General features: G+C 43.2%; 1 protein-coding gene across 1 annotated transcript; it reads right to left on the reverse strand.

The window, feature by feature from the left end:
* Window positions 1-11,198: 11,198 nt before the first annotated feature.
* LOC126183599 (uncharacterized) lies at window positions 11,199-88,664 on the reverse strand. Its single transcript, XM_049925705.1, has 5 exons — window positions 88,585-88,664; window positions 83,786-84,004; window positions 65,924-66,036; window positions 65,611-65,735; window positions 11,199-11,663 (listed from the first exon to the last, which is right to left on the reverse strand). The coding sequence occupies exons 2-5, from the start codon at window positions 83,952-83,954 to the stop codon at window positions 11,546-11,548; spliced, it is 525 nt and encodes a 174-aa protein (XP_049781662.1). The 5' UTR covers window positions 83,955-84,004; window positions 88,585-88,664; the 3' UTR covers window positions 11,199-11,545.
* Between the last annotated feature and the right edge of the window lie 55,515 nt (window positions 88,665-144,179).

A 144,179-nucleotide genomic window follows, 5' to 3' on the forward strand; every position in this document is an offset into this window, starting at 1 on the left:
ACAGACCAATATTCCTGTTCGCTGCAGAATGTTTGAACATATTCTCAGTTCGAATATAATAAACTTTCATGAGACTGAGAAACTTATGTCCACGAATCTGCATGGTTTTAGAAAGGATCGCTCGTGCGAAACTCAGTTTGCCTTTTTCTCCCATGATATACTGAGAACTATGGAGGAAGGGCAACAGGCAGATTCCATATTTCTAGAGTTCCGGAAAACGTTTGACACGGTGACCCATTGTAGGCTGTTAACGAAGATACGAGCATATGGAATAAGTTTACAGATATGTGAGTGGCTCGAAAACTTCTTAAATAACAGAACCCAGTATGTTGTCCTCGACGGTGAGTTTTCATCAGAGGCAAGGGTATCGCCTCGAGTGCCCAAGGGAAGTGTGATAGACAGCTGTTGTTCTCTGAATACATAAATGATTTAGTGGACAGGGAGGGCAGCAATCTGCGGTTGTTTGCTGATGATGCCGTGGTGTACGGTAAGGTGTCGATGTTGAGTGACTGTAGGAAGATACAAGACGACTTAGACAAAATTTCTAGTTGGTCTGATGAATGGCAGCTAGTCCTGAATGTGGAAAAATGTAAGTTAATAAGGATGAGCAGGAGGATCAGACCTGTAATGTTCGCATACAGTATTACTAGTGTCCTGCTTGACACAGTCAAGTCGTTTAAATACCTGAGCGTAACGTTGCAAATCAATATGAGGTGGAATGAGCATGTGAGAACTGTGGTACGGAAGGCAAATGGTCTGCGTCAGTCTATTGGGTGAATTTTAGGAAGGAATGGTTCACTTGTTAAGGAGACTGCATATAGGACGCTGGTGCGACCTATTCTTGAGTACTGTTCGAGTGTTTGGGATCCGTGCCAGGTCGGATTGAAGGAAGACACCGAAGCAATTCAGAGGTGGGCTACTAGATATGTTACCGGTAGGTTCGGACTACATGTAAGTGCTACAGAGATGCTTCGGGAACTCAAATGGGAATCCCTGGAGGGAAGGCGGCGTTCTTTTCGAGAAACACTATTGGGAAAATTTACAGAACCAGCATTTGAAGCTGACTGCCGAACGATTCTACTGCCGCCAACATACGTTTCGCGTAGGGACTACGAAGATAAGACACGAGAAATTCGGGCTTATACGGAGGCATATAGACAGTCCTTTTCCCCTCTCTCTATTTGCGAGTGGAACAGGAAAAGCAGAGACAAATAGAGATACAGGGTACCCTTCGCCACGCACCGTACAGTGGCTTTCGGAGTATGTATGTAGATGTAAATGTAGCTGTCTAGTACACGAAAAATTTAATAAACAAATCATCTTAAGAAAGTATTGCAAAAAACCATATTATTCATAAAACCGTAAGTTATTTTTTACGATTTTTTTACAGGTCGTCTCAATACAGAGCACAACTGACTATAATTGAACTATACACAGAAAATTATTGTTGTTGTTTATAATAAACTCGTGCCTCCCCAGATGAAGCTCAGACCTCGAATGAAGAGGTCCATACACAGTTGAGCTAGTCATAAAAGATGATTGGGGGGGGGGGGGGGAGGGGGCAGGAGGGAGTGACCCTTACTGGCTTTAAGATTATAGCATGCTTAAATGCAGAACCGTATAGCCTTAGGAGTGTGTGTTTATGTTCTACTGTCATTTCTCTCTTACCAGTACCTTCATGGAATGGAATCCAAACTCTACAACAATTCTACGAAATTTACAGCACAAGCTATTTACATAAAATGTTTCAAACGAATTCTGTCTGGAACTCCATTATGCATAAATCGTACGTACATTCAACTACTTAATCATCTGTTATATCACCACAGTACTGTCAAACGTATGAGGCTCATAAGTACTATACAGCACTATGCAAGCATCTAGGGAGATCGTGTGTAATTGTATAGGTAGCGTGAGTGAGATTGATATGGAACAGTCTTCGCAGAACGGCAGTTACACCACTGGAATGAGAATACCGGTCTATAACACTAGCGTCGGTCAGTACAAGTTTGTAATATGTGCTATGCTCTTTACGAAAGGAAATATCGAAGTATATTAATTACATGGAACTCAGCTCATTCTGGTTCTTCAGAAGACGTCGAATGTAGTGGGTATAGTACCTTCCAACTTCTGGACAATTCCAAATTAAATTGGAGACAATGTTGCAGGGAGGGCTGGTTATAGACTGGGGAAGAGTTACGAAATGCCCAGAGAGAGGCCATGTAGAATTTTCTCAGTATCCTTGGCCGATAGATTCAACGAAGCGGCAGCTCGTTTCGAAATAGAGGGCACACTGTATCAACATTATCCATAAGCGCCAATGAAACTGGTATAAGCCTGTAAGCAGGCAATGCGTATATAAGACAAGTGTCTGGCACAGTAGTTAGATCTGTTACTGGTGCTACAATAGCAGCTCATCAAGATTTAAGTGAGTTTGAACGTGGTGTTATAGTCAGCGCATGAGCTATGGGGCACAGCATATCCGACGTAGCCATGATGTGGGGATTTTCCTGTACGATTATCTCACGAGTGTACCATGAATACCAGGAATCTGATAAAACATCAAGTCTTCGACATCGCTGCTGCCAGTAAAAGATCCTGCAAGAACAGGACCAACGACGACTGAAGAGAATCGTTCAACGTGACAGAAGTGAAACCCTTCCGCAAATTGCTGCAGATTTCAATGCTGGGCCATCAACAAGTGTCAACGTGCGAACCATTCAACGAAACATTATCGATATAAGTTTTTCGGATACGAAGGCCCACTCGTGTACCCGTGATGACTGCACAACACAAAGCCTTACGCCTCGTCTAGGCCCATCAACACAGAAATTGGACTGTTGATGACTGGAAACATGTTGCCTGATCGGAAAACTCTCGTTTCAAATTGAATCGAGCAGATGAACGAGTACGGGTATAGAGACAACCTCCCGACTCCAATGACCCTGCATGTCAGCAGAGGACTGTTCAAGCTGATGGAGGCTCTGTAATGGCGTGGAGCGCGTGCAGTTGGAGTGATGTGGGACCTCCGATACATCTAGATACGACTCTGACAGATGACATGTACATAAGCATCCTGCCTGATCACATACATCCATTCATGTCATTGTGCGTTCCGGCGGACTTTCGCAATTCCAGCAGGACAATGCGACACCCCACACGTCCACAATTGCTACAGAGTGACTCCAGGAACACTCTTCTGACTTTAAACAATTCCGCTGGCCACCAAACTCCCCCGCCATGAACGTTATTGAATATACGTGGGATGGCTAGCAACGTGCTGTTCAGAAGAGATCTCCACCCCCTCGTACTCTTACGGATTTATGGAAAGCCTTACACGAATCATGGTGTCAATTTCCTCTAGCACAACTTCAGAGATTAGTTGAGTCCATGCCACATGGTGTTGGCGCACTTCTGTGTTCTTGCGGGCCCCCTGCACGATATTAGGCAGGTCTATCAGTTTCTTTGGCTCTTCAGTGTAACATGCTTTAAGTGCAGAACCATGTAGTCTTTGGAGTGTGTGTTTATGTTCTCCTATAATTTCTCTCTTCCCAGTACATTTTTGGTATGGATTCCAAACACTATAACAGCTCTACAGAATTGATAGCACAACCGATTTACATAAAATGTTTCAAACTCCTTCCGTCTGGACCTCCTTTATGCAAAAATCGTATGTTCCTTCTTCTTCTTAGCCGTCTGTTATATCACCACAGTACTCTCAAATGTATCAGGCCCATATCTACTATACACCAATGAGGAGTGATAAACTCCTCAGCATGCAAGCATCCAGACAGATCGTGTGTAATTGGCCAGGTAACGTGAGTAAGATTGGTATGGAACAGTCTTCGCAGAACGGCAGTTACAGTACTGGAATGAGAATACCGGTCTATATCACTAGCGTCAGTCAGTACAGGTTTTGAAGTGTATTGATTAAGTGGAACTCAGCTCGTTCTGTTCCTTCATGAGACATTGAATGTAGCGGGTACTTCTGGTCAGTTTCAAAATAAATCGGAAACAATGTTGCAGGGAGGGTTGGTTAAAGACAGAGTAAGAGTTACGAGATGCCTAGAGAGAGGCCATCCAGAGTTCTGCTCAGAGTCCTTATCCAATAGATTCATGAAGGATTAGCTCATCTCGAAATCGAAGGCAGAGTGCTAGATCTTGGAATCTCGACTTTATCCTACGAATGTGAAAATACCGGGTGATCAAAAAAATCAGTATAAATTTGAAAACTGAATAAATCACGGGATAATGTAGATGTAGAGGTACAAATTGACACACATGCTTGGAATGACGTGGGATTTTATTAGAACCAAAAAAATACAAAAGTTCAAAAAATGTCCGATAGATGGCGCCTCTTCTGATCAAAATAGTAATAATTAGCATAACAAAGTAAGACAAAGCAAAGGTGATGTTCTTTACAGGAAATGCTCAATATGTACACCATCATTCCTCAACAATAGCTGTAGTCGAGGAATAATGTTGTGAACAGCACTGTAAAGCATGTCCGGAGTTATGGTGAGGCATTGGCGTCGGATGTTGTCTTTCTGCATCCATAGAGATGTCGGTCGATCATGATACATTTGCGACTTCCGGTATCCCCAAAGCCAATATTCGCACGGACTGAGGTCTGGGGAACTGGGAGGCGAAGCATAACGAAAGTGGCGGCTGAGCACACGATCATCACCAAACGACGCGTGCAAGATATCTTTCACGCGCCATCTGTCGAACATTTTGTGAACTTTGTTTTTTTTATTTTTATTTATTTATTTATTTTTGCTTCTAATAAAACCCCATGTCATTCCAAGCATGTGTGTCAATTTTTACCTCTCTATCTACGTTATTCCGTGGTTTATTAAGTTTTCAAGTTTATACTGACTTTTTGGTCGCCCTTTACTTTGTGACTCCTATCCACATAGGGGGAGAGGCAAATCGTAATAAAGTTTTACTGAATTTGAAAAAGTCTTTTGCCTGAGGAGCGTAGCTTTTACGCCTCCTCTCCGCTGATGGTTAGTTCCTACACTAAGAAACAGTATTTGTGTCATGTGATGTAGACAGTGTAACAGAGTTTGCAATATGTCCGCATGTGTATGACACTCGCAAAGTAATGGACGGAGTGGTTTAGCAATGATACAGAAGCCGGGCCATGCTGCAATGTCACTGGCTGACAGCATCACGAGATATATGCGATGAGGCGTTTTCTTGCCGTGACAACTCGTAGCGAGTGCTGGTTACGTAAAATTGATGAAAATACGAAAAAATATGGAGGGATGAGAGTACATATACGCTCGTCTGTTCATATGAAACTCATTCCATTCCTTCACCGGTGAGACTGACAACTGATGGTACAGACTATACATGCTGCAGAATAGCCCCTTGTTCCACACACGGTTATGTATTGTAAGTCATAAAAACGAAAGACGCAGTGTCCAAAGATTTGCGAGTGATGATGACTAGCACCTAGGACACCGAAACAGCGGTCACATACCTGGGTGCAATATGCATCACCAGTACAGTGAATCAATGCTCTGCGTGTCTTCGAAAACAGAACTGCGAGATACCTGCTACCCTGTCACTGTGGAAGATCAGATAAAATGTAGATGTCATCATCTCCAGATAGCTGTTTGGTAGCGCTCCACAATGCTGCATGCTCTTCTAGTTTCCATACATTTAGGTGTCTTCCACACTTTTGTCAATAAGTAACACCACCTCTGTCTTTTATTAAGACCATCCTGTGTGTTGTGGGAGCAGCTTAACTTACACCATGCAATGCCCAGCTTTCTGTGGGAGCCAATGGGTCCATACGTGTTAATGCTGGTTCAGCACTTGACACAGAGCTCAAAGTCATGGTAGAAAAACAAAATGTGTGGCGGTGTACAAAACTGTAGTCATATACTGCAGAAATACGATGTATCAAACTATTATGAAAGACAAACTGCCTATTGGCTTCTGTCTCGGGTTCTTCGGCCGACGTTCATCTGATGATTTTACTGACGTTTCGCCAGCACGAGTGGCTGGCATTGTCAAAGCTTCACCCTCCATTGCAGGTTGCGGCGATATCTTTTAACTAAATTTCAATCTCCCACCTATACAGAGAGAGACGGTCATCGTAATAAAATAAGCTATATTCCTGACTTCATAAAGTGATACGTAGTATAAACCTGATATTCACAACTTCCCTGTGCTGCTACATTAAAAGACTTCGTATGTGACGAAGCATTTGGTTACTTTAAGAGAGTTCGAAAGTCGAGAAGCATCCTGCGACAGAGGATGATCTTAGCACCCCGTCATGAACCAAAAATGAGTTTAATATTCTACTCCTGTGATGCAGGATGTAACAGCTTATTAGAACAGATTTTTTTACATGATGGGAGAATACTTAGAGGAAATATGGCCTATGCTATAATTTTACGATGTTCTCACAACAATTAACAATAATGATGTGAAAATGTGTTAATGGCGCGATTTCTTCTGTCTTCAGAAATAACTGGTATAAAACAGAGAAATCTATACTTCGAATGAGAATGAGACAACCAGCCTAAAGGTAAAAAACTAGATATTGTTGAAACACTTCAAATATACAAAAAACCAAAGAAAACAAACTGAATCCACCTTAAATCACTAAAATGACAATGTTTACAATAGTGTCATCTCTGTTTTCAGCAACAGCCAACATAATTAAATTTGCAATGTAAACATAAACAGACAAGCACACACATACACACACACACACACACACACACACACACACACACACACACACACCTTCATATTGACCATAAGTAATTAGTTATGTTACCATGACATTCTCAAATCAACAATGGAATGGCTTCATTTACAAATACGTCATCAGACCAACAGCATGTACCCATTGTCAGTTTCAAACTATATGTACATCAACTATCTGCATAAACTGTATATCCATCTGCATATTTTAAAGCATTACGGTAACCAATGTATTACTCCAACCTTTCCTTAGTCATTACATGTAACCAATGTGGTCTTAAGAAACCCCTGCTCTGGAAGAGTTTGCTGTTCTCCAGTTACTCCTTTCACGCGTTTCATGCTGTATATGAATCTCTCTCTCCTTCTCCCTCTCCCTTCCCCCTCCCCCCCCCCTCTCTCTCTCTCTCTCCATGCCTCCATCCTTTCATCCCTATCTCCGAATCCCTGCCAAAACTGTTATTTATGTGTAATTTTACCACTGTTGGCAACATAATTCTTGTACTTAAAGTTTGCTTCATGTCATCTGATTATATAAATGTGTCTGAAATTCAAGCCATAAAAATTGTCAGAAAAAGATATGTATATTCCTTGAAATATTTATTCCAATGCATGTACTCAGAAACTCGAACAAAGATCTCCACAATCCCTTAAAACCTATTCCAATTAATAATGATGTCATATATTCTTTTTACTTCGAGATAATATTTCTGTTTTGGTATATGTTCTTTGCGCCTAGTAGTTTTCAGATACCATCTTCGTTGACAAGTGACAGTTTACATGTGATGTGATACGTTAGAGAAAGGAGCCTGGAATCACTGTAGGTATTCTTCTTTACTTTGTTATTTTCACCATTAGATAGATATACGTTTAGTTTTTAGTCATCAACCTCTCCAAAACCATATTTTGGATAGGGTTTTTGTTTCTCCACTAGACAGTGCCACAAGTTACCCCAAAATCATAACACAACACACACATATGTCATACTAACACATGTAAATCCACCTGATGGTGGAGGTTTAAACCTTCGAAACACGTTGTGGGTATAAATAAACAGTGACTAGTAACAGGAAATTTGTTCTTTCGTTCGATATCAATAACAGTCACGGTTAAGCCAAACCTAAATGTTTGCATTTAGAGTTGTGACATTCATTTTCCTGTTTTTGCGACGTCCGTGAGAACGTCTGCTATCCTCGTTCCTGTGCTCAGGTATCGTCACCCAAAGTAATGTCATCAACTATATCGCAATCGCTAAAGGAAACATTAGTTACATTTTTATCTACAATTCAAGATATTGTTAAGGATCCGCTTTAAATTGCTGGTCAAGAATGGAATGAAATGAGCATGTGGCATTGTTGGCCGGGAAGTTCGGCCGCCGAGTCCAAGTCTTATTTCAGTCAACGCCGCATTGGGCGACTCACGTGTCGGTGATGAGGATGAAATGATGATGAGGACAACACAACATCCAGTCCACTAGCGGAGAAAATCTCCAGTCAAACCTGGGCCCGCTGCATGGGTGGCAAACACGTTATCACTCAGCTAAGCAGGCGGACAGGAAAAGGATATTCCGTCACGACAACTATGCCACTGATGTTAGCCTTAGCTATACATAAGTCCATTTTCTCAACCACAAGCCTTCTGCAACTATTACCTCTGCAACCTAATACATGGCTGCCACCAAAAGCTAATGCCATGCTTAAGTTAATACGTAATTACTCACCCTCGAGAATCACAGCACCAAAATAAAAAATCTACCACCTGTTCCCCACACCCCAAGGGATGTCTGCCTTTGCTCTAGACTATACAAGGGTTCCTTATTAGGTCCTCTAAATCTCTAGTCTGGAGACCATTCACTTTAGATTAACTGTTTCAGCTAACAAGTGCTGTGGTAACAGATTGGCTTCCGCCCCAGAATAAGCATTCCCGTTATAGCGGTTTCCTCCATTGTGTTGCTTCCAGGCACGACTACTCCTTACTATTACTTCCTTTCTGATTTAAAAAAATGTTTATACATCAAGGTAAGCTCTTTTGAGTGGTGAAATTCTCCTGAACCCAACAAAGCCTAGTTTAACTGAATTCACCCCTTCAGCTAGTGAAGTCGAGGAACTGGAGCATGGCTGTCCATATACGGATAGGATGCACCTCGTGCAGTGGACTGTGGAAATGTCTACTAAGGTCCTATTGATAAGGAATTACTATGCACTTAATAGAGGGAAATGTACTCCCCAATCTTAAATCAGAATAGCATAATTTATTGCTATAAAATCCCATTTCCTGTAGGTTCAGATGTAGCAAATTACCAACTTCTCACAACATGAATGTATATATTTTCTTTGTTGAGACGGTGTTAAATATATGTTTTTCTTTGCTCTTGTGGACAAATCACACAAACAAGTCATATAAATAACCTTCGAAAACGATTTGTTTAGCATAATGGAAAGCATAGAAGAGACACAAAAATTATATGGGGAAAACAAATTCTAACGTCCGTATCTTCTGATTATAGGTATTAACCATTTCAAAGACAGAAATTTGACCTTGCATGTTTTGAACTATAGACAGAACGAGCATAATTGATATCATAATGGAATGTGAAAAGGTAATGTTTTTGACCTGCGTGTAGGAAAGACACTGAACTTGTATGTGGAAGAATGGATGTTCAAATCCCTAGAAAGTCATCGACAGTTAGGTTTTCCATGATTGCCAAAAATCGCTTAAAGCGAATGCCAGGATGGTTTCTTTGGAAGGCATGGTCTATTTCCTTCTCCATACTTCCCATATTATATGTAAACGGCATATGTAGAAGAAATACAGACACTTTTTAAAGCCGTGAAGTTGTGTTTTTTGCTAGTAAGTAAGCGAAAAATGCTGTACAAGCATGTATGTCATGCAAGTGAGAGGAATAGGTGGGGGCGAAAAAGCAGTCTAGCCCACGACGCGCGAGTACCCATATTTCAGTCATCCATTATTTGAGAATGAGAGAACTTCGTGACTTGCAACAAACTTTACACGTAATTTCAAACTTTTATGAAAATTTTTCTCGCTGATAGTCCGCACAAAATGCTGAAAGGAAAATAGTTTATCGCTTTCTACATTTTCGCTGTTCATACAGTGAAATTGCAGCATCAGACATGACGTTTTAATTTATTACTTCTTTATTACTAATTGTATTCATGACGCATTTTGCAGACAGTATCCTCATATATTCAGCTAAATGTACCTGCAAATCTATATCATTGTACAGCATACAGTTTAGGACATACGACTTTATAAGCATTGAGATGCGTGAAAAACTGCCGCGTCATGCATGACGTTTTAATTTATTATTATTACTACTAATTCTATTTGCAATACAGTTCGTAGACAGTATAAAGTTATGCCACTGAATTTACCTTCAAAATTATATCTTTGTACAAGACATTACTCAGGAGATATGACGTCATAGGGATTGAGCTGCATGAAATCGAAACTGCACGACGAAAGTCGCTACAGATGCATCCGAAATATATGTGAAATACGTTAACTATGTGCGAACTGTATGTGACATGTTTGTACTCTGGCAAAGCTATGACTAAAATGCTCCTCCGCAACCCCTGGCTCGATTTCTGCCAACCTTGGTACACATATTACTATCTGGAAAGAAATACTGTGGGTTTAAGAACCAACAATCCCTTATCGGGGCTGGAGTGATAACGTGGAGAGAGAAGGGGGGAGGAAGACGTGGGCGGACAGAGAGGAAGAGAAACAAAACATGGACACAGATGTGAGGGACGAGGAGACAGACAGTGTAAAGGGAAGGGGGACATGGACAGAGAAAGCGAAGAAGAGGAACTGGACAGAGAGAGGGGAGGCAGAGCAGGTGGACGGAGGAAGGAAGAAGGAGGAGATGGACAGAGTGTGGGGGAGTAGGAGATAAAAGGAGTGAAGAGGAGATAGAGTGGCAGAAGGGGACAGACTCATATGGGGGCGGGGTGGAGGAAATGGAAAGAGCTGAAAGGAGCAAATGGACAGAGGACAGGAACAGATGGACAGTGAAAGTTCAGGGGGAGCAGGTGGACTGAGAGAGAGACAAGAGGATACAGGCAGTGGGCTTGGGGGTGTGGCACAGAGGAGATGGGCAGGGAGGGGGGGATGAGATGGACAGAGAGGAGAGGGAAGGAGGAGGTGGGCTAACAGGGCTGAAATAAATACATACCCAGGCAATGTCGGATAAGCAACTAGTCACAAATAATTTGACAAGAGGTCAATAGTGCATACACAGCTATTCATCTGCCGTCTGCAGTAAAACCAACTTATGAGTTGGCCATGTTGTCTTGCTTCAGTGATCACTGTATACACGTTTCAGTGTAAGATATTTTTTTCCAAACAGAACACAGACTTTTCTTTTTTTCAAATTAATATCAGAGTGACGTAGGGCAGCTGTAGGATATGTTCAAGGAAAGGGAAACAACAAATTCTTTTAAAAATGTGTTCTTTACTTAGGAAAGTTTCTGGCAGAATATTTACAAGGAAGTACAATTCAAAAGAAAAGAAAATGTTTGATTGCTTTACAGATGATTTTCAGATCACCTAAAGTGCTGTTCCTCTCAGTGGTTGGACTCGATGTCTCAGTCACGACATCACATTTAGAATAGGGGAGTACACAAACTTGTCTAGAAAATTACAGCTTTGTACTGAAGATCAGGATTGAGATGCAATGGCATATTTATTACAAACAGTCAACGCTACACTCGAATATATTTGTAAATTCCAGATAGGAACAGCGAGGCACACTTGCGAAGTCAGTGTTCGTCTTGTCTTCTGTTTGCCAGCACTGTTCGTCTCACGTTGCGAATGCACGGGAAATATCTCGTTCACTCGCGGACCGAAAGTGTGACTTCCTTTCCGGAGTGATGGCACAGCCCTTAACACTCAGCGTCTGTAGTTTGGTAGATGGATATCTGGAAAGTAGAAAGAAATTTATTAGAACCCTCGTGAGACTCTAGCATGCAGTCTGCGCACCTAATTCCTTCTGTTGATGACAGATTGGGAACGTGTCAGTTAGATAGTTAGATGGAAATGGTTAAAACTATGTCACCAACACTGTTTCTCCTAAATTAAATATAGTCTGCAGCAATGTTATAAACGTCAAACTGAACAAATAATGCAAAATATGTATTTATTCATGGCAGTTTCGTATCAAGCAATGTTTTCAACTAATTTTGAGAATGACATCATCCCATTGGCGCCTATTATTGACGGCCCATTGCTGGAAAGCGTTCACGGAGCCTGTGCATGGCATTGCGAGTCCTCACAAGCGGAGTAGTCACAGTCTACCGTATGCTTTCTTTAAACTCTACTTGGTCACAAATATCAGACAACTTTCGATATCGTCTTATGTTTGGAATGTGGGCGTTATCTCTGGTCTGAATAATTTTTCTGGTATAACAACTTAGCCAAAGGTGCCATGGTAATTTTTTTCTATTCGGCAACTGCCTTAGTGACATTGTAAGGTATCACAACAGCGTAAGAACAGAGACCAGTACATTCTGACTTGAAAAAAATTATACATTGAAGTCTCCTCTGTTACGAAATGTATTTATTTACTACGATGGCGATTTCTGCCTATTACGGCAGTTTCAAGCGATAGCTCACTATGTAGTGCATCAATGCATCATTCCTTTGAAGGAAACATTGTCCTCGTGCTAATCATGTTTATTTATTACACATGTATAGTATGACAGGAGTCTTCGTCATTTGTATAAAATTTGTCAGGTGCTACATCTGGTGGAAGTACGGTGTAAATTATGTGCTCAGATGACATGGGTTCGATGTTTATTCATTTATTTATTTATCTGTCGTCATTTACGAACGACCTGCAACCTTGTTACAGTTCGTACTTTCACAACACGAAATTTTACATGTACAGAATGTGAAACATATTTATTGTTTCTTATTTTTGATAAGAATTAATGGCATTGCAACTTTAAATACTTATAGACTCAAAAGCAATTAAGAAACGAAAATCTTAAAATTAACTATTTATGAATAGAATAGGAATTTATGAAGACAGAGAATAGGTTATAACATTTTATAACTTTAAGACATAAATTAGGGAAAAATTTCTAAAATAAACAAGGTTCTTGCATTTAAGATGGATAGATAAAAGATAATAAACATTTATGAAATTATCAAAATTGTAGAAAATACTATTACAAAGGATAATTTTTTTTAGAATAAAAACAGAAGATAGGAAAGATGATAGTGGAAAAATGTCCCTTCGACAAGTGGGTATGACGGTGAGTGTCTTGGAATTGTCCATCAAACCACCGACCGCCAATCACAGCTCTTCATCTGAATCTAACATCTACTCTAGATTTCCTAATAACTAAACCTTAACTTCTAATTTTTTGGCTATTGTGTTGTTTATTTAGGGTATTTCTTCTAGCTGGGACCTATTGTTAGCAGACACTTCATTTGTCGTTATTGTTCTCTCCAGTAATTGCAGGAGGAGTTCGGTAGTGATGTCCCAGAAGATTGGGCTACAGATCGGCCCTGGGGGGCAGCCTTTTGTAATTCGTTTGATTACTTTTCGGCCGTCCATCTGCCATTCGACCACTCTGCTCTTACAGTAGTCTAGTAGACTTCTATGGTGTTTCGGGTACCACCAGTTGCCTGAGTCTCTTGATCATTACGGGCCACCAGAGATTATGAAAGGCACCTGCAATGGCGATCATAACTGCCATTGCACACTTAGCCTTGGTGTTGTTGGCAAATTGTAACGCTTGGCTGATGGTATCATCAATCGACTTTCCCTCTCTGAAGCCGAATTGGTGTTGGCTTAGGCCATGAAGAGCTTTGTGCGCCTGTAAACGCCTGCACAGCACCTTTTCCTGGACCTTGGCAAGTGTATTTATAACATATATAGGCCTATATGGCTCGGGATCTGATGGATCCCTGTCAGCTGCCTTCTTTATTACGACTGTCTTGGAGACCTTCCAAATTGCAGGCACACGACTCATCCCTAGAGCGTCGTTTAGCAGAGTTGTAAGGAGTGGGGTGATGTGTGGTATTATCTGTTTTAATACATCTGTATGAATCCCGTCTAGTCAAGGTGCTTCCTTGTTTTTGAACTCTGAGATCGCCGCCTCTTCCTGCGCAAAAGGACAGCTGACTGTGGCGGTGTTGCACGGAGCGTTCAGTTCGTTTCGCAGTGTCGCTTGTTGGTGTTGGACTCGATGGCAGTTATTACATGAAATGCTACAGTCTTTTATAGAAATGACGAAGTCTACTGTCTTACTACACACATGGAACGTATAAACATGGCTGACACGAGGAAAGTGTCCTCTTAACGGGAACGACGCATCGACGGAGTTCATTGTGATTTATTACTTAAAATTAGCATAATAGGTCGAAAACGCCACAGTTGTGAATAAATACATTAAATTATAGTCCAGGAGGAAAATGTTGTATTCTCTAAGACACAGTCATTAGTATTAGCAGTTGAAATCAGTCATAATCACCAACATATTGGGGTCCGGCACAAGTGCGGGTCATAATTTGTTGCAGATATTTGTGGCCAAAGGCTGAGAAAGAGCTCACGAAACTCAACGAAGTACCATTCTATATTCCTAACATATCTGCTCATGACTCGGAGAGAAATCCTCGATTCGAATATACTGAAACTGAGAAAAAGTTTTTTGCGTACAGTAGTCCATTTCTGTTCCACCCTAATGAATTAACAATGACGAATTCCAATCGAGAGATTTACGTATATCATTCTGAAACAAATGGATCAACGTAACTCAAAGTAGATCGCGTTTCTTTATTTTCTATGACCGAAAAATCCATATACATACTACGACAGCCAAAGAAAACAAGTTCCTGAAAAATATGTGGTAGGATTTTTATTCTGCCGAGTATGTATTAAATGGTAGAACACAGAAAGTTTTCTTCCTCAGACAGCGATCATGAAGCACGGACATCATGAAGAGTGCAGTGCTTCGCTCGCCATAGATCTCGGAGGGCCGGCCGGAGTGGCCGAGCGGTTCTAGGCGCTACAGTCTGGAGCCGCGCGACCGCTACGGTCGCAGGTTCAAATCCTGCCTCGGGCATGGATGTGTGTGATGTCCTCAGGTTAGTTAGGTTTAAGTAGTTCTAAGTTCTAGGGGACTGATGACCTCAGAAGTTAAGTCCCATAGAGCTCAGAGCCATTTGAACCATTTTTTTTTTTTTATCTCGGAGGGGAAGAGTGGCGAGCCCTTCGCCCCGGCTGCCTTTTACCTTTGGCAAAAATCCCTGGTACTCAGTGTGATAGTTGAGTGGACCTGGGGCCGTCTGCAGCTACTGGAACTAGGAAAACTCCTGCTCCTACCTGGGAATGAATCGGGACCTCCATGGCTGGAGTCTAGTTCTCTACCCGCTAGATCACCACGACTACAACAAACCTTTAAAAAAGTGAAATAATTATCAAGCGCAACTCTGATTTGATCACCATTGCTCCTTTCTGTCTTTATTGGAAGTTGCTTGCCTTCGGCTCACTCCTACTTTAGGATCGGCTCACCCACTCATTACCGAGGCGCACACTCAATCACCACCAATGACAACAGTTGTGTTAAGCGCAACCAACAATCCCAAAAACGTCCAGAGGTACCTTTGGTTGCTGCCCGCAGATTCATAACTGAGAACGAGATTGAGGGACTAGTTTAACCAGGTTGCAGTAAGTACTGGGAGATGAAGAAGCTTGCACAGGATACGGTAACATGGAGAGCTGCATCAAACCAGTCTCAGGACTGAAGACCACAACAACAACATAGATTCCAATATCGATTAAGGAGTAGAAACTCCTTTAAATATCCAACAATGTGCAGCTGTGCACGTGAGTATAACAGTGCGAATTATCTACAAATAGAACTCCGTACGATATGCGCATTTGGCCGTGCGGTTCTAGGCGCTACAGTCTGGAGCCGAGCGTCCGCTACGGTCGCAGGTTCGAATCCTGCCTCGGACATGGATGTGTGTGATGTCCTTAGGTTAGTTAGGTTTAATTAGTTCTAAGTTCTAGGCGACTAATGACCTCAGAAGTTAAGTCGCATAGTGCTTAGAGCCATTTGAACCATTTGATATGTAAAAACATTGATGACGGATATGTTTGAAAATAACACATGTACATAGAATAATGCCTATTTTTACTACGAAACTAATAGCAGAGGTTATTTGGGTCATAAAGGATTTTCTTACAAGTTTACAGACACGGTCTAAATAGTTCACGAGTTACCGTCACTGAACGCCACGAGCGATTCAAAAAATGTTCAAATGTGTGCGAAATCTTATGGGACTAAACTGCTAAGGTCATCAGTCCCTAAGCTTACACACTACTTAACCTAAATTATCCTCAGGACAAACACACACACCCATGCCCGAGGGAGGACTCGAATCTCCGCCGGGACCAGCCGCACAGCCACGAGCGATGCCTGGTCTAGCGGTAGCGCAGTATTTGTTCCTGTCCTGCTTCATGTTAGTTCAGAATGATGATCGTTAGCTGCTATACACACTTCTAGTCTTGCACTCTATGATCGCTGCACATAGCGCAGCATCGGAGACGAAATGTACTTACAGGCTGACCTAATCCCATATCTCACAGTCGGTATGAACAACAGCATTTATCTATACTATAGGAAAGGATGTGGTTGTGTCAGGTCGGGCAGACAGACTGGATAATTTACTGCTCCTTTTCACCCTATCTAGAGTTGGGGAAACATTGATTCAGTTCTACGAGCTGTGCTTTTAGATGTTCCTTGTTGCCTGTAACAGAGATTCCGCCAGCATTAGTAAAAGTCACAGTTCTAGTCCGTTGATAGAGGGGTTGGCATTCAGAGATCCATGTTTGAAAAACGGTTCAACGATATTAATTGCCACAATTTCACTCCATACTTACACACTCATGGACAAATGGTTCAAATGGCTCTGAGTACTATGGGACTTATCATCTGAGGTCATCAGTCCCCTAGAACTTAGAACTGCTTAAACCTAACTAACCTAAGGACATCACACACATCCATGCTCGAGGCAGGATTCGAACCTGCGACCGTAGCAGTAGCGCGGTTCCGGACTGAAGCTCCTAGAACCGCTCGGCCACAACGGCCTGCACACTCATGGACAATTACGCTCCACTTTCCGAAGTCATGGCGACTATTTAGTGTTAGGCATCGATACCATGCTACTTTGGGTTTGAATGGTGCTGTTAACGCCCTTAGTGCCAGGAATATATTTCATTAACTATTGGCACTACAACTATGCAACAAACTCCGTTCTTATTCAAATGACCTCTACTACAGCTTCGGAATAAAATTTATCCATGCACTATTCGGCGTCATTAAACGCTATTTGCAGAATTTTTGGAATCACTATGTAGGTTAACTTCGTGACATCCTATGGCTACTTCCATGTATGTAAATCGTCTGTTTTTTCGAAATGTATCGGTATCTGAGTACGACCAAGTATTCATAATTTTTACCGGCGGATCACGCGAGTACTTGGAAGAAGAACTGTGAGGGAATACGAAATGAATCAGCCTCGTAATTGCAGTTTTAAATAAAGTAAACGTATCGCCTCAGTTATTCCGTAAAATACAATAAAATTACAAGTCACCTACGAAAGGGAATAATTACAGAATTATTTTGCTATCTGTCCTGATGTATACTAAGGAGCCAAAAGATTATGAACAACTGACTTGATAGCGCGGTGATATACCTTTGGAATTGGAAAAGTCTTTGGTATGATTCTGGCGATATGTGCCATCACATGTCTACATACAGGTCATACAATTCCGTAAATTCTGGGCCAGTGCTTTGTGGGTGCCGAGCTGGCGTCCGATATCGTCCTTGATGCGTTCCAGAGGTCAGCTCAGGCGAATTTACTGGCCAAGACATAAACGTGAGTTCACTATCATGTTCCTAAAACGATTATAACACGATTCGTGCCTTCTGAAACGGACAGTTATCTTGTTGGAAGATGCCATCGCCGTCGGGGAAGTCATCAGTCACGAAGGGAAGCAGTTGACCCATGTTCACGCATTCCAAAGCTGTAATAATGCCTTTGATTACGACCACAGGTCCGATGGAAGCCCAGGTGAATGTACGCCATAGTATAATTCTGCTCCTATTGGCCTGTATTCTTGCCGCAATGCATGTTTCGAGCAACTGTTCGCTTGGATGACGGCGTACTTGATGCGATTCATTCAACCAGGCGACACGTTTGCATTGAACCGCGGTCAGATCTCGATGATCCTGTGCTCTGTGCTGACATAACTAACTACGTCGTTGCTGCAACATTACAACACGTAGGAGTTGTCTACTGCGGAGCCGGGCGTTCAACAATATGCGCTAAACGGTGTCCTCCAAAACAGAAGCGCCTGCAGCAGCATTTTACGCTGTCGTCAAATGCGCCACAGATCGCCGCGTACTCTGCTTTACAGAGCGGGCAAGCCTACGACCTACACGTTCTGTAATAAGGCGTGGACGTCCAACACCTTGTCGCCTACTCCCGGTTTGACCATCCTTCAACCACTTTCAGTAGGTGCTTGCGACAGAAGCACGCGAACAGCCGACCTAGTTCGCCGTTTCCAACACACTCTTCCCCAGGCGCCGAACCATAACAATCTGCCCTTTGTCCCAAGTCACTTGTGCCAGTGGATTTCCCCATGTGTGGTCCGTATTATAACTAGAAAGATTCTCCACGCGTCTCTGCTCCGGTTAGCTACTTTCTTCACGGCGTCACGTGCCGGTGACTCCATCAGCGACATGCAGTGAGCAGTGGTGATTAATGCTTTGACTCATCGGTGTACATGCAGGCGAGTAGAAATTCGTGTCAGGCGCTGCTCCATATGTACACAAACATGGAAAGTAGATGACCACAGAAATACTGGACATATTGAACTGGAATGTCTGAAAGGAAAACAGCCAGTCTCTAGAGAAAAATTGCTGAATAAATTTTAAAAAATTATTTTCAGCCAAGAACATGGGAATAATTTTCAGTTCAGTGCCCATCCTTCGTGCAAGGAAAGCGCAAAAGAGGGTTTAAGATTTTGATTACACTCTCGCACAGAGGGATGCGCGTAGGTATCATTCTTACGACGCTTCATCAGTGAATGCGACGAGTCGTATTCTTTGGCGTGTAGTTCACAGTAACGGACAGAATATAGCCGCAAACCTAAAAGTTAACCCACTGACTTCCTAATTTTTTCCCCACAGTTGACCCTATATCTACTATTTAAATTTACGAAAATCAGAATATTTTGTCTTACACAGTTTTCTCAAAATTATATAATTTTTTGACACGAATTCTTTATAAAACTTTCCCTACAACTTATTGAAGTAATGAGGAGTGAAGATAATACTGTTTTAGAAGTTTTTGTTCGTGTGGTATACCGAAAAAATACAGACATGTGCAAAGCCACTAGACATTTCTCACACTCATACCGTGCATCACTTCTCTTCTTCCTTGCTTTGCACACTACACAATTTCCGGAGTGTGTGTTCTTGATGGGAGTGGTAGAATAAACGTAACGAAACCTGAAAACGATTGCTTATAACTTGCAAAATATCGAAAGGCGTCGAATGTATTATACATCACTAAATAGGTCGATATCCCAGATTTCCAATGGTATATGACATATCATGCCGTCTATTAACAGAGAAGCAGAAACACTAAGAATAAATTATAGCTGCTCGTTCCGTCTCACAGCCGACAATGTAATAATGGATTTGAAACCTACGACCGTTTGTGAGTCGGCTGTAAAAGTCAGTGGGTTAACTATAAAAATGTTCTGTTTATTTTTGTTTTATGGTCTTCATTGGACCACTCGAGTCAGCTATACAAAGGTTTATACAGGTTGTTGTTATTCAATAATACAAGACAGTTCAATAGTAATTCAATAAGAAATTCAATAGTTCAGTAGTTATTCAGGGATTGTTATAATTTATTATTATATGAAGGGTGTTTTGCTCTTCTGTCTACCCAATACTTTTTCATTCTATAAGATATTTTCTTTTCATCTTCGTCTGAGATCACAAAACTCTACCATCTGGTGAGCAAGATGTATGAGACAGGCGAAATTCCCTCAGACTTCAAGAAGAATATAATAACTCCAATCCCAAAGAAAGCAGGTGATGACAGATGTGAAAATTACCGAACTATCAGTTTAATAAGTCACACTGCAAAATACTAACGCGAATTCTTTACAGACGAATGGAAAAACTGGTAGAAGCCGACCTCGGGGAAGATTAGTTTGGATTCCGTAGAAATGTTGGATCACGTGAGGCAATACTGACCCTACGACTAATCTTAGAAGAAACATTATGGAAAGGCTTCTAGCATTTGTAGACCTTCAAATTCTGAAGGTGGCAGGGGTAAAAATACAGGGAGCGAAAGGCTATTTACAATTTGTACAGAAACCAGATGGCAGTTATAAGAGTCGAGGGACATGAAAGGGAAGCAGTTGTTGGGAAGGGAGTGAGACAGGGTTGTACCCTCTCCCCGATGCTATTCAATCTGTATATTGAGCAAGCAGTAAAGGAAACAAAAGAAAAATTCGGAGTAGGTATTAAAACCCATGGAGAAGAAATAAAAACTTTGAGGTTCGCCGATGATATTGTAATTCTGTCAGAGAAAGCAAAGGACTTGGAAGAGCAGTTGAGCGGAATGTATAGTGTCTTGATAGGAGGGTATAAGATGAACATCAACAAAAGCAAAACGACGATAATGGAATGTAGTCGAATTAAGTTGGGTGATGTGGAGGGTATTAGATTAGGAAATGAGACACTTAAAGTAGTAAAGGAGTTTTGCTATTTGGGGAGCAAAATAACTGATGATGGTCGAAGTAGAGAGGATATAAAATGTAGACTGGCAATGGCTAGGAAAGCGTTTCTGAAGAAGAGAAATTGGTTAACATCGAGTATTGATTTTAGTGTCAGGAAGTCGTTTCTGAAAGTATTTGTATGGAGTGTAGCCATGTATGGAAGTGAAACATGGACGATAAATAGTTTAGACAAGAAGAGAATAGAAGCTTTCGAAATGTGGTGCTACAGAAGAATGCTGAAGATTAGATGGGTAGATCACATAACTAATGAGGAGGTACTGAATAGAATTGGGGAGAAGAGGGAGTTTGTGGCACAACTTAACTAGAAGAAGGCATCGGTTGGCAGGACATGTTCTGAGGCATCAAGGGATCACCAATTTAGTACTGGAGGGCAGCGTGGAGGGTAAAAATCGTAGGGGGAGACCAAGAGATGAATACACTAAGAAGATTCAGAAGGATGTAGGCTGCAGTAGGTACTGGGAGATGAAGAAGCTTGCACAGGATAGAGTAGCATGGAGAGCTGCATCAAACCAGTCTCAGGACTGAAGACCACAACAACATGGTGGGTCACTTAGCATAATCGCTGTTTTTGCAAATGATATTTTGAGGTCAATTTTCTGTGCTATTTCTTGTATAGATTTAAGTTGGTGCCTGGTTTCTTGAACATTGTTGGCAAACCCCAAGCAGTTCAAACTTATATTATTTTTAACACTTCCAATTCTTATGTTCTTTGGATTATCCTTGCACCATTCTCTCATTATGTATTCCAGGGTGCAATTGAACAATAACGGTGATAGACAGTCGCTTTGTCGTAAGCCTCTTTTTATAAGGAATGGTTCAGAAATTTCTCCTCGAAACTTAACTTTCGATATGGTTTGTGTTATTTGTTGGTATTTGTTATTTTTAATTAGCTGGTGTGTGTCATACCTCCTTGTTTTATTACTTTTTCATTCGACATGGCTACACTCCATACAAATACTTTCAGAAACGACTTCCTGACACTTAATTCAATACTCGATGTTAACAAGTCCTATTAATTTAATTAGTTTTGGATGGAGCACCTGATTCCAGAACTGAAGGTCTATGGAGGCAGTAACATGCCTTCTTAAAATCAACAGATGTTATTGCAAGAGGTTTGTTCTGTTTGATGTAGTGTGGCATGATCAATTTTAAGCTGATGATCTGCTCTGCACAGCTTCTCCTTGGTCTCAAACTTCCCTGGTATTCCTCTAACTCCTGTTCTAATTGTTCCTTGATTCTTCCATATAGGGTCTTGGAGAAAATCTTGTATGTGCAGTGTAGGAGAGAGATTCGTCTATAGTCGCCTGGGTTGCTCTTGTCCCCCTTCTTGTGTAGGGGGTGTATGATGGCTGTGGTCCACGGAATTGTTCTGTTACCCAAATTTTTGTTAGAGCCTTGCGTAAGAATGTCTTGACTGTGTCACTTGAGTATTTCCATATTTCAACAAAAACCTGATCTTCTCCACGTGCCTTATAATTTTTTTGTCTTTTGAAGATCCTTTCTACTTCTTTCTGTACAACTTTAACCACGCTTGGGGGCTTTCTTCATGGGATTTGTCACATTCCGGGGTCCACCATGCATGCTTTGTTCGTGGGTTCAAGGGAGCTAGATTATCGGCTTGTTTCTTGAGACTTGGTACCATTTCTTCTACATTATTTGTTACTTTAATGGTTTGTGTTATTTGTTGGTATTTGTTATTTTTAATTAGCTGGTGTGTGTCATACCTCCTTCTTGTTTTATTAGTTTTTCATTCTTTTTCTTTAATAGAGTGAATTTGATTTTAATTTTAACTAAACACTGGTCTGAGTCTGTGTCTACTCCTCTTAATACTTCAACATTGTATATTTCCTTACGAAACTTTTTGTCTATACAGACACGGTCTAGCTGCCACTCCCCTTTCCTCCAGTCTGGGTGTTTCAACGCTTTAAGTTTATTTGGCTTCCTCTTGTAGAATGTTGATTTAGATATAAAGTTGTGTTCACTGCAGAGTTCTACAAGTCTTTGACCGTTCTTGTATGTAAAGTTATGTGGACTTCATTTTCCAACTATATCTTTATATTTCCTTCAGTTCCCCAGCTCCCAACAAGACTTTTACTTTCCTTTTATTTATTCCGTTCACAGTTTCTTCGAAAAGGTACCAAAATTTATCTACCTTTTCCTTTGTTTTTGTTACAAATAATTTTCATTTGTACGGGTATGAGCATTTATAATTGTGTAGGTTTTGTTCATTGTTTTTAAAATCAAAGTTGCAATTCTTGGTGATACTGCCTGAAAATCAGTTACTTAATCTGTTACTTTTATGTCCACTAGAAATCGTATTCCAAATTGGGGACATTGCTTCATAACCCTCTGTCCTGGTTTCCCATTATAAATTCTATATCCATGTAATTCGAAAGGGACCTCTATCGTGTTTCTCGTTTCTTGGAGCCCCGCTATTAAAATTTTTTGTTTATTTAATTCATACACAAAATTCTTGAGTTTTCCGGTCTTAAGTAGTGAGTTTATGTTGTGTGTTGCTATGTAATTTATTTGCTTATGCTGAATCTTCCTTTTGTGTGTCAGTTTACACTTGGGTGATTGCAAATGCTCCGATTCATTGCTGTCTTCTAGTTGGCTACCCACCGAATCCGATGTAGCCTTTAGCTGCCTTTTTGGACAGGACGGTGGTACTTTCTTCCTAAAAGACCTTTCCATATTTGACTTTCAACGGTAATTAATGTTACGTGGAGCAAGCTCCGATTTATAACTACGGTTGATAACCGCAGGGGGTGTGTTTGGCCCGCGAGAGCCATTTATTTCACTGAAGTCCGCCGGTAAGCCGGACAGGACCCGCCATCTGGGACGCGCCCAGTAGGGGTATCAGTTCTACTGCTACGACTGCGCAGTTTTAATATGACACGGAAACAGAAAACAGTCTGCCAAGCTCCAAAGAAAGACGCTAACACATTTGGAAGGCTCCGATATTTCTTTCCGTTGTGAGTGAGTAATTTGGGATGAAACTGAGTAGGAAATAAAACTGGAAGAACATTTTCGCAAACAGATGATCAACTGCGTTCGTTGCATCAACTATGAAAGTCGATTTCTGGCAGCTTCTGACAGTATTGTGGATCTGCACATCCGGTTTATTATTCTTTTTCTGTACAGCTTACTTTTTTTATTAAATGAGGCAGAGAATTGGCAATTTTTGTACTTAATTTATAATGTAAAACATATGAACACAAAATGAAATTTTTTGATGACGTTATGACGGAATCGGTACACAACACTCATTTATTTCCTTTTTTCCAAATTATTCTCGTTACTAGTGAGCATTTATTTATTTACGATTAGCTTTTATCCCGTAGTAAATGCAGGCTTGTTTTGTACTAGGTTTTTTTAAAAGTCACCCTATTTAAATTTCGATATTAAACCGTTTTACGCTGCCTTCGCGCATCACCCTTCGCTACAGCTACGTTCGCTATCTGATTAAAAGCGTTCGGGCACTGCATATAATGGGAAATTCTACATCTACATCTACATCCATACTCCGCAAGCCACCTGACGATGTGTGGCGGAGGGTACCTTGAGTACCTCTAGCGGTTCACGCTTCTATTCCAGTCTCGTATTGTTCGTGGAAAGAAGGATTGTCGGTATGCCTCTGTGTGGGCTCTAATCTCTCTGCTTTTATCCTCATGGTCTCTTCGAGAGATATACGTAGTTGGGAGCAATATACTGCTTGACTCCTCCGTGAAGGTATGTTCTCGAAACTTCAACAAAAGTCCTTACCGAGCTACTGAGCGTCTCTCTTGCAGAGTCTTCCACTGGAGTTTATGTATCATCTCCGTAACGCTTTCGCGATTACTAAATGATCCTATAACGAAGCGCGCTGCTCTCCGTTGGATCTTCTCTATCTCTTCTATCAATCTTATCTGGTACGGATCCCACGCCGGTGAACTGTATTCAAGCAGTGGGCGAACAAGTGTACTGCAACGTACTTCCTTTGTTTTCGGACAGCAATTCTTGCAATGAATCTCAGTCTGGCATCTGCTTTACCGACGATTAACTTTATATGGCCATTCTGTTTTAAATCACTCCTAATGCGTACTCCCAGATAATTTATGGAATTAACTGCTTCCAGTTGCTGGCGTGCTATATTGTAGCTAAATGATACAGGATCTTTATTTCTATGTATTCGTAGCACATTACACTTGTCTACATTGAGATTCAATTGCCATTCCCTGCACCATGCGACAATTCGTTGCAGATCCTCCTGCATTTTAGTACAATTTTCCATTGTTACAACCTCTCGATATACTACAGCATCATCCGCAATAAGCCTCCGTGAGCTTCCGATGTTATCCACAAGGTCAGTTACATACATTGTGAATAGCAACGGCCCTACGGCACTCCCCTGCGGCACACCTGAAATCACTCTTACTTCGGAAGACTTCTCTCCATTGAGAATGACATGCTGCGTTCTGTTATCTAGGAACTCTTCAATCCTATCACACAGTTGGTCTGATTGTCCATATGCTCTTACTTTGTTCATTAAACGACTGTGGGGAACTGTATCAAACGCCTTGCGGAAGTCAAGAAACACAGCATCTACTTGGGAGCCCGTGCCTATGGCCCTCTGAGTCTCGTGGACGAATATCGGGAGCTGTGTTTCACACGATCGTCTTTTTCAAAACCCATGCTAATTCCTACTGAGTAGATTTCTAGTCTCCATAAAAGTCATTATACTCGAACACAATACGTGTTCCAAAATTCTACAACTGATCGACGTTAGAGATATAGCTCTACAGTTCTGCTCATCTGTTCGACGGCCCTTCTTGGAAACGGGGATGACCTGTGTGCCCTTTTCCAATCTTTTGGAACGCTACGCCCTTCTAGAGACCTGCGGCACACCACTGCAAGAAGGGGGGCACGTTCTGTGTGTAAAATCGAACTGACCACTAGACATCACGACAGAAGCACCCGCCAGTAGAAATGAAGGCGGGAAGTGTTGTGTTGGCAGCAGAGAAGCAATAACAGCAAAATGAATAGGCAAGAGCGCTCTCAGTGACTTCGAACGTGGAAGAGTCATTGGATGTCACCTGGGCGGGAAATCTATCAGGGACATTTGAACCGTTCTAAAGCATCCCCAGACACTGTCGGTGACCTGATTGTGAACTGGAAATACGAAGGAACAACCAAAGCCAGGCAGACCTCATGCATTGACGGATAGGTTCAAAAATGGTTCAAATGGCTCTGAGCACTATGGTACTTAACATCTGAGGTCATCAGTCCCCTAGAACTTAGAACTACTTAAACCTAACTAACCTAAGGACATCACACACATCCATGCCCGAGGCAGGATTCGAACCTGCGACCGTAGCGGTCGCGCGGTTCCAAACTGAAGCGCCTAGAACCGCTCGGCCACACCGGCCGGCGACGGATAGGAGCCGTCGAGCATTACGGAGGGTGGTTGTAAAACAAAACGCATGGAAGGCACTCGTGAGTTCCTAAGTGGAACCAGCAGCCCAGGTAGCACAATGACGGTGCGTAGGGAGTTAAAAAGAATGTGGCACAGTGATCGAGCAGCTTCTCATAAGCCACATATTTCTCTATTCAGTGCTAAGCAACGCTCGAGGTGATGCAAAGAGCAACGCCACTGGACTGTGGACGACTGGAAACGATCGATTTGGAGCGATGAATCGCTGCGGCATTCGATGGAAGAGTTTGAGTTTGACGAACGTCCGGGCAGCGTTACCTGTCAGTAGCGAAGTTTAGAGGAGGTAGTGTCACACTACGGGGGTTGTTTCTCGAGGTTAGTTTGTGGTCCTCTTACTGCGTTTAAGAAAACGTTAAATGCGGAAGGATACGAACACATTTTACAGCAATGTGTACAGTAGAGGAGCAGTTCGAGACGATGATTGTTTGTATCAGCATGACAAAGCAGCATCTGTGAGACAATGACTTATGGTAATAACGTTCCTGAAATGGATTGGCCTGCCCGGAGTCCTGATCTGAACGCAATGGAACACCTCTGGGATGAGTTAGAACATCGCCTTCGCTCAAGACTCCATCGTCAACCACTACCATCTCTGGTTTGACAGTTGAGGAAGAATGGGCTGCCATTCGTCCAGAGACATTCAGACACTTCATTGAAAGTGTTCTCGGCAGAATTCAAGCCGTCAAAAGGTAAAGGGTGGACACACCCCATGTTAATGTCCATTAACAAGCGTCCGGATACTTTTGATCAGATAGTATATGCGGTTAGGTTGACTGTGTTATTACCGCTCGTTCTCGGCCGGCATGTAATAGACATTTGCTCAATGCGAACGTGGAACTTTGCTTTCCGTGTCTAGATGCACTGCCTGCTATTTCTACTTTACAATAATCTGGGGTGAAAAGAATAATTCGGGAACAATGAATGTCTCTTGAGAATATCTTTTTTACCAGTGACCTGATTTTCGGACGAGGAGAATTATTACTTTCTGGATGTGGAACACACTGTAAATAATTGTTCCGAACACTAGCCATACTGAACTGCTACGCGACATTTAAAATTCAATAAGCAATGTTCATTTTTTTTTCTGTACTATTGCAAACATGGGAATAGAGAGTCAGATGAGATATGTCGGAGAGAAACTTGGAGGTGGAAGACTGGGAAGCTAGGATGCGAGAAACAGCTAGAATGTTGTATTAAATTGCTATAAAAAAGTTAGTATTTTAAAAAGTTGTTATTCTCACATTTGAATAGGCTACAATTTATAACTTGGAAGCTGAATTCTTCCTCTGTAACTATTTTATGCACCAGTTCGCTAGGAATATAGAGCTACACGTTGAGCAGCAAGCATGTGACACATACGACTGGTTACCAATTGCAACATGAATCGTCGGTACTGCGTGCAAGGTGCTTCAGATACGTTGTTTCTCTCTGTAACTTACCATATATCAAGTGAAAGGAGTATTTATTTAGAAAGGTAAACGTAAGAAACGTTTCTCTTTCTGCGGAGTTTTCAACATAGTTTATTTCATTATTTTCGAGAGAGATACAGCAACATGCAGCAATTTTTTTAAAACAGAACATTATTTTTTCCATATTGTAGCTGATGTATTTAAACCAGCTGTGTACAAATCAGTTTAAATCAAATTTGTATCAGTTTTAGGGAGGGAGCTAGAAAACTACTGTACGTAATTATCTGTGTTCAGATGGATATTCTGGTGGCGGGATGCTCATTTACGTGAGGTGTTCAAACGAGTGCCCATTTTCTTCAGTGCATAACTCAGTTATGTAGAACTTGTTGCATCGACCCAAAAAATTTCAAACATTTCTGGCTTTTTAACTAATACTAATTGTGAAAAGTCCTCTTCTATCTCAGCTCTCTCGCTCCTAGCGCTCAGTAACCGGTCGGAGTAGCAGCTTCCAGCATTGACAAGCGCATGCGCAGAGCGAAATCGCCATTCGTATATTGATTTTGATAAGCTGAAAGTGACCTTTAGTGGTTCGTGTAGCGATATTGACTCTTGACAGAGGGAGATGAGGCCCTGGACCTGCATCCGGGAGCAGACATGCCCAGCTGCCCACCCGGCCATCTATATTTAGCTTCCCATGGTTCCCCTGAATCGATCAGGGCATGCCGCTGGGCGGCTGCTTTGGAGAAGGGCGTGGCTGATTTCTCTGCTCTCATCTTTGTCCAGTGCGAGGCTGTGCTCCGTCTCTTCGTCGTCGAAGAGATGTTAAACGTTTATTTTCTTACCGTAAAAAAAAAAGGAAATTGTTAGTCATTGAATGCCCATAATTGTAAGAATACAGCTGTGTACAATAAAACACTTTTCTTTTAGTTTGCCTATTCTGTTACCACGTTATTTATAGCACAGGCATTAATTTAGTATTTTATATTTTAGTATGCCTAAATCTTCATGAAGAGATTGTAAATGCAATAAAGTCAGGTATTGAAACCACATGGACTTTTAGAAAAATATTCTATATTTTCCAGAGCTTTGAAAAGAGTATCCAATATTCATTTGACAAAATTAATCCTTTTTATAATCGTTTGCGAAGTATATATATTTTTTAACACGCCTTCTGTCAAACATATAATAATTTTCTCACCCAGTTACCTTGTCTGCCGGCTGGGGTGGCCGAGCGGTTCTAGAAGCTACAGTCTGGATCCGCGCGACTGCTACGGTCGCAGGTTCGAATCCTGCGTCGGGGCCGGCCGGAGTGGCCCTGCGGTTCTAGGCACTACAGTCTGGAGCCGAGCGACCGCTACGGTCGCAGGTTCGAATCCTGCCTCGGGCATGGATGTGTGTGATGTCCTTAGGTTAGTTAGGTTTAATTAGTTCTAAGTTCTAGGCGACTGATGACCTCAGAAGTTAAGTCGCATAGTGCTCAGAGCCAGTCTGCCTCGGGCATGGGTGTGAGTGATGTCCTTAGGTTAGTTAGGTTTAAGTAGTTCTAACTTCCAGGGGACTGATGACCTCAGAAGTTAAGTCCCATAGTGCTCAGAGCCATTTGAACCATTTGAAGTTACCTTCCCTAGACATCACTATTCCTTAATGTCTGTCATTGACAGCTTAAATTTACTGGGTGTCGTTATTTGTTAAATTATAGATAGGCGACGTATAATGTTCTGTTGTCATAACATCTGTACCTGGTGTGTGTGTGTGTGTGTGTGTATGTGTGTGTCTGTGTGTGTGTGTGTGTGTGATGTATGATGCACTTCTTTTACAGTTTTGACCAGTTTTCTCTGACCGAGCGGTTCTAGGCGCTTCAGTCTGGAACCGCGCGACCGCTACAGTCGCAGGTTCGAATCCTGCTCGGGTATGGATGTGTGTGATGTCCTTAGGTTAGTTAGGTTTAAGTAGTGCTATGTTCTAGAGGACTGATGACCTCAGATGTTAATTCCCATAGTGCTCAGAGCCATTTTAACCAACCAGTTTTCTCAGTTTCCGTGTTTGGTATCACCAAAAAGTATCTTTAATCTACGACTGACGATTTCATCGTGAATTCATTATTTGCAGTCGAAAATCCTTCTAAAAATCGACATGTTCTTTTCCATCATTTTACTGTGAGAAATTGCACCAAAAACGGCCCTTTTTGGTACATCTGTACTGTATCTAAGTCTCGAAGCAAGTTGTAATAAGCAAAACGATTAAATACGACGCTTCAACGTCATATCAATATAATACAATATGGTGTAGTTGGTTGCGTGACCAAATACGAAGGAAACAGGAAACGCCTGGCCGTGCAAAGCTGTGAAACGATGCATTGCCGCGCATGCGTAGTACGGCCAGTTTGCCCACTATCGATCTGTCCAAAATGCATTGAATTCGTTCTCAGGCGGAAATGGATTTTCCTTGTACGCTATTTCATAGCCAGCTTGGCTATATTCCTTGGTTGTGTGCGGAGAACTAACTGGAAAAATTTTGAAATATGAGAAAAATTATGTGGTGCTGTAACCATTGTATCCACCATGAAAAAATGGCGTCAGGACGAGCGCATCATGTAAGGAAGTTAATATGTGAACAAAACTTTCATAGCAGAAATTAATGCCAGTTAATTTTTTTTATTTTATTTTACTTTTTAAAAATAAATTACACCTGAAGTTTGCTTTGAAAAAGCTGGGAATTACATTCTCTTAGGATTAAAACCATTCTTATAAATTCTTTCTCACCTTACTTTACCAACTACATCGCGTCATCCTCTTGTGGATGAGTGGAAGTGTATTCTTGCTGGCTGGTGTTTTGATCAGCAGAAAGTTGTCTCGTCACCGTAAGGCGAACGGGATAGCAGAGTGGTTGACATACTGGAATCAGGAGCAATACTTTCATATTCCCTACCAGCCAATATAATTAAGGCTTTTGGTACATTATTTGAGGTGAAGAGGTGATCAGCGGGCAAATGCACATATCGCACACTAGCTGCCTGTGGCCTGCCAGAGTGGGAAAACCAGTGGCAGCCGCTGAGGCATTCCATTGGCGGTGCCAGGGAAGCACACTTATTACAATGGCGCTCTTATTACGCTCAGTAAGAGTTTCATATAGCCATGGATTTCGCGCGCGCGAGAGAGAGAGTGCTTCAGCTATCTTTTTTCATGTCTGCCTGAGAAATAAAACGTAACAACTCCGAAAATCTCTCCCACACACACAAATGTACGCACACGCGCACACATCGATCGTACAATACTTCACTGCTCATAGGGTGTGTGCGGACACTTTTACGTGACAGTCTTAAGTAGGGGGTGTTATGATGTAATGTTGCGCAACTGATGTAATGTTGCGCAATACTGGCAGAGGTCGGGCCTGAACAATTTACAATTCAATATATATATATATATATATATATATATATATATATATATATATATATATATATATATATATATATATATATATGTTCTTTTTTACGTATTCGTTGTGCCTGTCAACTGTCTATATTGCGAATATAACGTCTGCTGAATGTTGTTTTTTGTCTCGAAATGAAATACTCATAACATTACTCTTGTGTTGCTTTGACATTTCATGTACTTTCATTTTAGACCATTTACGCCCAATATCAGTTATTCTGGTTTTATACCAATGAACATTTCCCCCAAAAAACATGCAAGGAAAACAAAAAAATAGCATTCTTTTCTTCACAGCCGCAAATCCATTTGTTGTTTTGGTAAATTTCCGAACTGCAATTACGGCATCGATTTTGTGTTTGCTGCTGCATGTTCAGATTCGGAGGTGGCCTATCTAGTGTTTTTACCTGAATTTTTTCACTGATAGTCCTGTCCTTAAATGGCGTTTTTAATAATTCACTTGCTTTGTTAATGTTTGCAACTTTCGCACTCAGCTGAATTTCCACTTAAAGAAAACACACTGCTGAACTGGTTTAACCCCTTAATGCCAAATGTCACGAATCCGCATTATACAAAGCTGTGCTAATAATTGGCTGGTTAACTCTTTTTGAGCGCCATTGCCGGCAGGTTCTGCATGAATCTACCACCGATTCTGATAAGTGCTGCATTTCCTGAGTGCTTCGGGTACCTCTAAGACGCCATGACCTTTGATTTTTACCTTTCATCTAGAAATTTATTCAGGTATTAAGGGGTTAATTACCGGACCTCACAACGAATTAGAACGCGTTTGGACAGAACTGCATTACACGAACATGCCGAACATAAACAGGAATACTACACTGTTGTTCTGAAAACAGGTGCTGAAACGTGGTGAATACATTCGTTTTTTGTTCTGTGCCAATAGCCCTCCTGTTGTGAAATATACAAATACTCAAATAATGTCTCTTAATTTCAAAATCTAGTGGCATCATTGTATACAAATTATATACAACCGTTTATAATGATATTTTAGTGTATTATTTCTGTATTCGTTTTATTAAGCATTAATTTGCGTTTCCCAATGAATTAGCATTAGCTTGCAGAATGATTGTAACATTCGGTTACAGGAAGTTATAGATCCGAATGTATTCTAATAATGTCGCTAGATGGCAGAATCGTACTTGTACAGGTTCTGCACTTTACTGATCTCTGACGGCAGGAAGAGCAAACTTCACTCCACCCCTGCCAACCTTTCCTGGGTCAAATTGGAAGAAAACAAGTAGTTTTGGGCCGCACATAATATACTTAAAACTAACGTGCTGAGCAAACTAATAGAAGTGTGTGTGTGTGTGTGTGTGTGTGTGTGTGTGTGTGTGTGTGTCGGGAGTTTCAAATTGAAAATATTCCCTTTCCCTTTTTCATAACTTTACATACACGGAATTTTATGGGTTTTTTTTATCGATCGTGTGAGAGACGCTTACTTCTTGGGCCGCATTGATACTTTGGGGCCCCATGACGCCCACGGGCCTCGCTTTTTACACAGCAATATGAGCGCAGACGGTGTCAATCTGGAGTTGGCTCCGAGCTTCAGAAAACTATCGCGAGAGGGTACACGGCTTAACGCACCTCTTCAAATCAGAGACCACATACTCAGAAGCTATGTTTTATGCTCAATTTGTACAGATTTCTCTGTCTTTCTTTTTCATACAAGTGGTGCCGTGGCAGAGTACCGCTTCTTGTAGGTTGCACTCGCCTATGTGCGTGTTAGCCCGCTGAGCAGCTGCCGCCACAGATCGCCTCGAGACTGGCTGGCTGGCCATGTTCGTCAGCTACATAAATATTAAATCAATTGACGTAAGTCTCCATGCGAGATGGCCACGAATGGGATAAAAGATTTAGTGTGATGCTTCTGTCAGATACAAGACTCGGCTTCAAAAGCTCCATTTCCAAATCATACAATAATATGTAGAGCAGACTTTAATCGTCCCGCAGTTGACTGATTAAATTATGATATTATAATTGGTGGACAAAAGAAAGCTTTCTACAGAGCAGGTATAAAAGCTTTGTGCGGAAATTAACCGGAACTAACGGTTCGACACCCTACCCACCATGGAAGTACGCTCCCCAAGGATGTTCACACTAAGACACTGCAGGGATGCAGGTGTTATTATTATTACACATTTTTTCCAGTTCATTATTTTCAACTCCCTATAAGCGTCCGATGTACACCGCCTAACTTACAAATAGGAAATAACAGAGAAACAGTATACCTAGCCAGAACATCAACGCTTGCACTAAAATTTATTGAACTGAATGAGTATAATGATGTAAGGTTGCAACACGAAAGAAGTTTATGATTACATTCTTCATACTACTTTGTCGAAAACTGACGTTTCGAGACCATGGCCGTGTGAAGTCTGAGACACAAACCTGTCCACTGGCTGGCTGCCTCAGAGACTTGAGTCCAAGTCGTTCACTTAAGGCACCAATAAAACCAGCCACAGCTCAGAATTCTAAGTTCAGCCATCTGCACGATGTGGCAACACTATAGGATGTGGATGTGTCTGGAAGAAGTGTTGTCTACCAACTGAGGAATTCCAGTGCTGTATCTGCTCGTGGTCTAGTGAGTTACCAAGGCAGATCAGCACGTTTGCTCAGGAGCCTAGTCATCCTCTGTATTAAAAAAAGAACGAAGTTGGCAGGGGTGCAATCTGAAAGACATCATGCGACATCTGCACAGAATCAGCAAAAAAACAAAGGAACCACGAACAAACAGACTGAAAGAACAAAGACAAACAGAAAGAGGCAGACGTCACACAATGTAGGCACGAAGGCGCGAGTTCGAATACACTCCTTCCTTTTTTTTAAACGCATTTTGGACATCTCTTAAAGTGAACAGTCTGATATAATCTCAAAGATGATTATGATTCGATATGACATTGAAGTGCCTCTGGCCACTACAGCTGTCATGAAATACCAGAAATGTATTCACAGTCGTGAATATGGACTACAATCAGCTGTATAATAGAATGATGACAATTAAAATTTGTGCCTCTGCCGGACTTGAACCCGGATTTCCCACTTATCACGAATGGCCAACTTACGACTTGGCTATCCGAGCACGACTGCTGGCACACTCGAACTTCGATTTGTCATCAACAACGTGTCTACATCAGGGGCAAGTATACATTCAGGGGCGAACCTATTGTTCTCTTTTGATTGAAAGGTGCTTAACCTATTGTTCTGCTAAGAGGATTATGACCCCCTGGGGATAATTTGTCCCTCTTAGAACCTCACCCCTTCCCCCTCTCCATCCTCTTCCCAACACCTCAGGAAACCTCCAACCCCCCCTCCCCATAGCTGATACAGACACACTTTAAGGCCCATCCCATACAATCAATTTGATTGATTACTTAATTAAATTGATCAATTAATTAACCCCTCCCTCTCTGGTATATCCCCCAACCTTCCCCTCCTCCACTCCCCCCCCCCCCCACCTGGAAATTGGCGGCGCTGTCCTACAGAGAAAGGATATCATAACAGGAAATTCAATTACATAGCAAAGAATATATCGTCTATTTATAAAAATATCATTTTTAAGGAGCTGGATCTCTCTTGCTCACCATTCTCCGCTGTTTCGGAAGGTGCAAGTCTTGTAACACACATCGAAAAGAACTGTGCTGCAGGCGGACTTGAACCTGAATTTCCCACTTATCGCGAATGGCCACCTTACGACCTGGCTATCTGAGTTAAACCATGTTAAAATGGACTGTTAACCAATTGCGGAAATGGTCGATATCGTGTTGATGTATGGCTATTGTGATCGAAATGCCCAACGGGCGTGTGCTATGTATGCTGCTCGGTATCCTGGACGACATCATCCAAGTGCCCGGACCGTTCGCCGGATACTTACGATATTTAAGGAAAAAGGAAGTGTTCAGACACATGTGAAACGTCAACATGTGAAACGTCAATCACGACCTGCAACAAATGATGATGCCCAAGTAGGTGTTTTAGCTGCTGTCGCAGCTAATGCGCACATCAGAAGCAGACAAATTGCGCGAGAATCGGGAATCTCAAAAACGTCGGTGTTGAGAATGCTACATCAACTACGAGTGTACCCGTACCATATTTCTATGCACCAGGAATTGCATGGCGACGACTTTGAACGTCGTCTACAGTTCTGCTACTGGGCACAAAAGAAATTACGGGACGATAACAGATTTTTTGCACGCGTTCTATTTAGTGACGAAGCATCATTCAGCAACAGCGGTATCGTAAACCGGCAAAATGTGCACTATTGGCCAACGAAAAATCCACGATGGCTGCGACAAGTGGAACATTAGAGACCTTGGCGGCTTAATGTATGGTGCAGCATTATGGGAGGAAGGATAATTGGCCCCCATTTTATCGATGGCAATCTAAATGGTGCAATGTATGCTGATTTCCTACGTAATGTTCTACCGATGTTACTACCAGATGTTTCACTGCATGAAAGAATGGCGATGTACTTCCAACATGATGGATGTCCGGCACATAGCTCGCGTGCGGTTGAAGCGGTATTGTTATCACATTGGAACAACCGAAATAAAACGTTCAAACGTACCTACGTTCTGTATTTTAATTAAGAAAACTTACCTCTTACCAACTCTTCGTCTAAAATTGTGAGCCATATGTTTGTAACTATTACAGCACCATCTATCACAAAGCGAAAAAAGTGGTCCAACTAAAACTTTCATATTTCTTTACGTACTACACGAATATGTAATAAAAATGGAGTTTCCTACTTAAAAAAACCAAGTTGATATCCGTTTGGCCTACGGCAGCGCCATCTAGCGGGCCAACTATAGCGCCATCTGGTTTCCCCATTCAAGCTAGACAAGTTTCGTTCTTTGTAGTTTTTTCGTTTGACACTTATTTAGTGAGATATTTGACCCGATCACTATCAATTGACCACCAACCCCCCCTCCCCATAGCTGATACAGACACACTTTAAGGCCCATCCCATACAATCAATTTGATTGATTACTTAATTAAATTGATCAATTAATTAACCCCTCCCTCTCTGGTATATCCCCCAACCTTCCCCTCCTCCACTCCCCCCCCCCCCCCACCTGGAAATTGGCGGCGCTGTCCTACAGAGAAAGGATATCATAACAGGAAATTCAATTACATAGCAAAGTTTCTCAAAAGAAAACTTTAATTTTTTATAGCATCCAAGCAATTTAAGATATTCCCACCATTCAATCAATTTCAATATGTAAGCGTTTGGCGGCACGCGCAACATCCAGTCTATATTCAAGCTATATCTACATTCGGTGCAGCATATCCGCATCATCTGTGGCAATGGCAACAATCATTCGGTTCTTTAAATGATTGATGCGGTTGACAGGCGTTTCGTAGACGCTGTCCCTGTTATACCTCTATAGAAAGAAGTCCATTGCTGTACTGTCAGGTGACCTAGAGGACAGGGAATTGGACCACGCCTGCCAACTCAGCTATCTGGAAACACCCGGTGTAGAACATCTCGCACAGTCCAACCCCAATGTTGCAGTGCACCATTTTGTTGGAAAACGGCTATAATGTTATATTGGCCGTCAGCCAGTTTTTGTAAAGCAGACAGCTTCAGAATAAGGTAATTGTTAGAATTAACCATTTTTTTTATATCTGAATGCGATCGATCAACAAACAGCAGAACACATTTACTTCCGACCTCTACGTAACTCCCAAACACAGTGTGTGGACTGGTTGTGCCTCAGATGTGTACACTGTGTTTATTTACCTTATCACACACGTGGAATGTTGCTTCATCAGAAAACGCTAGCTGGTTTAGAAAATTTCCATCCTCCTCTAAACGCTGAAGAACGTCCACAGCGAATTACATACGTTTGCACTTGTCGTCTGACTTCAATGCATGAAACAGTTGCAAATGGTATGGATACATCTGTGAAAGTTTCTGAAGAACCCAGTGCATGGTCGTCCTAGGGATTTGCAGCTCCTATGACACTCTCCGAACAGACTTTTACGGCCAACGTTGAAACGCCAACCTTGTTTGCCCTGTGTCGGTTTCACCTGTTCCTGGTTGTCCAGTGTGGTGCTTCGTATCAACGCTTCCTGTCTGCGTAAAATTCCTTTACCACTGGCGTATCGACGTCCGCGAGGGTGAGTGCTTCCCATATCGCATTTGGAAGTTTTCTTGAACCTAAGGGTCCCATTTGGTCTGAATAAGCCACTATAAAAATGTTCAAATGTGTGTGAAATCTTATGGGACTTAACTGCTAAGGTCATCAGTCCCTAAGCTTACACACCACTTAACCTAAATTACCCTAAGGACAAACACACACACCCATGCCCGAGGGAGGACTCGAAACTCCGCCGGGACCAGCCGCTCAGTCCGCGACTGCAGCGCCACGTAGATAGAAGTTTGCATTTAGATGTTCATAACAACGTTACTCACAATGGGTTTTAAAATAAATCGTGTATGGAAATGGAGGACAAATCATTAACGTCGGTGGTGACTATAACTGTCATTTGACTTTGTATTACATTCATTAACTGTAAAATACACTCCTGGAAATTGAAATAAGAACACCGTGAATTCATTGTCCCAGGAAGGGGAAACTTTATTGACACATTCCTGGGGTCAGATACATCACATGATCACACTGACAGAACCACAGGCACATAGACACAGGCAACAGAGCATGCACAATGTCGGCACTAGTACAGTGTATATCCACCTTTCGCAGCAATGCAGGCTGCTATTCTCCCATGGAGACGATCGTAGAGATGCTGGATGTAGTCCTGTGGAACGGCTTGCCATGCCATTTCCACCTGGCGCCTCAGTTGGACCAGCGTTCGTGCTGGTCGTGCAGACCGCGTGAGACGACGCTTCATCCAGTCCCAAACATGCTCAGTGGGGGACAGATCCGGAGATCTTGCTGGCCAGGGTAGTTGACTTACACCTTCTAGAGCACGTTGGGTGGCACGGGATACATGCGGACGTGCATTGTCCTGTTGGAACAGCATGTTCCCTTGCCGGTCTAGGAATGGTAGAATGATGGGTTCGATGACGGTTTGGATGTACCGTGCACTATTCAGTGTCCCCTCGACGATCACCAGTGGTGTACGGCCAGTGTAGGAGATCGCTCCCCACACCATGATGCCGGGTGTTGGCCCTGTGTGCCTCGGTCGTATGCAGTCCTGATTGTGGCGCTCACCTGCACGGCGCCAAACACGCTTACGACCATCATTGGCACCAAGGCAGAAGCGACTCTCATCGCTGAAGACGACACGTCCCCATTCGTCCCTCCATTCACGCCTGTCGCGACACCACTGGAGGCGGGCTGCACGATGTTGGGGCGTGAGCGGAAGACGGCCTAACGGTGTGCGGGACCGTAGCCCAGCTTCATGGAGACGGTTGCGAATGGTCCTCGCCGATACCCCAGGAGCAACAGTGTCCCTAATTTGCTGGGAAGTGGCGGTGCGGTCCCCTACGGCACTGCGTAGGATCCTTCGGTCTTGGCGTGCATCCGTGCGTCGCTGCGGTCCAGTCCCAGGTCGTCGGGCACGTGCACCTTCCGCCGACCACTGGCGACAACATCGATGTACTGTGGAGACCACACGCCCCACCTGTTGAGCAATTCGGCGGTACGTCCACCCGGCCTCCCGCATGCCCACTATACGCCCTCGCTCAAAGTCCGTCAACTGCACATACGGTTCACGTCCATGCTGTCGCGGCATGCTACCAGTGTTAAAGACTGCGATGGAGCTCCGTATGCCACGGCAAACTGGCTGACACTGACGGCGGCGGTGCACAAATGCTGCGCAGCTAGCGCCATTCGACGGCCAACACCGCGGTTCCTGGTGTGTCCGCTGTGCCGTGCGTGTGATCATTGCTTGTACAGCCCTCTCGCAGTGTCCGGAGCAAGTATGGTGGGTCTGACACACCGGTGTCAATGTGTTCTTTTTTCCATTTCCAGGAGTGTATAAAAACCAACGACATGGTTTGAACAGGAATATTTCATGGCACACCATAGTTTATCCCCCCCCCCCATGAACCATGGACCTTGCCGTTGGTGGGGAGGCTTGCGTGCCTCAGCGATACAGATAGCCGTACCGTAGGTACAACAACTGAGGGGTATCTGCTGAGAGGCCAGACAAACGTGTGGTTCCTGAAGAGGGGCAGCAGCCTTTTCAGTAGTTGCAAGGGCAGCAGTCTGGATGATTGACTGATCTGGCCTTGTAACAATAACCAAAACGGCCTTGCTGTGCTGGTACTGCGAACGGCTGAAAGCAAGGGGAAACTACGGCCGTATTTTTTCCCGAGGGCATGCAGCTTTACTGTATGGTTAAATGATGATGGCATCCTCTTCGGTAAAACATTCCGGAGGTAAATTAGTCCCCCATTCGGATCTCCGGGCGAGGACTACTCGAGAGGATGTCGTTATCAGGAGAAAGAAAACTGGCGTTCTACGGATCGGAGCGTGGAATGTCAGATCCCTTAATCGGGCAGGTAGGTTAGAAAATTTAAAAAGGTAAATGGATAGGTTAAAGTTAGATATAGTGGGAATTAGTGAAGTTCGGTGGCAGGAGGAACAAGACTTTTGGTCAGGTGAATACAGGGTTATAAATACAAAATCAATTAGGGGTAATGCATGAGTAGGTTTAATAATGAATAGGAAAATAGGAATGCGGGTAAGCTACTACAAACAGCATAGTGAACGCATTATTGTGCCCAAGATAGATACGAAGCCCACACCTATTACAGTAGTACAAGTTTATATGCCAACTAGCTCTGCAGATGACGAAGAAATTGAAGAAATCTATGATGAAATAAAAGAAATTATTCAGATAGTGAAGGGAGACGAAAATTGAATAGTCATGGGCGACTGGAATTCGAGTGTAGGAAAAGGGAGAGAAGGAAACGTAGTGGGTGAATATGGATTGGGGCTAAGAAATCAAAGAGGAAGCCGCCTGGTAGAATTTTGCACAGAGCACAACTTAATCATAGCTAACACTTGGTTTAAGAATCATGATAGAAGGTTGTATACATGGAAGAACCCTGGAGATACTAAAAGGTATCAGATAGATTATATAATGGTAAGACAGAGATTTAGGAACCAGGTTTTAAATTGTAAGACATTTCCAGGGGCAGATGTGCACTCTGACCACAATCTATTGGTTATGACCTGTAGATTAAAACTGAAGAAACTGCAAAAAGATGGGAATTTAAGGAGATGGGACCTGGATAAACTGAAAGAACCAGAGGTTGTACAGAGTTTCAGGGAGAGCATAAGGGAACAATTGACAGGAATGGGGGAAAGAAATACAGTAGAAGAAGAATGGGTAGCTTTGAGGGATGAAGTAGTGAAGGCAGCAGAGGATCAAGTAGGTAAAAAGACGAGGGCTAGTAGAAATTCTTGGGTAACAGAAGAAATACTGAATTTAATTGATGAAAGGAGAAAATATAAAAATGCAGTAAATGAAGCAGGCAAAAAGGAATACAAACGTCTCAAGAATGGGATCGACAGGAAGTGCAAAATGGCTAAGCAGGGATGGCTAGAGGACAAATGTAAGGATGTAGAGGCTTATCTCACTAGGGGTAAGATCGATACTGCCTACAGGAAAATTAAAGAGACCTTTGGAGATAAGAGAACCACTTGTATGAACATCAAGAGCTCAGCTGGAAACCCAGTTCTAACCAAAGAAGGGAAAGGAGAAATGTGGAAGGAGTATACAGAGGGTCTATACAAGGGCGATGTACTTGAGGACAATATTATGGAAATGGAAGAGGATGTAGATGAAGATGAAATGGGAGATACGATACTGCGTGAAGAGTTTGACAGAGCACTGAAAGACCTGAGTCGAAACAAGGCCCCCGGAGTAGACAACATTCCATTGGAACTACTGACGGCCTTGGGAGAGCCAGTCCTGACAAAACTCTACCATCTGGTGAGCAAGATGTATGAGACAGGCGAAATACCCTCAGACTTCAAGAAGAATATAATAATTCCAATCCCAAAGAAAGCAGGTGTTGACAGATGTGAAAATTACCGAACAATCAGTTTAATAAGCCACAGCTGCAAAATACTAACACGAATTCTTTACAGACGAATGGAAAAACTAGTAGAAGCCGACCTCGGGGAAGATCAGTTTGGATTTCGTAGAAATACTGGTACACGTGAGGCAATACTGACCTTACGACTTATCTTAGAAGAAAGATTAAGGAAAGGCAAACCTACGTTTCTAGCATTTGTAGACTTAGAGAAAGCTTTTGACAATGTTGACCGGAATACTCTCTTTCAAATTCTAAAGGTGGCAGGGGTAAAATACAGGGAGCGAAAGGCTATTTACAGTTTGTACACAAACCAGATGGCAGTTATAAAGAGTCGAGGGACATGAAAGGGAAGCAGTGGTTGGGAAGGGAGTAAGACAGGGTTGTAGCCTCTCCCCGATGTTATTCAATCTGTATATTGAGGAAGCAGTAACGGAAACAAAAGAAAAATTCGGAGTTGGTATTAAAATCCATGGAGAAGAAATAAAAACTTTGAGGTTCGCCGATGACATTGTAATTCTGTCAGAGACAGCAAAGGACTTGGAAGAGCAGTTGAACGGAATGGACAGTGTCTTGAAAGGAGGATATAAGATGAACATCAACAAAAGCAAAACGAGGATAATGAAATGTAGTCGAATTAAGTCGGGTGATGTTGGGGGTATTAGATTAGGAAATGAGACACGTAAAGTAGTAAAGGAGTTTTGCTATTTGGGGAGCAAAACAACTGATAATGGTCGAAGTAGAGAGGATATAAAATGTAGACTGGCAATGGCAAGGAAAGCGTTTCTGAAGAAGAGAAATTGGTTAACATCGAGTATAGATTTAAGTGTCAGGAAGTCATTTCTGAAAGTATTTGTATGGAGTGTAGCCTTGTATGGAAGTGAAACATGGACGATAAATAGTTTGGACAAGAAGAGAATAGAAGCTTTCGAAATGTGGTGCTACAGAAGAATGCCGAAGATTAGATGGGTAGATCACATAACTAATGAGGAAGTATTGAATAGGATTGGGGAGAAGAGAAGTTTGTGGCACAACTTGACCAGAAGAAGGGATCAGTTGGTAGGACATGTTCTGAGGCATCAAGGGATCACCAATTTAGTATTGGAGGGCAACGGGGAGGGTAAAAATCGTAGGGGGAGACCAAGAGATGAATACACTAAGCAGATTCAGAAGGATGTAGGTTGCAGTAGGTACTGGGAGATGAAGAAGCTTGCACAGGATAGAGTAGCATGGAGAGCTGCATCAAACCAGTCTCAGGACTGAAGACCACAACAATAACAACCATAGTTTATGTTCAATTCACAACAAGATTGATATCAGTTAAAATTTATTTTCAGCTTTACTCAGTTAGCATATCTTTTTCTCTTTATACAAAAAGTCTACTGTGCAACTCACTATCTTGAGTAAATGCCTTCCGTTCTCTGCTACTTCTAGAAGGAAACGTGAGTTGGTGTAACAGGATAGGTGTTCCTGTTCACACGTAGTGCACTGTGGGTGCTAACTTGTGGAGCGGGATGAAATAGGTGGAACTTAATCACAATCATTACTCATAACAAGCGACGATGCCACTACGCTGACTTTGCTGAAGTGGTCAGCGCTAGAATGAGTGTGCCATCACCAATGCCATTCAAAACATTTAGACAGAGTACCACCTCCTTATTCACTGAACACCCGTACCATTCTGATCATACCGTTGTTAGTATCGTCTACTTGCAGTGTTTAAAATATAATTGCTGCTGATCCTTTGCAAAAAAGAGAAAAAAAGCGAAAGTGAGAGAAGGGAAGAGTCTATATTCATTTATTCGGGTTCTTTCAGTTCGATCTTAATTTCGTTCCTGATTGCTGCACCCTAACAGCTCTTTAGGCTATCAGAATATTCATTTGGGAAACTGTGCAAGTGTAATTGCTAGAACACTACTGCCTTAAATAGTATTGCGTTTTGCGTCGAATATAACTCGAAAGCGCCGTTAATTTGACTATGATTTACTGAATGATTTCTGAACTGCTCTGACTGATGTGTTGCCTACCTCACGAATTTTGTAAAGTATTGTGTCAACTGACAGTCAGTACTGACTGTAGGCATACGCAAGGAACTTCCCAACTGTACGAGGAACTTTTCTTTACTAAATGTTTCCCGTGCCATTATTAGTAAAACAACTTAGGGCAAATTCTTCTGAAAAACTCAGTTTCAGCAAATACTTAAAAAAGAATCCGGGAGTGATAGGAATGTGTAAATGGAAACAGACTGTTGGATGGAAGCGTGGAAAGCTCTCTGTTTTTTATCACGCCTCTGGCGGGGAAATATAATGACACAAACTGTTGTGTGTGAAATTCTGAAAAATTACAAATAAAACTCCCATGATACGCTTACAGTGGAATACTGGTAGAAAGTGAAGTTAAATTTGTCCTGCACAGCTGTACGTATTTGTACTGCAGTTTGGTCCAACGCATACTTACAGAGAGTAGCTGCAATGACTTACGAAATAAGTAATTAGTGTAAATAATATTATTCAACACAACTTGCTTCATAAAATATCTTGTCTGTTATAGTACTATTTTTGCACGCATAATGATTCCTTATGCACCTCGTTTCGTAAATAATATTCTTCATATTATGTGACAGGTTAAATATTGCTGACTTTACAATTCAATAATGCACCGCCGTTTGCAGAAAACACCTCAATTCGAATAATCTGACTTAACAAATGAGAACAGTGCTCATTATTGTAATTACACCGTTTCTACAGATAATTACAAAACAAATATTACTATGCAACTGAAATGAAAGTTACTAAACGGGTTCTTTATGTTACAGTTACTTAAATAACCAGGACGCAGCATTATTACTTCCACTGTTCTGAAATAAAATGGTGTCAACGGAGACACTGAAGCAAGTACTTTTTTTTTAATATAACCGAAAACTTTTTATATCTGTATCAGATAGCTCTTGAGAAGACAGTGACTGTGATATAGCGTTTGTTAATATTGACGTTGCAACCAGTCATTAAAAAAATTCGAGAAATATCCTAGAATCTGAGAGCACGGCCAATCAGAGCTCTCCTGCTATGCTATGTCAGAATATCAACACATTTGCCTGTTTACTTGTCTGCACTGCTCATTTCCGCTTCATCATTCGTTGCGTCTATACATGTACACTAATGAGGAGAAGTTGGATATACTACTTTTATATGGTGAATGTAAAAGAAATGACTTAAAAACAGTACAGACGCGCCAAGTAATTAAACTAATTATTAAGACGCTAGTGCGAACAGACTGTTTGAACGTCAAAAAGAGGACAAGAATGAAGACTACAACTGACAGAGAACAGGAAGACGCTGTTCTGACTACGACGCTAATGAATCCGTACAGTGGTACGGGACATATTGCCAAGCAACGTGTTATCAGTCAAATGAGTGACATTCGCATCCTGCATTAGACAGAATTTCAATCCCTATCATCTGTCATTACATCACGCACTCGATGACCGTGATTTCGAACGTCGTACAGAATTTTCGTCGGTTTGCTCTTCTGCAACTGAGAGGCGACCGTACGTTTTTCCAACGTTTGCTCTTTGCCGATGAAGCAACGTTTACTAACCACAATAATGTAAATTTTCAAAACATACACTATTTGGCAGTCTAAAACAACCCACACTGGCTTCGTGAGGTGCAACATCAACGATCGTGAAGTGTAAAAGTATGGTGCGGCATCATAACAAATTATGTTGTGGGACCTTACTTCACCTCAGCACATTTGTACGCACAATTTCTGACAAATATTCTGCCAGTTGTTCTAGTAGAGGTACCACCGGATTCGACAGTGTATGTGGCTGCAACACGACGGTTGTCCAGCTCACTCGTCCCGTGTTGCAACGCAAATACTGAATGAGAACTTTCGTGAACGAAATTCTGTTGTCAAATGGCCTCCGAGATCCCCCGGTTTGACTCATCTTGATTTCTTTTTTTAGGGGGGAAGATGCAGTTTATGACGAAGCCCCAACCAAGCCAGACAATATGTGTCGTGGAATCGCCAGTGCATGCTCCATCATATCATCCACTGTAATTACATACGTTCATCGTTCTTTCACACGGCGATTGCAAATGTGCCTTTCAGTCCATGATCAAAATAAAATTTTGTTATGTGATTTCGGTGGTTACCAACTCATTGTTAGTAAATTGTTTATTTTATTTACGTGTGTACGAAATTGCATTGCAGTGTCAAATAAGTCGACGGCTAGTATTTCACGTAGCTGGTAACACTGACATTACCCGCTTACGTTCAGCATGAAACGATGTTTCGCTTAGAAGAATATTTATTTTGCGGTTTACAGGTTATCACCAAAGTATTTTTAATAAAATGGATTGTGTAACGAATGTATACCATATGTCCCATATGACATAATTTAGATCAGTGTAGATACAGACAGTTGTCAACGCATGAATTTACCTCTAAGGAGCACCCTGCCACGTACAGAAAAAGACAGGGGAAATCTTCCTTCTAACATTTAGATATTTAATACAGTAGTTGTTTCTTCAGCGTATAAGACCTCTTTATTTTTGGAGAACGAACAGTTGATTTCTCTGTTTCAGCTCATGTAAATCTGGGTAGACACACAAAGGTAAAATAATTTTCCTAAACCATTTCTGATACTCTAAATCCTAACCTGTGACGTGTTTCCATATACATCATTTGCAGGCGAACCTGTATCTAGGTCGTAAGTTGGTTGAAAGGGAATTAAAGCTTCAGCCCTGTGGTGCATGCCTACCTTACAGTAAACAACTATGCAGCCTGGGCCGAGATGCATGCTTGGCAGTGTTTGCACTGTAAATGCTGTTCCCAGCCACCGTGCTCTCACATTCTAGGGCATTCTTCGAATTTTTTTACGACAGGTTTCAAGGTCAACATTAACTGTATTGTCTCCTCAAGAGCTATCAAATGCATTTATAAAAAGTGTATGGTTCCATTTAAAAAACCGTAATTACTTCAATATGTCAGTCGATACCAGCGCTAAAATCATTAACGAAACTAAAACAAACGTGTCCATCGACGCTGCAACATTTGCCGAAAACCGAATTCCGATAGACGGGACTTCGTAGATTAAGTTTTACGTAAGAATCCATTTCCAGAAACGTCATCCAACCACGCTACAAAGCGCCAAAGTTATAGGCGTCGGCATCTGTAAATGTATGAATATACATGCAAGTTCTAGACACACCGTTGACAACATATGGGAGTTTTGGACTGGCCATGAGTCGTGCTTCGATAACCAAATGGTAAAGCGACTGCTGGCGATAAGCGGGAAATCTTGGTTCAAGTCTCGGTCTAGCACAAACTTTGATTGTCGTAATTCCATTATACACCCGATAGTAGTCCTTATCTGAGGCTGCGAATACATTTCATGTCTTTTACGATGGGTGCACTCGCTGCAGTACCTGTTCCTTCAGAGATGCATCCATATCCGAAGGAACTCTGCATCGTACACTACTGGCCATTAAAATTGCTACACTACGAAGATGACGTGCTACAGACGCGAAATTTAACCGACAAGAGGAAGATGCTGTGATATGCAAATGATTAGCTTTTCAGAACATTCACACAAGGTTGGCGACGGTGGCGACACCTACAACGTGCTGACATGAGGAAAGTTTCCAACCGATTTCTCATACACAGTCCGCGGCTCGTGGTCTTGCGGTAGCGTTCGCGGGTTCGATTCCCGGCGGAGTCAGGGATTTTCTCAGCCTCGTGATGACTGGGTGTTGTGTGTCTTTCATCATAATTTCATCATCATTGACTCGCAAGTGGCCGAAGTGGCGTCAGCTAAAAAGGACTTGCAATTTCGGCGGCCGAACACCCCTCATGGGGTCTCCCGGCCTACAATGCCGTAGATCATTTCATTTCATTTCTCATACACAAACAGCAGTTGACCGGCGTTGCCTGGTGAAATGTTGTTGTGATGCCTCGTGTAAGGAGGAGAAATGCGTAACATCACGTTTCCGACTTTGATAAAGGTCGGATTGTAGCCTGTCGCGATTACGGTTTATCATATCGCGACATCACAATACGCCAGTCACTACTCTTGATGAACTGTGGTATTGTGTTGAAGCTGCATGGGCAGCTGTGCCTGTACATGGCATCCAAGCTCTGTTTGACTCAACGCCCAGGCGTATCAAGGCCGTTATTACGGCCAGAGGTGGTTGTTCTGGGTACTGATTTCTCAGGATCTATGCAGCCAAATTGCGTGAAAATGTAATCACATGTCATGTCTAGTATAATATATTTGTCCAATGAAGACCCGTTTATCATCTGCATTTCTTCTTGGTGTAGCAATTTTAATGGCCAGTAGTGTAATTCAGAATAACACAGACATTGCAATATCATATCTATCTACTGACACTGCACAAGTGACTTTCAAATAAAATGTCCCCTGTAGGGGAATATACAGAATGGATGTATGATAGTAATAGGACAAGGCTGGACTCATTTTGTTATTGTGGGTTGTCTAAATACAGGGGCAAATATACATTCAGGGGCAAACCTATTTTCTCTTTTTACTGACAGGTCCTTAACCTACTGTTCTGCTAAGTGGATCATGATCCTCCCCCCACCCCTCCCACTCCAGCCCTCCTCAGATCCCCTCAGGAAACCTCCAACACTATTCCCTCCCCCTCACTGAAACAGGTACACTTTCAGGCTTGAGTTATTAGAGTAGCCCCTCACACTCTATCAATTTGATTGATTAATTAATTAAATTGATAAATTAAGTAATCCCACTGTGCTAAACCTCCTCCTTCCGTCTCCCGTCCCATTCGGAAATTGGTGGCTCGGTGCTGGAGAGGAAGGATCTCATGTCAGGAAGTTCAATTACATAGTAGAGGGTACATTGTTTATTTACAAAAATATTCAATGTTCTGGGGTTGGATCTCTTTTGTTCATCATTCTCTGCTGTTTGAGAAGATGCAGGCCTTGTAAAATACATTGAAAAGAAGTAATTAAATTGATCGCTGTTATTTTATCATAATGCACGGAATGCCTTCATGAAACAGTCATCACATGTAATTACACTGCTCAAAATCTTTCAACCGTGAAGCATGCTACGACCACCACACATGCAGACCACTTGGAGTCATTCAAAGCGACATGTCTATCGGCTGCCACACCACCTGTCAGTGTCCAAGAGGTTCCGCTCAGACCTGCGACTGACGGACCGGATGCTGCGCTAATGCCAGAACAAAAGCATCAGGTGGCAGTAACGTTTTGATATTTAACACCTGAGAAATTACTGTTTTTTGGGTTAGAATGCCTCGGGAAAGTACGGGGTGGGCTGCAATCTCAAAGGGTGCATGGCAAATACAGGACGTGCTTGGATCAAGGAACAGTCGGAATTGTAGTTGTAAATTGTTGTAGTTGTGCTGGGAAAGTCCCTGAGCCACAAGCGCTAATAGAAAGCACAGAAGCTGAAATCGTTATAGGTACAGAAAGCTGGCTAAAGCCTGAAATAAGTTCTGCAGAAATTTTTACGAAGTCTCCGACGGTGTTCAGGAAAGATAGATTAGGCAGAATTGGTGGTGGAGTGTTTGTGTCTGTCAGTAGTGGTTTATCTTGTAGTGAAGTCGAAGTAGATACTCCGTGCGAATTGGTATGGGTGGAGGTTATACTTAACAGCCGAACTAATTTAATAACTGGCTCCTTCTACCGAACCCCAGACTGCGATGATATAGTTGCGGAACAGTTCAGAGAAAATTTGAGTGTCGTAACAAATAAATACCCCACTCATACGGTTATAGTTGGTGGGGACTTCAACCTTCCCTCGATATGTTGGCAAAAATACTTGTTCAAAACCGGTGGTAGGCAGCAAACATCTTCCGAGATTGTCCTAAATGCTTTCTCCGAAAATTATTTCGAGCAGTTAGTCCACGAACCCACGCGAATTGTAAATGGTTCCGAAAACACACTTGACCTCTTAGCCACAAACAATCCACAGCTAATAGAGAGCATCATGACATACAGGGATTAGTGATCACAAGGTCGTTGTAGCTAGGCTCAATACCGTTTCTTCCAAATCCACCAGAAACAAACGCAAAATAATTTTATTTAAAAACGCGGATAAAGTGCCACTCCTAAGAGACAATCTCCACTCCTTCCGAACTAACTATGCAAATGTAGACGAGATGTGGCTCAAATTCAAAGATATAGTAGCAACAGCAATTGAGAGATTCATACCTCATAAATTGGTAAGAGATGGAACTGATCCATCATGGTACACAAAACAGGTCCGAACGCTGTTGCAGAGGCAACGGAAAAAGCATGCGAAGTTCAGAAGATCGCGAAATCCCGAAGATTGGCTAAAATTTACAGACGCGCGAAATTTGGCACGGACTTCAATGCGAGCGAGATGCCTTTAATAGGTTCCACAATGAAACATTGTCTCGAAATTTGGTAGAAAATCCGAAGAAATTCTGGTCGTATGTAAAGTACACAAGCGGCAAGGCGCAGTCAATACCTTCGCTGAGCAGTGCCGATGGTACTGTTACCGACGACTGTGCCCTTAAAGCGGAGTTATTGAACGCAGTTTTCCGAAATTCCTTCACCAGGGAAGACGAATGGAATATTCCAGAATTTGAAACACGAACAGCTGCTAGCATGACTTTCTTAGAAGTAGATATCTTAGGGGTTGCGAAGCAACTCAAATCGCTTGATACGGGCAAGTCTTCAGGTCCATATTGTATACCGATTAGGTTCCTTTCAGATTACGCTGATACAATAGCTCCCTACTTAGCAATCATATACAACCGCTCGCTCACCGATAGATCTGTACCTACAGATTGGAAAATTGCGCAGGTCGTACCAGTGTTTAAGAAGGGTAGTAGGAGTAATCCATCGAACTACAGACCTATATCATTGACATCGGTTTGCAGTAGGGTTTTGAAGCATATACTATATTCAAACATTATGAATCACCTCGAAGGGAACGATCTATTGATACGTAATCAGCATGGTTTCAGAAAACATCGTTCTTGTGCACGAAGTGATGGCCGCTATCGACAGGGGATCTCAGGTTGATTCCGTATTTCTGGATTTCCGGAAAACTTTTGACACCGTTCCTCACAAGCGACTTCTAATCAAGCTACGGGCCTATGGGGTATCGTCTCAGTTGTGCGACTGGATTCGTGATTTCCTGTCAGGAAGGTCGCAGTTCGTAGTAATAGACGGCAAATCATCGAGTAAAACTGAAGTGATATCAGGTGTTCCTCAGGGAAGCGTCCTGGGACCTCTGCTGTTCCTGATCTATATAAATGACCTGGGTGACAATCTGAGCAGTTCTCTTAGGTTGTTCGCAGATGATGCTGTAATTTACCGTCTAGTAAGGTCTTCCGAAGACCAGTATCAGTTGCAAAGCGATTTATAAAAGATTGCTGTATGGTGTGGCAGGTGGCAATTGACGCTAAATAACTAAAAGTGTGAGGTGATCCACATGAGTTCCTAAAGAAATCCGTTGGAATTCGATTACTCGATAAATAGTACAATTCTCAAGGCTGTCAATTCATCTAAGTACCTGGGTGTTAAAATTACGAACAACTTCAGTTGGAAAGACCACATAGATAATATTGTGGGGAAGGCGAGCCAAAGGTTGCGTTTCATAGACAGGACACTTAGAAGATGCAACAAGTCCACTAAAGGGGCAGCTTACACTACACTCGTTCGTCCTCTGTTAGAATATTGCTGCGCGGTGTGGGATCCTTACCAGGTGGGATTGACGGAGGACATCGAAAGGGTGCAAAAAAGGGCAGCTCGTTTTGTATTATCACGTAATAAGGGAGAGAGTGTGGCAGATATGATACGCTAGTTGGGATGGAAGTCATTAAAGCAAAGACGTTTTTCGTCGCGGCGAGATCTGTTTACGAAATTTCAGTCACCAACTTTCTCTTCCGAATGCGAAAATATTTTGTTGAGCCCAACCTACATAGATAGGAATGATCATCAAAATAAAATAAGAGAAATCAGAGCTCGAACAGAAAGGTTTAGGTGTTCGTTTTTCCCGCGCGCTGTTCGGGAGTGAAATGGTAGAGAGATAGTATGATTGTGGTTCGATGAACCCTCTGCCAAGCACTTAAATGTGATTTGCAGAGTAGTCATGTAGATGTAGATGAAAACACCGACTCTCTCTTTCTCTGTCATCCTGTAGTGTACCACTGCTGGATCTCCACACGCCATCAGCCGTGGTCGGACCAAACTGGAAACAAAGCAGCATTTCCTTGTAAGCACCTGCGGAATACTGATGCATGCGAGAGCTCCTTCCAAGGCAAATGCCTGATTAGGCAAATGCCTGATTAGGAATTGGTCCAGAAATACTGCTGAAATTAATAAATAACTAATTCCCAGTCACACGATCTTGATGTACGGGATATAAGGCAGATGTGGAAGCTATTTCACTCACACACATTAACAATGTCACAAAACTAATAGCAGGCTGACTCTAAATACACTTTAAAAAAAGTCGTTGCATATATATATATATATATATATATATATATATATATATAGAGAGAGAGAGAGAGAGAGAGAGAGAGAGAGAGAGAGAGGAAACTGTAGTTTGCTTCACAGGTGACATAGGAACTAGCATGGGATATTTCATTGTGCCATTGGTTCTAAGCTGTCCCAGCCTTCCTGTCGCAGTTTCTTGTGTTGCATTTCCCGAACTGTTTAAGGAGTTATTACATCTGGTGTGTAATATCATATCTTGAAGGTGTCACAAATGATGCTTCAGAAAATTTCCCACAGGAAATAGTAATTAAATCGTTAATATAGGCATCTAAACAACTTGCTTCACACAGTTTAAAGCTACTTGACATAAATAAAAAACTGACAGTGCACAGTAGTTTGTATGCATAAAAAAGTGTTATGTTTTTGATGAGAAATTTAATTAAATAATCCAAACCTATTATTATTTAATATCATGCTGAAGTGGTGATGTATGAAATGATAGTTGGAATTTCAAATTCAAAAGACACTACACAATTCATTCAGTGCCTAAAACTGCAAATTTCAATGTACCCATTTGTGATCTGGTTATAGACTGGAACTTACATAACCAGATCTAGGTAACCTACACTGTGAGTAATTGAGTTTTCATTAGTACATATAGGTCTGCAACAGATTAAGGAAAAACGTCATGCTGTGGACGATCAGGTATCGCAACCTTGATGTCTTACGTCGAATTAAGACCCATATGCTACTATAAATTGAACAGACTTCCAATCAACAGTGATCATTTACATTAACCATGTACCTCTCGTACCCAGACTGTGACAATGTGCTTCTTGTATGATAATATTAATGTGCCTTGAATCAATGTTATTTTTTTCTTTTTTGTGATGGTCTGTCAGGGAGGATATTTTTGATAATTATTTGTTAGCTGCGTTATTATTTTAACTGGACAGTTATGATTTTTCTAGAGAACTGAATTGTGAATTTGCTAAACTCCATCAAGCAATAATTTGAAGATACACATATTAATTGAAATCTATTTACACCCAGTGACACTAGCGAATTTTTCATATAGATTTATGATCTGATTTTTATGCTTGAATGAACATATTTTTTCATGAATTTGATTCTCAACAGAAATTATCTATATGCCAGTTCTTCTAATAATTTCCGAGTATGCAGCCGGATCCCGTCGACATTCTGCCACGATATTTCGGCCCAGAGACGTCCGGCCATCATCAGGTGAGTACACAACTACTGAAGAGCCCAGGTGCAGTCGCGGTATTTATGCCGAATCTCGCGCATGTGAAATGTACTGGCATCCTACAGCGCATGCGTCAGGTGTTGACATGCGCAGCATAGCCGAGTTGTACGTGCTGCCCTCGGTGGTGGAAATAAAGGTTCATCTAGTCATTGAGTATCGAATGACACTGTCGATTCCGCTGTGATTGTATAATTTTAATAACAGGATTCCAATTTTTATCCAGCTGAAAGCCGTTGTCACGATTTATAAGATTATTGGCAAGACGTATTTCCACTGATTCCTTGATTACGGAATCCCAAAAACCGGAAACCGGGGATAAAATTTTTGTTACATTGTATTCCATTGAATGTCCCAAGGAAATACAGTGCTCTGCTACTGCCGATTTTGACGGTTGCCGCAGACGGGTGTATCTTTCATGTTCTATACATCGTTCATGGACAGTTCTTGTCGTCTGGCCAATATATGCAGCGCCACATTCACAGGGAATTTTGTAGACGCCTGCCTTCTTCAGTTGTAAATCGTCTTTAACGGATCCAACCAGGGCCCGGTTCTTTGCTGGTGGACGAAAGATAACCTTGATTTTATTTTTCTTCAGTAATCGGCCTATTTTCGACGACACATTCCCGGCGTATGGAAGGAACGCAGTTGATTTAAAGTCATCATCTGCGTCCTCAGTGCGTTGCTTCTTGTTATGATAGTTGCGCATGGCCTTCCTTATTTGGCGAGAAGTGTAGCCATTCTCTTTGAAAACCTTCTCCAAGTATTCTAATTCTGCGTGGAGGTTTTCATCATCCGATATTATATGCGCTCGATGTATTAAGGTACTGAGAACACAATCACAGCGGAATCGACAGTGTCATTCGATACTCAATGACTAGATGAACCTTTATTTCCACCACCGAGGGCAGCACGTACAACTCGGCTATGCTGCGCATGTCAACACCTGACGCATGCGCTGTAGGATGCCAGTACATTTCACATGCGCGAGATTCGGCATAAATACCGCGACTGCACCTGGGCTCTTCAGTAGTTGTGTACTCACCTGATGATGGCCGGACGTCTCTGGGCCGAAATATCGTGGCAGAATGTCGACGGGATCCGGCTGCATACTCGGAAATTATTAGAAGAAGAAATACGCCGGGAAAATTTCAGAAGTTATATGCCAGTTTAATAACATGATTTTTTGTGACTATTAATGCTTGAACCTTCATACATTTTCTATTGAAAATTTTATCTTGTGACGAATAACTTTTTCTTAGGTCTTGTAAAGTTTTAAAGTTGGTCATGGTACTAGATACTATGAGTTTAGCAAGAATGTGACTTTAGTAAATACTAAATTGTTTTGAAGGTGAATAGAAATTAATCATTGTTTAAAAAGATGGAATGAACAAGTGTGTGTTTCAAACTAAGGGTGGGTGAGTGAGTAGACAACATGATGTCATATGGTTTTTAAAGTCATTTGGTTTGAATACGGATTATCTGAGAATCAACTGCAATGTTAAGTTTGAAGATGCATGAATGAGTATAAGCTAGTACAATAATATAAAGTACAACTTCAGTTCACCTGCAAATTTGATGAATGAATGAGGTGTGGTCTGATATGATAGGTAAGAGTGAAACAAAATATGAACTATGTTACCTTGGAACTACACTCCTGGAAATGGAAAAAAGAACACATTGACACCGGTGTGTCACACCCACCATACTTGCTCCGGACACTGCGAGAGGGCTGTACAAGCAATGATCACACGCACGGCACAGCGGACACACCAGGAACCGCGGTGTTGGCCGTCGAATGGCGCTAGCTGCGCAGCATTTGTGCACCGCCGCCGTCAGTGTCAGCCAGTTTGCCGTGGCATACGGAGCTCCATCGCAGTCTTTAACACTGGTAGCATGCCGCGACAGCGTGGACGTGAACCGTATGTGCAGTTGACGGATTTTGAGCGAGGGCGTATAGTGGGCATGCGGGAGGCCGGGTGGACGTACGGCCGAATTGCTCAACACGTGGGGCGTGAGGTCTCCACAGTACATCGATGTTGTCGCCAGTGGTCGGCGGAAGGTGCACGTGCCCGTCGACCTGGGACCGGACCGCAGCGACGCACGGATGCACGCCAAGACCGTAGGATCCTACGCAGTGCCGTAGGGGACCGCACCGCCACTTCCCAGCAAATTAGGGACACTGTTGCTCCTGGGGTATCGGCGAGGACCATTCGCAACCGTCTCCATGAAGCTGGGCTACGGTCCCGCACACCGTTAGGCCGTCTTCCGCTCACGCCCCAACATCGTGCAGCCCGCCTCCAGTGGTGTCGCGACAGGCGTGAATGGAGGGACGAATGGAGACGTGTCGTCTTCAGCGATGAGAGTCGCTTCTGCCTTGGTGCCAATGATGGTCGTATGCGAGTTTGGCGCCGTGCAGGTGAGCGCCACAATCAGGACTGCATACGACCGAGGCACACAGGGCCAACACCCGGCATCATGGTGTGGGGAGCGATCTCCTACACTGGCCGTACACCACTGGTGATCGTCGAGGGGACACTGAATAGTGCACGGTACATCCAAACCGTCATCGAACCCATCGTTCTACCATTCCTAGACCGGCAAGGGAACTTGCTGTTCCAACAGGACAACGCACGTCCGCATGTATCCCGTGCCACCCAACGTGCTCTAGAAGGTGTAAGTCAACTACCCTGGCCAGCAAGATCTCCGGCTCTGTCCCCCATTGAGCATGTTTGGGACTGGATGAAGCGTCGTCTCACGCGGTCTGCACGTCCAGCACGAACGCTGGTCCAACTGAGGCGCCAGGTGGAAATTGCATGGCAAGCCGTTCGACAGGACTACATCCAGCATCTCTACGATCGTCTCCATGGGAGAATAGCAGCCTGCATTGCTGCGAAAGGTGGATATACACTGTACTAGTGCCGACATTGTGCATGCTCTGTTGCCTGTGTCTATGTGCCTGTGGTTCTGTCAGTGTGATCATGTGATGTATCTGACCCCAGGAATGTGTCAATAAAGTTTCCCCTTGCTGGGACAATGAATTCACGGTGTTCTTATTTCAATTTCCAGGAGTGTATTTATAACTTCAACAACCGAGCAAGGTGGCGCAGTGGTTAGCACAGTGGACTCGCATTTGGGAGGACGACGGTTCAATCCCTTGTCGAGTCATCCTGATTTAGGTTTTCCGTGGTTTCCCTAAATCGCTCCAGGCAAATGCCGGGATGGTTCCTTCGAAAGGTCACAGCCGACTTCCTTCCCTGTCCTTCCCTAATCCGATGAGACCGATGACCTCGCTGTCTGGTCTCCTCCGCGACAACAACCCAACCCTTTCGTCAACCGAGTCTCAGCTGAACATGCAAACCTGATAAACACATAGGAATAAAATTTCTTTAATGCACTTGAGCTTTCACAAGTTTTGAGCACAACTGCATTGGCATAAATTTAAAAACCAGAAGGAAGTGTTTTTCCAGGAACAGCCATGTCATGTATACAAATTCATCCTGAAAGACCCATTTGATCAGAACATTTAATTGACACCGAGGAATATGATAAACAGCAATACTAGTGATTGTTGGTAGCAGACTAATGCAATCTTACTCTTATTTTACCCTTGATTCAGGTTTTCTTGTCTTGTAGCAGTGAGAGAGTGTTGAAAGCACTCTGAACGGTGGAAAAAACACGTGAGTCATCAGAGACAATAGTCGGTCGTCATCTAGAGCCAATTCGCATAAGGCCTGCAGAGGAATAGACGATAGTCAATAGCCCAGCAACCACCTACCATGATCTTGTAGTGCCATGCTGGGGCGCCCACTGACCTGGATACGGGTCAGCTCATTTCTCGGCCTTAATATTTTCTCTGTTACACTGTGACTTGTAATATTACTCTCACCGACTCATAAAATTGTAGCTTTGATCCTTATGATATCCATCACAAAAATTGTCTCGAACGAGAGATATTGATGATGGTTAGATAACATCAATATTTGTTTGGAAACGAAGCGGTCATCATGAAACACGATGAGAAGCCAATATTTTCTCTGTATACATGTGGTGTCAAGAGTGCTGTACATTTCGCTGATTTTAATGCCCATATACCATCAGCCATTTCTGGATATTCTGTGTTTCGAGGAACTTTTCCTCTCAAAGGACAAGATGATGTCTTAAACTTCTAACCAGTCCATCATCATCTAATTGGAGGCCACTGATCGACTGAAGCCTCCATCATCACTTAAAATATTATGTTGCCAGACCATCGTCTGTAAAAAAAAGGCAGCACTACATGGTGGTGAGTAAGGTTGACACTCGGGTGGAAACGGTTTTATTCATCGCAATGTTAACAATGATGATATAAAATTGTGAAAATAGATATCACTAGCTCTTGAATCCACAACAAATTTTCTTACAATATCAAGAAATCATTATACCTTGCAATGAGTTGATCATATCTGGTCGAATCCAGAGTACATACGAGTAATATGACTCCATCAGTATGTAGGGACGTCGGTGTGGCGCAAAGTACTGTACAAAAAGCGCCGTGCACTATCGTGAGTTAGGTTGCTGAGGAGTAACTCAGTACGGACGTAAAGTTGTTTCGTTTTCCTATTAGGATGCCAGTTTTGGTCATTGGCATCCTGACGAACGCGATGTGGAACACTTAAGCCATTAACTCACATCTTACTGAACTGGTAGAGGTACTGAACGTTTTCGGCATGTCACAGTATTCAAACGGTCTGGTATTTTGTTGTATGGCCCATGTCAGTAACTATTTTATCTAGCAAAATCGGTATGTTACAGTATTCAAACGGTCGGGTATTTTCTTGTATGGCTCATGTCAGTAACTATTTTATCTAGCAAAATATTGAACTAATTGTTTTTAACTGAAACTACATTTCTTGTTCAAATGGCTCTGAGCACTATGGGACTTAACATCTGCGGTCATCAGTCCCCTATAACTTAGAACTACTTAAACCTAAATAACCTAAGGACATCACACACATCCATGCCCGAGGCAGGATTCGAACCTGCGACCGTAGCGGTGGCGCGGTTCCAGACTGAAGCGCCTAGAACCGCTCGGTCACACCGGCCAGCTACATTTCTTGTATGACGGCTTTAGAGTTCCATCGATTATTATGGTGATATGGTACTAACTATGGTACGTAGCCAAACTTTTCGGCAAAAGAGGTGAAGACTGTCGCAGAGCGAATGTTCAAGTACTGTCTTGTAAGCAGAGGTTCGTGGGGCAAAACTTTTGCTCTATCGACCACTACTTACAACAAAAAATGTGCGATTCCACTTCTATTAGAATAAAGTGAAAAAAGTAATTCATATGCTGACACGTGGAAGTATGTGAATTTAAACGTATGTCAGTAAACGAGAATGTGTAAATTTTTGTTCAGAATGTTATAACAACACGAGTCACAGCTTCCACTGAAACGTAATAAGTAGTTAAATATAAGGTCAGAGATACATTTGATATTGAAGTAGGTTAGTGAAAGTACCCGCTTTAGTTATCGGATATCACATCACTCTGTGGGTGCACGAAGAGCTTGGCAGAGCGGCTGGCATTCGTGACACACTCAGCTTACTCGGAACTGACGTCAAAATGACGCGTGTACATATCCAGCAGCACTTTACGCATAAGAAAAGCGTGACATTGACACGAACTTCTCCCTTGTGACCCTCGGAAATCGCATTATATTCACGGAAAAAAGTTAAATATTTGTGACAAGAGAGAATATAAATACACGAAATGCATTCGCACTTGCGAGTATGGACAACCATCAGCTGTATAATGGAATGACGACAATGATAATGGCGTAGTAAATTGTCGAAAGTGGTAGCCAAATACAGTAATAATTTGGAAATTAGAGGGCAGAAAGGTGTTGTATTTGACGTCCTGAAGCGAACAGCCGAGTCGCGCAACCATATCTGAAATGATGGGCATAAATAGACAATGAAAATTTGTGTCCAACCGGGACTCGAACCCGGATTTCCCGCTTATCGTGAGTGGTCGCCTTACCATCTCACCCCCTCCCCCCAATCATATTCAGTTTGGTTCTAGGTGTTTGGCATGGACGGACGACGCATGACATCTGTTGAAGTTGTGGATAAATAAATGTGAATGTGATTGGTTCTCGTTTCAGTCGCAGCAACTTAAGCTGTCTTCTAATCCCACCTCGGAAATCGGAACATATTTGTAGAAAAAACAACCAAATATTTGTGAAAAGTAAGGAGTGCAAATGTCATTCATGATAGTTTCACTCGTAACAACTTCATCGTTCGTTTTTTAATCAGACTGAAGTCAAAAATCTAAGAAACTCACTCCTTAGTGAGCACACTGTTGTATGTAAATAACATCAAATATTGCAGAACATATATGTACTTCATTAATAAAAAGTCACAGAATCTCTTACAAACGCGAAGGTGAAAAAAAAAAATTAACGTATAGTAGCACCCAAACTTGCTTCTTCCGACTCCACAACTCTGCGTGTCCCTAACCACAAGACAAAAACGAACACATGCAATTATTAATAGTATCATCACTCATCTTAGAGTCTCCTGAATGCTTCTGATATTTCATTAATTTGTAAGAAATCGTAACAAGGGTGACCTCTTCAGTTGAAACTTCCGGGATGAGAGGCCGTCGTCGATGTATAAAATTTCCACCTATCGTTTCGTCTCCATCTGCGTGAGACATCTTCTGAGGTCGTCCGGCTACTGCCAGGTACTCTCGCATTTATAGAGCGCATAGAGGGCACCAACATTCGTCACGTGATGCCGACGGTATGCCCATCTTTGGAAGGCGTCATCATTCTCGATTAAGAGTAATTGATTGTCATTCTGCTGTTGCGGAAATTCTATACAACAGTATGGCATAGGCTATATTTCCTCTAAGTACTCTCTCGTAAGGTATGATAATTCTGTTCTAATCAGCTCAGTATCTATTATGTAATGCATCAGACTTCTTGACATATTCAACTCAATTTTGGCTCATGATGGAGTGCTTAGAGCATGCTCTACCTCTGTCACTGGATGCGTCCTTACTTTCAGTCTCTCTGAAGGTAGGCATCACCAATGAAGTCTCTGAAGCTAACAGCACAGAGGAGTTGTAAATATCAGGTTAATACTGCATATCACTTTATAAATTCCGTAATATAGCTGATTTTATTACGATGGCCATCTCTCCCTGTGTAGATGGGAGATTGAAAGTTCATTAAAAGATCTCGCCGAAACGAAAAAAACGTCTGATTACCACTCCAACTTGCGAATCAGATCTGTAGTTTTCTTGCCCTCCCTTCTCTGGCATGAAGTTCATTGGCTAACTAATTAAATTGATCATGTGAATCCTATTGCATGGTGAGTAATTTTCTTCCTGCAGTAGGATTACACTCGCCAGGTAACCATTACAGACGCTTCTGTGGTGTCTCTAGGGGCTTCCCAGAGGCTAAAGTATTACCATCATGTATTCTCTAGGTGTGATTCTTGTGTGTTCTATAACAAATATTGCACCGACGGACCTCACCTCACAGTGTATACAGGGAACAGCATTATGCCTTTAAAACAAATACTGTGACAGTGCAAATAGTGGATGCAGTACTAAGTCAATGAAATCTCCAGCTAAAGAAGTGTAAACTCACTCCCAAGCTGTGATTCTTATGCCTGCTACAACAGAATATTGTACCGACAGACCTCACCTCACATAGTGTAAGGGTTTTGTCTCACACTTTTAAAATGAATACTATGATTGCAAAGGTCAAATAGTAGATATAGGACAAAAATCAATTAAATCTCCGGCAAAATATATGTAAACTCACACTCATGCTATGAACTTATGCTTGCTACAATGATTATTGAACCAAAAACATTGAATCTTGTTCTGAATATACTACATAATAAGCACTTAACGGCATCCAACAGTCTTTAAACATACATTCAGCTAACAAGTTCCACACACAATGGTGAGCAGAAGACTTCACCAATTATGTAATGCTGGTAGGACCAAACCATTACATGATAATCAATATTGAGTGAACATTCTGTGATAGGTAGACATATTTTTCTCATGAGTGGTACCACTGTTTCTTAGGAGGAGAGAGATATAATCCTCTTGTAAGTGTGCAGCTATTAAAAAACACAATAGCACCACTATGTTATGCTATGAGTGTGTCCCACCCTTGGTTCTGCAGGAAGACTAAACACTACAGAACAGCTGTTTTCATGCTATCTATTCACAAGTTGGGAAAACACCCACAGTAATTTTTAAACCTGACAGCAGGCTACAATTCGCATCCTTCCATCCTAGTTATTTCGTAACATCCAAACTACAAACTCGGTCTTTGATACTGTTGTCAGTGACGGATGAGCAAACTGCCAATGTTGGAGTTCTATGACTACGATACACTTTACATCCTCCTTAGCCAACGAACATTGTATTACCAGCATGGGGACTGTAGTATACAACTACAGGATGGATTGCGTGTTTGACCCTGTGCAAAACCATTTAAGTGTTTTAAACTCTAGCAAACAGCATTTACATTGTGCTTCTCTGTAGTCTCTACCAATCACAACCATGCAGTGCCAGCTAACAAATACCCTACAGACCAGCTGCTGCATGGGTTTCAATAACATTCTGCATTATGTCTATTCAGGTAAACTGACTGCTGCATTGGATGCTTTCATGGAAAGAGAACTAGCAAAGACAACCATCTGCCTCTAAATTGATATGGATCTGTGTTGAAGGATAATAGAAAGTAGGTGGAGTAATTGGCTGAGAAGTGATTAACAAGATAGACTGGTGATGCATTCTAGGGAGAGGGAGATGTTGTGGCATGTCATTTATTGCACATTTAACTTTTTCCTGTTGTTCTCTTGGGCTGTATCAGGTCTGTGGTATAACCTGCATTCGACTCACATACAATTAATTTGTTTCTTGTCGGTGTGACATAGAGCACTATCAACCTGCAATTGGTAACAGTAAATCTCCCCCATATCACAACTGTCAGAGGACTTACAACTCGTGTGATGAATCATGTCCACTAAACTGATGGAGAACCTCTTTTGGTACCCTCTTCTAGATGAATGAAGATGCATGCGAAGTACACCATTTCCCCGCTACATAAGAAACTGTACTCTTTTTTGTAGAAGGTATTAGTTTTTTTATCACCTTAAAGTTTGTCACCATAGTGAGTGGGATAGAAAACCTGCAGGCTTAATGTATGTCAGGAGTTGGAAATATATTTCCTGCATTGCATTATTAGCAGCACTGCAATTCTACAACTAATATATTCGAAACCACACTACTTTAACATTATAGCATGTTGTAAGTGCAGAACAAAGTAGCATTATGAGTGTGTGTTTATGTTCAATGATCATTTCACTCTTTCCAGTATCTTCTTGGTATGGAGTCTAAACACTACAACAATTCTCCAGAATTAATAGCACAAGTGATTTACGTAAAATGTTTCAAACTCCTATCTAGAGCACCATCATGCATAAACCATGTTTTTCTTCTTCTTCTTCTTCTTCTTGAGCATCTGTTATATCACCACAACCATCTCAAACATATCAGGCTTGTATCCACAGTCTTTTCAGAACAGCAGTTATGGTGTTCAAATAAGACTATCGGTCTATATCACTAGCATCAGTTGGTTGTACAAGTTTGGAACACGTGTTATACTCTTTTCAAATGCCAAACATTGAAGTTTACTGATTATGTGGAAGTCAGCTCCTTCTGTTCCTTCATGAGATGTCAAATGTAGTATGTGTAGTACCTTCCTACTTCTGGTCAGTTCCAAATTAAACTGGTACATTGTTCCAGGGAGGGCTGGTTAATGACAGACAAAAACTTACGAGATGAATAGAGAGATACCACCTAGAGTCTTTCCAGGATCCTTAGTCAATAGGTTCAATGAAGTGGCAACTCGTTTTGAAATAGAGGGCAGAGAGCTGCTATGGATATGATTCATTTACTCCAGTGGTGTTCATCAAACGTTTTGGTGAGATCTTCCAATCTCAGTCTTTATCCTACAAATGCGACAATACAGAGATGACAGGCAGAGATGACCAACTATAGTAAAATGAAGTGTTCCAAAAATGGCTCCAGGCACTATGGGACTTAACATCTGAGGTCATCAGTCCCCTAGACTTAAAACTACTTAAACCTAACTAACCTAAGCACATCACACACATCAATGTCCAAGGCAGGATTCGAACCTGCGACCATTTGCAGCAGAAGTGTTCAGCTAACGGATGTAGTTTTTGCACCTCTTCTCTGCTGCTGGCTATTTCCCATGCTATGAAACAGTATTTGCATCATTTTTACAGAGCTCCGACCTTGGCAGTTTGCTTATCCATCATTGACAATAGTATCATAGTCCTAGTTCGTGGTTTTACTCAGCTGGATGTTACGAAATAACGAGGAGGTCGAGATGCGAATTATAGCTTGCTGTCGGGTGTAAAGGATACTGTGTTTTTTTTCTGAGATGTGGATAGAGTGTGTGATAGCTGGTGTTCTCTATTGATATTTATGAATTTGAAATATATGTAAACGCCACATGCATGATAAGTTATTTGCATAACTTTCACAGAGACTAATTTTGAGTGCTAAGGCTACAAGAAGCTCCTGGAAATGGACAGCGGCAGGAGGGTGGTAGGCGCCAATGTACTGAATAGTGGCCACCCGCAGCGACTTCAAGGCCGCTGGTCACTGCACCCGTCTGGTCACAGCGTCAACCCATCTGACAAATGCTGCCTCTTCCCACCACGAGACATAGCCGAAGGCCCTTATTTTTTAACATTGCGTAACACTTCATTAGAAGAGCAAAGACAGAAAAATAGATGTAGCATGCTGTTGGCCGTTCCGTGCTGAATGGTCAAGTATTTTGTCTAGCTCCAGGGGTCACCATTTCCTAGAAATATGTTTGATTTCTGCAGACCTGAATCAATATGTCATTTTCAAGCCGTCACTGACCAAAGCTGAGCACCTACAGTGGATTGAGCTCTTTGTGAACATTCAGTGACAGGATAGAACAGACCTGGAATACCAGTATACCTACCTATGAGAGGTGGGGAGGGGTAGAGTGACGGAGTAAGGGAGGTAAGACTGGACTTCAGCTGCTTAATCTCTGTCCATACATCGCGCTGAAGATACGTGCAGTGTTCTGGGAGAAATTTTTTTTTTCAGTAGTTGTGTGATGTTATTACAGTGTTTAGTCTTCCTGTAGAACCAAGGGTGGGATGCACTCATAGCATAACATAGTTGTGCTATTGTGTTTTTTTAAAAGCTGCACACTTACAAGAGGATTATGTCTCCCCCCCCCCCCCAAGACACAGTGGTACCACTCATGAGAAAAATATGTCTATCCATCACAGAATGTTCGCTTAATATTAATTATCATTTTGTTGTTTGGACCTACCAGCATTATGTTATTGGTGAAGTATTCTACTCACCATAGTGTGTGGAAATTGCTAGTTGAATGTACGTTTAAGGACTGTTGCAATCTGTTGAGAGCCTATGTTGTAGTATATTCAATGCAAGATTAAATGTTCTTGGTTCAATAATCATTGTAGCAAGTATAAGTTCATAGTATGAGTGTGAGTTTACATATATTTTGCTGGAGATGTAACTGATTTAGCTGGAGACTTCACTGGTGGTAGTACTAAATCCGCTATTTGCACTTTTGCCACCACTATATTCATTTTAGAAACGTAAAGCTACATCATTTATATGATGTGGAGGTTATCTTGCGAGTGTAAACCGACTTCACAAAAAAAGTTTCTTACCACGCAATGGGACTCTCACAATTAATTTAAGTAATTAAGATTTCCCTCCCATCTACACAGAGATGACCATCATATTAAAATCAGTTATATCAGCAAATTTATAATGCAATATGTAGTGTTAACTCCTCTGTACTGCTACCTTGAAAGACTTTATAGGTGACAAGGCATCTGGCTATGTTAAGAGAGACTGAAAGAAAGGGGGCATCCAGTGACAGAGGTAGAGCATGCTCTTAGCACTCCATCATAAGCCAAAAGTGAGTTTAATATTCCACTCCTGTGATGCAGGATGTAACAAATAAGAAGCTGATAAGAACACATATCCTTTTTAGCCAATGAGAAAATACTTAGAGGAAATACAGTCTATGGTATATGTTGTACAGGAGTTTCAGAAGAAGCAATGAAACTTTAGCAATGTGAAAACATGTGTATGCTTTCATTTCTTCTGTCTTCAAAGATAACTCATATAAGAATGATGAATCTATATTTTGCATGAACAATTCTAGGTGTACTGACTACAACATTCCTGTTTTGGATTGGGTAAAGTGGATTTTTTAAACTGCAGAGAGTCTATGTTGTGGGTACAAGTACAGTTAGAACTATACATTCAAGTCATGCCCACTTCTCTTACAGTGTCATAGCCAGCTGCTGGCCAGACGCCACAGCTTAGTCTAGGGTTTCTCAGAAGGATTATCCCCTGGGGTCATAAATCAATTAGCATAATAATAGGTATCCCCAGGGAGTCATAAATCAGTTAGTATAACAATAGGTAAAGGGGAGAAGGAGGGGGTAATTTACCTCTGAATACATGTTTACCCCTAAATGTATGCAATCCACACAAACAAAAAGTCCTGGAACCCTCTTTGTTCCACTACTCATGTCTCTCTTCTTCCTTCAAGGATGGCAACAAACAGTTGCCAATTCGGTGGGGAAAATGTGTTGCAAATTCAGGAGGGTATGCAGAAATGTGAGGTGGGTGTATTTTTGTTTTGGTTGATTCAATAAACTTAACAGAAAACAATACTGGTTTAAATTTGACCTTCCATTGTACAGTCCCTGGTGAATACTTCTTTCCTTGCATACACCTCACTTACTTCCCCCATGAACTAGATGTTTTTAGAGAAATGGACAGTCTGTGATAAACAGATCTACTTACGCTGTCCTTTTGCGAACAATGGAGTTAGATCGATGTAAGTCAGGCCACGGAACTGACAGCTTTCTTTGTCTTTTCATTTCATCTCCTGCTGAATGTGTAGTTATTGGAAGTAATATGTCTCCTGTCTGAAAGGATACAGAAGCAGAGCTGTACTACCACTTTTGTATTTTTGGTTGCATATTTCTGTTTTGATCAGTGTTATTAAGAAACGGATATTTACATTACAGATCTTCAAACCAATATGCCATGGAAGAAAAATAACTTACATCGAATTATGAATTAAAAAAATAGTAATCTGCTTACTTTTCAGTACCTTTGTGGATTTCTTAGAACTTTTATTCAGCCCTGTTGTGTTGTTCACATCTGGGAAATACTGAAACTGTCGTTTATCACTATGGGGCAGCTCCGTTATGTGATTAACAGATCCTGAAATTGTACATACATTTTTTAATATACTGCAGCTTACTGTAATGTAGCATAGCGCAGAAAATCTTTATTCACATTTTCAATCAATATAAAGTGTACACCATAATGTACTTCTAGCAAAAGAGCTAACATCATTTTGTAGATGAGTTTTTGCGGCACAGGTTATGATGTAGAAGTGTATAGACTCCTCCAGCCATTATTTTGAGTACAGTTGATCAAATTCTACTTCAGACATAGAATACATATGTTATTAATATTTCTGTGCTTACACATAATTGTGGTGTTAAGATGGTGACACAATGAATCAGAAAGAAGGAAGATTAACGCAGTTGTTAGGGACGGAGCACAAGCTTGGGTATGGAAAAATGCAGGAGGTAATTGTCCGTGTCCTTTTCAAATGAAATATCTCAGCAGTCAATGTAATTTAGATTGAGGATGGAAAAAGTGAGATTATGTACATTTTGGGGGTGATGTATGAAGTAGGTGCCGGTTTAATGAAAGGGGAAATGGAATCTGGAAGCTTTGTGAGGGTTTCTCTAATAGATGAAGATATGAAAGTTGAGATGAGGATCCCGAACTAAGATATTAGAAAAAATGGGAATGAGGAGTGGAACTCTGATGTAGGAACAAAAGTCAGAACATTTTAAATCTGGAATGATATGAAGATGTTCAGACAGGTAGCGAGAGGCTACTAAACATTTATAGTGAGGTGATGTGGAGTGTGTGGGAGCAGATGTAAGACTGAGGGAGAGTGCTTGTGCAGGCATGGTGAAGTCCCCCACTGGAAGTAATTGGGATGTGATTGAGTTGTTGGCATCAAGTTTGTCAGAAGGGCGGGATAACTGTAGACATTTAGTGGAAAAAGGAAGAGAGGAGGATTTTGTACTTTGGTAAAGGATCCATGTTGTGGTGGGCAGGCGTGTAAGGGAGGAAATCAAGACACAGCACATGACATTTTAAGGGAATTACAGTGTTTTAGGAAAGCTCAAATCAAGGCAACATTTGCATAAAGGAGGAAGAGTTTTATCAAGGCTTCGTAGATATCGAAGGTACTGGAGGGATCCGATCCCTTTGATCGGATTATTACTAATTTTATTTTACTGTGGGCTTCTTTCTGGATAGTTAGTAGATGGAGTGGAGGGGGTGTTCTACCATCGTTTACCCTTCATACTTTAAAATTTAATTAGTTTGTTGTTTATGGGCATCCAACCATGACATTACCAACGTCTCATAACTTTTAACAAGCAAAATATCATATACTCGGTTTTGCACACGCTCTTGTCAGATTGTGCCATCTTTGTCTTCCATTCATTATACACAAGTTAATCTCCGGTCGATATTACTGCTTTCTATATGGGGCAGTCAAATGAAAACGAGAGGGACGGAAAAGAAGTAAGGAAGTTGTATTATTTGAAAAGTAATCGCTATGACTATTTATACATTTATCCAGCTGCAAGGCAAGACGGTCAGGAAAAATATTTGCGGTTGGCTATGGATCCATGATTGTATTTAGCTGTGTTTTCCTAGTAGTATATGTCTTAAATTTCGTGTTATGTGTTTTTTTTTCTAAGAGGTTTAGCGTTTTGTAACTGTAATTGTAAATTCATTTAGTCTGTAGCGCAGTAGTTGCTCATTGCGTGTTTTGAAGACAAGTGACCGTTCGTTCAGCACGGTGGGCTAGTCAGTCAGGGTTCAGTTGTCGCCTGTTGCACATTTCCACAGCGACAAATTACGTATTTAGTTTTTCCTGTGTTTTCCTGGTAGTTTAAAATTTAAGAGTTTTAATCTCGCGTTTTTTAACTGTAAGTGCACATTCAGAACGTCTGTAGCGCAGTTCTCATTAAGGCGTCAGCGTCCATTGGTGAAACGTCATTAGGGTATCAGGTTGCATATCTAGATTTCTGTCTGCCTTAATTGTTTGTTTATTCCTTCGGCTAATCTTGCTAGGACGGGTAGAATGTGCGCGTGCTGTGTGCGGATGCAGGAGCTGGCCGCAGTTCACGAACAGCTGAATGCGCTTTCTGCTCCTGTCAGCCGCCATCAGGTTGCTACTTCGGGGTGTAGCGGTGGCGGAGAATCGGCGCGTCGCACCGGACATCTCAGTTGTCGCTTGTTTCGCCCGCAGGCTCTGCTGCTGAAGCACCAACGCAGTGGATCTACTGTCCTCAGAGCAGGGTGAGTGGCGGGTAGTAACGCGTTCGCGGCGTTCGAGGCGGAGGACTAATATGGAGGATGGGTGTCTGGTCTCGCATGTTCGCCCTATGAACGAACAGGTGGCCGTTCCTTCAGCAGGGTCCGAGCAGGCACACGTGGCCGGGGTTTCCTAATTTTCGGGAACTCCAACGTTAGACGCGTTGTGGAGCCCCTTAGAAAGATCGCGTTTAGGGCTGGAAGGAAAGCCAATATGCACTCGTTATGTCTGCTCGGGGGCAGAATCCGAGACGTGGAAAAGGCCGTGCCTGTGCCTACCGAGCATTCAGGGTGCAGTTGTCTGCAAGTTGTGGCTCATTTCGGCACTAAGGAAGTCTGTCACATGGGTTGTGAGGCCATCCTCAGCTCATACAGGCGGCTGGCAAGTGGTGAAGGCTGCTGGCGGCCTCACGCATGGGATGCAAGCAGACCTTGCAATTTGCAGAGTTGTTCTCAGAGGTGATCGGGGTCCAGTGGTTAGGAACCGAAAATGGTTCAAATGGCTCTGAGCACTATGGGACTTAACATCTGAGGCCATCAGTCCCCTAGACTTAGAACTACTTAAACCTAACTAACCTAAGTACATCACACACATCCATGCCCGAGGCAGGATTCGAACCTACGACCGTAGCGGTCGCGCGGTTCAAGACTGAAGCGCCTAGAACCGCTCGGCCACAACAGCCGGCTTAGGAACTGAGTAGATGGTTTCAACGAAAGGCTTCGTCGGCTCTGTGACGGTCGTCGCTGCAGATATCAGGACCTACGTTATCGGAAGAGAATTTTAGGATTCTAGGAACCTCAGACTGCATTCAGAGTAAAGACATTTCAAAATTTTATCAGTAAACTGTCGAAGTATTCGTAACCTATGTCCCGAATTTACTGCCCTCCAGGAAAGTTCTCAGGCTCAAATTATTCTTGGAACCGAGAACTGGCTGAAACCCGAAGTAGAAAACTCTGAGATATTTAGAGAGTCATGGACAGATTAGACGCCATAGGAGTGGGAGTGTTCTTTGCAATTGACAAAAATGTTTTAGGACTCCCCTGGACAGGTCAGAGGTGCACTATACAAAGGAAGCAGCTACTCGGGTAGCAGGGTACTTGTAGAATGCCATAGGCTAGACAGTAGTGTAAAGTATTGTGATAAACACTCGCCAGACGACACGCAGATAGCGAAATCAGACAGTGTTCAGTGTAAAAACACTTCCACTATCATAATTTTATCAGTAAATTGTCAAAGTATTCGTATCAAAGTTCCCGAATTTACTGCCCTCCAGAAAGTTATCGCGTTCATATTACTCTTGTGACCGAGAGCTGGCTGAAACCCAGAGCAGAAAGCTCTGAGATATTTAGTGAGTCATGGAAAGTACACTACTGGCCATTAAAATTGCTACACCACGAAGATGACGTGCTACAGACGCGAAATTTAACCCACAGGAAGAAGATGCTGTGATATGCAAATGATAAGCTTTTCAGAGCACCCACACAAGGTGGCGACACCTACAACGTGCTGACATGAGGAAAGTTTCCAACCGATTTCTGATACACAAACAGCAGTTGACCAGCGTTGCCTGATGAAACGTTGTTGTGATGCCTCGTGTAAGGAGGAGAAATGCGTACCATCACGTTTCCGACTTTGATAAAGGTCGGACTGTAGCCTATCGCGATTGCGGTTTATCGTATCGCGACATTGCTGCTCGCGTTGGTCGAGATGAAACGGATCAAATGGCTCTGAGCACTATGGGACTTAACATCTTAGGTCATCAGACCCCTAGAACTTAGAACTACTTAAACCTAACTAACCTACGTACATCACACACATCCATGCCCGAGGCAGGATTCGAACCTGCGACCGTAGCAGTCCCGCGGTTCCGGACTGCAGCGCCTAGGACCGCACGGCCACAGCGGCCGGCTGGTCGAGATCCGATTACTTTTAGCAGAATATGGAATCCGTGGGTTCAAGAGGGTAACACGGAACGCCGTGCTGGATCCCAACGGCCTCGTATCACTAGCAGTCGAGATGACAGGCATCTTATCCGCATGGCTGTAACGGATCGCGCAGCCACGTCTCGATCCCTGAGTCAACAGATGGGGACGTTTGCAAGACAACAACCATCTGCACGAACAGTTCGACGACCTTCGCAGCAGCATGGACTATCAACTCGGAGGCCATGGCTGCGGTTACCCTTGACGCTGCATCACAGACAGGAGCGCCTACGATGGTGTACTCATCGACGAACCTGGGTGCACGAATGGCAAAACGTCATTTTTTCGAATGAATCCAGGTTCTGTTTACAGCATCATAATGGTCGCATCCATGTTTGGCGGCATCGCGGTGGACGTACATTGGAAGCGTGTATTCGTCATCGCCATACTGGCGTATCACCCGGCGTGATGGTATGGAGTGCCATTGGTTACACGTCTCGGTCACCTCTTGTTCGCATTGACGGCACTTTGAACAGTGGACGCTGCATTTCAGATGCGTTACGACCCGTGGCTCTACCCTTCATTCGATCCCTGCGAAACCCTACATTTCAGCAGGATAATGCACGATCGCATGTTGCAGGTCCTGTACGGGCCTTTCTGGATACAGAAAATGTTCGACTGCTGCCCTGGCCAGCACATTCTCCACATCTCTCACCAATTGAAAACGTCTGGTCAATGGTGACCGAGCAACTGGCTCGTCACAATACGCCAGTCACTACTCGTGATGAACTGTGGTATCGTGTTGAAGCTGCATGGGCAGCTGTACCCGTACACGCCATCCAAGCTCTGTTTGACTCAATGCCCAGGCGTATCAAGGCCGTTATTAGGGCCAGAGGTGGTTGTTCTGGGTACTGATTTCTCGGGACCTATGCACCCAAATTGCGTGCAACTGTAATCACTTGTCAGTTCTAGTATAATATATTTGCCCAATGAATACCCGTTTATCATCTGCGTTTCTCCTTGGTGTAGCAATTTCAATGGCTAGTAGTGTATATTGGAGAGACCGATTAGACGCTAGGAGCGGGAGTGTTCATTGCAGATGACAAAAAATATTGTCCCTAATTAGGTCGAAACTGAGTGTGACAGCGAAGTTACCTTGTCGCGTATAACAAGTGTAGGTGAAATCGAGTTAATTGTTGGATGTTTTTACCGGCTACCCGAGTCCGCTGTGACAGTTTTGGAGTCATTCAAAGAAAGTCTACGGTCAGTAAAGGCTAATTACCCACGTCATGCAACAGTAGTTGGCGGCGACTTTATCCTACCGAGTATAGACTGAGACGTCTATGGATTCATTGAAGGGGTTCCAGACAGTCTTGCGAAGTACTTTTGAACATGTTTTCCGAAAATTTTCTTGAGGTGCTACATCGACAGCCCACACGCAGCGAAAATATTTTGACCTTGTAACTACAAACAGGTCTGATCTTATCGATGGCATCAGTATAGAGACAGGGAGTAGCGATCATGATGTCATCATAGCGACTATGGTTGGTAAAGTTAATAAATCAGTCAAGAAGGCTAGGAGAGTATTTCTGCTAGAAAGGGCTGATAAGCCGTTGTTAGCACCTCACTTAGACAAGGAACTGACATTATTTATTTCCAGGATGACGGACGTAGAGGAATTAAGGGCGAAGTTTAAACAGATAGTAAATCGTGTTCTGGAGCAGTATGTGCCTAGTAAGTGGATTAAGGCCGGAAAAGATCTAACAAAGGAATTTGAAAAATGCTGAGGATGCAAAGACTCTTGCACTCTCGGTTCAAAAGAGAACGCGTAAATGACGACAGACAAAGAATAGCAGAGATTCGTGCGTCTGTAATAAGATCTATGCGCGAAGCATACAACTACCACCGTGATATCTCAGCAAAAGACCTGTCCGAGAACCCGAGAAAATTCTGGTCCTATATAAAAGTCTAAGGCTTCTATGCAGTTACTCGTTGAGCAGTCTGGTGTGGCAGTAGAAGACAGCAAAAGGAAAGCCGAAGTTTTAAATTTCGCGTTTAAAACATTGCTCACGCTGGAGAATAGTACAAACATACCGTAGTTTAACGATCGCACAGACTCCCGTATAAATGACATAGTAATAGGCATCCCTGTGGTAGACAAACAACTGAAAGAGTTGAAAACAAGTAAGTTGCCAGGTTCGCGAGGAATCCCAATTCGGTTTTACTAAGAGTACTCCACGGAATTGTCCCCTTTCTTAGCTTGCATTTATCGCATATCTCCCACCCAGCGCAAAGTTCCAAGACACTGAAAAAAAGCGCAAGTGATTCCTGATATCAGAAGGGTAAAAGAACGGACGCGCAAAATTGCAGACCAATATAATTAACATCGGTTTTCCGCAAAACTCTATTGCCTTAAGACCCGAAAAGCTTCTGTCCAAGAAGTAGCATGCGTTTAGAAAACATCGCTCGTGTGAAACTCAGGTTGCCCTTCCATCACATGATGTATTGCGAACAATGGACGAAGAGCAACACGCAGATTCCATATATCTAGATTTCCGAAAAGCATTTGACATGATACCCCATTGCGGACTGTTAACGAAGATACAAGCACATGGAATAGGTTCCCAGATATGTGAGTGGCTCGAAGACTCCTTAAGTTATTGAACCCAGTATGTTGTCCTCGAAGGCAGGCACTCGTCGGAGACAAGTGTGCCGTCAGGAGAGCCCCAGGGAATTGTGATATCATTTCCTACATACAAAAATTATCTGATAGACAGAGTGGGCAGCAATCTTCAGCTCTTTACTCATGATGCTGTGTAGCTCTCAATATAGACAAATGTAACTTAATGCAGATGAGTAGGAAAAACAAATCCGTAGCGTTCGAATATAGTATTAGTAGTGTGCAGCTTGATAGACTCACGTTGTTTAAATGCCTGAGCGCAAAGACTGCAGAGCAGTTCTACAGCCCCCAACGTACATTTCGAGTAAGGATCAAGAAGGTAACATAGGAGAAACTAGGGCTCATAGGGAGGCATATAGGCAATCGTCTTTCCATCGCTCTATTTACGTGTGGTACACGAAAGGAAGTGGCAAGCAGTGGTACAGGGGTCCCCCCGCACGCATCGTACTGTAGCTTTCGGCGTATGTATGTAGATGTACGAGGTGCATTCAAGTTCTAAGGCCTCCGATTTTTTTTCTAATTAACTACTCACCCGAAATCGATGAAACTGGCGTTACTTCTCGACGTAATCGCCCTGCAGACGTACACATTTTTCACAACGCTGACGCCATGATTCCATGGCAACGGCGAAGGCTTCTTTAGGAGTCTGTTTTGACCACTGGAAAATCGCTGAGGCAATAGCAGCACGGCTGGTGAATGCGCGGCCACGGAGAGTGTCTTTCATTGTTGGAAAAAGCCAAAAGTCACTAGGAGCTAGGTCAGGTGAGTAGGGAGCATGAGGAATCACTTCAAAGTTGTTATCACGAAGAAACTGTTGCGTAACGTTAGCTCGATGTGCGGGTGCGTTGCTTGGTGAAACAGCACACGCGCAGCCCTTCCCGGACGTTTTTGTTGCAGTGCAGGAAGGAATTTGTTCTTCAAAACATTTTCGTAGGATGCACCTGTTACCGTAGTGCCCTTTGGAACGCAATGGGTAAGGATTACGCCCTCGCTGTCCCAGAACATGGACACCATCATTTTTTCAGCACTGGCGGTTAACCGAAATTTTTTTGGTGGCGGTGAATCTGTGTGCTTCCATTGAGCTGACTGGCGCTTTGTTTCTGGACTGAAAAATGGCATCCACATCTCATCCATTGTCACAACCGACGAAAAGAAAGTCCCATTCATGCTGTCGTTGCGCATCAACACTGCTTGGCAACATGCCACACGGGCAGCCATGTGGTCGTCCGTCAGCATTCATGGCACCCACTTGGATGACACTTTTCGCATTTTCAGGTCGTCATGCAGGATTGTGTGCACAGAACCCACAGAAATGTCAACTCTGGAGGCGATCTGTTCAACAGTCATTCGGCGATCCCCAAAAACAATTCTCTCCGCTTTCTCGATCATGTCGTAAGACCGGCTTGTGCGAGCCCAAGGTTGTTTCGGTTTGTTGTCACACGATGTTCTGCCTTCATTAAACTGTCGCACCGACGAACGCACTTCCGACACATCCATAACTCCATCACCACATGTCTCCTTCAACTGTCGATGGATTTCAATTGGTTTCACACCACGCAAATTCAGAAAATGAATGATTGCACGCTGTTCAAGTAAGGAAAACGTCGCCATTTTAAGTATTTAAAACAGTTCTCATTCTCGCCGCTGGCGGTAAAATTCCATCTGCCGTACGGTGCTGCCATCTCTGGGACGTAATGGCAATGAATGCGGCCTCATTTTAAAACAATGCACATGTTTCTATCTCTTTCCAGTCCGGAGAAAAAAAATCGGAGGCCTTAGAACTTGAATGCACCTCGTAGATGTACCCACCCGTGCATCTCTTCGTCCGAAGAAAATCGACTGCCAGGAATGTCTCTCTTCAGCACTCCAAAAATATGGAAATCGTATGCGGAGAGATGAGAACTGTACGGTGGCTGTGTAAGGGCTTCCTAGAGAAACGTCTGCAATGTTGTCGAAACAATTTTGGCAACACGTGGGCCTGCCCATGAAGGCATTGACCGTGTTGCCTCACAGTGGGATAAATGAATTAACAGTTATGGCAATTACGTTTGAAATAACAAACACGTTACTTCTTTTTTTTTTATATCTGTCTCATTTTCATTTGACTGCCCTTGTACATCCAACAGGACATAGCTATAAATCACAATTTTTTTCAAATATTCCTTTCGGCATCTTTTATAACACACTGACGACACCTCTCGTGTATATTTAAAGAACGTCATGATGGTGAAGCGACCATCTTCAAGTCGCGGATGAGCATAACGCGTCATATCCAAAATTATTATCAGTTTCAGCATAATGATTATGTATTTGACGCAAAAGAACCTTCCATGAACATGATGAGTTGTTCATCCGTGACTTGAAGGTAGTTGCTTCACCTAATTTGTTTTTGAATAAATCCGCATTAAAGCAGCTTTTACGCCAACGGCCTTAACTCGTTGAATGCACGGGTTCTCATCACGTCACCGAAGTTGAGCCATGTTGGGTATGGTCAGTTCAAAAATGTTCAAATGTGTGTGAAATCTTATGGGACTTAACTGTTAAGGCCATCAGTCCCTAAGCTTACACACTACTTAACCTAAAGTACCCTAAGGACAAACATACACACCCATGCCCGAGGGAGGACTCGAACCTCCGCCGGGATCAGCCGCACAGTCCATGACTGCAAAAGAAAAATGGTTCAAATGGCTCTGTGCACTATGGGACTTAACATCTGAGGTCATCAGTCCCCTAGAACTTAGAGCTACTTAAACCTAACTAACCTAAGGACATCACACACATCCATGCCAGAAGCAGGATTCGAACCTGTCACCGTAGCGGTCGCACGGTTCCGGACTGAAGCGCCTATAACCGCTCGGCCACATCGGTCGGCCCATGACTGCAGCGCCTTAGAGCTTGGTCAGTACTTCGGTGGGTAACCGCTTGTGTACACGACGTGTTGTTGCCTGTTTTCCCTTCGAAAGTTTATAAAGCTTTCTGTGAATAGAGTATAAACAGCGATAGTAAATAATGTTAAAATTCAGTAAAACAGTCTGTACACATCCTCGTACCGTAGTTATACCCATGGATTGTGACTCGCCGTCGAGGACAACATAAGGGGTTCTTTCAACCAAATATTTTATGATTTTAATATAAAATGGTTTGACAAACTGTTTTCTGTAATAGTTATTCATTCTCTTACTGACGCTTATTTTACATATACCATACGTGCTTCTTTTATATACGCGATTTCTGTCGGTAGTTAACGTGGTGACAAATTTATATTTTTTGGAGTGTCTTACTTTCACGTTCTTTCACACAGAATTTATTTATATTACCAATGTATTATTATACTGTACGAAATATTTCGTCAGTGCTAAATAGTACGCAGAGATTTTGGAGCCAGAATTTGTCCAAGTTTATAACCAGGTTCTTTGACACTGGTGTACAGTTCATGCGAGTGATCACTCTAGCGGTTTATTCTGACCACTGGAGACCGAATTGTGGCAGTCGGTTTCTTCGCTACTATCGTGTATCAAAGCTGAAACCCGACGTTCGACATCAGACAGTGGCCTCTTCTCTGCCATGGTGCCTGTGGTGGGCCTCGCTGGAGAATAATATCGATACCGGCAAGCCATTGATATGATAACCAAATACAGCCATCTGTGCTACGATTAATTTCCACGACTTCATACAATGCCCATAGAGGGCGGTCTACACACAAAAACGATCAAATAATGTCTGTTACTTCCCTTCTTTAAATTAATTACGATAGGATTTGTCTTTAACATTTGTGTGTTTAATTTTTGTATATATTTCTATATCCATTCCTCTTGTAAATTCGAATACACCATTCAAAGCAGGTACCTCACGCACGGGGTGACAATTATTGAACTATATGAAATAAAATCGTCGTAACTTCTAAACGGTTTGCCTTCGGATGTTCAAACTGCACGGTTGGCTGCGGGGCATGATGGGAATTAGTATGCGCTGAATAGTTTGGTTTAGCGACGAAGCCCACTTTCATTCGGATGGGTTCGTCAATAAGCAAAATTGGTGCATTTGGGGGACAGAGAATCCACATTTCGCGATCGAGAAGTCTCTTCACCCTCAACTGGTGACTGTATGGTGTGCAATGTCCAATCACGGAATAATCGGTGAGATATTCCTTGATGGCACAGTGACTACCGAACGGTACATGAAGGTTTTGGAAGAGTATTTCATCCCCATTATCCAAAGTGACCCTGATTTCAACAAGATGTGGTTCATACAAGACGGAGCTCGACCCCACCGAAGCAGGAGAGTGTTTTATGTCCTGCAGGAGTGCTTTAGGGACGGCATTCTGGCTCTGGGGTAGCCACAGGCCACTGACATGGTCCTCGATTGGCCGCCATATTCTCCAGATCTGAACATATGCGACTCCTTTTTGTGGAGCTGTATTAAAGACAAAGTGTACAGCATTAATTCCAAAACTATTGCTGAAATGAAAACAGCCATTCAGGATATCATCGACAGCATCGATGTTCTGCGGGTCATGCAGAATTTCGCTATTCGTCTGCACCACATCATCGCCAATGATGGCAGGCATGTCGAACATGTCATAAACTAAATCCGAATATCTGTAGTGACGTTTACACGTTGTTACTAATTTCTGTTTTTTTTTTATATACTTCAGTAATTGTCACCCTGTAAGAGGCACATAATTGGTTGTCAATGATGTAATGATGTATACGATGGGCGGAGCTTGCACTAATACAGGGTGAGTCACTAACTGTTGCACTTAGAATAACTCTGAAAGTATGATAGCTGCTGAAAAGTTTCTGGGACAAATGTTGCACGGGATAACGATGGCATAATATGACGTTGGTTTTTTGTTGCTAGGTGGTGTCGCGTCAGAAATATGAAGGTCAACTTTGTTTTTTAAATGGGATGCTATAGTATGTACTTATTTTCTGACAGCGGCTATCGAGACGAATTCAATGATGTGTAACAGTACGGTCTTTGAAAGCCAACTAAGGTCAAAAAGGTGGCATGAACGTCCATTTAAGGAGGATGTTCGAAGTGCTGACCATTGGTATCAATGCAGTGCTGCAATCTTCTTATCACTTAGGCACTTATCGAAGCACATGCTCTGACAATTCTCTCTCGTATATCGTGCAAATAGTAAATATTCGCCGAATACGGCGTATCTATCTAACGTGCCATTGACATGTAAACACCATTCGACAGTTTCACAATACAACACTAATAGGAACGGTAAGACTAGTATCGTCAAATCAAGCGAATGTGATTGATGTATTCCTTCGAAGAATAAGTCGATATGCTTCTCATTTACGGAAAATGCCAACGAAATTCAGTGAGAGCTAGAGTGTTATACGGCAAAAGATATCCTCAACGTACTCACCCTCACGTCGTACATTTAAATATGTGTATGATAAATTGAGAACAACTGGATCTTTAACGCATCGGAAACATATCCGGCAAAGGAAAGTTACTAACGAGGAAACGGAAATTGGTACTCATGCCACTGTGGTTCGAGAACCTTGTATTAGTCGCGTCAAAGCGGAAGGGAATTTGGTATGAGCCACAGTAGTGTTGTTCGTCTTCTGCATAGCCATAAATATCATCCTTACCATATTATTCTCCACCAAGAATTAACTGTTACGCATTGTATGCGTCGCATTGAATTCCGCCGATGGGCTTAACTTCGGATTCAGAGGGATGACACATTTATTAGTTTGATTTTATTTACGAACCATGGAAATGTTAATTTGCATAACATGCATCATTGGGCAACTGAAAATGCATGTCGACTGCGACAAGTTGCACACCACAAACCGTGGTCGGTGAATGTATGGTGTGGGTTTCTGGAGGACAGAATTATGGGCCCCTATTTCATCGAAGGAAATCTTAATGGTCAGTAGGACATCACATTCCTACAAGAAATATTAGGTCTGTTATTGGAAGAAATAACTTTAGAAACAAGGAACAGAATGTAGTATCAACGCGAAGGGTGTCCGGTGCAGTTTTCGCTGATGGCTATAAATGAGTTGCAGAGACAATTCCGAAATCGTTGGATTCGACGCGGAGGAGATGTGTCGTGGCCGGCTCGTTCGCCTGACTTGACGCCTGTGGATTTTTGCTTTGTGTAAAAGACATTGTTTGTAAAGACGTTCCAACTACACCTGAAGATGTGCGAGAGAGAATTGTCAGAGCATGTGCTTCGATAAGTGCCGATGTGATAAGGAATACCACTCAATCCATGATAAAAAGACCGCAGCACTGCATTGGTACCAATGGTCATCACTTCGAACGCCTTCTGTGAATGGACGTTCATGCCACCTTCGTGACCTTCAAAGACCCTACTGTTACACATCATTGGATTTGGACGAGCGGTTCTAGGCGCTTCAGTCCGGAACCGCGCTGCTGTTACGGTCGCAGGTTCGAATCCTGCCTCGGGCATGGCTGTGTGTGATGTCCTTAGGTTAGTTAGGCTTAAGTAGTTCTAAGTCTAGGGGACTGATGACCTCAGATGTTAAGTCCCATAGGGCTTAGAGCCATTTGAACCATTTCATACGTCTCGATGGCTGCTATCAGAAAATAAGTACCAAACTATAGCATCCCATTTAAAAAAACAAAGTTGACTTTCATAGCTCTGAAGGGACCCCATTTAGCAACAAAAAACCAACGTCATATTATGGCCCCCGTTATCCCATTCAACTTTTGTCCCACACACGTTTCAGCTTCCGTCATACTTTCGGAGTTATTCTTGGTGGCAATAGTTAGTGACTCGTCCTGTATATCCTCTAGTGTTGCTGTGTTACTCAACAGTCCATACTGTTACGGATAAAGCTCCTTCCACAACCCACCAGCGGGCATCATGGGTAGAAAATCTTACTTTGTTATTATTTTAGCTTTTATTTCAGAGGTTTTTTAGTGATATTACCATATCTTTGTACAGAAATCCCTCTGAACATGTATTGCTATTGTACTGCAGTAATTACGGCCTGAAGATAATCTAAACTCTAGACCGACAACGGTTACCAACCAAAATAAACATCTGTTGCAATCGAGACTGTTTTACTGAATTTTAATCTTTGCCTTTACGTCAAAGTTGAGGAGAGGTGATTTCGTAAGGTCTTTGCAGAAATGTCTTGGATTGAAGTCCAAACCTCTCAGCAGCATCTCGTGAAGTGAGGGCATGTAACAATGTCGATGGTGATCCGTCCGTCGTCTGGGGACGGGGGCTATTCGAGAGGGACGGGGTATGTGGCGGCACTGGGTTTCACCCTTTCCCTTCTCTCATCATCATCATCCAGCACAAACATGACACCACACTACACACACCTACACTTGTGCTGTACACTTTACACACAACTCTCACAGTTCCCGAAGCAAAAGGCGTCATTGTGAGGAAGGACAGAAAAACCTCTCCAGGTAGACGACTGAACCTGCCTTTCGGAACGCTTTCGACACAAAATATTTTCTCATGTATAGAAGATGAAAAAACGATAACTGTTCACAACGTACCGCTGTGGTGAAGTCGAGACGAAAAAATTGACACAGGACACTTGCGGTTCATCAAATCGGAGCACAACATCAAATTGGTCTCGAAAGCCACTTAACCTGCACCGCATGCGCGCCGGCTAGATTTCAACTAAAATCGTCCTTGAATATTGAAAACCCTTTGTTGTTTCACTTACAAAATCTGATTTTGACGTTTGGGTAAATCTTACCTCAACATATAGCGAATCTTAACAGGGTAAGATCGACAGTTAAATGGTTTTGTTTGTTAGGTCTTCTTACTACGATATTGCTGCGCTCGTACGGGAGAAGTTTAGATCGAATGGTAAACGTAATTAGTTTTTGCATAACATTTACAAAAGTTGTTTTTCTTTCGTTACCGTCAGGGGAAAGTTTAAATGAATAATTTTAACGAAGTAGCCGACTACGCCGGTGTCGCAATAGAGCGAGAGGATATTGAAAATCTTGCGCGGTGCTCACGTACTGTAGCTTAGATGGCTTTTGTGGACGAATTTGAGATTATTCCCCAGCTTGCAACACCACAAATATCCTAAATCAAATTGTTTGTTTCGACTTCCCCTGCGCCACTGAGATACGCTGTAAACAATTATCGTTTATATCCTGTATCTCGAAGCAACTGACGCCATCTTGCTTTCCCGGGACTTTATTGTTATTACTTACAAGGGAACCTCCCCTTGCACCCCCTTTAGATTTAGTTATAAGTTGGCACAGTGGATAGGCCTTGAAAAACAGAGCACAGATCAATCGAGAAAACAGGAAGAAACTGAGTAATCCATGCGCAAGGTAGGCAACATCGGGGTTAGTGGGAGCTCAGCAGTGCCGTGGTCCCGTCGTTAGCGTGAGCAGCTGCGGAACGAGAGGTCCTTGGTTCAAGTCTTCCCTCGCGTGAAAAGTTTAATTTTTTATTTTCAGTTTATGTGACAAACTCTTGTGTTTTCGTCACTTTTTGGGAGTGATTATCACATCCACAAGAAAACCTAAATCGGGTAAGGTAGAAGAATCTTTTTACCCATTCGCCAAGTGTACAAGTTAGGTGGATAAACAACATATTCCTGTCATGTGACGCACATGCCGTCACCAGTGTCGTATAGAATATATCAGACGTGTTTTCCTGTGGAGGAATCGGTTGACCTATGACCTTGCGATCAAATGTTTTCGTTTCCCATTGGAGAGGCACGTCCTTTCGTCTACTAGTCGCACGGTTTTGCGGCGCGGTCGCAAAACACAGACGCTAAACTTATTACAGTGAAGAGAGCATCTTTGAACGAACGGACAGATCATAACTTTCCGAAAATATTGAAAGTAAACCTGTCCATTATAATTATCCGGGCTGTTATGCCGTGGTCGGTTGATGAATTTTGTCTCAATTCCCAACGTTTCGTCTCCGACTGCGGGAGACATCTTCAAGGGGGTCCGTAGGTCGATGGAAGGTCGAACACACCCACTGGCTCGCTACTGACTGCCGCTAAATTCCGTGTTCGTGCGCTCCCGCGCCGCGGTGTGACGTCACGTGTTTTGAAAACGTCAGTGCAATTGGCCGCTGTCCGTCGCCGTCGATCGCCGTTGCCATCACCCAGTAGTGGACGGGTGGTACACATCTTACCACCGGCATCCATATACCGTTTAATTTCACGCCCTCCTCCTTTGGGTTGAAATTATTTGGGTGTTTAGCGATTTCGATTGCCTCCCTGTAGAGCCTTTCGTAGTATCCGCTTGTGGCCGCTAGTACTTGCGTCTCCTCGAAACGAATATTGTGATTCCCTGGCTGGAAAGCATGCTCCGCAACAGCTGATCGTTCCGTTTCTCCTCTTCTACAATTTCCCTTGTTCTCTTCCAAACGTTTAGAAACATTTCTTTTAGTGGTACCCACATAAACATCACCACAGCTGCATGGGATCCTATACACTCCAGCTTTTTCCAAAGGTTTGCGAGCGTCCTTGGCAGGCTTAAGGTATTCCTGTATCTTCCTGGTGGGCTTGTAAATTACGGTAATATTCCGCTTCGTCAAGATCCTCCCTATTCTTTCCGTTACATTTTTAACAAACGGCAGGTAAACCTTAGATTTTGCAGTAGCCTGTACGTCAGTATGATTTCTGCGTGGCTGCCTCAACGCACGTTTTATTTCGGCGGACGAATAGCCGTTCTTCATTAGTGCATTGTGGAGATGTTCCATCTCAGCGTCGAGCAACTCAGGTTCACAAATATTTCTAGCTCTGTCCGCTAACGTCTTGATAACACCCCGCTTCTGTTGTGAGTGGTGGTTCGAATCCCGGCGCAAATAACGGTCCGTGTGCGTGGGTTTGCGGTATATTGAGTGGCCCAACCTACCATTTTCGTTTCTAAAAACAAGCACATCGAGGAAATGTAATTTGCCGTCTACCTCCTCCTCCATTGTAAACTGGTGGTCGTCAAACAACACTTCTGAAATATCGGCAGGAAAAATTCGATCCAGCTGTTCCAATACATCATTAAGTGGAATCATGGTAAACAGCGATACCACATCGAAGCTGACCAATATGTCCTCCGGCTGGACCACTATGCCATTCAATCTGCTGATGTAATGTGTCGAATTCTTTATATAAGAGTCTGAACGGCCCACATGTGGTTTCAACAGCGTAGTCAAAAACTTGGCTAACGAGTAGGTTGGCGAACCAATGGCACTTAGTATCGGTCTTAACGGCACATTTTCGTTATGAATTTTGGGCAATCCATAAAGCCTCGGTGGTAGCGCAACCGAATTGCAGAGACCTTTCTGTACACTCTCTTCAATGGAGGACTTTTTTATTAACCGCGACACAGTTCTGAGAACGTTGTTAGTGGGGTCCTTATTCAGCTTCCTATATGCCTGCGGATCCAGTAGATCAGTAATTTTTCTCTGATAGTCGGCCACATCCATAACCACCGTTGTGCTTCCTTTGTCAGCTGGGAGAACCAAAATACTATCGTCGTCATTCAGGATAATTATAATGGACACGATATTTCCGGCCGTGAAAGTCTACATTTTAGAAAGTAAACCTTTCACTCGAGGGAAGACTTGAACCAAGGACCTCACGTTCCACAGCTGCTCACGCTAACCACGGGACCACGACACTGCTGGGCTCACACTATCCTTGACGTTGCCTATCTTGCGCATGGTCTACTCAGTTTGTATATTTTGCTTATTTTTTTCATAGTTCCACACAACTTCTTCCTGTTTTCTCGATTGATCTGTGTTCAGTTTTTCCAGGCCTATCCACAGTGCCAACTTATAACAAAATCTGAGGGGGATGCGATGGGGAGGTTCCCTTGTTAGGTCTCTTGCTTTCCACTCGCTACGGACGTCTTATGTCGGAATGCACCACCTCCCCGAAGCTATGTGCAAAATTACGGCCAGAGTGGTAATAAATAAGGGAGAAAAAAAGGGGAGGAGGAGGAAGCAGGCGAGTTACGTACGCTGAGCGCGGCTGCGCAGTGTGAGCGTGAAGCGCGGCTGGCTCGGCGGCAGCGCCGGCGGCGGAGGCTGCGGAGTGGCGACGAGGCAGCCGCTGTTCTCCTCGCCCACGCCGGAGTCCGACTGGCTGGTCACCGCGCTGTGCACGCACGCCGGGAACGACAGCCGCATCTCCAGCTCCTCGGACTGGTGCAGGTTGGCCGCCACCGTCACTGACCATCCTGCGGCACAAACTCTGCCTGTAGCGGTCAGCTGCGATTTGGATGGGCTGCTTCATTAATACCAATAAGGTCTCAATGATTCAACAAACGTACGCAGAATATATAAAAAATGCACGAAAGCACTACAAAAGTCCATGTACGGGTAGAATCCTACAGTTTACCTTTTACCAAGCTTCAGTTGTTACGATGGACAGAGGGCGAGTGCTTCGCTCGTACAGTCCAACTCGAAAGCGCGTCGTAAATTCGCTTGAATGTAAAATGGATTTTTTTATAATAAAATCAATATTTATATATGTGTTTGGAGAGAGAGAGTGATTGATTTTTGATTGAGATTTTTACTTTAAGTCGTAACTGGTACCTGAATTTTGGTTGCTGTCTCCTTGAATCATCAGCTTCTGCACCAGTTGTTGACGTATTGCAATTTGGAGGAGGTTATTGTTCTTTAAGGTTTAAAATACGACTCTGTTAGTTACTTGGCCGTATTGCGGATAGCTCTGACCCCAAGTTTTCGTAGCTTTTCGTACCTAAGGGACCACTGTTGTAAGCAAGTAAGATCAAACAGCAATCTGCTTTTCGTGAGAAAAGGAGAATCCGTGGCACACAAACTTCCTTCAAACTACACATCCTGCTACATCAAAATTGGTCAGTGGAGTTCAGCACCATACTATTGTACAAGAACATAATCCAATTACTGTAATTAAGAAATTATGAGAGGTTGTTACTTATTGAATGAAAACTATAGAGAATGCATTTGTTTTCCTGTGTTTTAGTGAACTTTGTACACTTACAATTCTGTCGATTGATAGAATTCCATGCAATTTTTCTCCCATCGGAGAAGTATTGTAAACTGTGCTAAGCTACTGCAAATGCCGTATTGCGTGTCTCCGCTTTTGCTATGCCTCATCTCTTGTGGTTATTTGTAAATGCTAACTTACCCTAACAATGCTATTCACCGAGATCGCTTCTAAACTAAAACAACTTGGTCACTATCATGAAGACACAACGGAAGTCCCAACCGAACCCGGATCCGCCAGAACATTTTAGCGTAACAGATAAAACCAAATCGTAAATTTGTTTGCTTATGCTAGAAAAAAAAATGGCTCTAAGCACTACGGGACTTACCATCTGAGGTCATAAGTCCGCTAGACTTAGAACTGCTTAAACCTAACTAATCTAAGGACATCACACACATCATCCATGCCCGAGACAGGATTCGAAACTGCGACCGTAGCAGCAGCGCGGTTCCGGACTGAAGCGCCTAGAACCGCTCGGCCACAGCGGCCAAACTCAAATAAACGAAGCAACGGCGCTCTAACGATTGTTTTAGTGTGTGTGTGTGTGTATTGGAGAGTGGAGGGAGCAATCTTGTTCAGTGATTTCGTCTGAATCATGCATACATGTTAGGCAGTCAGTGCTGTGTTGTTCTACGTATACACTATCCAGTCAAATTAATGTGACCACCTGTCAAGCTGGCCGCTGTGGCCGAGCGGTTCTAGGCGCTTCAGTCCGCAACCGCGCTGCTGCTACGGTCGCAGGTTCGAATCCTGCCTCGGGCTTGGATGTGTGTGATGTCCTTAGGTTAGTCAGGTTTAAGTAGTTCGAAGTCTAGAGGACTGATGACCTCAGATGTTAAGTCCCATAGTGCTTAGAGCCTTTTGAACCATTTGAACCACCTGTCAAAAGATTGAATAATCAGCTTTTGCAGCGCGGACCACTACGAGACGTGCAGGAAGGGAGTCAGCGAGTTTCTGATAGGTGCAGACGGGGATGTGGAGCCATGCCGACTTCAGTGCCGTAGCCAGCTGCGCTAGTTTTCTCGGTTGAGGATCTATGGCACGAACAGCACGCTGACAGTTGTTCCAAAGATTCTCAATTGGGTTTTAGCTCACGCCACGTACACTGTGAGCTGTGTGACATGTTGTAGATGCCATCATGCAGAGAAACAAACTGTATGTAGGGGTGGACATACTCCCCAAGGATGGATGCGTACTTACTTTGATACACAGTGCCTTCCATAATGATGAGATCGCCCAGAGAATTCCACGGAAACATACCACAGACCATAACACTCCCTCCACTGGTCTGGACCCTTCTGGCGACAGTTGCAGGGTGTTTGCTTTCAGACGTTTCACACCGTACACGCCAAAGGCCATCTGTCCGATGGAGCATAAAATGTGATTCGGCTGAAAAGGCCACCTATTGCCATCCAATGGACGTCCAGTTGCGGTATGGGGGTGCAAATTCCAATCCTCGTCGCGGTTGAGCAGCAGTGATCGCACGAACCAAGAGGCAGCAGCGGAGTCCCATACACAACAGCGTTCGCTGAGCGGTCGTTGAAGAGACATTGTCGGCAGCCCCTTGGTTCATCTGGGTGGTCAGCTGCTCAACAGTTGCACGTCCATCTGCCGGTACACACTTCCGCAGCCGTCGTTCACCCCTGCATCTATGGCCCATGGGGCACAATATTCGCCTCGGCGCCGGTTTTGGATACAGCCATTTTGCGACGCACGGTATACTTTAACCACGGAGGCACGTAAACAGTTTACAAACTTAGCCGTTTCGGAAATGCTTCCACCCTTGACCCGAAAACTGATGACCATGCGGTTTTGGACGTCAGATAAATCGCTCTGTTTCCTCATTATGGCAACGAATGCACTTATTTTTGTATGAAATATAGGATGGGAAAAGAAAGGGAAAGGATGAGTGGGAAACTTGTGACTTCCAGCAGCACAGGGCACTGTCATAAAGCAATGCCGAAAGCTGAAAATTTGTGCCGGACCGGGACTCGAACCCGAATTTACCGCTCCTTAACCGTTTCGGCCATTCGGACACAGTACCTGACCGATTCAAATTTCCGACTATCACACGCTGCCGTGCAGAGTCCCTCGTCCATTAACCTTCTACTCGTAATTATTGATTCCCGTAAGAGTTCCGACAATACTAGTGCATCCGCACTGAAATAATGTCAGGAATCTGTCGCGCTCTCACATACAGGGCGAATCATAATTAATGGCGTAAACGCATACAGTTGAAAATACACGATACTAGAAGCAAAATGTCTCAGTAATCGTACGGTCGAAAATGCGTACGACTAGAGCTACGAACAATTTTTCATCTTCGATACTGTGAAACAAATCTCTTCTACTGCAAGCTCTTTGCTTACCATATTTTGGGAAGTGGCAGTATGGACCAAAACAAGAAAAAAATGTCCAGTGACATTTCATTTCGGAAATCGTTAAGGAAATCAATATTTCGAGATCTACAGTGTCGAGAGTGTGCCGAGAATAGCATATTTCAGGCATTATCTCTCACGACGGACAAAGCTGTAATCGACATCCTTCATTTAACTACCGAGAGCAGCGGCGTCTGTGTAGAGTTGTCAGTGCTAACAGACAAGCAACACTGCTTGAATTAACTGCAGAAATCAATGTGGAACGTACGACGAGCGTATCCGCTAAGACAGTGCGACGAAATTTGGCGTTAATGGGATACGGCAGCAGACGACCAATGCGAGTGCCTTTGCTGATAGCACGACACCGCGCGCAGCGCCTTTCCTACGCTCGTGGCCGTATCAGTTGTACCCCTGACGACTGGAAAACTGTAGCCTGGTCGGATGAGTCCCGATTTCAGCTGGTAAGAGCTGACGGTAGGGTTCGAGTGTGGCTCAGACGCCATGAAGCCATGGACCCAAGCTGTCAACAAAATACTGTACAAGCTGGTGGTGACTCCATAATGCCGGCCGGAGTGGTCGAGCGGTTCTAGGCGCTACAGTCTGGAACCGCGCGACCGCTACGGTCCGAGGTTCGATTCCTGCCTCGGGCATGGATGTGTGTGATGTCCTTAGGTTAGTTAGGTTTAAGTAGTTCTAAGTTCTAGGGGACTGATGACCATTGCAGTTAAGTGCCATAGTGCTCAGGGCCATTTGAACGATTTTTTTGACTCCATAATGGTGTGGACTGTGTTTATATGAAATGGACTTGGTCCTCCGCTCAAATTTAACTGATCATTTACTGGAAATGGTTATGTCCGGCTACTTGGGGACAATTTTCAGCCATGCACGGGTTTCATGTTCCTAACAACGATGGAATTTTTATTGATGACAATGCGCCACGTCACTGGGTGACAGTTTTTCACGATTGGTTTGAAGAACAGTGTTGCCAGTTTTGTGAGAATGATTTGCTATCCATATCACCCAAATAAACTCCATCAACCATTTATCAGACATATTCGAAAGGTCAGTTCGTGCACAAAATCCTGAACCGGCACCACTTTCGCTACCACAGAGGCAGTATGCCTCAATATTTCTACAGGGGAATCACAAAGACGTGTTGAGTCGATGTCATGTTGAATTGCTGCACTACTCTGGCCAAAAGGAGGTCCGTCACGATATTAGGATGTATCCCGTGACTTTTGCCACCGCAGTGTATTTATCCAAGTTCCGAGAGGACCCGAAACTATTTTGAATGCCAACGGTTTCACTTCCTGTGTTCGTGTTACCAGAGATACGGTTGCGTGTGATCGGACGTTTGGGTGGTTCGTTACAGCAGAAGAGGACAGCGGGAGGCGAGAACATGCCCAACCTGTGGCAGCTGCGCACGCCGGAGAGGCAGGAGAGGCGGGCCGCGGCAGCGGGGCGGGCTGCTGCCGGGGGCGGGGGCGGCGGCGGGCCGGCGGGGGCGGCGGGGGCGACGGCGGCGAGTCGCTGCTGTACGCTGGCGAAGACTCCACGGCCGGCGCGGCCGCGGGTGTGGGGGCGGGGGCGGGGGCGGTCAGCTGTCGCCCGCCTCCTGCAACACGCAAACGTAACCATCAACATACTGACCAACAATATCCAACCTATAGTACACCCACACCTTCACAGTTACATTTTAAACTAAAAAATTTTATTATCTATTTAAAAACTAACAGAAGAACTTAATCCTAAAATAATAAAAATTAAATTCCTTCTATTGAAAAGTAAGTAATGAAGGAGGAGTAAATATTACATACAGAAACGTATTTAAACATACTGTATAATCAGGCTTAGCTTAGCCGCTAACGTTTCGTGCAGGGTCTTTACTAGATCCAGAAAGACCTAGATAACGGCCTAGGAAGGTGGATAGATGAAATTAGAAAACATGCGATAACATCGTGGATGCCTATAGTCGAAGACCTTAAAGTATGGAAAACTCTAGAGATTCCCTTTGTCTGCAAATGGGTATCAAATGGCAGATAACCATGATGGCACTGATGTACCATAAATAAGATCGTATTACGGCAGGGGCTAGCCAAACTTGTGTTCTGCGTAAACCTCGCACCTCAGCTGACAGGGAATTTCGCTGTGTTTCCAATGAAACAATACGTAATAGCATTCCTGAAAAGCTTAGCATGACGCCGCGTGGCCCTTGAGTTTTTGTTATTGTCTTTCTTCTTGCGCCCTGTTCGGTTACAATGAAAATCGAAAAAGATATACGCCTGATCAACGTAGACAGACACAAATATTTAGCATGAAGACATCGAATTTGACCGTTCCAGCAGGATTAATTTAGGAGTTCTCTCTTAAGAAATAACCAGATTCATCACTGGTGAACTCATTAATGGGATGACTTAGTGAACACAAACACTAGAAGACAAAATTTCAATTTTGGGATCGAGTGAGGTAGCATGGTAAGCCACTCTGCTCGCATTCGGCACAGCAGTGGCTCGAATCCATGTCTGGCCATCCACATTTAAGTTTTCCGTGACTGTCCTAAAGGGCCTAAGACGAATACCGCGATGGTTCCATTGAAATGGCCGGCCAATTTTCTTCGTCAATCGGAGCTTGGGCTCCGTCTCTGATGACCTTGTCTACGTCGGAGCTTTAAACCCTTATCTTTCTTCCCTTTCTCCAGTTTAGACTCAATGAACAGTTGTGTGTCACGCATGAGATAAGCACTATCAAAGTACAGAACAAACATAAATAATAAATAGAACTGAAACTGTAACGAAGAGTGCATAGGAAAACAGTACTCTGCTTAATAACAGTAAACAGGTAACTTCAATTGCTCCATCAAATAGAATCCCTGCGGGGTGCATCATTAATCCACAAGCCCTTAATACTCGAAAAGGATCTAAATAACAAAAGAGACATCAGCTGACTAAGAGTGACTTCGCGAATTACGAGTGGTGTTAGTGCTGTAGGCGGCAGATTACCTGGACACCACACCTCGTGCAGTTAGTGGCATATATTCTTCTGGGGGTACATATTTTGGTTCGCGTAATTATTCAAATACACTCTAAGACAGAAAAAAGACACATCACGAAGGAATTATCCAAATGGAATAGAAATTAGTAGATGTGATGTACGTGTACAAACAAACAAACAATTACAATTTCTGGTGAGATTTGAGGATTTATGCAAGAGTAAGAGCTTATTATGAAGCACGTCAGTAACACGTTGGTCCACCTCTGGCCACTACGCAAACAGTTATTCGAATTGGCATTGATTTACAGAGTTGTTGGATGTATTCCTGAGGCATATCGTCCCAAATTCTGTCCAATTGGCTAGTTAGATGGTGAAAATGCCGAGCTGGTTCGGGGGTCGTGCCCATAATGCTCCAAACGTTCTCAACTGGGGACAGACTCAGCGACCTTGCTGACCAAGGTAGGGTTTGGCAAGCACGACAACAATCCGTAGAAACTCTCACCGTGTGTGGGCGGACATTATCTTGCTGAAATGTAAGGCTAAGATGGCTTACCATGAGAGGCAATAAAACGGGGCGTAGAATATCGTCGATGTGCCGCTGTGCTGGAAGGGTGCCGCTGATGACGACGAAAGGAGTCCTGTTCCGAAAAGAATTGACATCCCGGACCATCACTCGTGGTTGTCGGCCCTTATGGCGTGCGACAGTCAGATTGGTACCCTACCGCTGTCCGGGGTGCCTCCAGACACGTTTTCGCAGGGATCGGAGTTCAGTTCGAAGCCGAGCTCATTGCTGAAGACCATTCTACTGCGATCAATCAGGTTCTAAGTTTTTTTCCTATGTCATAACAGAAATCTCTGTGTCGAGAGTTAATCATTTCAGTTCTTAACGGGAACACATATTACATGTACCATAACAAATCCAGAAATTAACAGGGCATCAGCAAGCTCAGTTCAACGTTATTTGTTTACTGTTCTATACTACATTATACAGTCACAATGCAGCTGCAGCTGTTCTCGGGTATGGGATGAGTTAGTTCCTGCTCATAAGCAGTTAGAAATCATCCTGACTGTTGTCACTGCAAATGAGAGTGTTGGGTGGGCTACAGAGAGACATGTACCAAGGATACCACAGGTATGACAGACACTATCCTCTCCTGTGGTAAACGTTTCCTCTACAGGAATTACAGAATATATGAACATTCGTCCACTAATCTGTGAGTGACGTCATAGGTGCTATCGTGCAAACAAATTGAAACTGAGCAAGTGAGCTGTTGGGAAACCTGCGATGTCCAATGTCAAGGGGAGCCAAACGCAGAAGAGTAGGGGTGTATTTCTTGTCAGCAGTTCAAATGTACGGTGAATAATTTTCCTCCTTAGGAAAACGGCAGCAAGTGATTGGAAGAATCCCCTTGTGCACTGCCTAGAGAGTACATTCAACATGTTGAAGAGATTGTTCCAGCAGCCATTGAGGGAAAAGGGGGAAACCAGTTGCGGATTGTGATACACCTTGGATCAAACGATGCCTGTTGTTTGAGCTACAAAATCATACATGGATCACTCCAACAAATGGCAGAGAAGTTTGAGAAGACCAGCCTTGATCACAGACTTTCATCCAAGCTCACTATCTGCAGCAGAGTCCCCAGAACTGATCCTGGTCGGCTGGTTCTGAGTCAGTTGGATTGCTTAAACTAGAGAGTTCGGAGGTTCTGTGACAAGCTAGGCTGTGGCTTCCTAGATTTGCTTCATATGGTTGAGAGCTGTCGGGTCTACTTAAATGGATTAGGAGTGAGGTACAGATCCGAGGTACGGAATGAGGAGGGTCGAGGGGGTCATGATCCTCCCCACCAAACAATAGCTTGCCAGAGTAGCCATATTTTTAGATATACCAATTTCTAAAATTTCAACCAGCTTCTAGAAAATAATGAAGCAACATAAAATCCGTGACTCTCGAAAATGACAAGGAAGATTACAAGCACGATGCTGAATAAGTCAAGACAGAAAGGTAGAGACCCTCCACTAACAAAAAATAACACAGTCTGAGCTTCCAGATTGTATGTGGAAGATACAGCATTCCTCATAACCTCATAAGTCGCATAGTCTTCGTCTGCAGACCTGTGTTCTCAGTCTTAGTGCTAAGTAAAATGCTGATAATATTGAGCGCACATTTCGATTTTACGTCGTGTATATTAAGACGTTGCAAAAGTTATGAGTTTTTTGCTATTGAAGTTCTTAAATCAATCGTGTGACACACGTAAACTTCAATTTTTTAAAGAATGTTATTCAAATTATTATATTTAAATATTTTATATTGTTATACTATTAAAATCATAAGCATCTGTGGAATATTAAACGTTAAGGAGTCGACAAATTATATCGGCTTAGTGTTTGTGTGTGAAAGGGGGAGAGGGAGGCTTGTCAGGGCCAGTAACAAACTATGACCCCTCACTTCTATGTATGGCGTCTGTCTGCCTTTCCGCTGTTGTAGTCGACTAAGTCACTTTCCGGCTGCAGGGAGAAAGGGTTCTTTTGGGCCTGAAAATGGACTGGGCGTTTCCTAATCCTCCTAAATGGGTGGCGGTCGGAGCTGACTAGGACTAAATTAGCTAGCCGGAGGAAGTGTTGGATGAAAGTGACGGATTTGGCTATGGTGCATTCATGTCAACAAATTCCATTTATTTCCATGCCAGTTCGAGAGTAATGATTTCGTGTAATTCTTTCCCCATTAACTTGAAACTGTATTCCTGTTTTGCTGTTCTGGTTAATATCAGTGAGATCTGCTAATGGCCTGCTGGAGGCAGCATATGAAATGTTAGTGGTATATCCCAGTCTACTGGTCGGACTTGGGATTCTCTCTGAAAGTAGTTGGACTGATACAGCGCTTGATAATGGTATTGGAATAGTGAGGAGCTTAACCTTGTCTCACGTGTTAAAGCGAGGCTGGCGGCCACTATTTGGAGTGACTTATAGTGCAGCAGAGCAGTTTAGATATCGCAATAGATGACAGAGGGATAGAAAAACAATTAAAATCGCTCAAAAGAGGAAAGGCCGCTGGACCTGATGGGACACCAGTTCGATTTTACACAGAGTACGCGAAGGAACTTGCCCCCCTTCTTGCAGCGGTGTACCGTAGGTCTGTAGAAGAGCGTCGCGTTCCAAAGGATTGGAAAAGGGTACAGGTCATCCCCGTTTTCAAGAAGGGACGTCGAACAGATGTGCAGAACTATAGACCTAGATCTCTAACGTCGATCAGTTGTAGAATTTTGGAGCACGTATTGTGTTCGAGTATAATGACTTTTCTGGAGACTAGATATCTACTCTGTAGGAATCAGCATGGGTTTCGAAAAAGACGATCGTGTGAAACCCAGCTCGCGCTATTCGTCCACGAGACTCAGAGGGCCATAGACACGGGTTCACAGGTAGATGCCGTGTTTCTTGACTTCCGCAAGGCGTTCGATACAGTTCCCCACAGTCGTTTAATGAACAAAGGAACAGCATATGGACTATCAGACCAATTGTGTGATTAGTTCGAAGAGTTCCTAGATAACAGGACGCAGCATGTCATTCTTAATGGAGAGAAGTCTTCCGAAGTAAGAGTGATTTCGGGTGTGCCGCAGGGTGTGTCGTAGGACCGTTGCTATTCACAATATACATAAATGACCTTGTGGATAACATCGGAAGTTCACTGAGGCTTTTTGCGGATGATGCTGTAGTATATCGATAGGTTGTAACAATGGAAAATTGTACTGAAATGCAGAAGGATCTGCAACGAATTGACGCATGGTGCAGGGAATGGCAATTGAATCTCAATGTAGACAAGTGTAATGTACTGCGAATACATAGAAATAAAGATCCTTTATCATTTAGCTACGATATATCAGGTCGACAACTGGAAACAGTTAATTCCATAAATTATCTGGAAGTAGGCATTAGGAGTGATTTAAAATGGAATGATCATATAAAGTTGATCGTCGGTGAAGCAGATGCCAGACTGAGATTCATTGGAAGAATCCTAAGGAAACGCAATCCGAAAACAAAGGAAGTAGGTTACAGTACACTTGTTCGCCCACTGCTTGAATATTGTTCACCAGTTTGGGATCCGTGCCAGATAGTGCTGATAGAAATGATAGAGAAGATCCAACGGAGAGCAGCGCGCTTCGTTACAGGATCATTTAGTAATCGCGAAAGCGTTACGGAGATGACAGATAAACTCCAGTGGAAGACTCTGCAGGAGAGACGCTCAGTAGCTGGTACGGGCTTTTGTTGAAGTTTCGGGAACATACCTTCACCGTGGAGTCAAGCAGTATATTGCTCCCTCCTACGTATATCTCGCGAAGAGACCATGAGGATAAAATCAGAGAGATTAGAGCCCACACAGAGGTATACCGACAATCTTTCTTTCCACGAACAATACGAGACTGGAATAGAAGGGAGAACCGATAGAGGTACTGGAAGTACCCTCCGCCACACACCGTCAGGTGGCGTGCGGAGTATATATGTAGATGTAGATGTAGAATTAATCTGGATCCGCCAATAAACGTTGCCAATTAAGTCTTCGGTGCAGTGAGTCGCGTAATTTGTTTCGCGCTCTGCATATCACCTAAATGACGTCGATTCTTCCCGCGTCCACGTGTCTGACTTCGCGCGACGCCACGTAAACCCTGAGGCACGGACGAAAGGAACTTTTCAGTACTAGCGTAAGATCCGCAGAAAAGTCCGCCACAGGCGAGAGTATTAATACCCTAGGTATCGACTGCAGACCTATTCGCAAGAAGGTGTCGGAACTTGGAATGTCCCAGGAAATCAATGCAGCTCACACAGTACTACGTATAGAAATATGGTTAATACCCGAAATCGAGACCAGTGAGGTTTTTGGGGGAAATTTAGATTCATATCAATAGTATAGGCTAATGGGAAATGTAGGTGCTGTATTTATCACAGCAGACAAAAAACTGAAACCCCCTGAGATATAAATTTAAGTTGCCTGCAAGCTTGTTTGGGTAACACTCAGTACCAAGTGTGGACATAAAATTATAATTGAATCTTTTTGTCGACCACCTCAATTATCTTCAGATGTAATCAAAAGCTTTAGAGAAAACCTAAGTTAGCTAGTACGTATGTTCCCCAATCACATTCTAGTCATCGGAGGAGACTTTAATCATCCAACAATCAACTGGAATAATTACAATTGTACAAGCGGTGGGCGTGACAAGATATACTGAACAACAATAATAAATGCCTTCTCTGAAAAATACTTGAAATAGGTAGTTCGAAAGCCCACTCATGATGAAAATATATTGATTCTAATGACAACAAATGAACCTGACCCCTTTGAAACTGTCCAAACTGAAACTGATATTAGCGTCCATGAGGTAGTTGTAGCAACTATGATTACTAACGTACGAATGGCAACTAAATCTGGTAGAAAAGCTTACATGTTTAGAAAACTAGATAAAGAGACAGTGGTGTCATATCTCAATGAGAAAGTTGAAACAGTTAGCTCCGAACAGGTGCATGTATGAGAATTGTGGCTTAGGTTTTAAAAAATAATTGGCCATGGACTGGATAGATATTGTGCACCTGTGTATCTTGCCCTGGAACTTTAGTATCAGATATACTTGGTGGTTCTCATACAACTTATAGGTAGGTAATATACAACATTATGTTTATACTTTTTCAGAAGCTTAACTGAAAAGTAGCGAATTACTTACGTTCATCTAGTGGCGTGTCTTCCAATCGATTCTCTTTCAGAAGGTAGAAATTGATCCATCCCTTGGAAATGGAAAGCAGATCGTTCTCGTTGGAAAGAGCCTCTTTCCCCTTGTAAGATTCTATGTTGTCCAGCTCCTTCTTGGTGAGTTTGTTGCAGAGTGACGATTGCCTCGACCTGTCTGCCACGCTGCGCACCGTATCTTCGTTCGACGAGTCGAGAGAAGCGCTTCTCTCTTCAGGAATTACCTCGAACCTGTGGCAGTACGTGCCGGACAGCAAATTGTTGGAGCACGGCGAAGGAGCTGGTGGGAGTAGCCTCGAAAGCTTTCTAACGGGCAACCGGGACGGTTTGCGAGAATTTGGTCGCACGATCGCCTCACTGTCGGGCACTTTCTTTCCGTACATTGTGCTCGTCCATTTCTTAACGGGAACAGCTGATTTTAACAAAGGTTTCGTGGGAATTACTGATTTTAACAAGGGCTTGGGGCAATTTGTTCGATCACGTGTGTCTTCAGCCGGGGCTAAATTCCGAAATTTGTCTGTTCCGTTCACAGAATTCGTTTCTGGCTTGCCATGGGTAGTAACGACTGCTGACTCCGAAGGCACTTCAATTTTCTCGTCTTTTTCATTGTAACTGTTATCTGGAATAAGTAAAGGCACATTCTCTTCCTCGGTGACATTTGGCTCAAGTGGCTCAAGTGGCTCAAGAGTATCTAATATTGGCGTTTCATTTTTTGTAGGCGGAACCACAGCTGGTTTATCTCTTCCATCTGCGGATATGGGCTTCGCGGTTTCATTATTGGCCTTTTTTATTTTCTGTATACTATCAGAAGTACGTCTAGAGGTCCTTAGTTTAGGTCTCGGTGATGCCGACATGTTATTGATGCACGAGTGTCTACGAATTACTTTGGCACTATCTCTCTGGGAAGTCTTTGTGTCTAAGCGATGTCTAGGTGGAGGTAGAAACGTTGTGGCACAATTGTGGCGTTTCTCTTGAGTCTGTATTTCTGAAGAGACACCCATTTTTTTGGGGCTATCTTTGTCCGTCGTGGGTTGCCGGTCCTGAGGAAGTGGTGCAATACAAGTACTTTTCCAGTTGGCTTCGGTGTGGTTACTTTCTGCCTTCTTGGCAGATTCGTTGTACACTAGTGGACTGAGTCTTCTGCAGGCACGCCTGGGCTGGTTGATATCTGGAAGACTGAGCGTCGGTTTTTTGTGCAAGTGCGCACTCGCGTTGAGTTTTGACGCCGGCCTCGCGTCCCGCTTCTCGGTAACTGGGGCGGAGAGCTTGTGCTGCTCTCTACAGCGACGCTGCCTCTCGATGAGCTGTCGGCGGCGCTCGGAGAGCTTCCGGTGTAGGCTGCGAGGCAGGCTGAGAGCCAGCGCCCTCTCCGTGGCGGGCCGCGGGCCGGACCCCCCAACTGGCACGAAGAACGCTTTCAGCTGCGTGTCTTCGAGGCTGTCCACCAGGCTCAGCCCGCTTTCCGAGTCCTCCTCGTCACTGCTGCTGCTACACTCCGCAGAGGATACATTAACCAACATGGAGACGGAGCGTGGCAAGGCGGAGTAGCGTGCAACGCAAACTTGCGCCCTCTCTCCCTCGCAGTAGCTACTACCCGCAATCACATCGCATCCCCCACCCACCTCCGGCAACACGTTGGCACTGATGGCCTTGTCCGCTCTCGAAACACATCCCGACCCACCGGTAAAACTGTTGAACGGTGAACACGGATCCACTGAGTCTCTGCCGCTCACTTGGGCACACACCCTCGAGTCTCGTTTTGAGCACGTGTCGCGTGCTCTCTGAACGTCCGCGATCGTCTTTACACTGGCGCTGCTGCTCGAGGAGGGCGTAGCTGGGCGATCTAGGAACTGTAGATAGCCGCCGTTGCTGCTGGACGACTTGCTCCTGGGATTGGACGTCGAGCAGCCACTGGTGGGGGTCAAGGGCTCCATGCCTTTATCTGCGCGCTCGAGAAAGCGGACACACTCTGCCAGAAAGGTGTCCCCGTTGTGCGACACAGGCAGTGCTGCAGTTGCTGAGGATGGTGTTACGTCGCTCTCGGCGCAACAGTTCCGGGGCTCGTCTTCGGCATTAACATTTATCGCAGTACGAAAACTGCTGCTCACTGTTGTCGACGGCTCACCACTCTGGCAGCCCACCGAAGCTCGGCTGCTGGGACACGATATGCTGACGGGCGATGCTCCCGGGCAGCACGGCTTGCAGTTGATGACAGTTGGCAGCTCGGGAACTCTACTGTTGGCCTCAGGTCCCGAACTGGACGTACGGCCAGCGCTGTCCAGGATCTCGAGGTTGCCTTCGGAATGAGGGCTATTGTTGTACGGCAAGGTGGTACTCCGACTGCTGCCTGAGCGGCCGGTACTCCACTCGCTTCCTGTACAAAGTTGACACGTGTTGTACTTCCCTAATACATACAAATACGTTAAAAATAAACGAGTAATATATGTCTTACGTTGGTGCATAAGTTCGTACCGTTTTTCTATAAGTTTCATAAACACAACAGATACACATAACAGTGACTTTAGTCATAAATAATATATTCTTCTTCACTATTTAAAACAGTCTGCCAACGCTGGGGTGACTTTTCGATACCGTGACCGTAGAAATCACGTGATTTTGAGGCGAAGAACTCGTCGAGCCTTGTTATGAGCGCAATTTCATCCGGAAAGGAAGTTCCTTGAAGGTTGTTCGATAGGGAGCGGAAAAGGTGAAAATTCTTGAATTGCGTCTGCAACACGTTTCAGTTGTTGAGAATAAATGTCAGCGGTAATGGGTACACCTCGAGGAAGCAATTCGTAATACACCACATCGTTGCTATTCCACCAGCTACATAACATTATCTTTTGTGGATGTGCGCAGAGTTTCTGCTTCGTTTGGGCTCAGTCATTCCGTTCTTTTCCTTCCTTTAGCGTAAAGACACCATTTCGCGTCACCAGTAACTATACAGGACGAGAATGGTCGGTGTCGTTCACGACCTAGTTGATGACGAGCACGCAGAGATACATATATCACCACTCGCTGAGTTTTGTGATTTTGCCTTAGAGCTTGCGGTATCTATACACGCGATTTTTGAACCTGCACGAAAATTTCGCATGATGGTGGAATGATCGCAGTTCACATTTGCCATTTCTCGGGTACACTGACGTGAGTCATTGTGGATTAATGCGTTTAAGTGATCATCAAACCCCGAAAGTCTTCCTGAACATGGAGAGTCACTATAGTCTGTCGATAAACAGAAGAGCGAGCGAGCGAGTCCCCACTCTGCCAACACAGCTACGCCACAAGGCGCTTCTACAGGCTGTTTCACAACGTAGTACCGGCCCTGCCGCGTCGCGCGCTTCAAATCTGTGGCGAAGCCGTGTACAGATACGTCTCAGCTGCGTTTATTTTTAGACAAATGCATTAAGACCATGGAATACAAAAAGCGATAGCTTCTTCCGAAACACAACATTATAAAGTAAATAATATTAACATAAGATCGGAAGTAAGGATCCTACTACAAACATAGAACCAAATGCCTGTTCATGTGAATGTATGTTCCTTTATTGCTATTCGTAAAACGAACCCGATATAACGCAACCAGTCTGTAGAATTTAAGACTTGTTAATATTTTGTGTTTCTACTAAAAGGTAGAAGTTTTCTTTGAAGGACTGCATTGAAACTTAACAATTCTTGCAACACAAAGAGTGTTTAAAAAGTAAGCAGAAATTTATTATTTTGTTTGTTGTATTCGTCCAATTTGCACTACATTTTTGTTACTCTCTTCGTGAACGTGCCTCAAAAGTATGAGTCCAATGTTATGCATATTGGGTATTTACTCTGTTGTCAGCTGTCAGAAAGGTTACATGTGTTTTGGTAGCATCAACGATTATTTGTTTTGTATAAAAAGAAATTAGAGAATCTGTATTAAATTTTGTTATAAGAATGGAATAAAGTGTATGAAATTTTTAGAGATGGTAAATATTGTTTTTGGTGAGCCTGTTATGAGCAAACCAAGGGCTGACAAGTGGTATAAACATTTCAAAGCAGGCCTTAAAGGACAGCGGTTTTACTAACATGGATGAGATTAAAAATTCGCAGTTAAGAGACCTATAAACTATCCCGAAGAAACAGTTCCTAAAGTGTTTCGGGAATTGGAAAAAGCATTGGCATAAGTGTATAGTATGTAATGGGGAATATTTTGAAGAGGTTAAAATTTCTGTAGATTAACAAATAAAGTTCTTATCAAAAAATAAAAATTAATATGTGAGTGCACCTCGTATGTCAAGCTTTTTGCTTAGAAGTCCAGAATCGGCGTACATGTTTCGAAGGAAATTTCTGCAGTGATTAGAATAGCTATTGCGCACATGTTTTATGCAATATGTCTTAGAATCAGGTGAATAGCGACCGAGATACAGATTTAGTGTTCCATAAGCATCACAGGTTTTACGTGATTTTGAAACTGTCTATAACGATGGGTTTCCTCCCAAAATTATTAGTTTTCCTTCGTAGCGATTCCAGTAAACCATGCGGCTTATTTTTCCATTCCTTACTTATGCGTCCTATTAGGTGAGGCTGACGTTTGCATAAATTGCAGCCCTTTGATTGGGACTGGTAATATTAGCCAACAGTTCTTTTTGGGTCGCCTCTTTAATACACGCTGTAATAACATTAGAGACGATTGAACGCTCGTTACTCCCCAAATACCTCCTCTTCTTCGTATTCTGTACATTTTCTTGCGATGCTAGACGATTATCCATCACTTACGGATATCGAAGTACATCAGTAAGTATACAAAGTTAGCTCACTGACACTGACAACTAAGATCCCACGAACAGAAACGACGTATATCACTGCACGTCGATTTACACTACTAGACAGATAACGGGCTACAGATTTTGTGTACCCCTGTAGGGGGGTGGCAGCGTTCTTCCGGGAAAGGCCACTTCCCCCACCAAAATCGTCGCTCGCTCTTGAGTTTACATACACACTATAATGTCAAAACGTTCCTCCTAAAAACGAGAAAACAATTTTCTTTCTGTGCTCTGCCCAATGGCATTATCCTCATACACGGCGCAAATGCTTATGGCTGCCTCCGCTGTCGTCACCCCTCTACTGAACTCAAACGGAAGACTACGTCGGAAATGTTTCGATTTCTCCACTTGGCACTCCATTTTCTAGCGTCCACATCTCCATTCACTGGCTCCAAATGAAAAAGTGACAATATGTAAACTCACAAGGCAACAGTTACCACAAATAAAAAACGACAGTCGATGAATAAACCCATAGCAACCAGAATACCAACATGCAAAAAAAAAAATAAATAAAATAAAATGTTCAAATATGTGTGAAATCTTATGGGACTTAACTGCTAAGGTCATCAGTCCCTAAGCTTACACACTACTTAACCTAAATTGCCCTAAGAACAAACACACACACCAATGCTCGAGGGAGGACTCGAACCTCCGCCGGAACCAGCCGGGACCAGCCGTACAGTTCATGACTGCAGCGCGTAAGACCGCTCGGCTAATCCTGCGCGGCAACATGCAAAACAAAAACGCTACGAACTTATGCACGAACCTATCAAATTGTATAATTTGCCTCATTTCAGTTATTCAACAAAAGTAACTTGGTTACAGACACAGTTTCTTTCAAGGTGTGAAGAATGCACTTCTTACAGACTTCGTTGCTCATGTGCAAAAACTTGAAATCATTTAGAAATACTACATGTGAAAAGAAATCCATCAGCCAGATCTCTGTGAGCGCTTACAGTCGTTCAAAAAGAACACATCCGAAAGAAAATATGACTTTCTGGTATCAAAAGTCGTGTTTCTCCATGTAAAAAGGGGCTGTACAATAGTTTAGTTACCATTCGAATCTATTCAGATCGTGCGAAAGCCAGCTCTCTCTGTTCGTCCACGACATCCAGGACGCAGCAGATGTGGGGACGCAAAGTGATGCACTGTTCTTTAACTTCCAGAAGGAATTTGATACAATTCTACATGATGAAAATACGAGATTTGTGATTTAATTCAGAAGTTCCCAGCAAACAGAACACGGTATATCATTCTCAACGGAGAGAAATCTTCACAAGTAAAAGTAATTTCGAGCTGTCCCTTAGTGAATGTTATAGAACATCTACTGTTCACAATATACGTAAATAATCCAGCAGAAAACGCCGGAAGCTTCATGAACCTGTTAGGGGGTGATGGTGGTCTGAACAGAGTAGCCCGCCGGTGTGGCTGAGCGGTTCTAGGCGCTTCAGTCTGGAACCGCGCGACCGCTACGGTCGCAGGTTCGAATCCTGCCTCGAGCATGGATGTGTGTGATGTCCTTAGCTTAGTTAGGTTTAAGTAGTTCTAGGTTCTATGGGACTGATGACCTCAGATGTTAAGTCCGATAGTGCTCAGAGCCATTTGAACCATTTTTTGAACAGAGTGATTCATAAAGTTGCACACAAATTGAAGTAGCTAAAAGAAGATTCGAAATTCAACAACTTTGCAGCAGAAACTTACGGTACTGGGAGTAATCGTGATCCAGTGAAAGCTTCTGAATGTCAGGTACAACAAGGACAATCAATGCGCATGCGCCTTAAGTTGAGCAAACATAATGCACTGTTTATGTGCACTTACAGCTCACTGTCGTTCAAGAAGATGTAGATGCAGCTACAGAGAGTACCCGCACACGTTTCTGTGCAAGTATCTAACGTACTTGTACAGAGAAGTGTGCGGGTACTCTGTATAGCTGCTTCTACATCTTCTTGAACGACAGTGAGCTGTACGTGCACAGAAACAGTGCATTCTCAAAGTGCCAGGGGTAAAACACGGGGAGCGAAAGGCTATTTACAATTTTTACAGAAATCAGATGGCAGTTATGAGAGTCGAGGGGCATGAAAGGGAAGCAGTGGTTGGGAAGGGAGTGAGACAGGGTTGTAGCCTCTCCCCGATGTTATTCAATCTCTATATTGAGCAAGCAGTGAAGGAAACAAAAGAAAAGTTCGGAGTAGGCATTAAAATCCATGGAGAAGAAATAAAAACTTTGAAGTTCGCCGATGACATTGTAATTCTGTCAGAGACAGCTAAGGACTTAGCAGAGCAGCTGAACTGAATGATCAGTGTCTTGAAAGGAGGATATAAGATGAACATCAACAAAAGCAAAATAAGGATAATGGAATGTAGTCGAATTAAATCGGGCGATGCTGAGGGTATTAGATTAGGAAATGAGGCGCTTAAAGTAGTAAATGAGTTTTGCTATTTGGGGAACAAAATAAGTGATGATTGTCGAAGTAGAGAGGAAATAAAATGTAGAAGGAAAGCGTTTCTGAAGAAGAGAAATTTGTTAACATGGAATATACATTTAAGTGTCAGGAAGTCGTTTCTGAAAGTATTTGTATGGAGTGTGGCCGTTTATGGAAGTGAAACGTGGACGATAAATAGTTTGGACAAGAAGAGAATAGAAGCTTTTGAAATGTGGTGCTGCAGAAGAATGCTGAAGATTAGATGGGTAGATGACATAACTAATGAGGAGGTATTGAATAGAATTGGGGAGAAGAGGAGTTTGTGGCACAACTTGACTAGAAGAAGGGATCGGTTGGTCGGACATGTTCTGAGGCATCAAGGGATCACCAATTTAGTATTGGAGGGCGGCGCGAAGGGTAAAAATCGTAGAGGGAGACCAAGAGATACACTAAACAGATTCAGAAGGATGTAGGTTGCAGTAGGTACTGGGAGACAAAGAAACTTGCGTAGGATAGAGTAGCATGGAGAGCAGCATCAAACCAGTCTCTGGACTGAAGATCACAACAACAACAACAACATCTAACGCACGCAATGCCACACATCTCAGACGGTGGACTGTAAGGGAGCATTGTATCCTGATCGTTAAGGCAAGATTTTTTGTATCTATTATATATCTGATTATTACCTCATGGTATCGGTGCTAGTAACGTATAAAACAAGATGGTTGTCATATCAGTCGTAGCATGATGTGGCTCCGTGTTTAAGCATCGTCTTGTTAAGGGAAAAGTAATTACCGATTGTCAGTGTTTACTTTCGCAGACAGCAAAGGTGTCTTAACAATATAAAGTGCAAATACGCAGTATTTTTACTTCAATTTTTGAAATTTAATGGTCCGCTGCGTGCCTGGAGGCGCAGTCGCCCTCCAGTCGGCTGAGTGCATGTCGTGTTCCAGTGAAGCGTCAGGAGTCCGTACACATCGTCAGCTGAGCCAGGGTAGTGTGAGGCGCTGCGTCCAGCAGACACTTCACCTACCATGCCACCCGCTGTCTTCCCGCCAGCTGCAGCCACACCCGCTTCTGGCGACACTCCACGTCTGTATTTTAAATTACAAGGGAGTCATCAAATCTGTTAATAACGGGTTTCCATGAGTCAGGTATGTTGTAGAGCTGGGGTGCTCAATCATTTTAGGCTTGAGATCTACTATATGCAATTTAGTCCATTTTGATATCTACTGACTAAAAAATTCTCCCCTCTCACAGCAGCCCCTCTCGCAACGCGAGAATTAACCTCACCATCCAGGAGGAAAGATTGTTGCTTGTGGCCAGCGTTAAAGACGATGAAATGCAGATGGAGACAAAGTAGGCGGAGACGGTGTTGTCAGATTTACCGCCTACAAATACCGTGCGAAATACTCATTGTCAACAAACTGCTATTTTTCATGTAACCAGATTTCTTACAAAGGTTTGAAAGACCAACTCATAAAGCCATGGCGGTCTATGGGTTGAACACCTCTGTTGTAGATGGAGTGATCTGAGATCACTATGTGACCAAAAGTATCCGGACGCCCCCAAAAGCATACGTTTTTCATATTAGGTGCGTTGTGCTGCCACCTACTGCCAGGTACTCCATATCAGCGACCTCAGTAGTCATTAGACATCATTAGAGAGCTGAATGGGGCGCTCCGCGGAACTCACGGACTTCGAACGTAGTCAGGTGCCTGGCTACCACTTGTGTCATACGTCTGTCCGCGATATTTTCATACTCCTAAATATCCCTAGGTCCACTGTTTCCGATGTGATAGTGGAGTGGAAACGTGACGGGACACGTACAGCACAAAAGCATACAGGCCGACCACGTCTGTTGACTAGCAGAAACCGGCAACAGTTGAAGAGGGTAGTAATGTGTAATTGGTAGACATTTATCCATACCATCACACAGGAATTCAAAACTGCATCAGAATCCACTGCAAGTACTAAGACAGTTAGGCGGGAGGTGAGAAAACTTGGATTTCATGGTCGAGCGGCTGCTCATAAGCCACACATCACGCCGCTAAATGCCAAACGACGCCTCGCTTGGTGTAAGTAACGTAAACATTGGACGATTGAACAGTGGAAAAACGTTGTGTGGAGTGAAGAATCACGGTACACGATGTGGCGATCCGATGGCACGGTGTGGGTATGGCAAATGGCCGCTGAACGTCATCTGCAGCGTGCGTAGTGCCAACAGTCACATTCGGAGGCGGTGGTGTTATGGTGTGGTCGTGTTTTTCATGGAGAAGGCTTGCACCCCTTGTTGTTTTGCGTGGCACTATCAAAGCACAGGACAAACATTGACGTTTTAAGCACCTTCTTGCTTCCCACTGTCGGAGAGCAATTCGGAGATGGCGATTGCATCTTTTAACACTATCGAGCACCTGTTCATAATGCACAACTTGTGGCGGAGTGGTTACGCGACAATAACATCCCTGTAATGGACTGGCCTGCACAGAGTCCTGACCTGAATCCTACAGAACACCTTTGGGATGTTTTGGAACGCCAACTTCGTGCCAGGCGTCACCGACCGACAAGTCTGAAACCGCGTGACAGCTACGGTCGCAGGTTCGAATCCTGCCTCGGGCATGGATGTGTGTGATGTCCTTAGGTTAGTTAGGTTTAAGTAGCTCTAAGTTCTAGGGGACTGATGACCTTAGAAGTTAAGTCCCATAGTGCTCAGAGCCATTTGAACCACCGACCGACATCGATACTTCTCCTCACTGCAGCAGTCCGTGAAGAATGGGCTGCCATTTCCCAAGAAACCTTCCAGCACCTCATTGAACGTATGTCTGCGAGAGTGGAAGCTGTCGTCAAGGCTTAGGGTGGGTCAGCACGATACTGAATTCCAGCATTACCGATGGAGGGCGCCACGAACTTGTAAGTCATTTTCAGCCAGGTGGCCGGATACTTTTAATCATATAGTGTACATGGCTTTTCATACAACGTCCCTAACGTCCGAGGAGGTGGTGTTACGGTATGGAGGTGTTTTTCGTCGTTAGCATGTGATACCCTTACGGCGCTTAAGAAAACGCTAAATACGGAAGGATATGAACACATATTACAGCCCTGTGTACTGCGTACAGTAGAAAAACAATTTGGAGACGGTGGTTATTTGTATCAGATTGATAATACACCCTATCACGAAGCGGTATGTGCGAGGCAATGGTTTGTGGAGAATAAAATTCCTGAAACGGACTGCCTGCCCAGGATCCCGATCTGAACCCAATGGAACACATTTGGGATGAGATAGAACTTCGACTTCACTTAAGACCCCGCATCCAGCGTCATTACCTTCTCTGGCTTCGGTTCTTGACGGAGAATGGGTTTCCTCCACAGACATTCAGACACTTCATTGAATGTGTGTCCAGCAGAATTCAGGCCGTGATAATGGAAAAGTGTGGACACACAACATATTAATGTCGACTGACAGGTGTCCGGATACTTTTGATCAGATAGCGTACACAATAACAGCACCAGACTGAACTAAGTACCTAGCACACTATGACTTTGACACTTAAATGAACGCACAGAGTGACAAACGTACTGAAGAAACAGGGCCTCCTCAAAGCATATGCAATTCCGCAAACTTTCCAAACAAACTTATGCAGCCAATTATCAAGAGGGACCAATTCCAGGGATTAAGAATATACAAAGCTGAATGTCAAAGTTGTGATGCAGTTTACATAGGAATGACTTGCAGGCATTTTGAAACACGTTACAAAGAATATATCAGGTGTTAGAAGTATCCGCATTCGCAGAGCACATAAGGCAGCATAATAATGATCCTACCAATCTAGGACAAGAGGTCAGGATAAATAATCACAACATATGCTTTATCCCAGTGCGGAAAACTACCACAACCAGAAAGCCACTGCAGAGAAGAAACAGGTGATGCAACCTCAGGCATATTAACACAAACTCAAGGTAAAAAGAAACAATATCCATATAAGTACTTAACTACACTAAAACAAATGCAAATTCTCTCTCTGTCACACACACACACACACACACACACACACACACACACACACACACACACACACATACATACACACACACATAACAGACAACACAGATAACACAAACACATATTCCACATTGGGCAATTGGCAATAACATTCATCAGTTGGCATCAACATCCAAAACATAACATTAAGCCAATGTATATTGCTTTCCTAGTGGTGCGCAAAGGAAAATTTGAATGGTAGTAAGAAGAAGAACAGCTGCAAAACTTAACGAGCACACATGTAGTGCAGCAGCATATACAAAATTTGTAAGTAGAAATTTAAACTATTGTTACGTAACTGAAAATCAGAAAGTGCCCGAACTGTTTATAAACTCAATGTACAATCTCCAATAACCAAAACAAAATACTATAAACACAAATATACAGGGTGGTCCATTGATAGTGACCGGGCCAAATATCTCACGAAATAAACATCAAATGAAAAAAACTACAAAGAACGAAACTCGTCTAGCTTGACGGGGAAACCAGATGGCTCTATGATTGTCCCGCTAGATGGCGCTGCCATAGGTCAAACGGATATCAACTGCGTTTTTTTCAATAGGATCCCCCATTTTTTATTACATATTCGTGTAGTACGTAAAGAAGTATGAATGTTTTAGTTGGACCACTTTTTTCGCTTTGTGATAGGTGGCGCTGTAATAGTCGCAAACGTGGTCTCAGGCAACATTCCGCCAGTGCGGACGGTATTTGCTTCGTGATACATTATCCGTGTTAAAATAGGCCGTTTACCAATTGCGGAAAAGGTCGATATCGTGTTGATGTATTGCTATTGTGATCAAAATGCCCAACGGGCGTGTGCTATGTATACTGCCCGGTATCCTGGACATCATCCAAGTGTCCGGACCGTTCGCCGGAAAGGAACAGGAAGTGTTCAGACACATGTGAAACGTTAACCACGACCCGCAACAAATGATGATGCCCAAGTAGGTGTTTTAGCTGCTGTCGCAGCTAATCCGCACACCAGTAGCAGACAAATTGCGCGAGAATCGGGAATCTGAAAAACGTCGGTGTTGAGAATGCTACATCAACATCGATTGCAACCGTACCATATTTCCATGCACCAGGAATTGCATGGCGACTTTGAACGTCGTGTACAGTTCTGCCACTGGGCACAAGAGAAATTACGGGACGATGACAGATTTTTTGCACGCGTTCTATTTAGCGAAGAAGCGTCATTCACCAACAGCGGTAGCGTAAACCGGCATAATATGCACTATTGGGCAACGGAAAATCCATGATGGCTGCGACATCAGCGACCTTGGCGGGTAATGGGTGGTGCGGCATTATGGGAGGAAGGATAATTGGCCCCCATTTTATCGATGGCAATCTAAATGGTACAATGTATGCTGATTTCCTACGTAATGTTCTACAGATGTTACTACAAGATGTTTCACTGCATGACAGAATGGCGATGTACTTCTAACATTATGGATGTCCGGCACATAGCTCGCGTGCGGTTGAAGCGGTATTGAATAGCATATTTCATGACAGGTGGATTGGTCGTCGAAGCACCATACCATGGCCCGCACGTTCACCGGGTCAGACGTCCCCGGATTTCTTTCTGTGGGGAAAGTTGAAGATATTTGCTATCGTGATCCACCGACAACGCCTGACAACATGCGTCAGCGCATTGTCGATGCATGTGCGAACATTACGGAAGGGGAACTACTCGCTGTTAAGAGGAATTTCGTTACACGTATAGCCAAATGCATTGAGTTTGACGGACATCATTTTGAGCATTTATTGCATTAATGTGGTATTTACAGGTTATCACGCTGTAACAGCATGCGTTCTCAGAAATGATAAGTTCGCAAAGGTACATGTATCACATTGGAACAACCGAAATAAAACGTTCAAACGTACCTACGTTCTGTATTTTAATTAAGAAAACCTACCTCTTACCAACTGTTCGTCTAAAATTGTGAGCCATATATTTGTGACTATTACAACGCCATCTACCACAAAGCGAAAAAAGTGGCCCAACTAAAACATTCATATTTCTTTACGTACTACACGAATATGTAATAAAAAATGGGGGTTCCTATTTTAAAAAACGCAGTTGATATCCATTTTACCTATGGCAGCGCCATCTAGCGGGCCACCCACAGCGCCATCTGGTTTCCCCCCTCAAGCTAGACAAGTTTCGTTCTTTGTAGTTTTTTCGTTTGACGCTTATTTCGTGAGATATTTGGCCCGGTCACGATCAATGGACCACCCTGTATATGTATTTCAGCTCACTGCTTATGCTGTTTAAATAATAAATCCGAAGCACGTGTGGCACAAAAAATTCGTTTTATTCAGTTGTAATTAGACAGATCTAAAGTGTATCTACTGTATCTACGATAAAATTTAATAGGTTACCTTTCATACTTACGTTTCATATCATTGCAAATACTAGTCATGATCAATTGACGACAGAGATTTAACTGCATAATGATTGTACGACAATTCTCTTACAAACATCACTTACTTCTGAGGAACAATGGTTGTCTGATACTCCTAGCTGTAAACTCACGAGCGATCAATTCTATTGGTGGGGAAGCGGCTTTAACCGGAAGAACCCTGCAGATGGCCTGCAGTGGCACCCAAAATCAGTGTACTCTTTCACCGTCTAGTGGTATAGTTCAGCGTGCAGTGATTTACGTTGATTCTGTTCGTAGGATTTTAGTTACCAGTGTCAGTCAGTTTACTTGGTATACATGTTAGTATACTTAGTTATCCAGAAGTGATGGCTAAGAATACTACATCGCAAAAAAAGAAAGTGTAGAATACGAAGAGGAGGCTTTTGCACAGTAACGACAGTTCGGTCGAATTTAATATAATTATAGCTTGTGCTAAAGGGGCGTTCCGAAAAGAGCTGTTGGCTAATATTGTCAATCCCCACCAAGGGGCTGCCTCACCACAATAGGGCGCATCAGAAAGAAACGTAATAATAGACCACATGGTTTACCGAAATCGTCGCAAAAGAAAAATAATTTTGGGAGGAAACCCATCGTTATAGACAGTTTTCGAAACAGGTCATTCGGCAAACTATAGAGCACTTTTAATTAAATCAAAAAAATGGTTGTTACATTACAGATCTTACTTACTGCTGTAAAAAAGATCCATTTTCTTTGGCAGAAAGATGATCTACACATGACACCGCGAGAAATGCGATTACCAGCAAGAGATCTGAAGGTAAAAGATTCTGGTAGAGAGATCGGATATAACTGACTGGAGATTTAAACACTTGATCCAGGTAAGGAAATTAAGGTAGCCGATAAGTGACGGCCGGGGTGGCCGAGCGGTTCTAGGCGCTACAGCCCGGAACCGCGTGACCGCTACGGTCGCAGGTTCGAATCCTGCCTCGGGCATGGATGTGTGTGATGTCCTTAGGTTAGTTAGGTTTAAGTAGTTCTAAGTTCTAGGGGATTGATGACCTCAGAAGTTGAGTCCCATAGTGCTCAGAGCCATTTGAACCATTTTTGAGCCGGTCAGTAAGTTCTCTTATACTGACGAAACTTGGGTGGACAACAACGTTACTTACAGAAAATGTTTCTAGGGTTCTGGTGTTGATGCATCAAGGACAATGTTAGTGGAAGCAACAAAATTATTTGGGTCAAAAAAATGGTTCAAATGCCTCTGAGCACTATGGGACTTAACATCTGAGGTCATTAGTCCCCTAGACTTAGAACTACTTAAACCTAAGGACATCACACACATCCATGCCCAAGGCAGGATTCGAACCTGCGACCGTAGCGGCAGCGTGGTTCCGGACTGAAGCGCCTAGAACCGCTCGGCCACAACGGCCGGCTATTGGGGTCAACATTGGATCCAAAGACCTATTTTCACCTAACATACATATAATTTATAAAGCGTGATGTGCAACAGGAGACTACCACAGCCAAATGAATTACGAAAATTTTTCAAACTGGATCTCGGCTAGAGTAATTCCGAATCTGCCATTCAACTGTGTTAGTGTTATGGACAATGCTTCATACCAGAATAAGGAGCATAAGAATGCTCCAGTGAAGGCCTCGAATGAAAGGGAAGTGACTGAATGGTTGTTAAACGATAAAGTGGATGCTAATTTTTAATAAGAAAAATAAAATTATTTGACTTAATTATTTATGCAACATAACCCGGAAGACAAAGTGTTTGAAATTAATAAAACACTTGTAGCTAATGAACACACCGTCTGTAAAGTGATTCGGCGATCATTCATAGTCAGTTATTTAAATTTTTCCGCGCTATCATCAGTTGACGTGCTGGGCCTCCAGGGCGCTCGTCATTATTAACTTGGCTGCCTTCTTCGAAAAGCTTACGAGTCTTCCATTCTTAAACCCCCGTTTTAGTCGTAGCAGACTTACTAAAACTGATATGTAACGTTTCTAAAGCTTTGATGCCTTTTATTCTGTTCTTATTGCAAAATTTAATATAAATTTTCTGATCCACTTATAAAAAATAAATAATCGCCGCTCCTGCGAAAACACAAGCAGTCTTTTTGACAGCTGTCAATAGACTAAATATCCGATATGGCTAACATTGTACAGATACTTTTCAAATTACAAATTCCCCGTTACTTTTCGAGCATTCCTCTCATAATAAGAATTTTTGAGTTTCATCGTCGCCCATCGAAGAAAATCTACCTCTTAGCCGAAACAAAGCGTAAGAATAAGCCTTAAAGAATAACTGTAAATTGGAATATATCCATCGGTTTTATGAGGAGATAGTGGGCGAACATGCATTTAGAGGAACATTCATTCTGTTCTATGTTTGTAGTAGATATATGTGTCCTGATTTGTGGCTACCGTTCCTATATTAATGTAATTTACTCTATAATGTTGTTTTCTGGAAGAAGGTAATAGTCTTATTTATTCCTTATGGTGTTAACTAATTTATCTATAAATAAACGCTGCCCGAAGTGTCTGTACACAGGGTACGCATGGAAGGACCGGTACGGCGTTGTGAAACAGCTTGTAAAAGCACAATGTGACGTAGCTGGATAGGCAGAGTGGGTCTCGCCTGCTCACTCATGAATTTACCTATATACTATACCAACACAGAGTCTTCTCATTGTGAAATTACAACTGCTCCGCTCGGCCTCGTCAAAGTTGCGATGTTCCAGTCATAGGGAACAGCTCGTGTAAGTTAAAGATAGAAGAAAGGGAACAGTTCCGGCTGAAAAGTTGATCAATTTTCAGCTTCTCAGCCATCATGTAGTTTGGCTGCTCCAACACTGTATAATACTCCAGCCTATCAGTATACTGGCAGTGAAGACATTACATCAGCGTTTATTTCAATTTGTGCATGCTAAGAATGCGACAGGGGACACAGTCTTGGTTTTTTGGTATTTCGTAATCGGTCGATAGCACAGACATCGTATTATGAGGTCTTATGAGTGCAGAAAGTGCACAGAAGGAAAAGCAGGATATTGGTCAACTAGGAAACTAAAATGGGTGCGTTAATTTTTAGCAGGCCATGTGCCAGAGACAGGTCCTACAAATATCAACTGTATCCCTCCTGCCAAACACATCTTAGCCTTTTTCCTAGAAGAAATCAGAAACTGTATCGTACAATGAATCAATCGTGGCAGACCTGTGATATGATGCGCCTCTAAGCAACAACTGATAACTGGTGTATTATGGGATCGTTCCTTCTGATGGTAATAATGAACTTGGCTTTGGCGCAGCGTAACTGTTACTCTTTTTTGAAGGCTAAATACCAACTAGTGCAATGTCTAAGGTACTGAACACGTTTTCAGAAGAAGACTTCATATCCCTGCCGTGGTGTTGCCAATTAATCTGTCCGTAGTGCTCCAAATCAACTTGAGACGAATACAGTGATGGCTTCTTAAAAACTACCGAAAGTCAACGCTCGATTTCCTGTAAACATAGGCGGAAGTCGATCGATTTCGCATGTCGTCAGCTAAGACTGCTGTCTAATTGAGCTGATCTATCTGTGAACTTCCACAAACTTTAGAGGTGAAATCTGCAAATCACATAATAGGGAGTACCTTTCACTCCGTCGCGTAATAAGGGTTCTTTCCATATGAATTAATACGAATTACGAGTGTTATGTTCGAAGGAAACTATTTATATACCTGTAAGTTGAAACCTTGTAAGCTAGTCCTAGCCTTTAACATACAGCAATTTTACTCTGAGCTCATGAGGAAATTAATACATGTTGTGTCGCCCTAAAACATACAAAAGAAACTGCTCTTAGTGGCCCTGAAATTAAAAAATGTTACCTGCGTAACGGAAGATAAACTCTGCTCTGCAACAGTACCTGATGTATAATCATCTGCACCTGAAATAAATGACGCTGCTGCGCAATGCGACTGGGCTTATTTATACAAGGCGATTGTTCAGTAGTAAATGCGAGGTATGAATTCGCAAGATACTGTGAACCACAATTTACTTCAGTATACCACTTACATTGAAACTGGGAAAACATATCATGGTGAAAGGGCTCTATTTACATTTTAAGTTACAAGTGAATACCTCTTTAGAAAAAACTGTCATGACCACGTGGAGTCAAACATGAAATACAGAAGCGAAGCTACTATAACACCTCACATATTCATCGAAAGATTTATAGGTGAAACATGTTTCCATTTCCAGAAGGAATAGGATGAGTCAACAACTTCCTGAATATCTGTGGCGAGAAATCACTGGCCGTCCGTTAAGTCCACAGCACGTAGCCATTATCTGAACCCACCAAATCTCATCAGTTGGTGCTTAGAATGAAGGTATGACTCCACGAAATAATTAACATGACAAAAAGCGGCCGCCCGCATCTCGTGGTCGTGCGGTAGCGTTCTCGCTTCCCACGCCCGGGTTCCCGGGTTCGATTCCCGGCGGGGTCAGGGATTTTCTCTGCCTCGTGATGGCTGGGTGTTGTGTGCTGTCCTTAGGTTAGTTAGGTTTAAGTAGTTCTAAGTTTTAGGGGACTTATGACCTCAGCAGTTGAGGCCCATAGTGCTCAGAGCCATTTGAACCATTTTATTTGAAAAAGCGGCTACTGAGTCAATGATTTTCAAATAATGAAAGTCGTTCCACTCCAAGCGGCCACCCGGAAGCAAGTGTGTTTCCCCGACAAATTCTAACTGTCCGTTAACTTGGCAGGAAAACCTCTGACATCAACTGTTACCAACCCCACTAAGTCCACACAGAGACAGGCACCATGTGTGCGTTCCGAAACAAAGTTCTTGGTTTGAATTAGCAGATGACTGCTAATGCCGCAACGGCAAAAGTGTATTCACAATGAAAAGTGCAGCCACCTGTCGAAAGGAGCAGCTGTGGACCATATTTTATCGTCACAAGCGATACGCGAGATTCTGATAGGGGATATAAGAATGTATGTGAATACTGACTTGGAATGCGAATCTTTGAAATTTATAAGCAGGTTTTCATGAAATAGGCCACTTTCTTCAGAAGTCCCGTGATGTGACAGGGAAGCGGGTAAAATATAGTGGTACCAGAAGTCACACAGCGTGAAGTGGTTTGCGGAGTATAAATGTAGGAGTGGCATTCTTCTACTCGGCACAAGTATCAAGTGAAACACTTACAGACCCAGTCCTAGCTCTCTGCCGTGTTACGAAATAGAGCGGAAGCTATTCGGCTAAGCCACCAAGACAGGGGTGCTCATAATTAAACTTTCGCCACCCGAGCCGGTGTAGACGAAAACTATTTACCGTATGAGTGTCCTACTTTACAGGGAAGATGTTCAGACTGTGCGCCGCAGGATTTTCGTTGTTAGTTGTGATGGTGTCATGAACTGCCGTTAGGCGCCGGCAATGGTACGGCGACGTAGCATTGAAACACAAGCATCAGCGTGTATTACAATTGCAGATAGCCAACATGGTTGTGAACAAGGTGGGTAAAGCTTTACTCGTGAAGCTGCTTCATCAAAACAACAGCAATAGTGCTCCTTCTCTTCGCGGGTATCGACGCGTAAAAGGATATGGAGAAGTCCTCTTTCCGAACCTAGGTTGAAGAACATGATTTGGAAGTTCGAAGTAACTGCCGATTTGGAAATAGCTCCTGGGAGAGGCCGACGACTAATTGCGCGACAAGTTGTCGAAGAATTTTCTGTAGCTATGGCTGAGTATGCTGGACGTAATGTACGATCTTCAAGCATTGCACGAGCTGTGTCACGAGAGCTGAACATTCCATGCTCCACCGTTCGAAAAGTGCAGCGACAAGTTGTGAGATGGTGCATTTCAGCCGTGGACGCAGATGGTCGTCACATTGAGCAAAGTTTGTAACCTGGAACGTAAACACGTCACGCAGTTAACAAATTTTAACGTCTCATGTGGAAATTAAAATGTATTTCTTTCAGTTGTTTCTTCGTTATTTCTCTTCCGCATGTCCTCACAAATGTTTCCACAGAGTTTCATTGCCCTGGTATCACTCGTATGTCATGGAGGCCGTTTCAAGTAATTACAAGCACCCTGCATAAAATGGATAACTAACAGACCCATTCCACGCCGCGATAACTATATTTCACGGAATGAAAACAAACGTATAAAGAATAATGACGTTTAGGAAATGTCGAAGAAAATATATTAAATATATAACGTACCAACATACAGGGTGTCCCACGTGCTATCTACTCTTACAAATATGTCTACCCTCTGTAAAATGAAAAGTGTGTAGCAGATTGCCACATGGTAAATTTTTTTTGCTTATTCATTCACACTCGGAGAGTCTGAAAAATGCTTGTACGCCTCTGCGCGAGGCGTTTGTAATATACTTTCGTATCTATAGAGGAGTTGTAAAGTGTTGGAGAATATTCTTGGTTTCTGCACTGACGACAAAGCGTCAGTAATAAATTTTCAGCCGGCCGGTGTGGCCGAGCGGTTCTAGGCGCTACAGTATGGAACCGCGCGACCGCTACGGTCGCAGGTTCGAATCCTGCCTCGGGCATGGATGTGTGTGATGTCCTTAGGTTAGTTAGGTTTAAGCAGTTCTAAATTCTAGGGGACTGATGACCTCAGAAGTTAAGTCCCATAGTGCTCAGAGCCATTTGAACCATTTGCTCAGAGCCAATAAATGTTCAAAACTATATGGCTGAGATTCCCCCCCCCCCCCCCCCCCCTTGAACCATGGACCTTGCCGTTGGTGGGGAGGCTTGCGTGCCTCAGCGATACAGATAGCCGTACCGTAGGTGCAACCACAACGGAGGGGTATCTGTTGAGAGGCCAGAAAAACGTGTGGTTCCTGAAAAGGGGCAGCAGCCTTTTCAGTAGTTGCAGGGGCAACAGTCTGGATGATTGACTGATCTGGCCTTGTAACACTAACCAAAACGGCCTTGCTGTGCTGGTACTGCGAACGGCTGAAAGCAAGGGAAATCTACAGCCGTGTTTTTTCCCGAGAGCATGCAGCTTTACTGTATGGTTAAATGATGATGGCGTCCTCTTGGGTAAAACATTCCGGAGGTAAAATAGTCCCTCATTCGGATCTCCGGGCGGGGACTACTCGGGAGGATGTCGCTATCAGGAGAAAGAAAACTGGCGTTCTACGGATCGGAGGGTGGAATGTCAGATGCCTTAATCGGGCAGGTAGGTTAGAAAATTTAAAAAGGGAAATGGATAGGTTAAAGTTAGATATAGTGGGAATTAGTGAAGTTCGGTGGCAGGAGGAACAAGACTTCTGGTCAGGTAACTACAGGGTTATAAACACAAAATCAAATAGGGGCAATGCAGGAGTAAGTTTAATAATGAATAGGAAAATAGGATTGCGGGTAAGCTACTAAAAACAGCACAGTGAACGCATTATTGCGGTCAAGATAGATACGAAGCCCACGCCTACCACAGTAGTACAAGTTTATATGCCAACTAGCTCTGCAGATGACGAAGAAATTGCAGAAATGTATGATGAAATAAAAGAAATTATTCAGATAGTGAAGGGAGATGAAAATTTAATAGTCATGGGTGGCTGGAATTCGTCAGTAGGAAAAGGGAGAGAAGGAAACTTAGTAGGTGAATATGGATTGAGGGTAAGAAACGAAAGAGGAAGCCGCCTGGTAGAATTTTGCACAGAGCACAACCTAATCATAGCTAACACTTGGTTCAAGAATCATAAAAGAAGAGTGCATACATGGAAGAAGCCTGGAGATACTGACAGGTTTCAGATAGATTATATAATGGTAAGACAGAGATTTAGGAACCAGGTTTTAAATTGTAAGACATTTCCAGGGGCAGATGTGGACTCTGACCACAATCTATTGGTTATGAACTGTAGATTAAAACTGAAGAAACTGCAGAAAGGCGGGAATTTAAGGAGATGGGACCTGGATAAACTGAAAGAACCAGAGGTTGTACAGAGTTTCAGGGAGAGCGTAAGGGAACAATTGACAGGAATGGGGGAAAGAAATACAGTAGAAGAAGAATGGGTAGCTTTGAGGGATGAAGTGGTGAAGGCAGCAGAGGATCAAGTAGGTAAAAAGACAAGGGCTAGTAGAAATCCTTGGGTAACAGAAGAAATATTTAATTTAATTGATGAAAGGAGAAAATAAAAAAATGCAGTAAATGAAGCAGGCAAAAAGGAATACAAACGTCTCAAAAATGAGATCGATAGGAAGTGCAAAATGGCTAAGCAGGGATGGCTAGAGGACAAATGTAAGGATGTAGAGGCTTATCTCACTAGGGGTAAGATAGATACTGCCTACAGGAAAATTAAAGAGACCTTTGGAGAAAAGAGAACCATTTGTATGAATATCAAGAGCTCAGATGGAAACCCAGTTCTAAGCAAAGAAGGGAAAGCAGAAAGGTGGAAGGAGTATATAGAGGGACTATACAAGGGCTATGTTCTTGAGGATAATATTATGGAAAAGGGAGCGGATGTAGATGAAGATGAAATGGGAGATATGATACTGCGTGAAGAGTTTGACAGAGCACTGAAAGACCTGAGTCGAAACAAAGCTCCGGGAGTAGACAACATTCCATTAGAACTACTGACAGCCTTGGGAGAGCCAGTCCTGACAAAACTTTACCATCTGGTGAGCAAGATGTATGAGACAGGCGAAATACCCTCAGACTTCAAGAAGAATATAATAGTTCCAATCCCAAAGAAAGCAGGTGTTGACAGATGTGAAAATTACCGAAGTATCAGTTTAATAAGTCACAGCTGCAAAATACTAACACGAATTCTTTACAGACGAATGGGAAAACTAGTAGAAGCCGACCTCGGGGAAGATCAGTTTGGATTCCGTAGAAATGTTGGAACACGTGAGGCAATACTGACCCTAAGACTTATCTTAGAAGCTAGATTAAGGAAAGGCAAACCTACATTCCTAGCATTTGTAGACTTAGATAAAGCTTTTTACAATGTTGACTGGAATACTCTCTTTCAAATTCTAAAGGTGGCAGGGGTAAAACACAGGGAGCGGAAGGCTATTTACAATTTGTACAGGAACCAGATGGCAGTTATAAGAGTCGAGGGGCATGAAAGGGAAGCAGTGGTTGGGAAGGGAGTGAGACAGGGTTGTAGCCTCTCCCCGATGTTATTCAATCTCTATATTGAGCAAGCAGTTAAGGAAACAAAAGAAAAATTCGGAGTAGGTATTAAAATCCATGGAGAAGAAATAAAAACCTTAAGGTTCGCCGATGACATTGTAATTCTGTCAGAGACAGCAAAGGATTTGGAAGAGCAGTTGAACGGAATGGATAGTGTCTTGAAAGGAGGATATAAGATGAACATCAACAAAAGCAAAACAAGGATAATGGAATGTAGTCGAATTAAGTCGGGTGATGCTGAGGGAATTAGATTAGGAAATGAGACACTTAAAGTAGTAAAGGAGTTTTGCTACTTGGGGAGCAAAATAACTGATGATGGTCGAAGTAGAGAGGATATAAAATGTAGACTGGCAATGGCAAGGAAAGCATTTCTGAAGAAGAGATATTTGTTAACATCGAGTATAGGTTTAAGTGTCAGGAAGTCGTTTCTGAAAGTATTTGTATGGAGTGTAGCCATGTATGGAAGTGAAATATGGACGATAAATAGTTTGGACAAGAAGAGAATAGAAGCTTTCGAAATGTGGTGCTACAGAAGAATGCTGAAGATTAGGTGGGTAGATCACATAACTAATGACGAAGTATTGAATAGGACTGGGGAGAAGAGAAGTTTGTGGCACAACTTGACTAGAAGAAGGGATCGGTTGGTGGGACATGTTCTGAGGCATCAAGGGATCTCCAGTTTAGTATTGGAGGGCAGCGTGGAGGGTAAAAATCGTAGAGGGAGACCAAGAGATGAATACACTAAGCAGATTCAGAAGGATGTAGGTTGCAGTAGGTACTGGGAGATGAAGAAACTTGCACAGGATAGAGTAGCATGGAGAGCTGCATCAAACCAGTCTCAGGACTGAAGACAACAACAACAACATGGCTGAGATAACGGAGCAGAAATAAGTTTAGTTGCTGGCAGTCACTCGGATGTGCATCGTCGAAATTTATGTAGGATGAATGATATCTCTGTTCTTAGATTAAACTGAGGCGTGACACAAACAAAAATCTATAAGAAAAAGCATTACACAAGAAAAAATATGAATAAATGATGAACGCTCTCCTGCCACGAGTAGGAAATTTCAGAACAGCATCGGCGATTCGCCTAGTAGCAGGTACCCTGGCAGCCTATGCTGAATGAAATCAGACTGTCAAATGCTGATTGATTTGGACTATTCAGCTGCCCCACTGTTCTGTCTATGAAATGTATCTACGTCCATCTCTGACGTTAATTTCTAGGTAAAGTTCTACTTTTTATTTTTGTTCTTACTAAGGCGTGCGAACTTTCTCGAAGGTATTTTAAGCATATTGATGAGTTAAAAAATGAATGATGGAACAAGAGAGTACAGAGATTTTACAGCCAAAGATTCCACATGAATTCTCGCGATCCAGAGAGAAATGAAATGTCGTGTGGCTAGTTGCATGGCTCATGAGGTAGAACTTTCCAGCCCCGAGGACGAGCGTTTGTTGTAATACGCTCTTTGTTCCCGGAGCATTGTTAATATGACTATAAGCCATGCTGACCATCGCAAGGATTAGCTTCTATCAGGAGTATTACAAGTCTGCCTCAGTAGCTAGGTGATCATTGTGTGTGAGTGCTAAGCAGAGGACCCGGTAGAGCCAGGGGTTTTGGCTGATGGTGCCAACTGAGGAGCTGCTTGAGTGAGAACTAACGGCTCCAAGGTCTGGGAAGCTGATAACGGCCTTTAAAGCATTAGGATGGCGTCGTTGGCAGATAACAGCCGCCAACGGTACCGGATGGTCCGTCAGCGCACGTACGCAAATCTGGTTACGAGTACAAGGAGCACCTCCGTCGCAATACTTCTTCCCTTAGAGCGAGCGGAACAGAGGATATTAACGACTGTTTTTTCCTTGCCTAAAAGCTTTCATCTTAATCGGTGCTGCGTACGAAATCTAGTGAAATTTCATTATTATTGCCAGTTTCCATAAAAACGTACAAACGTTGCTATCGGAACAGAACTGTAGAATGTGTGTGAGTGTGTGTGGTGGTGGTGGTGGTTAGTGTTTAACGTCCCGTCGACAACGAGGTCATTAGAGACGGAGCGCAAGCTCGGGTTAGGGAAGGATTGGGAAGGAAATCGGCCGTGCCCTTTCAAAGGAACCATCCCGGCATTTGCCTGAAACGATTTAGGGAAATCACGGAAAACCTAAATCAGGATGGCCGGAGACGGGATTGAACCGTCGTCCTCCCGAATGCGAGTCCAGTGTGCTAACCACTGCGCCACCTCGCTCGGTGAGTGTGTGTCTGTTTGTGTGTGTAGAGAGAGAGAGAGAGAGAGAGAGAGAGACTATAAGTTAATAATAACATATAATTTAATAATGTGTAATGCAATAGATTGTGTAGTTGGCTGTAACAGCTGCTGTTCTGAAGATGTCTTTCTTTTTTTTAAAAAAAAAAAAGTAGGAATGACAGATGGTAACAGAAAAATAATTGTACTGAAGAGATAGTGTGGTTTTGATAAATGACTGAAATAACAAATTTTTTCACCTGTTACGTTTCTACTTGCATACCGCAACGTTACAGTGCCTTATTCCTATTTTCCAGTGCTGTGGCAGTTATATACCTTCAATTTGACGTCTGCGTTTTGGTTGTTCTGAGCCATGTCACTGCAGTCGACTTTCCATATTCGCACGGCATTGCGCGTTCTCCTGCACTCAGAGACTAGCGCACGCGTAACCCATCTTTCATAGCGCTTATTTTTACATCACGTAGAAATTCTATGCAGGATTACGTAATTTCCACAACTCTTGGAAACTGGAGTAAACTTCTGAAACGCATTGTGCTACGTACGAAAAAAACATGACCAGTGCTAAAACTTTGTTATTTGAAGCAGTAAAGACACTGTTGCAGACCTTCAACATCATTTATGATGGATGAAATTAAATTTTCAGAAACTGTTCGAAACACCACAAATAACGAATTTACAAGCCAGTCACTAAAAAATGTTAAAATGTGTGTGAATTCCCAAGGGAACAAACTGCTGAGGTCATCGGTCACTAGACTTACACACTACTTAAACTAGCTTATGCTAAGAACAAAACACACACCCATGCCCGAGGCAATACTCGAACCTCCAACGGGAGGGGCAGCGCAATCCGTGACAGGGCGCTTGAAACCGCACGGCGCCAGTCCCTAATCGTGATTGTTAATGTCCCGTATCATTATCTGATATCATGATAAGTCACCACCTTTGGCAATAAAAAAAGGCAAAATTATTGAATAACTGAAGAGACAAGATGCGGATTTCAAAGTAGATGTGAAGAAGGTTGGACTATTCGAAATTGCGGGACTAAAGAAGCCATAATACATCTTCGACGAAATTGCGAACGATACAAAGTCATGACATTTGGCTACCTCCATGTCACTGTCATTTCACACTATTGAGGGTCTAGTGGCACAAATAAAAAAAGTGCCTCACCATATATAGCAATATGTTTACGATCTCCGAAGTTAAAGAAACTCCTTGTGGAAACTGGACAATAACTGCACAACTTCTCAACGGCGGAAGAGTATAATATCCAACAGCATCTTCCCAGATGGCAGCCAAGAACGGAGGCGTCGTCGAAGACATCAGGGAGGTAGCAGTAGTATTCCTAACCGTGCAGAAGAAATAGTCACAATCAGCAACTATGCGAATCGAGTGTTTCAACTACAGTAAATACAATACTGTCGTGATTTTAATGACGACGGGGCCATCGATAAAACAGCGAATTGTGAGTGTGATAGTAGAGTGTATGCCAAAGAATTATTACATCGACCCTGGGTAGATCAATTTCATTTTTGGCAGCTGTACTAAATTACGAAACTGGTTTCCGTTGTCGTTACAAATGATAACAAGTAACTGTAAGCTATTTCAGCACACTGGATATTGCATAGACCTATGCAGGAGGACGATTACCTGTAGAAGGCGTCTTGGACGTGCTGGATGACGAATCAACCCCATTGTGTATTTCAAGTGCATTTAACTTGCATCGTTGCTGTGCGCTCGCTGCTCGCTACAGTCGTCGCCAGGCGATATCAAGTTGGTGTATCATTGGAGCAGCGACCATCGCCGGCCGTCCTGAAACTTGACGTGCGATTGGCTGCTTCAGGGTCACGCTTGCCTGCCGTTGTTTAGATGAGAACTGCTGCTCGTTTAAGCGGTTCCTCGGGCGGCATACACCTAAATCTACATTCATACTCTGCAAACAATTGTGTAGTGCATGACAGAGTGTACGTCCCATTTTACCACATGAGTTTATTTAGCGTGTGGAGCGAGGGAGTGATTGCTTAAACGAGTTCAGGTTTTTCGGCAATTCCATGACGTTCTCCCATGTGTCACATAAATCTGTGATTATTCGTGCTACCCTTCTTTGTATAGCCGCTGAAAGTTTTATATGGTATGAATCCCACATACTTAGGAAGTATTTTAGAGTGGTTTGCCGACCGGAGTGGCCTTGCGGTTCTAGGCGCTACAGTCTGGAGCCGTGCGACCGCTACGGTCGCAGGTTCGAATCCTGCCTCGGGCATGGATGTGTGTGACGTCCTTAGGTTAGTTAGGTTTAATTAGTTCTAAGTTCTAGGCGACTGATGACCTCAGAAGTTAAGTCGCATAGCGCTCAGAGCCATTTGAACCATTTTTTAGAGTGGTTTGCGTGATTAAGCGGTACCTGTGGTAGACTGACTTCATTTTCCTGGCATCTTACTCAGACAGTAGCACTTGTTTTCTGTTTCGGAGATAATTTCAGTTGTAAGAAATACAAGTGACAATTGTGAAAACACAAGCGCTTCAGCCGTTCAAATGGAAAGCTATCTGAGACCCGAGAATGTAGATAATCATACCCTCATCATAAAACGGAATATTACACTACTGGCCATTAAAATTGCTACACCACGTAGATGACGTGCTACAGACGCGAAATTTAACCGACAGGAAGAAGATGTGATATGCAAATGATTAGCTGTTCAGAGCATTCACAAAAGGTTAGCGCCGGTGGCGACACCTACAACGTGCTGACACGAGGAAAGTTTCCAACCGATTTCTCATACACAAACAGCAGTTGACCAGCGTTGCCTGGTGAAACGTTGTTGTGATGCCTCGTGTAAGGAGGAGAAATGCGTACCATCACATTTCCGACTTTGATAAAGGTCGGATTGTAGCCTATCACGATTGCGGTTTATCGTATCGCGACATTGCTGCTCGCGTTGGTCGAGATCCAATGACTGTTAGCAGAATATGGAATCGGTGGATTCAGGAGGGTAATACGAAACGCCGTGCTGGAACCCAACGGCATCGTATCACTAGCAGTCGAGATGACAGGCATCTTATCCGCATGGCTGTAACGGATCGTGCAGCCACGTCTCGATCCCTGAGTCAACAGATGGAGACGTTTGCAAGACAACAACCATCTGCACGAACAGTTCGACGACGTTTGCAGCAGCATGGACTATCAGCTCGGAGACCATTGCTGCGGTTACCTTTGACGCTGCATCACAGACAGGAGCGCCTGCGATGGTGTACTCAACGACGAACCTGGGTGCACGAATGGCAAAACGTCATTTTTTCGGATGAATCCAGTTTCTATTTACAGCATCATGATGGTCGCATCCGTGTCTGGCGACATCGCGGTGAACGCACATTGGAAGCGTGTATTCGTCATCGCCATACTGGCGTATCACCCGGCGTGATGGTATGGGGTGCCATTGGTTACACGTCTCGGTCACTTCTTGTTCGCATTGACGACACTTTGAACAGTGGACGTTACATTTCAGATGTGTTACGACCCGTGGCTCTACCCGTCATTCGATCCCTGCGAAAACCTACATTTCAGCAGGATAATGCACGACCGCATGTTGCAGGTCCTGTACAGGCCTTTCTGGATACAGAAAATGTTCGACTGCTGCCCTGGCTAGCACATTCTCCAGATCTCTCACCAACTGAAAACGTCTTGTCAATGGTGGCCGAGCAACTGGCTCGTCACAATACGCCAGTCACTACTCTTGATGAACTGTGGTATCGCGTTGAAGCTGCATGGGCAGCTGTACCTCTACACGCAATCTAAGCTCTGTTGGACTCAATGCCCAGGCGTATCAAGGGCGTTATTAGGGCCAGAGGTGATTGTTCTGGGTACTGATTTCTCAGGATATATGCAGCCAAATTGCGTGAAAATGTAATCACATGTCAGTTCTAGTATAATATATTTGTCCAGTGAATACCCGTGTTTTCACTGCATTTCTTCTTGGTGTAGCAATTTTAATGGCCAGTAGTGTATGTGCATATGGCTACCGCGTGACTTTGTCACCTCAGTGTAATAGTGTTGTAATAGCTTTCAGGCGCTCCCAGTCGTTGTCTCATAGCTCACGCAAACTGTCTGTGTTGTCCAGTGGGCTGAAAGGAACTTTTTTTGCAAGAATATACTATCCAACACAGGAGAATCACAGTTGACTAAATCTACAAGAATCTAGGTTTGTCTCCAAGACCATAAAAATTTCTTTTCATAATTTTTTTCGTACTGTGACTGCACAGTCGAAGCGTTACCACTAAATTCGGTATCAAATGCGCAGGACAAATTAGGACAAGTTGGAGAGCGAACAGTTTCAAAAATTTGGGAGATCCATGGCGGTTACCTGGATTGCAGGCGCTTGCCCTCCCAGAGTTGCATGTGGCTACATTTTCTCTACAAATGACTGATAGAGGCAAGACTACAAGTGGGCAAAACATTCTGAGGGATTTAAGAAAAACGAGTAAACGGGAAATACAAAGAAGCATGGAATGAGAGATAAGTTCATAAAATAAAACGATGAAGAGCAACATAAAATAGAATCGTAAGAACATAGAGATGAATGTAATGCTCAGTATCACACAATCAATTCATCAGAAACTTTCAGAAGATGTCGCACTGGGGTCGAATTCAGGACAAACTCCGTTGGAACAGGCCTTGGGGGGCCAAACGGTACCGACCGACCCAGCGCGTCATTCTCAGACGATATGCGTTATTGATGAGGATATAGACGGGCACCCATCCAAGTGCTACCCTAGCCCGACGGTGCTTAACTTCGGTGCACTGGTGGGATCTGGTGTTTCCACTGCGGCAAGGTCGTTGGCTGAATTCAGGAAAAGCGCGATTCAAATCCCTAGGTCGTTAAACGTCACTTCTTTGAATTTTATCCATAGTGGATGCTGTTGTACTCCATGACTGTTCCTTTAGGGGTGTAGTTTGGAAAAACAAAATTTAGCTTAGAGCTGAACGTTTCGTCCACAGCAGTATCATTAAAGAAAGGAAGGAAAGAAGAGTGAATAGAAAAATTTCCGCTACTAGTCACAATAAAAGGTTATTTATTTGTCACAGGACCGGTTTCGGGCTTATGCCCATCCTCAGGTGTTTATACATAAACGTACATGTTTATATTGTTGGAGATCACTGTATACATACAAAAAAAATTTCGACTAATGCTGGCTTGACACTTACAATTGTCCCACTTCTATCTGTTCAGCCACCAGCAAATAATTTTTTTTGCATTTATACAGTGATCTCCAGCAATATAGACATGCAAACGAATGTATAAACACCTGAGGAAGGACACAAGCCCGAAACCGGTCGTGTGACAAATAAAGAACCTTTTATTGTGACTGGTAGCGGAAATTTTTCTATTCACTCTTCTTTCCTTCCTTTCTTTAATGATACTGCAGTAGACGAAACGTTCAGCTCTAAGCTAAATTTTGTTTTTTCAAACTCTCCCCTAAAACGATGTGAAATTCTTAATGAAGTCCGTCACTTAGTTTCAGGATCAACCAATGACGATTTCTAGGTAATGTTATACGTTCCTCAAGGGCAACATTGGCCAGATCACAAAGCTAGTTTATGTAATTGTCATTCTGGGCATGATACTCGATAATGGAATGATACCAAAACTATCATGTTTCCAAAAGTAAAAGAATAAAATAGTTCTAGAACATAAAACCATTTTCGTTCAAAGAACTGAGAGCGCTTCTTGTTGAAAAGTTACCGTAATAACATCTGCCCACGAACGCAAAGGAAATGTGGGTGATACGCAGGTGATATTCAAGAACGCTCATGCTTGAAGCGATGCCCTACTTTGTGTAATTTTTTTCTGTGAAACAGTTATTATTTGTAAACCAAAGTATCCTCTTGTTTCACAGATTACTGAAATGCGTTTTGGTAAGTACATTACTTGCAATTCACTTTAAATTTAATTGAAAAATTGAAGGTTAGTCGAACCACTGTAAACGTGTTCTGCGACAGTAGTAGAAAGCCGTATAATGGGAAGGGTGACACCTCTCGTCAAGAAGTGTAATGTTTTTTTTTTTTTTTTCTTGATTCAGCTTTTTTCCCCAGAAGAGCAAAGTGTTAAAGCGAACAAATGAATCAAGAGTACACTTAGGCGACAATTGTTTGGCAATTAAATAATCCTGGATTGTTAAACTCTGTGACCATGCTTGCATAAAATATGATCACATTCTAGCAAACATAGTTATATGTTTGTCTTTACCTAAACACATTTCATCACAGTTATGGTACACTCAGTGGCTGCTTTATTACCTCTTTGGATTATACACTCCTGGAAATGGAAAAAGAACACATTGACACCGGTGTGTCAGACCCACCATACTTGCTCCGGACACTGCGAGAGGGCTGTACAAGCAATGATCACACGCACGGCACAGCGGACACACCAGGAACCGCGGTGTTGGCCGTCGAATGGCGCTAGCTGCGCAGCATTTGTGCACCGCCGCCGTCAGTGTCAGCCAGTTTGCCGTGGCATACGGAGCTCCATCGCAGTCTTTTAACATTGGTAGCATGCCGCGACAGCGTGGACGTGAACCATATGTGCAGTTGACGGACTTTGAGCGAGGGCGTATAGTGGGCATGCGGGAGGCCGGGTGGACGTACCGCCGAATTGCTCAACACGTGGGGCGTGAGGTCTCCACAGTACATCGATGTTGTCGCCAGTGGTCGGCGGAAGGTGCACGTGCCCGTCGACCTGGGACCGGACTGCAGCGACGCACGGATGCACGCCAAGACCGTAGGATCCTGCGCAGTGCCGTAGGGGACCGCACCGCCACTTCCCAGCAAATTAGGGACACTGTTGCTCCTGGGGTATCGGCGAGGACCATTCGCAACCGTCTCCATGAAGCTGGGCTACAGTCCCACACACCGTTAGGCCGTCTTCCGCTCACGCCCCAACATCGTGCAGCCCGCCTCCAGTGGTGTCGCGACAGGCGTGAATGGAGGGACGAATGGAGACGTGTCGTCTTCAGCGATGAGAGTCGCTTCTGCCTTGGTGCCAATGATGGTCGTATGCGTGTTTGGCGCCGTGCAGGTGAGCGCCACAATCAGGACTGCATACGACCGAGGCACACAGGGCCAACACCTGGCATCATGGTGTGGGGAGCGATCTTCTACACTGGCCGTACACCACTGGTGATGGTCGAGGGGACAGTGAATAGTGCACGGTACATCCAAATCGTCATCGAACCCATCGTTCTACCATTCCTAGACCGGCAAGGGAACTTGCTGTTCCAACAGGACAATGCACGTCCGCATGTATCCCGTGCCACCCAACGTGCTCTAGAAGGTGTAAGTCAACTACCCTGGCCAGCAAGATCTCCGGATCTGTCCCCCATTGAGCATGTTTGGGACTGGATGAAGCGTCGTCTCACGCGGTCTGCACGTCCAGCACGAACGCTGGTCCAACTGAGGCGCCAGGTGGAAATGGCATGGCAAGCCGTTCCACAGGACTACATCCAGCATCTCTACGATCGTCTCCATGGGAGAATAGCAGCCTGCATTGCTGCGAAAGGTGGATATACACTGTACTAGTGCCGACATTGTGCATGCTCTGTTGCCTGTGTCTATGTGCCTGTGGTTCTGTCAGTGTGATCATGTGATGTATCTGACCCCAGGAATGTGTCAATAAAGTTTCCCCTTCCTGGGACAATGAATTCACGGTGTTCTTATTTCAATTTCCAGGAGTGTAGTATTGGACTGATGACCTCAGATGTTAAGTCCCATAGTGCTTAGAGCCATTTGAACCATTTGCTTAAAGTATTTCTTCTACGCGTACAGCAGGTTTTTGAACGAACCTTCCTCAGTGCGTGCAAACATCCCACATAGTGGAATTATCACAGTTAATCACACTTGCCAGTTCTCAAGTTTACTGACGTATATAATTGTGGATTAATGTGTTTAATCGATCTTCATCAGACCTCGAAGGTCTTTACTAGTCATTGCAGATATATGGTGATTCACGAAGATGTGCAATTATTTTCATATGCACGTCTAGGACATGTTTTTTTAGATTCACCAGACCAATAATAACAAAATAAATTTGCATTTTTTTTGGTAATACTCGTACTTGTTAATGGTTTTATGGCTGCTGACCGTTTGACAAGACAATTACAGTAATAACACGAACTGTAGCTAACTAACTTGGAAAACGGCGAACTAGTATTGAAAATACGACGCTTAGGTATCTGAAGGTGTCACAAGGCTCAAAGTTTTGCAGAATTTCATACAAACCTGCGGCATTAATGGACATAGTGACAGAGAATAAAGCTTAAAGTAATCTAAAAAGAAAATTAATTAACACCCACTGAGAAAGCAACAAACTTGTCCTACAGAATCTCCAAAACATTAATGGGCAAGATCCAAAAGTAATGGCAATGAAGTTAGATTTGTTGAGTTTAGCTGTGGACGTCAAACAAGTGCGAAGTTAACTCTTCAGGACACTTTGATTGACTGCATGAAGCATCAGCACTTAGGGATCTGGGGTATGCTAACTATAGCTGGACCCAAAACTGCAAAAATTCCACTCTGAGATAAAACTATGAAATATTGGTAAAATATATGCCTCACTTTTTAGCGGCAACCTCCACATCAAATTGCTTCTGCATGTATTTCAGATTTATAACTGCCTGTCCTCATGGGAAACACAACAGATTCTTAAAACAGAACGGGTCCAATAGCCTTAGGGCCTGTTTCGGAATTACGCTACTCACTGCTGCGCTCTTGCTGGGCGTGTGTATTACCTACGCAAACTCTCACAGGCGGAGTTTGAGGAAGGGAGACATATATGTTAACATAGTTCACTAACATTGTTTACCACAGCGCCGAACATTGTTTACCACAGCGTTTTGTTCCAAGACGAGTCAAGAGACTCCTTCAACATGCACCTCGATTACCAATACGCAGCATGGTTGTAGATTTATATTCTATTGACGTTCATGGAGAAGACATGGGAGATATTCACGATTAGACGACGCTGATAATCATTCAGAAAACGAAACTTCAGTCTGAGTAGCTGAGAACAGGATTACATTTCCTCAAGAAGAGGTGAGGCTAATTAGAGCGCACATAAAGAGAGTATAAGCAACCATTTTTCCCAACGCTAGATACGTGAATGGGAAGGGAAGAAGCCCCAATAACTGATATAATGGCAAGCACCCTCTGTCTAGCACTTCACATCTGAGTGGCACGTAAACGTAAATTCTGCCCACAGACCTTGGCTGCCCTCTCGGTACCCACCGACCGCCGTGTCATACTCAGCCAATGGCGTCACTGAATACGGCATGGAGGAGTGTGGTGTCCGCACACCGCTCTTCCAGCTCTTGTCCGTTTCCGTGTCCCGGAGCCGTTACTTCTCAATCACATAGCTCCTCAATTGACTTCACCAGGCTTAGTGCAGCCCGTTTGAGTCCTCCCATCACGGAAAAATCCCTGGTAACACAGGAAAGAACCCGAGTCCTCCGTGTAGCAATCATCCGCGCTAACCACTAGTGATGGGAACAATCGACTCAGTCGGTTGTTGGAAACTGAGTTATTCATTCTTTCTTTTCAAGTGAAACCAGTTCTTAGTTTTTCCGTTGGTTGAAGCGTTTATTTATTCGTTCATTCAGCTGAAACCACTGTTGTTTACTGGTTTAGTTGGAGTTATCCAGGCCGGCCGGAGTGGCCGTGCGGTTCTAGGCGCTACAGTCTGGAACCGAGTGACGGCTACTGTCGCAGGTTCGAATCCTGCCTCGGGCATGGATGTGTGTGATGTCCTTAGGTTAGTTAGGTTTAATTAGTTCTAAGTTCTAGGCGACTGATGACCTCAAGAGTTAAGTCGCATAATGCTCAGAGCCATTTGAACCTTTTTAGAGTTATCCAGTTATTCTTGTGAGTGAAACCAGACTGTACTCTTTTCATTAGGTGAAGTAAAGCAGTGTGGTACACAATATAAACCGGGGTGCACATACCTCCAGAGCTGAGCAAGCACAGAAATTCTCTTAAAGGGTCCTCACACGTTCAATAATATTGTCAAACTGTCAATATATTGACCCTCCGAGGGCGCGTATTGATATATTGTCAATAGTAGAAATGTTGACGAGCAGTATTGATGGTCTTCAAAATATTATTAGCATTGTCAATACGTACTGAACGTGTGAGGTCAACTATTGACGGGCTGACAATATTTTCCATTCAGATGTTGACAGAGCTTAATGTATCAGCCACACGGCATTAGTGTGCGCTGTTTGTTTTCAATTCGCCTTTCTTCGTGTCATACCTCAGATTCAATTCTTCAAGTGGTCTTTTCACATAAAACAATTTTAATGGACATATGCGAAGGTAATAATTGTATATACCACTTTAGGATGGTCAACGGAGGTTTCTCTATGACACTGCTTACTTTAGTACAGTATAGAGTGGTGAATTATATACCAGTTTGGAAAAAAGGTTCCACCTCAAAAATACGTCATCTACATCTACATCGATACTCTGCAAATCACATTTAAGTGCCTGGCAGAGGGTTCATCGAACCACCTTCACAATTCTCTATTATTCCAATCTAGTATAGCACGCGGAAAGAATGAACACCTATATCTTTTCGTACGAGCTCTGATTTCCCTTATTTTATCGTCGTGATCGTTCCTCCCTACGTATGTCGGTGTCAACAAAATATTTTCGCATTCAGAGGAGAAAGTTGGTGATTGGAATTTCGTGAGAAGTTTCCGTAGCAACGAAAAACGCCTTTCTTTTAATGATGTCCAGCCCAAATCCTGTATCATTTCTGTGACACTCTCTCCCATATTTCGCGATAATACAAAACGTGCTGCTTTTCTTTGAACTTTTTCGATGTACTCCGTCAGTCCCATCTGGTAAGGATCCACACCGCGCAGCAGTATTCTAAAAGAGGACGGACAAGCGTAGTGTAGGCGGTCTCTTTAGTAGATCTGTTACATTTTCTAAGTGCGCTGCCAGTAAAACGCAGTCTTAGGTTCGCCTTCCCCTCAACATTCTCAGGGTGACTCACGAAGATATGCAAAATTTTAATGTTATTCTACAATTAAAACTAAAGAGAAAAGTTCATATAAACAGCTCCGCAAATGTTTAGTAACGGAGTTACGACTAATAAAAGACTTTGCCTGCAATTTAGCAACTTCCCTAATATGAAGCCATCACAAAACTGTACGAGGTTAAAGTAAAGCACGAGTTCCATTTATTTTGTTATTACTGGTCTGCTGAATCTAATAAAACATGACCTAGACGTGTGTCTGCAATAGTTTTCCAGAACATCCAGAGAGGAAAAGATTATTATACAAGTAAATTTGTTCACTTTCCATTAAGAATGTAGAAACGTTTATGTCATTGTTGGCAACCGTTAGTGAGTTGTTTCAGTCGTTTCCTAATCTTGAAACGAGTCTGTTTTCCGTATTGTTCAGTGAAAGAACATAATAACAACAGTGTATTTAAGTGAAACCACATAGTAACTGTTGTAGTTTGTAGATTATTTATGAAACAGGGATCCTTTCAAATTTACGACAGAGGAACATGCTGCCGGCCGAAGTGGCCGAGCGGTTCTAGGCGCTCCAGTCTGGAACCGCGCGACCGCTACGGTCGCAGGTTCGAAACCTGCGACCGCTACGGTCGCAGGTTCGAATCCTGCCTCGGGCATGGATGTGTGTGATGTCCTTAGGTTAGTTAGGTTTAAGTAGTTCTAAGTTCTAGGGGACGGATGACCTCAGAAGTTAAGTCCCATAGTGCTCAGAGCCATTTGAACCATTTTGAACATGCTGATATGGTGTTAATTTATGGCAAATGTGATGGTAATGCTACTGCTGCAGTTAACGAACATCGCGTACGTTATCCAGCCCGGAGGATTCCGAATGCACGAACCATTAGTGGAGCATTTCGAATGTTAGAGGAGACAGGTTCTCTACCTAGCGTTCATAATCAGTACGTGCGCTAGATACGTGAAGACGATGATGAGGATATTATGGATGCTGTTCAACGTAGCCTGGGTACCAATACACGGTGTATCTCTCAACGATTAGGCATTTCACAATCTAAGGTATGGCGTACAATGAAGTACAATAATCTGTATCCTTACCATAAACAAAAAGGGCATCTTTTACATCCGGGAGAGCCTACCCTTCGCTTGCAGTTGTGCAGCTGGTTAAATACTAATCGGCAGTTGCTCAAATACATTTTATTTATCGATGAGGCACAGTTTACTCGAGATGGTATAAACAATTTACATAACGAGCACGGATGGCCAAACGCAAACCCACATGCAAAAGAGCAACGCAATTTCCAGCAGCGATTTAGCATAAATGTGTGGAGTGGTATAATCAACACACACTTTATTGCACCATTCATTTTCCCAGGACGTGTGACTGGCGAGACGTACTTACAATACCTTCAAAAAGAAATGTCCCGCTTGCTCGAAGATGTTCCACTTGCTACGCGATTGCAAATGTATTTTCAACATGATGGCGCGCCACCACATTTCACCAACGCCGTTACTACACATTTAAATGAAAATTTTCCCCAGAAATGGATTGGTCGTGGTGTTACACGTCTGTGGCCCCCAAGATCGCCCAATTTAACACCAATGGATTTTTGTGTATGGGGATGGATGGAAGGCATAGTTTATGAGGACAATGTCAATACACGTCAGGCATTAATTGCTCGCATTATGAATGCAATAGACGAAATTAAGAACAACTCTGTGAAACTGAAACGAGCAACTAAATCTGTTCATGCCCGTGTAACTAAATGCACTGAACTTGGTGGCGACATTTTTAACATTTATTGTGAATGTATTGTGAAATTGTATGTACACTGTACAACTGCCTTAAAACTGAGCTTTGTTTTTCCCGGTTTAACATGAATTCACTTGTGCTATGGTATTAATAAAAGCAGATTATCTAAGACATTAATACAGTTTCAGTTAACCTTATTAGCATCATTTTTCCAAAATTAAATTCTATACAACTTTTGTTGAAAAATTTGTGCAATTGTCTGAGATTTAAAAAACAACTTGGGCCAAGTAACTAATAAATTAAAAATTTTACGAAATTTGTTCTTTGCTCCTCTGGATGTTCTGGAAAACCACTACAGATACAAGTCTGGGACATGTTTCATTAGATTCACCAGATCAATAACAACAAAATAAATGGAAATCGTGCTTTACTTTAACCTTGTACGGTACAGTTTTGCGATGGCTTCATATTAGGGAAGTTGCTAAACTTCAGGCAAAATCTTTTCATTAGCCGTAACTTCGTAACTAAACATTTGCGGAGCTATGTTTATATGAACTTTTCTCTTTAGTTTTACTTGTAGAATAACATATTAAAATTTTGCATATCTTCGCGAATCACCCTATATCTGCAGTGACTAGTAAAGTCGTCTGTGAAATGCATTCAGTTTCACCAGATTATTACAAAACCCAAAATAATGTTTACGTCAGCTGCTTGGACGTATCCTTTGCCAGGCGGATGTAATTCCTTCACTAGTTTCCATAGAATTTTAGTAACTGTGTTTGTTGATATTACAGAACTAGACTTCGAGCATTCGAATGACCTACATGTCGCCAGGAATCTCAAAGTTAGTCCTAAACTCTTTATGACTGCGACTGCCTCTCTCATTAACGTATCTCGCTTCTCTGTTTTCTCTCGTTTGAACATTAATAACTTATTGTACCGCTACAGTGCAAGACTCATCGGAATGTTACGGGTGCACAGTTCTGACTGTCAGCCAGTAAGTTAACATGTAGTCAGCCGCTCCTTTTTATCTGCCATTCTCAGACCCATTTCCTCTTTCTCGCTGTCTTCTGTTGCTTGCAAGCTATACCTCGTAATATAATTGCAGCACACGCTTTCTTTTGGGTGGTGCTTAGCCCTGCAAAACCGCGTTGTCGACTGACGATTTTTGTCAATATTTGTTGGTGTGAGGTCGCGTCAGTGGTTTGACAAACTCATACCGTCAATAAATATTGGACTTTTGTGGGCTCCTTTCTTAGGGGTACGTGTGGAAGAAAGGAACATTGCCAAATGTTTGCGACTATTTGCATTCCGTTTTACTGAAAAGGTGTGATGATGTTGCATCCATTACTTAATTAATTAATTAATTAATTTATATACCGTCCCACGTCAGCGTCATGCTGCTGTTAGGACTAGGGGGACAGACGACGCGAGGAGGTAGCTAGCACAGGTCCCGGCCGTACTGTGGTCGCACCGGCCACTGTGTTACCTCCTCGCGCCGGCTACTACCCTGGCCCTAACAGCAGCAGGAGGAGGAATCAGCATGCTACTACAGAGCATGTGTTGTTTGTTGTATGTGTAATGTATGTGGTTGTTTAATCACTACAACAAACCACTCATCTACGGAGACGGACTAGTGTTGTCTATTATTAGCATTTGAAAATGGGGGTTCGATTGAATACGCGGTCGCGCGTGGGTATTGTGGAAAACGCGACATATAATAATAAATAATTTGGCTCCGGTAAGAACTAGTAGTTAGCACTCACTATGCATGACGGTTGAATGTATGTTGGTAGCAAAGCATACTTCATTTGTGAATAACTTTTATTTTGCGGATGCATACTTTTCGTGTAATACAGGCCTACTTAAAAGGAGAGAAAGGAAGACTCCTGCAACTGTGTCGGATCGATCTTGTCGCCCAACAGTAGTGAGTGAATGCTCACAGAAGACTGGCTCGGTACATTCCTTTCCTATTTCATCCCATTTCCATCTAGCGATTGCTTGTAGTCTACTCGCTATTTTCTCGAATTCACCGCTCTGTTCGAAAACAGACGATGGACTGCAAGTCCTCAAGCTGTATCCATTCTATTGCTTCAGCTGAACACTCCTTGCTACTTATATAACCTTCAATAGTATGTAATAAAAGTTGGTTATAATGTAATATACCAGATACTTATTGGCACTGTATAAACTCGACCGGTCGCTGTGGCCGAGCGGTTCTAGGCACTTCAGTCCAGAACCGCGCTGCTGCGACGGTCGCAGGTTCGAATCCTGCCTCGCGCATGGATGTGTGTGATGTCCTTAGGTTAGTTAGGTTTAACTAGTTCTAATTCTAGGGGAGTGATGACCTTAGATGTTAAGTCCCATAGTGCTTACAGCCATTTGAACCATTTTGAGCATAAACTTGCTTGAAATCATCCGTCCCTTCCCACACCAATCCTTTTATTTGTATTTACGAGTACATCGTCAGTTTCCTTTGTGTGGTTAAAAGTTCCAGAAAATATCCCCATCTCAATAACATGTACTGGAAGTCAGAACCGCAGTGACATAACAGGTTTTCTTGGTGATGGCTTCCATGAATTAGTTCCATGAGGGAAATGCTAATCTTAACTTTGATACTTTTTTAGAAACGTCTTTTGAAGCAACTGAGAAATTGCAATTAAAGCACGAGGTAAAAAAATCACCGTTTTGATTATCTTCACTTAAAAGACATGTTTTAAGTACCATTAATTAGTTAATAAAGCAATAAAGATACAGCTTCAACCGCCATAGTGCTTTACCATGAGAAAATCGAATTTCAATGTCGTAGTACCCTGATTAAACGGAATCAAATGGTTCAAATGGCTCTGAGCACTATGGGACGTAACATCTGAGGTAATCAGTCCCATAGAACTTAGAACTACTTAAACCTAACTAACCTAAGGACATCGCACGCATCCATGCCCGAGGCAGGATTCGAACCTGCGACCGTAGCGGTCGCGCGGTTCCAGACTGAAGCGCCTAGAACCGCTCGGCCACCAGCGGCCGGCAGATTAAACGGAATCGATGGATATACTCGTACATCACAATAACACTGATTTTTATTTTGGCATTTTTCTAATGATTGTTGTCTTTGTAGGGTTTAGCTTTTCCAGCCGCCTTTCAGCCAAATTCAACCAATATATCATAAACACGATTTGCATGCGAACAGAACCTGGAATTTGTGACAGACTTCGACTGTCATTTAGATGCAACGGATTATCTACACTACTGGCCATTAAAATTGCTACACCACGAAGATGACGTGCTACAAACGCGAAATTTAACCGTCAGGAAGAAGATGCTGTGATATGCATATGATTAGCTTTTCAGAGCATTCACACAAGGTTGGCGCCGGTGGCGACACCTACAACGTGCTGACACGAGGAAAGTTTCCAACCGATTTCTCATACACAAACAACAGTTGACCGGCGTTGCCTAGTGAAACGTTGTTGTGATGCCTCGTGTAAGGAGGAGAAGTGCGTACCATCACGTTTCCGACTTCGATAAAGGTCGGATTGTAGCCTATCGTGATTGCGGTTTATCGTCTCGCGACATTGCTGCTCGCGGTGGTCGTGATCCAATGACTGTTAGCAGAATATCGAATCGGTGGGTTCAGGAGGGTCATACAGAACGCCGTGCTGGATCCCAACGGCCTCGTATCACTAGCAGCCGAGATGACAGGCATCTTATCCGCATGGCTGTAACGGATCGTGCAGCCACGTTTCGATCCTTGAGTCAACAGATGGGGACGTTTGCAAGACAACAACCATCTGCACGAACAGTTCGACGACGTTTGCACCAGCATGGACTATCAGCTCGGAGACCATGGCTGCGGTTACCCTTGACGCTGCATCACAGACAGGAGCGCCTGCGATAGTGTACTCAACGACGAACCTGAGTGCACGAATGGCAAAACGTCATTTTTTCGGATGAATTCAGTTTCTGTTTACAGTATCGTGATGGTCGCATCCGTGTTTGGCGACATCGCGGTGAACGCACATTGGAAGCGTGTATTCGTCATCGCCATACTGGCGTATCACCCGGCGTGATGGTATGGGGTGCCATTGGTTACACGTCTCGGTCACTTCTTGTTCGCATTGACGGCACTTTGAACAGTGGACGTTACATTTCAGATGTGTTACGACCCGTGGCTCTACCCATCATTCGATCCCTGCGAAACCCTACATTTCAGCAGGATAATGCGCGACCGCATGTTGCAGGTCCTGTACGGGCCTTTCTGGATACAGAAAATGTTCGACTGATGCCCTGGCCAGCGCATTCTCCAGATCTCTCACCAATTGAAAACGTCTGGTGAATGGTGGCCGCGCAACTGGCTCGTCACAATACGCTAGTCACTACTCTTGGTGAAATGTGGTATCGTGTTGAATCTGCATGGGCAGCTGTACTTGTACACGCAATCCAAGCTGTGTTTGACTCAATGCCCAGGCGTATCAAGGCCGTTATTATGGCCAGAGGTGGTTGTTATGGGTACTAATTTCTCAGGATGTATGCACCGAAATTGCGTGAAAATGTAATCACATGTCAGTTCTCGTATAATATATTTGTCCAATGAATACCCGCTTATCATCTGCATTTCTTCTTGGTGTAGCAATTTTAATGGCCAGTAGTGTATATACAACCTGAGCACTTGGCCTCCCGTGGCCGTTATCGCAAACACGCGATTAATTTGCGTTAAATACGGAAAACGCACCGCATTGTGAATGATTTCAAGAGAGCTGTTCATATACTATCAAGCGGTTCAGCGTGTCCTTGTAAAACATCACGTAAAAGCTCACAAGCCGATCGAAGCTCCCTCATTCCCTGGTGCAATAATACTGTGGCCGACTAATAACTTGCCATTAGCGTGACTTATTAAAGTTACAATTTGACTCATACGACACGTCGTAATTGTGACATAGGACTCGTTTGACGCTATCGGAATGACGTCACAAGCCATCAGATTAAGAAAAGCAGCCACAGCTGGAAAGTGGACAGTTGTGGTGTCGGCCCTGGTACGGTATCGACGGGAGAAGCAACCAGGCGCTTTGACAGCTACATGCGCATATTTTCAAGATCGTGTTGCTTAGTATTTGCCTCGAGTGAAGCTGGCAACATGAATACGGGCAGATAGTTCAGTGGATATCACTAGTTTCCGAAAAAATTTTGTTTACCCCGCCAGTCCCAAAACTTTCGAGGCTGGATTAACAAAAAAAAAAAAAAAAGAGAAACATGCGTTTAATGTTTCAGGTGTTCTACCATTTGAGTACAACGCACAGAACGTTCATACAACCATGCGAAACTGTCAAAATCCTTCTTCGTAATGTTATTCATTTTGCGCGTCCCATTGACTCGAATGTCGGTTATGTCGTCAAATCGTTGGCCCGTCATGTGAATATGTGCGGTTTGTCGTTGGTCCGTATTGATAACAGGAACTCTCGTCAAATGGTTCAAATGGCTCTGAGCACTATGGGATTTAACTTCTGAGGTCATCAGTCCCCTAAAACTTAGAACTACTTAAACCTAACTAACCTAAGGACATCATACACATCCATGCCCGAGGCAGGATTCGAACCTGCGACCGTAGCGGTCACGCGGTTCCAGACTGTAGCGCCTAGAACCGCTCGGCCACCCCGTCACCTGGGATGATTATTTCCAGAAGATAATTATGTACGTTTTGCATTTCAGTCAAGTCACGGTAGCCTTCCATGCGCCGTATTTCTTTGGGTTCCGAGGTGTTCGGGACAAACTTGGTACACACTTTTCTCGATCACTTGATTTAGTGATGTTGCTTCACTGTGATTTGTGACAGGACAGTGTTGACACATTGCGTCTGCACGTCCACTACTTAACACTGACTGGTCGAATGCACGTAAGTGCTGCCAGTTCTTACTCTGAAATAATTGCTAGTGGTTTCTTTAAAAACACGTGATAGTAACAAAAGAGGCTGCATATAATTGATAATAATTTATACGCTAGCGCTACCAGGATTTGGTTATGGGGCAGTTCTTCACTTTTTTAAAGGCTTAATCAATTTATTAATACGAGTTCTTCTCTTCCACTGTCAGATATTAGAAGCACACCTATGTTACAGACTATTAAATAATCGCCGTCCGCGGTGGCCGTGCGGTTCAGGCGTTGCAGTCCGGAACCGCGGGACTGCTACGGTCGCAGGTTCGAATCCTGCCTCGGGCATGGGTGTGTGTGATGTCCTTAGGTTAGTTAGGTTTAAGTAGTTCTGAGTTCTAGGGGCCTTATGACCTAAGATGTGCACTATGGGACTCTAGTGCTCAGAGCCATTTGAACCATTTTTTTATTAAATAATCAAATAAAAGGTCCCGGCGGAGGTTCGAGTCCTCCCTCGGGCATGGGTGTGTGTGTTCGTCCGTAGGATAATTTAGGTTAAGTAATGTGTAAGCTTAGGGACTGATGACCTTAGCAGTTAAGTCCCGTAAGATTTCACACACATTTGAACATTTTTTTGAATCAAATAAAAGCTTATTATAACCACTGAACAAATATAAATCCACATATATATCTTTTAGCCTTAATATCACAATTGCAAAACGTAGACCGGGCTTTTGAAGCATTCGAGGGAACTCCCAAAATCCAGTCCTCGAACTCATTGCCCGAAAGCCACTGTTTTCGAAACCGCTGTTGGTACTGAGGCGCCATACTAATGATTAAAACTTTTCTAATTGTCTGCAAAAAAGAAAAATAGAAACTACTATGTTTAAGCATCACTTATTGCACAATGGAATTATTCTACTATGTTCACAAAATATTTCTCCACTGGATTGAGGAGAATCCTTGTTTCTGTGTTCGTGTTCAGATTCATGCATTCACAATCTAACTAGCAATGTCTAGGTAGAGTAATGAATTTGGTATTAACTATTCGTTATCGCTGGGTTTTACCGTGTACATGTATGTAAGATTTTTTCCCCCTTCTCCTTTTCCTGCAGAGTAAACGAAAATACACATACACATACACATACACATACACATGGCAGCCATCCAGTTAGTGCAACGCAGGTCAGTTTTAAATGACATGGGGAATAACTATTGTCAATAATCTTTGTCAGTAGATTTATGTTGCATAGCCAAAGCGTAATTAAAATTATGCTATTTAGGCTGGACTTTGGCACAGGATGTTGGTTAAGTAGGCTAGATTTCAGGCTATAGCCTTGTTGTGAATTTGTATGGCTAAACGTTATTGTGAATATGCCATATTAAGCCATAAAATAGCTAAGCTGGCAACAGTGACCCACATTTGTTGTTTACAGTTGTTAGTTCATCTACATCTACATTTATACTCCGCAAGCCACCCAACGGTACGTGGCGGAGGGCACTTTACGTGCCACTGTCATTACCTCCCTTTCCTGTTCCAATCGCGTATGGTTCACGAGAAGAACGACTGTTGGAAAGCCTCCGTACGCACTCGAATCTCTCTAATTCTACATTCGCGATCTCCTTGGGAGGTATAAGTAGGGGGAAGCAATATATTCGATACCTCATCCAGAAACGCACCCTCTTGAAACCTGGACAGCGAGCTACACCACGATGCAGAGCGCCTCTCTTGCAGAGTCTACCACTTGAGTTTGCTAAACATCTCCGTAACGCCATCACGCTTACCAAATAACCCTGTGACGAAACGCGCCGCTCTTCTTTGGATCTTCTCTATGTGAAAGTGTCACAATCAAAGCTGTGAGGACGGGGCGTGAGTCGTGCTTGGGTAGCTCAGTCGGTAGAGCTCTTGCCCGCGAAAGGCAAAGGTCCAGAGTTCGAGTCTCGGTCGGGCACACAGTTTTAATCTGCCAGGAAGTTTCAGTATGGCGGCTGTTTGCAACACTGACAGGGGACGCACGTCACTGAACACTCACTTATAACAGCACTATACAGGTGACACGTCGGCAGATAGGGAGGGGGGAGGAGGACCCGGACCTATGAGGGAGAAAAGGGGGGAGGGGAGGAAAAGAAAAAAGGGGGAGCTGATGGAGGGAGGGGACATAGAAAAGGGGGGCTGGGTGGACACGAGAAGGAGTGGGAAAGTATTGTGTACATAGTTCCGCGTAGTCAGCGCGTACACAACTTTCCCACTAGAGCGCGCCCCGCTAAGCACAACAGCGCAGGCGCAGTGCTCGTCCGTCTCCGCACTACGAGATGGCGCTCCCATAGAGACGGACCAAATTCTGCTTCCGCCGATCCGCATATTAATATGTAACGCAGTCAATGAGATTGCTGCTAACATAGAACCTTTTCTCCTCGTGGATCACACTCGCGCAGTGATACATGAACGCGTGTGGTATTATAACGAGTGTACAGACCTCCGATTAGTCAGTCTGCATTTGTCTGCATCAGTCTGTACCAGTCTGCATTAGTCTGTACCAGTCTGTACGAGTTCTGCATTTATCTGTACCAGTCTATAGTCAAGTTTCAGTCTGTGCCTAATAAGATTACCATATTCCTGTACATAACCATGAAGATAAATGTATAGACACTTTTTTCAAGTATCAGAGATATGTGAGAATAAGATTAACGTACCAATACCAAAGGAACTTCAGATTGTCAATTGTAAATAGCATCCAGAACCAAGTTAAGTAATTTTTATGCTTGTTATTATTTTAATAAATGTGTGTGAAAATTAATCAAGTTCTGTTTAAAGTTGGTCACCGTCAATCTGCTACTCTAAGCGTGCAAGTGGCATTTCTATCATCTGACCTAACGGCAGAAGATAAACACGCCACGATAAGACCACGAGACATATTGCTGACTCACGCCTACTTCGTTAGAGGGACAGGTCAAATAATCTGATGGTGTGTGTACTGAAGGTCTTACAGTACGCACACCACAGAAAGGCAGTGGAGGGGAGAGAAGAAAGGACTCAGGGGAGAGAAGGAAAGCAAAGAGAGGGTAGGCGGGGAAAAACAGGATGGAAGGGGGGGGGAGAAGAGGCAGCCCTGGGGAAAGAACAGAGGAAAGGAGGAGGAGGAGGTGTGGATCAGATTTGATAGGAGGGATAAATGGAGGGAGAGAGGACATCATCTTGGAGGGGGGGTTGACGGAAGCCACCTTGGGAAAAGAGATCAAGGGTGTAGAGATGGAGGGTAGGGGGGACACAACAGTGAAGGCGCGGCAGAGGGTGGGGGTTGGAGAGGAGAGGAGCAACCAGGGGATGAGGGGTATCAAGGCGGCGGGAGGTGTAGAGTATGCGGATATGTTCGAGGACTATAAATAACTAACGACCAGAAGATAAATTTCTCCGCAGGATTCGGGATCCTTCGTTATTAGTGTGGACTCGTCATTTCAGATGGACATAGATAGACGTGAAGTGGGAGACCTGTGGCGGGTGGACTGGGAGCGGGCTCGGAGGCCCTGGCGTCCTCGCTGTCGTCGGACTGCGCCAGCTGCACGGCGTAGCGCCGCATCACCGCCTCGGGCAGCGACAGCCGCCGCTGCCACCGCGGGCCGCCAGCGCCGGCGCCGGCCCGAGCCATGCCCTGCTGCCTGCAACACCACACGCGCCGTGCCAGGGAAAACTAGCCCCCAAAACACACTTAAAAAGCGTCGAATGCAGCATTTATTAAGGTTTATTATTTAACTGCAAAAAGAATTATTACATTAGGTTGGTGCATAAGTTCGTAGCGTTTTTATTTTGCATATTGGTACTTCGGTTGCTAATGTTTTATCTATAGATTCTCATTTTTTATTTGTAGTCCACTTTGCTATTTGAGTTTACATATTGTCATTTTGTCATTTGGAGATAATGATTGGAGCCGTGGACGCTAGAAAATGGAGTGCCAAGTGCAGAAATCGGAACATTTCCGACGTAGTCTTCTGTTCGAGTTCAATAGAGGGGTAACAGCAGGGGAGGTAGCCAGAAACATTTGCGCCGTGTATGGAGATAATGCCATTGACCAGAGATGGCAAGAAAATGGTTTTCTCGTTTTAAGGAGAAACGTTTTGGTATTAGGGACTCCCCATGTTCAGGAAGACTTTCGAGGTTTGATGAAAACCGTTTAAACGCATTAATCCACAATTACACTGCTGGCCATTAAAATTGCTACACCACGAAGATGACGTGCTACAGACGCTGTGATATGCAAATGATCAGCTTTTCAGAGCATTCACACAAGTTTCCAACCGATTTCTCATACACAAACAGCAGTTGACCGGCGTTGCCTGGTGAAACGTTGTAGTGATGCCTCGTGTAAGGAGGAGAAATGCGTACCATCACGTTTCCGCCTTTGATAAATGTCGGATTGAAGCCTATCGCGATTGCGGTTTATCGTATCGCAACATTGCTGCTCGCGTTAGTCGAGATCCAATGACTGTTAGCAGAATATGGAATCGGTGGGTTCAGGAGGGTCATACAGAACGCCGTGCTGGATCCCAACGGCCTCGTATCACTAGCAGTCGAGATGACGGGCATCTTATCCGCATGGTTGTAATGGATCG

Source organism: Schistocerca cancellata, chromosome 4 (assembly GCF_023864275.1).
Source record: "Schistocerca cancellata isolate TAMUIC-IGC-003103 chromosome 4, iqSchCanc2.1, whole genome shotgun sequence".
Lineage (NCBI taxonomy): Eukaryota > Metazoa > Arthropoda > Insecta > Orthoptera > Acrididae > Schistocerca > Schistocerca cancellata.

Excerpts from the sequence above, each read along its gene's own strand:
- LOC126183599 (XM_049925705.1), bottom strand. The coding sequence starts at position 83,954 with ATGCGGCTGTCGTTCCCGGCGTGCGTGCACAGCGCGGTGACCAGCCAG. Across the intron at positions 65,736-65,923 it reads GTTCTAAGAAATCCACAAAG|ACAGGAGACATATTACTTCC; the intron begins GTACTGAAAAGT and ends GTATCCTTTCAG. Across the intron at positions 11,664-65,610 it reads ATTGTTCGCAAAAGGACAGC|ATATCCATCTACCAAACTAC; the intron begins GTAAGTAGATCT and ends TCTACTTTCCAG.